Source organism: Balaenoptera borealis, assembly GCF_965194805.1.
Source record: "Balaenoptera borealis genome assembly, chromosome: 6".
Taxonomy (NCBI): domain Eukaryota; kingdom Metazoa; phylum Chordata; class Mammalia; order Artiodactyla; family Balaenopteridae; genus Balaenoptera; species Balaenoptera borealis.
This window is the reverse complement of record NC_138863.1, coordinates 8,467,627-8,577,149: the sequence shown is the minus strand read 5'-3', so window position 1 is coordinate 8,577,149 and position 109,523 is coordinate 8,467,627. Positions and strand designations below refer to the sequence as shown.

General features: G+C 37.1%; 2 protein-coding genes across 6 annotated transcripts; one reads left to right on the top strand and one right to left on the bottom strand.

The window, feature by feature from the left end:
• Nucleotides 1-5,282: 5,282 nt before the first annotated feature.
• Nucleotides 5,283-108,177, top strand: PSMD1 (proteasome 26S subunit, non-ATPase 1). 2 transcript variants are annotated; one of them, XM_082396416.1, is made up of 25 exons: nt 5,283-5,457; nt 9,522-9,565; nt 10,202-10,275; nt 10,467-10,636; nt 13,964-14,169; nt 16,988-17,131; nt 19,258-19,484; nt 21,986-22,046; nt 23,106-23,234; nt 24,382-24,470; nt 24,946-25,024; nt 25,520-25,693; nt 27,563-27,674; nt 28,226-28,422; nt 29,401-29,496; nt 31,518-31,582; nt 67,898-68,012; nt 77,165-77,281; nt 84,487-84,589; nt 89,693-89,862; nt 91,604-91,696; nt 93,133-93,219; nt 93,789-93,935; nt 105,849-106,004; nt 107,970-108,177. In XM_082396416.1, exons 1-24 carry the CDS (start codon nt 5,442-5,444, stop codon nt 105,993-105,995), a joined length of 2,862 nt encoding a protein of 953 aa, XP_082252542.1. In that variant the 5' UTR covers nt 5,283-5,441; the 3' UTR covers nt 105,996-106,004; nt 107,970-108,177. The 2 variants fall into 2 exon arrangements, with proteins under 2 accessions (XP_082252542.1, XP_082252543.1); XM_082396417.1 differs by lacking the exons at nt 5,283-5,457; nt 10,467-10,636.
• On the bottom strand, nt 36,349-67,539 carry HTR2B (5-hydroxytryptamine receptor 2B). 4 transcript variants are annotated; one of them, XM_082396424.1, is made up of 4 exons: nt 55,187-67,539; nt 53,591-54,297; nt 44,474-44,674; nt 36,349-40,135 (listed from the first exon to the last, which is right to left on the bottom strand). In XM_082396424.1, the coding sequence occupies exons 2-4, from the start codon at nt 54,111-54,113 to the stop codon at nt 39,246-39,248; spliced, it is 1,614 nt and encodes a 537-aa protein (XP_082252550.1). In that variant the 5' UTR covers nt 54,114-54,297; nt 55,187-67,539; the 3' UTR covers nt 36,349-39,245. The 4 variants fall into 4 exon arrangements, with proteins under 4 accessions (XP_082252550.1, XP_082252551.1, XP_082252552.1 ...); XM_082396425.1 differs by having other exon boundaries at nt 53,591-54,066; XM_082396426.1 differs by having other exon boundaries at nt 53,591-53,837; nt 55,187-67,538.
• Nucleotides 108,178-109,523: the final 1,346 nt, after the last annotated feature.

The window sequence follows — 109,523 nt, the reverse complement described above, 5'->3', positions numbered from 1 at the left end:
AAGCCCCTCTTACCGGGGGCAGACCACCTAGGACCCCACCTCCCTGGGGAAGGTTGACAGTGGCCACGTTAACCTGAAAGCAGTCTATACTTCAAAGTGTAGCAGATCCATGCTGCAGGGCTGTCCCTGTGGTCAGGAGGCCGCACTTTGTCCTGTTTGGGTGGCAAACATAGCCAGCACAGTAGAGGAGCCGGTTATTTTGTACCCAAATAACCCCCTTCTGACCTGGTTTTGTGTGTAAGTGGATCAAGGATTGGGACAGACGTGGAAGTTGGCCTGGGCAGCCTGCCATATGCTTACACGTGGAAAGTTCAAGGGGAAATGGAGAAGGCAGGGGTGACGCCCAGGATCCCACATGTATCCCCCTGATGCCTTTGGCCCCTGGGCCAGAGCCCTCTGGTTGCCCTCTATTTGAGGCTGCCTAATACAGAGCAGAAACAGAGACTACCCCACTGGGCCATGCTGTGGTTCACAGGGATCTTGGAATTCGACTCCAAGGGACCATGGTGTGCCACTGGGCACTAGGGCTGCTGTGGGTCCAGGGCTCTGGCAAGAGAGAGAATCTCGTCTGGCTTCCTCCCTGAGCTGCTCAGCTCCAGCCAGGGCTCCTGCTGCAAGTGCAGACAGTGAATTTCAGAGACCCTCAGGCAGAAATTCAGGTTTTCAGTCTCAAGTCACGCTTGTTGCTGTCCTGCCCTGCACTTATGTGGAGTAATTAGGCGCTTAGCTTAGTCCTTGGAGCCAAGCCCTCATAATGAGTCCTGGCTGCAGAAACTGGGTCTCTGTCTTGTCACAGGAGTTCTTTCTCTCCCTCACTGGTTAACAAGGTCTTCTCAGAGCAGGGTGTTGCCCGGATCATTACCCTAACCTCCCGCCCCTCCCCCGTCCCAGGCGCATAGCCCTCTCCAGAACTCCTAGCTGCGAGGGCAGCCACTCCCAGCCCCTTGATCCCCGACAGAGGTGGGTCTCACTTTCAGATTCTGCCCCCTGATCTGGTCTGGCCCAGTATGTGCCACCAGCAAAGAGCAGCCATGATTGTGAAGCATGCCAAGGGGCCAGGCCTGAATAGGAGGGCAGAGGGACTGAGACCTCGGGGTGAGTCTAGACCAGCCCTGTCTCAGAAGAACCTACCAGGCACATATGTAGCTTTAAATTTTCTAGTAGCCACATTAGAAAAACAAATCAAAAGAAACAGGTGAAATTAATTTTACTAACATTTTATTTAGCCCAGTATGTCCAAAATAGTATCATTTCAACTGTAAATATAAAAAAAAAAAATTTTAATGAGACATTTTGCATCTCTGAAACCCTGTGAGAATTTTACACTTACAGCCAATTCAGATATTAAATTTTTATCCAATATACTTAATCTGTATTTAGATTTCATTAAATTTATAGTTGAAAAAATAGATTCACATCCTCAAATTGTTCCAAAGATACTTAAAAAGTTTCCCAATGACTGAATTGGTACCAGTCTTTAAATTTCAATAAAATAAGATTTTAATTTAAAATCAGTTTCCTGGGTTGCACTAGCCACATTTCAAGTGGCCACCTGGGGCTAGTAGCCACTAGATAGGACAGCCAGAGTGCAGGAGATCTCGCTTGGGGGTTCATTGTGGCTCCTCCCACCCCTGGCCACTTGCCCAGAGCTGGTTGGTCATTATAGACCCTCCCCCTGCCCCCAGCCACCCCTCCTCCCGCAAGGGAACAGTGGCTTCCAGCATCACTTCATCCAGGGCAGATTTCCGGTTGCCCACGATAGGCGTTGCCCTCCTGGACACTGTCCTTAGAGGGAAGAGAGCCCAGCGTCTCCGATGGCTTCCGGGTTCTTTCGTGCCTCAGTCCATCCAGAACAATTCCAGCCCCAGCCGGGCGCTTCCCTCCAGCCAAGCACCTACCTACGGGAGGCCCGAGTCACCGTCTGCGTTTCACGTTTCTGCTCCCTGAATAAACGCTTTTACTCTAAAAGCACGTGGCCTGAGTGCTGTAAAGGAAGCAACCACTAGCCTCGTGGCCAGTTTTATTCCGCGCTGTTCTATGCCAAGCCCTTGATTAGAGCACCTCCCCTCACAGGCGGCGCCAGGTAGGTGGACCAGCCCCTCTAGAGCAGGGCTCAGGTGACCCCAGGGCTGCTGTGCGACAGGGATTTGATCCCCGGTGTCCCGGCACCGACCCCCGCGCTTTCCACCTTATCACTGTGCAGCTCAAAAAGCAGTCAAGCCCAGTTCTTGACAGGAGACCGAGCCCTCCTGAGACCCAGGATTTAAATGCCAGAAGGCTCGCGGGTTGAGGGGATGGGGGTGGGTAGAGGTGGGTGGTCATAGAGCGCTCGCCCCTTGCCATGTGCTCCGCCTTCTGGGGAGCGCTGTGACCACTAGAGAGCGCCGCGCGGGCCAGGGAGGTGCTTCGGCGAAGCTTCGGACTGAATCCTGCTCAAGGTGGGCACATCCGCAAAGAAAAAGCAGGGTCACGGTTTCCTCCCGTCACCCTGACAGAGGCCGCCGCCTAACGCGTAACTGTGTGAGCCCACAGCTGACCTCGTTTGGGTTTTGAGATCTTTTGTGTTATTCCTATATTTGGAGGGAGATAGTTGTTTATGAACAGAGCACTGGGTAAGAATTCTTTCCGTGGTTTTACTGTGTCCGAAATGTCCTCTAAAAAGAGCTCATTTTAGAGTCTTGGAGAGGGCAGGGGTTTCTGAGACATTGGTCTGAGTTCTAGCCTTGTGCCAATAACTAACTGACCCTGTGTTCATCCATTCATCCAACAAATATTTATTGAGCACCAACTATGTGCCTGACCCTGTGCTAGTTACTCTAGGGGACATGTAGATGAATAAGATGTGGCTGTGCCCTTGAGTCGTTCCTTGTCCAGTTGGGACATAGGCAAGAAAACATGATTATAGCTGTGTGGGGTAAAGGCTGCAAGGGGACACATGGTGGGGTGGTCAAGGAAGGCTTCCTGGAGGAGGTGCTGGGGATGAGGGGGAGAGGCCTTGAAGACAGAGCGGAGAGCAGGTACTGAGGTCAGAGACAAGGTACCATGCCCGCACAGCCTTTCTGGGAATCGGAGCAGTTCAGGATGGCAGGAGTGTGGCACACAGGGCAGAGGGGTGGGACATAAAGATGGAGGGTAAGCAGGGTTGGGTGAAAGTCCTGGAGAAGCTTGGAGGAGACCGTCCCTGCCTTCCTTGTTTTGGGTAGTGCTCCAGGCTAGCTGTGAAGAATGGCCTGGAGAATTGTGGGATAGTGAGCAGGAAGTCAAGGCTGTTGGGAACTGTTGCAGCCAGGAGAGAAGAGGGGGAGATGACTAGGGGGTAATGGAGTGAGATGGGAGGCTGGGCTGGTGTAAGAGAGATTAGGGAGGACCAGATCTGGTGCAGACCAGGTACGGGGGACAGAACAGTCAATGGTGCCCTCTACCCACCCTCTCCCTGGGGGGCCCTGCTTCAGTAGCTGATGGATGCCCTTCATCACACTGGGATCAAGGCAGGAGACACAGATGCAGCGGGGGCGGGGTGGGGGTCCGCAATGTATGCAGCTTTGAGGTCGTTGAATTAAGGAGCATCAAGCAGAGATGCCTGGTAGGTGTGTGTCTGATGCCCTGGAGAGAGGGCAGGGCTGCAGGCGTACATTGTAGGGCCCCCACCTTGTCCATGGCAATCCGAGGCATTGCACTCCCACAGGGAGAACGGGGAGTGAGGAGAAGGCTGTGCACAGAAACAGGGAAGAACAAAGCAGAAGAACAGAGCCCAAGATGGGGACTCGGGGTTTCAAGGAGCAGAGGCAGTGGTCAGAGCTGAGTTTTGAAAAAGATTGCTCTGACTAAAGAGTGCAGAATGGAATGGAGAGGAAGAAGCCAGAGGCCTGGGACAGCAGAATGTCCAAGAAGAGAGGGACCTCTCTCAGGGCTCCCATGGGGCTCAGGTGAGACTGTGGCAATTACAAGCTCAGCGTCCCAGCCAGAGACAGAATCGTCCTTCCATAGAGAATGTCTTCTTTTTGAAGAGCAGAGATGGCAGACTGGCCACCTCTCTGCTTTAAAACATTTTGAATTAGTTGCCAACATTTTTTTTTTTTTTTTTGCCAACATTTTTTTTTTGAGATATAATTGACATATAACATTGTATTTGTTTTAGGTGTACAGCCTAATGATTTGGTATTGTGTATGCTGTGAACTGCTTATCACCATAAGTTTAGTTAACATCCGTTACTGCACAAAGTTACAATCTTTTCTTGTGATCAGAACTTTTAAAATTTACTCTCTTAGCAACTTTCTAATATACAACTGTAAGTCGTCATGCTGTACATTCATCGCCAGGACTGATTTATCCTATAAATGGAAGTTTGTACCTTTCCACCCCCTTCACCCATTTCACCCAACTTGCCAACATGTAAAATTCCTAGGATTTCACACAAAATTCTGATTTCTGGCTTTTCTTGGAAAAATCAGAAGCTCTCACGACAGTAGCCCTGCATTTGGCACTGCAACACTGTCGGAGCTAAATTGTTTAGTAAAGCTGGTATAAGACTGCAGATGGCTGTCACAACAGGCATTCCAAATTAGATACAATAAAAAACAGGAACCTGTCGCTACAGAGGGAGAGAGGAACTGGTCAGATGTAAGACAAGAATGGAAAATTTGTTTTTCTTTCAGAACACTTTTCACTGTATATCTTTTTATATTTCTGATTTTTAAACCATGTACAGTATTAACTATTCCAAACGTAAATAAAATCCTTCATTGTTCAACTTTATTATAAACCAGTGCTTACTTAGGGATTCATCGTGCTATGATTGTAAAGCATTTATGTTTGGATTTCTTTGGAAGCTGGGCCCTGGTTTTTAAAAATAATGGAAAATCACCCTTCTAAGAAAACGCTCTTTGCCCTCCCGGGATCCCCAAAGGCTTGGCTGGGGCGCGGGGTGGGCGCTGCAGGGAGACTTCCTGAGCAGCAGGTGGCGCTACGAGCCCCGCGAGCACCTCTCCTCAACCCGTTTTTCTCAGCAATGGCGGGTGACGGTGGGGGCGGGGTGGGGGGTGGGGGGGGGGGTCCTGTCTCTAGGGGTGGCTATTCTGAAGCCTGATCCCAGGTGCGGACGAGGGTTCCCATTCCCGCGGGAGCGCTGACCTCGAGGAGGATTAGAGAACACCATGGAGCTCTCCGTGCACCCTCCCGCGCGAGGCGGGGCGGCAGTGGCGGCATGGAAGACACAGGTCTGGGGAGAATTCGTGCCAGGCGGCAGGCGGGACAGCGGGCAACCCCGAGGCGGGCGGGGTCCTGGGTGAGAAGCGAGCCGGTGGCCTGAAGAGGCGAGTGACTGAGCCGGGCACCCGGGGAGCCAGGCGGCGCGGCGGAGCGAGCGGCAGGGAGCTGACAGATAGACGGCGCGGCCGGGGCGGCGAGTGAGCGAGCGGGCGAGCTAGTACGGGGCGCAGCCATGATCACTTCAGCCGGTGAGTGGGATCGCAGCCGGCGCCGAAAGGGAGGAGACGCCACGCCGGCTTTTAGCTGAGTCAGGGCCGGTGACTGGGCACCTCCCGGCGGAGCACCGGCCTGCGCGGCTGCTCACTGCGCGAGGCTCACCCCTCGTGCCGGGGGCTGGTAGTGTGGCCCGGGGTCTCCGGGGGCCCCGCGACCCCCTCCGGCTCGGGGGAATCGCGCTGGGTTGACCGGCTCGTTCTTCCTCCGCAGCCACACCCCCATGCCCGGACACGAGGGGCTTCCTGGGCCCTTCTCTGACCCCGACGGGTTTTCCTTAATTCCATTCCTCCGGCGGTTGACCATGTGGGGCCGTCCGAGCCTAGCCCTTCCTTGCAGGTGGTTAGGGTGGGATGGTCCCCCCGTGCAGCCGGACTGTAAGGGAGCCCATGCTACTTAAGTACTTCTCGACCTGACTTAGCACTTTTCTCTTTAGAGGGAAATCGAAATTAAATTAGGCTTGAGGCGGGTCGTTTCTGGGTCTGTTCTAAGGATATTTAGTTAAAGCACCCAGAGAACTTTCGTGTTCGGTGAAGACAGCATCCTGAAGGCAGACATTATACTGAGAATCCAACTGTGGTTTTGAGGCTAGACGCTAACTAGGCTGCCTTGAAGGAAGAACTCATGGGTGTGCGGGGCAGGTTTCCTGCACTTAACCGTTGTGTGCGTAGATCGTGGAATGACGTTTGCAGCGGCATAAGCTGTAGAAGTCAGGTTTCAAGTGGAGATTTTTAAGCCCCGGGCTGCAGATTGATGTGCACGTAGCTGTCCTCAGCCTTGGTGCCTTTTTTCGTCTCTGCTCACAAACCTTTTTCTCGTCCTGTTTTACTCCACACTTGCCCCACAAGTGCTTTGCTATAAACAAACTGATAATCAGAGGACAGTAACTTGTAAGGAGCTCCAAACCATGTGTTTTATAAGGATTGCTTAAAGAAATTGGTGGAGACCCTGGGAGACATAATAGTTCTTTTTAAAGACTTGAAGAGCCGTCACCTGTACATGGGATTAGAGTTTTGTCTCCAGTGGGTGCAGATGATTGGGAGATGAATTTTAGTTCAATGTAAGGAAAAGCTTTTCCATCCAGTCAGAGTTCTCTAAAGAGAAAATTAGCACTAAACTTCTTGCTGCTTGTAAATGTAGGCCTCATTGTTTTTCAGATCCCTCTACTTAGCCCACACCACCTTCATCTCTTGCCTGGCTTGCTTTGACAGCCTTAAGATTTTGTTTTTCCAACAATTACCTCCGTATAGTCCATTCTTCGTGTTGTAGTCAGAGTATTCTTTTTTAAACCTTAATCACATAATATTATTTTTTTGGTTAAAATCCTTCAGTGGTTTCCATTGTGCTTATAATAAAATCCAGGCTTATAGGCCTACATGATCTGATTCCTGGCTTGTCTTGTACTACTTTTTTCCTCACTATACCCTAATCATACTGGCCTATCTGTTCCTTGAATATGTCAATTTTTCTCCCCTACCTCAGGCCCTGCCACATTCTTTTCCCCCTTTCTAAACTCCTCTTCCTCAAGTTTTCCCTTAGCTTCTCAATCTTTAGCTTCCGCTCAAATGTTAGTCTTTCCTGATCATTCTATTAAAACATGCTGCATCTCTCCCCCTCAGCTGTCCCCTCTCTTCATTACAGTCCTGTAATTACTTTGTTTACTTGTCTGACTACTGTTTTTCTCTCTGTGGTAGATTTTGGGCGGGAAGCTTTTCATAATTCTTAGAACAACTGCCGAGCAGATGACAGTTCAAAAGTATTTCTCGAATGAAGAAATCAGTTAGCTAATCAAATCAATAAATCAGTCACCAGAGTATTTTAAGTAGAGGCTGAAACAACACTTGGTGGGGATTTAATAGAATTTAAACCTAATGATTTTTGAGGTCTTCCTCTGAGACTCGGTGGTGATAGCATAGTGTGTATTCGTTACTGTCATTGGTTACATTTACTGGATTACTTATTAGCTTCTGCTCCAAACCTTTTGTCACCTGGTTTCCTGTCCTTTGGCTTTCTATGGCTTAGGATCTGTCCCGGGTGCTAAACGGAACCTAACAGGTACTAGTTTGGATTAGTCAGTTTATTTGTTCATTTATTGGCTAGGCACTTGCAGGGCACTAAGAACACAGTGGTGAATAAGAGGTCAACATGTACTGTTAAGTTTTTCCAAGAGGTTTGGCTGTGAAAGGGAGCGGAGAGATAGAGATAGGTGGTTGCTGGAGGGAGACATGAGAATAAATTTTTTTTAACATAATAAAGGAAAATTATGCATAAAAGCTTTAAAACAATAGTCTCCCACTCCTCTTTTCCCTTTCTTATTCCTTGAGGCAACTGTTTTCAACTTTTAAGCTGTGTCTTCTGGAGCATACCTTTATATTTATAAATAATATGCTATTTAAAATAATGCTGTAAATCGATAGAGCAACTTTAGGTAATATCTGCTGACTTCATATTATGGCATAAGAGATGTTTTAGCATCCTGAAACCTTCCCCATTCCCCAGGTGCACCTCGTCCCCCGTCTAAAGGAGAGTTCTGTTGTTTTTAAGATGAGAAATATTTGTGTATGGAGTGTAGGTATTTGATTTAGTTGTGTTCCATGGACAATGGCTGCATTTCTAAGCCAGGACAACCATATAACACATTAGTCATAAGTGAAACCAAACAGGAGAGTGTACAGAAATCCATCACCTCTTTTGGTAAAAGCAGTTCAGACATACTGTTGATTGACGGTAAGGGAATGGGTAGCATTTTTAGTATTTTGATAAAGCATTCTGCCATTTATGATCTGTTCCACATTTAAGGTACTCTTGTCTATCAGCTCTTCCATGTCACTAGTTCACAATCCCCCTCCCCTCCCCTGATTGCATTCTTTAATCTGTCTTCTCTTCATGCTGTCAATTCAACCTGTCTGTTCTGGGTTTGTTATACCAACCTAGAGTACCAAGAAGTTCCTTTTATCTGCTTTCATGCTTTTTGAACAGTAGTATGCCCTAGCTAGAACCATGGCATAGTTTTGTTTGCTAAATTTTGTATCTTTTCCTGTATGGCTCTCTAAAGACGAAGCTATTTGGCGAACCTACACTTACCAGTTAGAAATGGCTAGCTACATCTCCTAAGGAAAGTTGCCTTGACACTTTTTGTATCAGCTCACAGTTTCAACTCAGTGTTCCGGAATGATTTTAAGACCTACATGGAAAACATATCTGAGAGACAGTTTAGTTTCCTTCATGGTCCAAGGACGGTAATCTCCCACATCTTTTTTTCTAATAATCCCTTTGCTATATGACTGTACTTCAGGGTGCATTTTTTTGGAGAGGACAGTTATTTCCTTTACTCTCCAGTGTTAGTGCTAATCACCTCAGGGTCACGTGGGGAATGCTGTGCTTCAGTAATTGAAGTCAGAACAAGTGAGATTGCTCACCATTTAGCAGAGCCTTCTAGGTTACTTGTGATACAACAGAGGTGCCTTAATATAGGCATCTTGAAATAATCGAATTATTTTATTCTGTGAGTTGATGACTAAGTACTCCTGCTTTTGTAAATAATTTTATAACTCTTGGTTTATTTTGTGTGAATAATTTTATTCAAAAATTGTGTAGGAAAATTTCTCGTTTTGGTCAGTAAATTCGGCCAGTGATTGTCAAACTGTAATGAATATCCGTATTACAAGGAAGGCTTATGGCTCCATTACTGGACCCCATCCCCACAATTTCTAATTCAGTAGATCTGTGATGGGGCCAAGAATTTTTATTTTTAACAAGTTCCCAGGTAATGCTAATGCTAAGTGATCCAGGAACCATGCTTTGAAAACTGTTGAATTAGGCAAATAATGTGATATATATGGTATTATGAGGGTTTGATAACATAGTTAATCCTTAAAATTTGAAATATAAACCTTTTCAGTTTTAAAGAAAAATAATGATTCCTCTAGTGAAGTCACCCCTCAAAAAATACTTTTTTTCCAACTCTAATATATTGTTGACTAAGTGTTAGTTTATCTTAAGATATATATTTCATAATCATATACCTTTTGTCTTATAGCTGGAATAATTTCTCTTCTGGATGAAGAAGAACCACAGCTTAAGGTATGAGTCAAATAAAAATTAACTGGGCTTAATATGAGTACTTCGAAGCTCTTTGAATTTAGTGATATCTGTATATCTTCTTCCATTTAAAATAGCCGTCCTACTTAGTCTATACCTAGTCAGTGAAATCTAGCCCGAGGACAGGACAGTATTTTGGCAACAGCAGTGGTTTTCCCTAGAGTTTTAACAAAGCTGAGGCAAATAAATCTAAGTGTGGCACCTGGAAACCACCCCCCCACACACCAGTTTTCTTATCAACGGAAATCACAAAAAGTTACTTCTGTATCACATATTTTAAAACTATTTTCATTTGACGAAAATTTGGAATATACTTTGGTTGGCTCTAGGCACCTGAATTCATTTATATCCAAACCAGCAGCCTAGAGTCAATCTTATACATACTGTCAAAGAAGAAAAATGTTCAGTATGATAAGGAATGACATTATGTTTTATGATTGAAAACAGAAAGGAAGTGTGTAAGCCCAATGGAAAATATAAGTCAGTTGGTAAACTTTTGTATTTGTCATTTAGTAAATATGACTTAGAATTTGGCCACTGATTTGTTGGAAACTTTTTTTAAAGGAAGTATAATGGTAAGTCTGTCTCAAAATCGAATTTTGGTTTTATCTTCTACAGGAATTTGCACTACACAAATTGAATGCAGTTGTCAATGACTTCTGGGCAGAAATTTCTGAGTCTGTAGACAAAATGTAAGAATTTACTTTATTTCTATAAATTGGAATAAAGTAGATCAACCTTAATTATCTGTGGATGTGGGTCTGTGGCTTATTAATTCATTTAGAAATTTGCTGCCACTAAATTGCGACTTGAGTATTTAGATTTGGAATTTTTAAGGAGAACCACAGTTTGAACTAGGCCTATACTTCCTAATTTCTTTCAGAGAAGTTTTGTATGAAGATGAAGGTTTCCGGAGTCGACAGTTTGCAGCCTTAGTGGCATCTAAAGTATTTTATCACCTGGGGGCTTTTGAGGAGTCTCTGAATTATGCACTTGGAGCAGGTGACCTCTTCAATGTCAATGATAACTCTGAATATGTGGAGACTATTATAGGTAATTATCTTCCATCTAGTAAGGCTTTATCTTGTTGGCTTCTTTCTTGCTCTAGTACATATAGCATTTTTTTCCCTGAATTTTTGAGGTTGCCACATTTCATCTAAATTGAAAGTTCATAATCTTCCTACAGTAATTTTATGCAGGCTGAGTTTTTAGATCTGCCTTAGAATTCTGTGCTTTGTTATTTTTTGTTGTAATGAACAGTAACATGAATAACAGTAAAAATGAAGACACTCTACTCACAAAATATTTTAAGAATGAATCTAAGAAATTATTCAGAAACAGCCAACTTAACACAAAGATAGTTATCTCAGTGATTATGTTTATCTCTTTTCCGATGAGCATACTGTTACATGAAAAAATTAAATCTGATTGTTGTGAATAACAGAAATTAAATGATAGTAATTTATAGAGTTGTTTCTAACACAGGAAATCATTATTGAGTGTTTCCATTGTACTAGGCACTGTACTGGTCGTTCTTCATAGCATAGTTTATTCCACAGCTGCCCTGTGAAGAAGGAGCTAGCCTTGTTTTACAAATGAGAAAACTTGGGTTTCAAGATGATAAAGACACATGGCTATTAAATAGGAGGGTCAGAATTTAAAACCCAGGCTTACTTACTACGAAATCCATACTGTTTCTACTAGTAACCATTGTTTTTTTATTTGCTTCTGTGTTTTTGAAGTGAGAGGGTAGCACACAGGTAAGGTTCGGGATTCTCTATCTTGTAAGTTGAACCAGCTCTGTAAGAGTTTGTTCAAAGCTTTTGTAGCTTTAAAAATGTTTGAAAACTCCTGTTCTAATAGATGAAAGAAGGGATTGCATACCCTTCAGATGTGTCTTTTTGACTATCAAGCTTTAGATCATAGTTACAGAGAGCCCAAGAGTGTGTTCTCTGTCAAGTGTGTTTAGTATAGTTTTTTGAATTGCTGATTAAGAGGACATCTGCATTATTCACCTGAACCCTTAAAAGGAGAAAATTGGTATTCTCTTTCAGAAATTGGGAAATGCTGCACAAGGCAGTCCAGAGAGGTACTTTTCAAATGTCCCTGAAGTTTGAAGTAAGATTTTGTGTTCACATTTAAAATTTTTTTGCCATGATGGTGTGAGAATGTTGCAAGTAAGTTTATTGTTGTTGGGAACTCACTGAATTGGAGTTTTCATCTGTGAATCCTGTGGGAAGAACAGATGATTTTAAAGAATAGACCGTATCATTTGAAACCAGAGCACTTTCCCTACATTAAGTTAGAAATGGTGAGTTAAGTGCATTTATCTCTTTTCTCTTATTTGAAGGATTTTTTTTTGATGAATGTTGATAATTTTTTCCAGTGGTGATCTGCAAGTGCTTGCAATGTTAACATTTTACAAATGATGCTTTTAATCAGGACAGCTGGTCTATAAGAGGTTATGAGGTGGTAGATGCCTTCCTATGTATCATCTTAGTCTTAGCTTGTAGAAGGTGGTTGTTGACTGGTAGACCAGTTCTGTTTGCTTTTCTTTGTGTGGAAATGGGGTTCACCCTTCTAGTTTTCTTGAGACTCTTAGAATGGATTTTTTTAAATGTCAGCGAGATTTGTGAGAGGATATATAAAATAGAATTTAGGAAAGCCTTCCTAGGATCTTAATGAATGTCATAAACAGTACACTCAGAAAATTCAAGGCTAGAATTTTCAATCTTCTCCCAGTTGTAATAAGACTTCAGCTAGGAATGAGGCTCGGTTCTGGAATACAGTTATGACATAAACCTGGTAAGTGAGAGCACAAGTCTCATTTGAAACCTGGGAGGTAACATTTTTCTCCCTCAGTTATTAACTAAGGAAAGCTCCCCAAATGTTATAAATCTGAGATTCCTTTCTGATGAGGTAGGGGTAATGTTTCCTCACAACTGCATTTGGTTCAAAAAGCTCATATTAGGGCCTGGTGAAGATTTTCTGCAACCAAAATTGTTTAAGGTCTGCTTTGTGAGTGCCACTTAGTTCTTACTAACTGTACCTGAACCTGCCTAATTCTACCTGGATGGACCCTGAATGTGGTATATTCCAATTTATAAAAGTCCTCTGCTTCCCCCAAAATATAGACCCATTAACATGGGCCATCTAGTAGACCAGCAGTTCTTTATCCTAGTTCAAATCATTTCTGTTTCCTGGGGCTATAGTTGGCAACTAATTAATCTTTTCCTTGTACCTTTCTCTTTGAAAGGGAGGGTGACAGGCCAGTGAGTTATAGAGAGGATAACTGCTATATATGTCATTCAGCTTGAGTGGCTGTTTTCCTTAAGAAGGTGGAAGAAGGTTTAGGGAAATTTCCTTTCTTGGTTGCTCCTAAAAAGTTTAAGGTATGATTGTAAAGTAGTGTAAGTTGTAAACATGATACCCTTCAGTATGTTGCCTCTTCCTCCCCATTCACCCAAATCATCGTGAAATGGGAAAGCCAAATTATGCACATGCACCACTGCATGAATTTTCAGACTCCCTGTTTGGGGGAGAAGGGGAAGTACGTGTGAATAGGTTCAACCTACCTCACATTGAGACAGTGAATATTTTAGCTGATTGCCGGAAAGGTTTTTGGAAATCTTGGGATTGCCTTTAGAACCTGTGGCACATTTCAGGTCATAGACTCTCTACTGTCAAGGATCTAATAGTTTCATTAATGTGAAGAAGTGTAATTTATTGCCATGTGATAATTGCTACAATAGGGTTTTTGTTAATATCCTCAGTCATGGCAAGTGTTTGTTTTTGAGAGTGAAAACAGCAGCTATTTGTAGCCAACTCTGTAAAATAAGCAGTTTAGTCAAGTTGAATAACATAATTTTGAATAATAAACAGTAACAAGATAGAAATTTTTTTTTTAATTTATTTATTTATTTTGTGGCTGCGTTGGGTCTTCGTTGCGGTGCGCGGGCTTCTCATTGCAGTGGCTTCTCTTGTTGCAGAGCACAGGCTCTAGGTGCGCAGTCTCAGTAGTTGTGGTGCACGGGCTTAGTTGCTCCGCGCCATGTGGGATCTTTCCGGACCAGAGCTCGAACCCGTGTCCCCTGCATTGGCAGGCGGATTCTTAACCACTGCGCCACAAGGGAAGTCCTAGAAATGTTTTAAATAATGTCAGCTTACTGGAATTAGTGTGTAGCCCTGCAGTGTAACTGTTATGGAGGGAACAATATTAACTTGAAGGTATAACTTACAACATTTAAAAAATCTGAAATTTGCTCATTACTCCATAGTCATCCCATAAGTTTTTTTTATGATTATAAATGTAGGCATTGTCCTTTCTAGTAGTATAGCCCAATTTACCAGCTGATCAGAGTTATTTTATTTTCTCTATAGCAAAGTGCATTGATCACTACACCAAACAATGTGTGGAAAATGCAGATTTGCCTGAAGGAGAAAAAAAACCAATTGACCAGAGATTGGAAGGCATTGTGAATAAAATGTTTCAACGATGTCTAGATGATCACAAGTATAAGCAAGCTATCGGCATTGCTCTGGAGACACGAAGACTGGACGTCTTTGAGAAGACTATACTTGAGTCGGTAGGTAGATGATGGAATTTTAGAGATTGCTATTGATGAAGAATCAGCAGAGCAAATAATTAAAACTGAAAATTGCATGGGTAGTGAAAAGAAAATCTAATTTAGATATAATAAGGTGCTCTTTTGAGAAAAATTTTATTTTTATATTTATAAAATATAAAATATAAGTATTTTATATTTATATTTATGTTTATAAATGAACCTTGGCTGTGTTTTGTGTTTGTCAAATAGTTGCTTTTATCTTACCACATTTATTCCTTTGAGGTCTTGCATGGGGAAGTTGTCTTAATTACCCTGCCCTTTTTAAGGAGACTATATTGGTAAACTACTATTGTAATGCATTTATCATGGTTAAAACTATAAGCTACATTCCTGGTTTGGGGGTGTTTTGAAATAATTACGACAGTTGTAAGTTACCAACCAAAGTGGTCAGAGAGGTGCAAGACTGAGTTAAATGGACATTGATCTGCATGCCCACTTTGCCTGCCTCACTACGTATCCTTCTCCACAAGCTAGCTCTTTGCACTCCAGCCATTTTGACCTTGTCTCTTCTGCTAGATGTACCATACCCCATTCCCCTTGCCAAAAGTATTGCCCCTGCCAAAAACATCTTTTTCCTTTTCTTTCTTTACCTGCTGTATTCCTGTTCAAGATTCACAGTTCAGCTCAACTGTCATTTGTTTACAGATCCTTCTGTCAATCCCTGCCAGGCATACCCTCCTCAACCCTTAGGTCCAGCTAGGTCCACCACATTATAACCTCCTTAAGGATAGGTACTTTCACCACTGGGTCCCCAAAGCCTAAGGCAGTGTTTAGCAGCAGTGGTAAGATTTGTTTAAATGAGTAAATGAATGAATGACCCAGTGTCATAGAACGGCCCTTATTTTGCTCTGTTTGATTTTTGTGCAGTTGTAGTTTCCCCTTGTCTTCAGGTGAATAGAAATAAAATATTTGTTTTTATTCATTCAACAAATATTTTTTGAGTGCGTATTATGTGTCAGACACTGTTCTAGACATTGGAGATACAGTGGCAAACAAGACCAACAAAGTTCCTGCCCAAATGGAATAATCCACTGGAAGAATAGGCAGTGAAGCCTTATTCCCTATAAGGTAAAGGGGTGATAAATTTTTAAAGAATAAAGCAGAGTAAGAAATGTGTATTACTTTACATCCCAGTGCACATATACATATAGATGTAACTTAGGATGAAATAATATCTACTTTTTCTACTTATGATGTAATCCTGATATTTTAAAATTGTATTTCATTTTTTAAAAAATGCTAGTCCCATTAAGTTGATTTCATCATGTATACGCTGATAGATCACAACTTGCTTTTTAAAAAAAAATTTTTTTTAATCATTGAACAAAGCTATCTTTAAATTTTATAGTACTTTACAGTTTTCACAAGTTTCACACACGATTTCATATAATCCTATAATAACACTTTTTTATCCCCTGCTCCCTTCCCCCTTCCCTGTCCCCACTGATAACTACTAGTTTGTTCTATCTGTGAGTCTGCTTTTATTTTTTGTTTTATTCACTAGTTTGTTGTATTTTTCAGATTCCACATATAAGTGATATCATGCAGTATTTGTCTTTCTCTGTCTGACTTATTTCACTTAGCATAATGCCCTCCAAGTCCATCCATGTTGCTGCAAATGGCAAAATTTCATTCTTTTGTGTGGCTGAGTAGTATTCCATTGTGTATATACATTTGTGTGTGTGTGACACCCCACATCTTTATCCATTCATCTGTTGATGGACACTTAAGTTGCTTCCATATCTTGGCTATTGTAAATAACACTGCTATTGGGGTGTGTATATCTTTTCGAATTAGTGAATTTTGTGAATTTTTAATTTCTCAACTGGCTTTTTGAGAAGTACTCCTGTAGCTCTTCAGCATGCTTATTTATGCTGAAGGACTTTTATAGGTTAGTATCTCAAATATTGGGTATGCTTTGAAGAACCACAGGTAAACATAAATAATCTGGAGGGGCTTCCCTGGTGGCACAGTGGTTAAGAACCCGCCTGCCAATGCTGGGGACATGGGTTTGAGCCCTCGTCCGGGAAGATCCCACATGCTGCGGAGCAACTAAGCCCGTGTGCCACAACTACTGAAGCCCATGCACCTAGAGCCCGTGCTCCACAACAAGAGAAGCCACTGCAGTGAGAAGCCCGCATGCCGCAACGAAGAACAGCCCCCGCTCGCCGCAACTGGAGAAAGCCCGCATGCAACAGTGAAGACCCAACGCAGCCAAAAATAAATAAATAAAATAAATTTATAAAATAACTAAATAAATAAATAATCTGGAGTCAAAATTTCCTCAGGAGGGCACCAGCTAGATGTGACAGCACTCAAAGCTTGAGTCACTCAGAGCTGGAGAATAGTTCTATCACATTGTGTTCCTGGCCAGTGAGTATAGGCGGTAAGTCATGAGGATTAGCAAGACTAGAGGCAGACACAATTGAAAAGCATAGCCACTTGGTATATGTACAGCTGTATAGATCATTTTATAATAATTAACAGCACCACCACAGTTATAGTATACTATGGTCATATAGTCATGATCCTGGATGATCACTAAATATTTAATTGTTTTCACCTATTTTTTTTTTCATGAAGACAGGGAAATAGGTAATTTTCTTTTAAGATTTTCATCTAAAATGGTTAAAAATTTTAAGTTTTATTGTTTAAGTAGCAAATAAATCTTTAGCTGCCTAGAATGGCTAAAGACTATCGATTAAAATAATTTGATTTCTAAATAAACATGCTTCAGTAACCAGATAATCATGTCTCTTCAAATTATCTTTTTCAGAATGATGTCCCAGGAATGCTGGCTTATAGCCTCAAGCTCTGCATGTCTTTAATGCAGAATAAACAGTTTCGGAATAAAGTACTGAGAGTTCTAGTTAAAATCTACATGAACTTGGAGAAACCTGATTTCATCAATGTTTGTCAGGTAATAACATTGCATTACTTTACACTGTACTGCTGGGCCGTGCCTCACTACATTACATTATATAACATCACATCACTGTAATTTCATACATGTATCTCAATTGATCTTTACAACAGCTTTGTGAAGATACTTTATGCGTTTATATTCCATTTTACTGATAAGAAACAATCTCTCAAAACTAAAAAGCTGTTTTGTTATAATGTGTTATTTCTATGTATTCTTTTTTTCATTTTGAAAATAATCCAAGCATTTAAGGAAATTTTTGAAAATGAGGTTAAAAAAAAAAAAGGTAGAAGAAAAGATAAAAACGGTACCTATGTTATGTCATTCTAAAAAGAATTTCAGCTGTAAAAATTATCTTTGGTTTCATTCCCCGAACACCAGCCAAGACCTTTGGGTATATTTTCTTTATCTCTTTTCATGTATGGACTTGCTTGCACACTTTAAAAAAAATTAAGACAGTATAGAAAATATATAAGATGAAAAGTGTATCTTTCCCTTTCCATTGGCCTTTTCCCAATTAAAAGATTCATAAATGTTTTTCTTCCACCTACTAGCACATGTGGAGCTACCTCATTCTTTTCAATGGCTAGATTGTGTTTTATTGACAAATTTTTGTATTCTGCTTAGAGCACAGCATTTTATCACACCTTTGGTTTATTATTTTTTCATTATAATGTGTTCTCAATATGTGTTTCTATCCTCTATACATATTTAAAATTTAGATTAATACATCCTTTTTTTGAATGCTTTTTTTAAAAATTGAGTATAGTTGATTTACAATATTATGTTAGTTTTAGATGTACAGCAAAGTGATTCAGGTTTTTATTTTTTTTCCAAATTATTTTCCGTTATAGGGTATTACAAGATACTGAATATAGTTCTCTGTGCTGTACAGTAAATCCTTGTTGCTTATCTGTTTTATATATAGTTTTTGATGCTTTTTAAACCAAGTGTGAAACACAGAAAAAGCTGGAAGAAAAATATCCACCTTTATATCACCTGAAGTCTACGTAACATTTTAGTATATTTCCTTTCACTTTTCTCTGTATAGGTTTCTGGAGTTTTGTTTGCTTCTAAATAGTTTTTAAAATAGTTTTTAAAACTTACATGAAAAACAGTAGTCCTCTGCCTTCTTCCTCTGTGTATTGCAGTTTTATTCCTCAGAAGTAATTTTATTTCTTTTAGCTATTTTATTCCTTGTCCCTGTAAAAATTTTTTTTAATTTATTTTACATTTTTAAAATACATTTTTGAACAGATAATATTACATTCACATGATTCAAAATTCATGAAGAATCAAAGGATATACAGTAAAAAGTCTTCTTGACACTTCTTTCCTTTGGCTCCCAATTTCCCTTCCCTGGAAGCAAACAGTATCAATTATATATTTCCTTCAATTTAACGTTTTTTCATGTTTTAATGTTTCACAAATTCTTGTACAAACTCTTTCTTGATTGTGCAGTAGTCATTCAGTGGATATACTTTGCCTTTCTTAACCAGTCTCCTGGTATTGGTCATTTATTTTGTTTCCATAATTTCCTATACTTAATTTATAATAACTTTGGTTAATGTGTTCATTTTGAAATTGAGTTATTTGCTGCTTAAGGGAACAAGAAAATTTTAATTGAATTCTTAAAAGAAAAATCCTAAATTTATTGGGTGGTTTTTGTTAAAACATGTGGCAAATCCTAAGAGTAGTAAGCGAAATGCTTCAAAACGGTCATTTTAAAATGTGCCTCTTGTCCTGGCCCAGCACAATACAATGTGTTAAATGAATGAACGACTCCTACAATTTATGGTAAAGCAGAAAATAAGTTACAGAGCACTTGATAGCGATTTATGGATAAGATTTAAAGAAGCCAAGATTCATTCACCAACCGGTTATTGAATATTGCTAATTGCCAGGCACAGTGTTAGGAGCTGTGAATATAAGTTGTGTGGATTTTCTTATGGAAGGCAGATTCCATTTTCAGGAAAACTTTGGTGCCAGGATCAGAACTAGAATGCTAGACTAGATAGTCTGCCCCAGTTTGCCTTTACTTATATTTGTTGACTATCACTCTCTAAGTATCTTGTAGACAAAGTTTTCAATTATTATGTAATTGTTCTTTATCTGCATTTCAGTGCTTAATTTTCTTAGATGATCCTCAGGCCGTGAGTGATATCTTAGAAAAATTGGTAAAGGAAGACAACCTCCTGATGGCTTATCAGATTTGTTTTGATTTGTATGAAAGCGCTAGCCAGCAGTTTTTGTCATCTGTAATCCAGAATCTTCGAACTGTTGGCACCCCTATTGCTTCTGTGCCTGGATCCACCAATACGGGTACTGTTCCAGGATCAGAGAAAGACAGGTATAAGTATCTTTTTCTGTATCAGAACGAATTCAACAATCTTTATTTCATTTTGAGAATAGATATTTATAGACAACATAATCTAAGAATAAATTTCACCATTAGCTTTCATAGATTAGCCTCTTACTAAAGCTATTGCTCTGTTTTGCACTCTGCTGCATACATTAAGGAAAACCAAAGAAATGGACCCTTCTGGAAGGAAGCGGAAGTGGTTGTCTGATGGGGAGGGTGCCTGCCAGACAGCATGTGTGCTATCTAATCAAGTAAATTAAAAATCTCAGGGCTTCCCTGGTGGTGCAGTGGTTAGGAATCCACCTCCCAATGCAGGGAACAGGGGTACGAGCCCTGGTCTGGGAATATCCCACATGCCGCGGAGCAACTGAGCTTGTGCGCCACAACTACTGAGCCTGCACTCTAGAGCCCGCGAGCCGCAACTACTGAAGCCCGTTGCGCCTACAGCCCCTGCTCCGCAACGGGAGAGGCCGCCACAGTGAGAAGCGCGCGCACCACAGCGAGGAGTGGCCCCTGCTCGCCGCAGCTAGAGGAAGCCCGCACACGGCAACAAAGACGCAACGCAGTCAAAAATAAATAAATTAAAAAAAAAATCTCGGATGGGGTAGGTTGGGCTAGATTTTAGGCATTTGGGTTAGATATTTGTACAGTTAGAAACATTCTCAGCTTTTTTTTTTTTTTTTTTTAAACAAGGATGTTTCCTCTCACTAGTCCTTTAGTCCTTTTTTTCTTCTTTTTTAAATTTCTTTATTTTTATTATTTTTGGTTGTGTTGGGTCTTCGTTGCTGTGCCCGGGCTTTCTCTAGTTGCAGCCAGCAGGGGCTTCTCACTGCAGTGCTTCCTCTTGTTGCGGAGCATGGGCTGTAGGCACGTGGGCTCAGTAGTTGTGGCTCACGGGCTCTAGAGCACAGGCTCAGTAGTTGTGGCACACGGCCTTAGTTGCTCCGCAGCATGTGGGATCTTCCCGGACCAGGGCTCGAACCCCTGTCCCCTGCATTGGCAGGCGGATTCTTAACCACTGGACCACTAGGGAAGTCCCCATTCTCAGCTTTTTTAACGCTTTTATTAGAACTAATAAAAATTACTGTAAGTCAGTAATCTTGTAATCTTCATTTATTTAGGTTTTCTTTCATTTCTCTCAACAGTGTTTTTGTAGATTTTAGTACAGGAGTTTTGTACATTTTTCCCTAGATTTATTCCTAAGTATATTAGGTCTTTCAATGCTGCTGTAAGTGGTACGTTTAAATTTCAATTTCCAATTGTTTGTTGCTAATATGTAGAATTACAATTGATTTTTCTATATTAATGTTGAATCCCACAACCTTGCTTTAGTCACTTATTAGGTCTAGTAAATTTTTTTTATAGATCCCTTTATAGAATTTTCTACATAGGAATCATGTCATCTGTGAACAGAGACAATTTTACTTCTTCCTTTATAACTTTCATATCTTTTCCCCCCTTATTTTTTTCTGCATTGGTTAGGAAATCCAAACATTCTTCCTTTGTTCCTAATCATGGGGTAATAGCATTTAATTTATTTCTTTTTGATTTTAAAATTTTCTTTCTCCTTACCCTCTCCTTTTGTGTTGTGTTTATTTGCTTTCATGTTCTTTCTGAGTTGATCTTAATTTCTGAAGTAATTATCCTTCTTCTTCCATTCCCAGTTTTTCCCTAGTTATATTATTTCATTTCTGATATATAATATTCTTTTATATCTTGTAAAAGTTTTCTTCATATCTTTGACCTCTTTTCAAATAATTTTTTCTTATAATGGTGAATGGGATTTTACTTTGATCCTTTTTTGTGGTTTATCTTTACTGAAATTAGTTTTCCTAAATATTTACAAAGGAGGCTTGTTTAGGATAGTTTTTCTAATTTCCCTGTTCTCTAGAACTTCCTCTTTTATTGTGTTTGTGGAGTTTTAAACAAAACGGTGTCTTAGGTTCTGAGATCTCCTGGCTCTGTTTCCTTTCTCACTTTTATTTCAGCCTTCTTTTTCCCTCATTTCTGCCGTCTTAATTTGGATTCTGTGCCCAGCATTTTCTCCTCAGTGTAGTGCTTTGACCTAGAAGAGGGTGTCGGCTGGTTCGTTTAAGAGTTGTTGAGGCTCCAGCTGCTTTGCTTCAGACTGGTCTTTGTGGCTCGTGGTGGTGTATCTTCACCTGACCGTGTTTTGGGAATCTGGGAGATACTTTGTCACCTGGTTTTGTTGTCCATATATTTTGCTAACCTAGTTAGTTGCTTTGTGTGTTTTTATGAATTTATTTGGTGGAAATTCAGTAACTGGGTTGCCTCCATCTTATTTTACAATCTTTTTTGTTTCCTAATGGCAGTACTTAAGAAGTAATTAACTGTTTTTTCCTTGCAAAATATTTAATTTGGACATGGTTCAGACCTTCAATTTGATTAAAAGAAAAAAAAAAGCCACCCACACATACTATTCAGAAAATATTTATCACATTAGTAACTATTGGTTCTCTTCTTTTTAGTGACTCAATGGAAACAGAAGAAAAGACAGGTAGTGTACTTGTAGGAAAGACACCAGAAGCGGTAAGTGTGCTTTTTGAAGTTGAGGTTGCCATTTAAACAAATATTTCCACACTATACTGTAAATTATTTAAAAGTGTTTCATACCTGCTTTTATGGAGGTTTATTATTAAGTTTGATACCAAAGTTATTTTATAAAAATGGATTTTCTATAAAAAGTAAAATTTTAAAGATTCATCCCAGGGAATTCCCTGGTGGTCCAGTGGTTAGGACTCGGCGCTTTCACTGCTGACAGGCCTGGGTTCAGTCCTTGGTGAGGGAACTAAGATCCCACAAGCCACACAGCACGGCCAAAAAAGAAAAAAGATCAATCCCAGAAAGCACTTGACTTAGAAGAAATCAAATCCTCAGATCCTTATCAAAGAATGAACTCTGTCCAGAATAACTCTGAATTACCTGTCACAGAGTGAGAAAAAAAGTATGGCTTCTAACAAATAAATGGCAACTTATCATAGAGGGGGAGGGGGTAGTTTAGTTGTCTTTATCTTTAGTATTCATGGTGTGTGGAAGAGTGGGGCAAGGATTAGAGCAGTGGTCTGTTGGATGTAACTGTTTCCTCCATCAGGATTTTTGGTTTCTGGTTATCAGGTGTATAAATTTCAACTCTTCTTTCACATGGTTGGAGAGTTGTGTTGATGGCTTGGTAGTTCATGAGATCATATATATGTGTTGGTTAAAGGTGCTTTTTCTCAATTTGGAGGAGGGAGTTTCTCACCTAAACTATAAGTTGGCTGTGTATAAAATAGTTCCCCTTGCATATCACCAGTAATTAGTTACTCTTTTACAGTTTTTTTTAATATTAAAATATTTTATATTGGAAGCGAGTTTGGAATGAATAGCATTCTTCCATCAAGCTGGTATCATATCTCAATGGCATCTAATAAAGAAATAAATTACTCTTTCTCTCAAATAAATGATACATGAGTTTTCTAGATCCTACTGTTAAAATACGGGTTTTGTTGTGTGTATGACTGTGAATTTCACTGGTTTAGGGCTGTTAAAATAAAGTTAGCTTACTGTATTTCAGTAATACAATAATTTTCATTCTTGTTTGTTTGGCAGAGTCCAGAGCCCAAGGACCAGACTTTGAAAATGATTAAAATTCTAAGTGGTGAAATGGCTATTGAGTTACATCTGCAGTTTTTAATACGAAACAATAACACAGATCTCATGATTCTAAAAAACACAAAGGTAGGAAATTCATCTGTAATGGAGACCTTTTTCTTATATTTATTTTTTTCTTTAATAAGTACTTATATTTATTTCCTATTGAATAATTTGTTGCATTTTATTCCTGATCAAGGAAATAAGTATTTAAAAAAAAATAACCATGGGAGAAATGCTTGATCTTGTTGAAGAAGAAAGGGAATTAATATTGATTGAGCTCCTGTTTTTTGTGCTAGTCTCTCATTGGGAAGTTTAGTGGCTTTTTTTTTTTTTTCAGTCCCACTTTTTAAAGTTAGCTTTTATTTGAATGTATACATGTGGCATTTGGACAAATACCACAATCAGAACATTAATACAGGTTATTTGTGTGTTTGTTTTTCCCACTGAACTGCAAACTCCTTGAGAATAGGGGTTCTTACCTTGATATTGTAACCTTTGTTGAGATACTGATCGTAACAATTATTAATTTTTGAACAGATTATCTATTCATCTGGTTCAAAAAATGTTTTTATATAAAAAGATACATGGTACAAAAAATCTTCCTGCCTTGCCTGTGTTATTTACCCAGTATCCTTTCCCAAAGTCATTTATTCATTTTTTATTGTCATATGCTATTCCATTACTAAGCAGTTGTTTGATTGAGGCATATGTAATCATGCTTCTCCAGACTTTCAAAATAATTTTTACAGATGGCAAAAAGAATAATATAATTTGCATTTATGGCAATTTTCTGATGTTTATCTTTATAACGCAGTCTCATTAAAAATAAACACAACAACTTTGGTGATTGCCAGAGTTACAGTGCCAGAAGAGGTGCAGCATTGCTCCTCAGGTTACCCCAATACTTTGGAGACCTTGAGCTAGATACTGAAGAGAAATGGCAAACTATTCAGAAACCCAAAATTAGAAAATCTGCTGCGTAAATTCCTACCTAAAATCTACTACTGACCTCAATTAAGACCACAAATAAAACTTTGTTTGACTTGCTTATTTTTTATAAGCTAGCTATTTAGTGTTTATAAAAGAAATATCCAAGATTCGTATGTTAAATACCAGTTCAGTTTATTCATGTTTTCACCACAAAACAGGGCCTCTTACTGTGTGTTCACATGCAAGCTTGCGTTTGTATGAATACTTTGCTAATATTAAAAATCTGAATTTGTTTTTGTAGGATGCAGTAAGGAACTCTGTGTGTCACACAGCAACTGTTATAGCAAACTCTTTTATGCACTGTGGGACTACCAGTGACCAGTTTCTTAGGTAAATATACTTGTAGGTTCCCACTTTGGTTTAAAATTGTCTTTGACAGAGACTCTGTTGACATTGTCACATGGATGTGGGGAACTTTCCCTGCCTGACAGTCCTGAATTTTAAATTCTACTTTTCTATTTTATAAATTTTTTTAATTGCATATGCCTACTTGTTTTGAGGTAAAATTAATTTTCTTTATTAGTTGCCTTGAATATAGTTTTTTGAATGAAATACATTAAGCTTAGAAATTTGATACAGTTTTGCTTTTGTTCATAGTGGAATTACATGTCATGCATTTTTAAAAAGTCTTCAAAATATTAAGAACAACTTAGGAGGTAAAATGGAATCATCAGTAACTTGAGATCCATAAAGTAAAATGATTTGTAACAGTTCAAGGTGAACATTTTAATGCTTTGACGTTAGCGTTATAAAAAGCTTTATGGAATTCATTTCAGTAGTGTTGCTGAATTTCCTTTTCTTACAGAGATAACTTGGAATGGTTAGCCAGAGCCACTAACTGGGCAAAATTTACAGCCACGGCCAGTTTGGGTGTAATTCATAAGGTAATATATACCGATCACTGTGAGCAGGCATCAGAACAGAAGCAATTTTCCTGGAGTTCAGAAAAAAACTAAAGTTTACTATAATTCATTGACAGGTACATTTTGTTAAATTGGATCAGTCCTCATACAGGGAAGGATAAAGTAAAGAAGAAATGTGTGTTTGTTTTTTTTTATAAAAAGTGGAAATCTTTTTCCTGTGAAGACTAGCTAAGACGTTTCTCAAAATGAATTGAAATAAGTTATTTGCATTGTCTAAGATGAATTTGGGGAACTGTTATAAAACAAGGAGGGGATGGGAATTGCAGCATTTGTTTCTAACCAGGGTGTGACTGGGTCATATAAAGGCTGTCTTCTTATGTGAGTGATAAAGTTGCTTAGGAGAGAGCCCCACTTCCCCCTTCACTCTGGAGAAAAAGCAATAATCATAGAAAATGTTACATCTTCTTTTCTCTAACTTTCTTTTACTGACACCTTTGTGGTGGCTCAAATTTACAGGGTCATGAGAAGGAAGCATTACAGTTAATGGCAACATATCTTCCCAAGGACACCTCTCCAGGATCAGCCTATCAGGAAGGTGGAGGTCTCTATGCACTAGGTCTCATTCATGCCAATCATGGTGGTGATATAATTGACTATCTGCTTAACCAGCTTAAGAATGCCAGCAATGATGTAAGTATTAGAATGGAAAAATAAATTCCCATTACTTAAGAGTCCAGGGACACATTATATTTGCCGAATTATTTTAGTGAATAGAAATTTTGTAGGATTCCCAAACCAGTACTGTTCTCATTGAATCTTTCTTTCTTTATTTGGTTGTGTGGGTCTTAGTTGTGGCAGACGGGCTCCTTAGTTGTGGCTTGTGGGCTCCTTAGTTATGGCTGGCCAGCTCCTTACTTGCAGCATATGGGCTCCTCAGTTGTGGCATACAAACTCTTAGTTGTGGCATGCATGTGGGATCTAGTTCCCTGACCAGGGATCGAACCCGGGCCCCCTGCATTGGGAGTATGGAGTCTTAGCCACTGCACCACCAGGGAAGTCCCTAGAATCTTTTCATTTGAAGATAGTTTCCTCTCCTTCTCCATAAGCTAAAATTGTGCTTCTCAATCCTTTAAACCTTGTGTGTGAGGAGCAAAATAAAGTACCAGATATTTATATTGATAAAATATGTGCTGTATTCCCACACTTCAGAGTCTTGTTATGTTATATAAGTGACTTTAGTGATCATTTAGCCTAATTCTATTATTTTTCAGGAAACTAAAGCCCAAAGAAATTGCATGTACTCTTTTGGGAATCAGGATTCTTGCTTGTTTGATCTTTGATGACTTTTAAAATGTCACTCTTTTGGAAAAACTTACTAAGCAGCCCTGTTCTTTTTTTAAGGAACCTTGACACATAGGATTTTAGACTTTAACTTTTATGTTAGTCTCTTTTAGAAAGCTATTGAGAGAGTAGCTAAGTGAGCCAGAAAATTCTGTCCTACTTCAGTGAAAAGACTGAGGCCAGTAGGAAGGTCTTTCTCAGCTAATAAGCTCCCTATCCACAAATCATATAGTTTATACATATCTCTACCTCATTTCCTCTGTTGGTCTCAGGTAAAAATTTTCTTGTCAGTTAAAACTTTTTGGTTACCAGCAGTAAAACCCTCTGCTTAAACAAGGAGTTTATTGGAAGTAGCTTATTTAATTAAAGGAAAGGCTGATGAACCAGTTCTCACAAAGCTTAAGGGCAGGGCAGTTCTGGGAATCTAGATAACAGGAACTAATGGGATCATCTCTTCAGGGCACTGCTGTCAGGGTGAATGAACTTGAAATGTTTTTGGTCCTTGGGTCATTCCACCTAAGAAAGATGAAAATTCCGGAGGAGCATCTGATTGGCCTGTCTTGGGTCACAGGCCCACACTTCCGCCAGGGGAAGATGGGAGCTTATTTTAAGTGATGGTCCCACCAAGACTCGAACCAGTGGGGAGGAATATTCCCCAAGCAGGAATGGGGTGCTGTCACCAATAAGAGGATACTGTACATTCAAAAGTAACAGATCACCACAAAAGTGTTCCTCAAATAAAGACTAACTTTTGGTCTTGACACCATTTTCTCCCACTTTCTTCATAACCATGAAGTTATGAAGAAACTTTTTTCTCCTCTATCTTCAGTTTCCTTCTGTGCTGCCTCCCTCAGTCCACAAGCATCTTCAGGTCTCACCTATCCTAAAAAAATCTCTCCTCACCACTTGCTTCTCCCTTTTAGTTGTTGTCATCTTTCTCCTCCCCTTCTCATGTAAATTTATTAAAAGAGAGCTGTACTGTTTCCACTTTCATTTTTTTCATTTCCTTCTCAACTCACTATTATTTTGCATCAGCAAGCAGCATTCTTTTGAAACTGAAATTGGTGAGGTTACCACTGGCCCTCTGTATCCTTTGATCATACTTCCTAGGCCAGCTGCTTTCCATGCCTAATATCACAATGTATTTTGAAATTTGAATGAAAGCTTGGATTTTAAGTGCAGTGTACCAAATAATTGGAGCCCATCCTTTTTCTTTAGATTGTTCGACATGGTGGCAGTCTGGGCCTTGGTTTGGCTGCCATGGGGACTGCACGCCAGGATGTGTATGATTTGCTAAAAACAAACCTTTATCAGGATGATGCTGTGACAGGTAAGTGATTCTTTCCAAAGATGACAAACTCTAGGATTAATTAATGTAACTGTAATATTTGTTTTCTACCTATATTTTGTGGTCTCTTAAAAATCTAATAGATTTCTCTATTTGCCCCATTTATCAAACTCATCTTATAAAAATATGTTTTGTGATATGTAGGCTTTTTAAAATGGTATATCTTGTGTGTATGTCTGTATAACTGACCTTTGTAAATAGAAGTTTATTAGAGTGATCTGCTTGTATCCTGGGGCTGTCTATACTGCTTGGTGATAATGTAGAAAAAATATTGCCATAATGTCTCCTTTGAAATCACTGTAGGATTTGGTAGTGTATCCTATCAAGATTTAAAAGGAAAATAGCTGTAAATATATGGATGTACTTCCACATAAACTATTCTTCTTTATATCTGATGACTTGAAAAAAGGCTCTCAGAAGCTAATGGTTGTTTTGATAGTTGATGCTAATAGTTAGCACTTCCAATAGGATATGTTTTATTTACTTTACATACATGACTCTTATTCTTTAATGTTTTGCTTTTCACTCACTAGGGGAAGCAGCTGGCCTGGCCCTAGGTTTGGTTATGTTGGGCTCTAAAAATGCCCAGGCTATTGAGGACATGGTTGGCTATGCACAGGAAACTCAACATGAGAAGATTCTACGTGGTCTTGCAGTTGGCATAGCATTAGTGATGTACGGGAGGATGGAAGAGGCTGATGCTCTCATTGAATCTCTCTGCCGTGATAAGGTGAGATCACATATTATTCATCCCTTTTTCCCTGCATTTCCTCACCCTCTGGTTATTATATCCAGCATTTACAGAAACACTTAACCTTTACTGGAAATTATCTCTATTCCTATCAGAACTCTTAGGCACATTTGTTGATAAAACTTCTCAAAAGATATATAAAGCCTAATAGAATTTAGGAAAGAAAAACACTGATTAAAAGAGGTGAGCAGGGCTAATTTGAGAATTTTAAATTTAATCAAGACTTCAGTGATTTTCAAATAAGCAGATTTAGAAAAGTTCTTTAGAAATATATAAGTTGATTTCTTTTAGAAATAATGTTTTGGGGATGATTTCATAATCATTTAATAAGATATAAAGTTTATTTCATTGTTTTTTCATCAAAAAACAGTGCCAATCTCTATACTTATTTATTTGGGTGAGATTTTTTTCCTTTGCCTTTTGTTTTGTTTTTACAGTGGCATTGTATATGGTAGGTAGTCAGTGGTAAACGGTACTGTCCTCTGTAATCTGATAAAAACATCCACTGCTATAGTTTATTGATAAAACTACTAATTATTTTGCTCAACTGTCAGACTCCGTATCTCTTCCACTCAATGCTCAGTGCCCAAGAATTAAGTGGTAAGGTGAAAAGCAAGTTAGAATGCAGAATTAGAAGCAAGCTTCTTTGTTGTTTGACAAATGGAAGTTGAGAATCATAGGGCAGTGAGTGTTGGTATTGGGCTTGAGTTTATACTTTCTAAAAAGTGTGAGGCAGCATAGGCATGTTGCACAGAATATTGGGAATTAAAAGCAGTTAACTAATACCATATTAGTGTCTTTTAATTCTCCGTTTGTTTAGAGAACTGCCAACCACAAAATGGTGCTCCTTGAGTTCATCATTTCTTACCTAAAACCAACTCCCCTGATGGATGAAACTAAGCCTTTAGAAGTTACTATCTGAAATAAGTTGATGATTGACATTGAATTATTTCTTAGGATCCAATTCTTCGACGATCTGGAATGTATACCGTGGCCATGGCTTATTGTGGTTCAGGTAACAACAAAGCTATTCGCCGCCTGCTACACGTTGCTGTAAGTACTCTGACCTTTCTTGGATAGACATGGAAGAGAAAGTTTGCAGACAGACACTAAATGTGCTGATGACTGCACACCCACACCACATAACTACCACCAGCGGCCCCAGGTTCAGATTCTCATTCATGGAGCACAGTCAGCCGTAACCTAGCGCCAGGTTCACTTAGCTTTTCAGAAGGATACAGGAAAGGATAACAGTGTGTCTATTTGAATGAAAGTCCTTAAAGTCATTTAGGGGCAACTTCTGAAACTCTATTCCAAGGGACACCCTCATTTATAAGGGACAAGCCCATGTGAATGGATCCAGGAACTTGGACATGCACTAGAACACAGCAGGGAATGACTCGGAGTCTTTGGCATCATTGAGCTTACAGTGTCATGGGGAATACAGATGCCAGAACAAATTAATACAAGTGTAATGAGAGTTACAACACAGAAAATTCAAACTGCATATCAGCTGCTCCCTTTAAGGAACATGATATGTCTTCCCGTCTGCAAATAAATTGTAAAGCATTCGTCTAGGACTTCAACACACCTCAGGAGAATTGTTCCTGGGTATTTCATATTTATTGTTATGATTGTGTATGGAATTTTCCTCCCATTACATTTTCTGCCAGGTTATTATTGGTGTAAAACAAAAGCTATTGATTTTTATAGATTTATTTTGTAAACTGGACACCTTATTAAACTCTTTTATTGTGTTTAAAAAAAAAAAGACCATGTGAATGTGTGCAGCCACCCCAGGTAGGGAAATCTAATGAACAATAGGAACGACTTCTTTTTACAGCCTGTGAAGTTAGCTTCCAGGTACCCCTAGGGGACATGCTCTATGACAAGAGACACGTTGCACAGGAAAGCCAATGCCCATGTTTTCCAACAGGCTTTTTCCACTCAGAGTCACCCAATCCAGGTACAGTTTTTCAGTGATAAATAATGTTGCCTGATAACACAGTGGACGTTCCATATGTCTTAACGCAGTAGGTTTCTACCATCTTGGTGCTGGGAGATGGTAGACCCAAGGTCATCTTCCCATGCAGAAAGGGTTTAGAGCTATTATTTCTTTCTTCCTAGAGATATTCACATGACACAGTATTTATTAATAATTTATTACTTATCAGTGCAGCATGTGGTATGTTATAGATGGTTGTATTTTGCTTGAGTTTAGGACATATGGTTTTGAAAACAACATTGAAGGAATGGTTAGATTTTCAACGTGGCCCACAAAAGCTATGGTAGAGCTGAAATAGTCTTTACAAGTAGCCCTGCATCTTAAACTTCACCAAACTATAAAGGCTTCTAAGCCTTGAAATGAAGAAATTCTCAGATGAATTTTTCTTAATTGGGGTAAGACATTCTAATAGAGGAATACAGTAGTCCCCCCTTACCCACGGAGTATATGTTCCAAGACCCCCAGGGGATGCCTGAAACCACGGATAGTACATATACTATGTTTTTTCATATACATACGTACATACATACATAACTGTAATAAAGTTTAACTTATAAATTAGGCACAGTAAGAGAATACCTGAATTGCAGCATCACTACTCCTGTGCTTTGGGGCCATTATTAGGTAAAATAAAGGTTATTTGAATATAAGCACTGCAGTACCGCATCGATCTGATAACTGAGAGGGCTACTATGTGACTAGTGTGTGGATAGCATATACAACTTGGATACACTGAACAAAGGGATGATTTACATCCCAGGCGGGACAGAGTGGGATGGCGTGAGATTTCATTACAATACTCAGAATGACATGCAATTTAAAACTTATGAATTGTTTATTTCTGGAATTTTCCATTTAATAAATATTCAAACCACAGTTGACTGTGGGTAACTGAAACTGCTGAAAGTGAAACCATGAATTAGGGAGGTGGCTACGGTAATATGCTAATGAGATCTAGTTTACATTTAAATGATGTGGGCCTCTCCTATCAGTTTATTCTAGTAATGTAATGAATGTAGTAATAGGATGCATGTAGTATAATGTAATTATCCTTGAAATTTTTTCCTAGGTAAGTGATGTTAACGACGATGTCAGGAGGGCAGCAGTAGAATCACTTGGGTTCATTCTCTTCAGGTAATAATTTCTAACTTCTGATTCTATTTATATTCCATTTCTATTTGTAGTTAGTAATTAAACAGAAACTAAATATCTGAGGAAGTATGTCTAGGTTCAGAGTGAGGACCATATAACAATAAAGTTAGTACTGTTCCTCTGAAGAAGAAGCCAGTATGTTTTGAGAGTCTGAGATGCTCTTTGAGAAGCAGTAGTCCTCTTCCCATGTATACTGGTAATTCAAATGGGATGCTATCTCTCACACAGACTTGCAGAGTTCTTGAAGCTCTTTAATGAGAGTGAAAGGTATTAGGTTTTGTTTAAATGCAAAAGAGTGAAAAATTTGCAGATTTGGAGATGCCCTTGGCATTATATTATAGTATGGTTGTGATTTAGAGGACACACTCTGAAACCAGTCTGCCAGGATTGAATCTTGGCCCTGTCACTTACTAGCTGAGTGACTTTGGGCTTGTTACTTAGCGTCTTTGAACTTCGGATTCCTAAGGGTATAGTAATAGTACCTAAGACTGTTTTTTGACAGTTAAGTGAATTAATAGGTCTAAAGCCCTTCGAACAGTATTTGGCACTAGTAAGCGCTATTCAAGTGTGTATGAGTAGTGGCAATTGTAATAGTTAGTGGTGGTAGATGCAGTAGTACTTCTTACAATAGTTCTTCTCTCCAATCTCATATACACTGTTTCTTTTCGCTGAGGTACTTTATCTTAAAATGCAACATAGGAAAATTAAAAGTATTTCTTTCAGCTCGTTTTTGGGCACTGCTTATTAGAGTTTACTTGTGATGAAATTACACAGTAAAATAAGTTCTGAAGGTACATGTAAGGTGAGCTTCATGTACTTTTAATCTTTGGTATAGGTATATATATATATTTTTTCTAACAAATATGTACTGCACTGTGAACTGGTTAGAGGACCTTCTCTAAGATACAAGATAGGAAGTTACTGCAGGCACTAAATATTTTTTTCCTATTGTGGATAAAAATGTTGAATAAAACAGCAAAGCACACATCCATATAGCATGTTAATAGGTTTCTCCTTACACCAGTCAGTTTTGTTGAATGAGGTTGTTCAACAAAATACTAATCTCCTTCACTGTATTACCTCTAACCCTCATTTGTCTAACTTGTTCACAAAGACACTAGAGAACTTTCACTAAATCCTAAAAACATAGTATTTATACAGATCTACTAGTCTGGTACCTCTAAAACAGATTATGTGGTTAATTGGTTATTATTGTTTTTAGTAAATTCATAGAAGTATCACATGTTCATTGATTCCTTTTCTGAGATCTGATAAAACCTATTTGTGTTAAGCTATTCCACATTTTTTCAAAAGATCTACAACAGACTCCATAGTTTAAATTTCTTGAGTCCTATCTCTTTTTGAACATTGGAATATTTAGCCACGTACAGTCCTTTTGTATCCTTTTTTTTTTTTTTTTTAAGGGAACTTTATTTATTTTGTCTGTGTTGGGTCTTTGTTTCTGTGCGAGGGCTTTCTCTAGTTGCGGCGAGCGGGGGCCACTGTTCGTCGCGGTGCACGGGCCTCTCACTGTCGCGGCCTCTCTTGTTGCGGAGCACAAGGTCCAGACGCGCAGGCTCAGTAGTTGTGGCTCGCGGGCCTAATTGCTCCGCAGCATGTGGGATCTTCCCAGACCAGGGCTCGAACCCGTGTCCCCTGCATTGGCAGGCAGATTCTCAACCGCAGATTCTCAACAACTGCGCCACCAGGGAATCCCAGTCCTTTTGTATCTTTGCCATTTTCTGTTTTTGCTCAGATTTGTCAACAGTGGTTCTACAATTATATTCACAAGTTCTGTTTCAGGGAAGTGATTCATTTAGCTTAGAGACTTGAACTCATTTAAGGCACCCAGTCTCTTCACCTGTTTTGCATTTTGATCAGTCTTAACATTACCTTCTATCTTTCTGGTCTAAAAAGCATTCTCCTGAGACAAAAGATGGAAGCAAAATAGAAGTTGAATAGTTCTGTTTCCTTCCTGTCATCTTTGGCGTATCATTCTAGCCAACCTGTGATGCTAACCTTTCCTTATTTTTGTTCTAGAGTTTATTAGACACAGTTGAAAACCAGACACAAATGGTTTTATTATTGCTATTCAGGGAGGTTTTTTTAAAAATTCTTATTGGAAAACTAGATAATTTGTATATGGAAACTATATTCTTCTAGGTGTACCCTTAGTAACTATTGGCCTGTATAAAGAATCGTACTCATGATGGTCTCTTCCTTTGTTTTATCTATTCATTGTCGGCTGCTAACTGTTCCTATTAGTCACTTTATATTTTATATCACATAAATCAGTCACCTAGTGTGTGTATTCTGCCACACAGGAAGTTGAGCTTTCGTGAAAACTGTTTTTCTTCCATTTTTAACCTGACAGTGCTTTGCTCTCTAATTATCAAAATTCTTTTCTGCCCTTGTATTTACTGTAGCTGACACATGTGCTCAATTCCCAGTTTCAGCAGCAGATGTCTTCCATGAGCTGCTTTTAGGCTTTGCTAAGATCTCTACTACCTAGGATACTCAGATCCAGCTAATGAGTTGCTTATGTGCTCATTATTTCTAAGCGACCATTCAGAGTTCTGTTGCTGTTGTTGTTTTTTTCTTCATAATATGATTCTTATAAGAAGTAGAAACTGGAAAAGATTTTAGAGATAACTTTGTCTAAAACTTCATGGATGAAGAAAATTAAATGTAATCAACTTGTCTAAGGAGGTGCAGTTAAAACCAAGTTCTCTAATTTTAGATTGTTGTCAATTCCCTGGAGTGATAATTTTTAAAGGTGAAAAAAACCTTAGAAATAAACAGTATTCCCATTTTTTTTAAAGAGAAGAAAATTGAATTCCAAAATTGTTAACAAAACTTCCTGTTGTCATAGAGCTGAATGGTAGAACAGAAATTCAAAACAGGTCTCAGGATAGACCAGTGCTTTCTCTACCATGCCTTTCCTTCAGAGCGCCTTCTTTCTGAGTGGCTCTGATAGAACATTTTTATTCTCAAATTTCCTTATTAAGTTTAATATTTGGAAAGTTTCTGTCCTGTATCCTAAGAATTAGTAAATGTTTTCTGATGTGTCATCGGTTGCTTTCTTAGTGTGCTCCATTTTATCATTTCTTCCCTTTTAAATGTCACTTTTAAAATAACCACAGACATTTGGCCCCCTTGAATCGTGTTTTAAGGATTTATTTCTTCTTAATTTTTAAAACTTCTTTTAAAGTGTACTTATTGGACACAAATACTGAAAACATATCAGTAAACACGTATTTGTACTTCAGCAACTAAGGTGAAATTGTCTTTGTAGGAAACTAAACATTTTCATGTATATTATCTCCTTTATTCTTAGGATAGTCCAGGGAGTTGTAGTATTTTCACTATTTCTTTCTCCTGGTATTTGTGGGTTATATGTTCATAATCTATATGATAAAAATAGAAAATTAAATTGAAAAACATTCTTGCCAAGTTGAAATGAACCTAGTTTATTTTTTATCCAATAATTAGGTGATTCGTGGGTCCATTGTTATTAGTCTAGTCAGCAGATGTATTATCACAACTCTGTACAGTACTGTGCTTGGCATTGACTGAAAACTCAGTTGGAATTGAACAATCTGAATTATTTCATCTTCACATCGGAAAGGAAAATGAAGAAAGAGGCTAATAGAAGTATTAGTTTTTATATACTTGTTAAAATTAAGTTGCTATAATGGTGAACAAGTTGATGATCTAATATAGACCTTTCTTAAAATTAGATAATCTTCGATATCCGTGATCATCTTTGCTATGACTTAAGCTTACAATATAATGCTAAATATTTCTCAATTTATACATTAATTTACTTGCAGATATGGATGGATCTCACAAGATCAGAGGGAGATTCTTGGTGCAGATATTTTTTAGACCACAAAAAAATGGTTTCTTGAATAGAAATGTGTTGCATCATCATAGATCCTTAGCATTTGAAGGAACCCTAGCAATCAAATAGTTACCACCAAATGCATAAATTATCTTTACAATATCTCCATTCACAATTTTATATCAATTTGATACATATTCTCTATGTGCTGTTTTCTGTTTCTGCCTCAGTGTCTGGATGCTGTAACTTCCTTGTTTTTTCAATTCTTCCTTCTATCTGCATCTTTGTTTTCGCCTCACATTCAATTAACAATAAATATGGAATAGAGTGAAAAAAAATTTTTTCAAAATTATCCTTCTAAATAGGTACAATCTATTCCTTTTCTTTGAAGGTAGGACTATTAAAGAGAGTCCCTTTGTTGCCATAGCGGTGGTTAACTTCGAGATTTGCTTTTAAGTACAGATTTCCTTAAAATATTTTAAAATAGAAATATCAGTTATGTATCAAAATGCTAAAAATTTTGTACTGTGTTATACTTTTTCAGGAATAGTTTATATTGGAGTTGTATTTCTTTTTCTAGAATCTTCTGGAAGTACTAGAATGATCTCTCATTAACTAGCTCTCAGCTAACTGTAAGCAAGGAATTTTTTTCCAGGAATTGAAGCTGAACAGTTTAAAGGTCTTATAGTTAATTCTGTAGGTGTGCATATGTTTAAGCACATACACAAATTTGAAGTCAGTATAGAGCATGTGGGAAGATATTCCTTCTAATCTAGATTGTCTAGGGATAGAGCTTTGCCAGTAAGATTGCCATCTCTAGTATTTAAATTTTCTGAAACAATTTTATATGCCATCAGATACCTAAGACACAGTTTGGAATACTGTTGGAGTGATATCTGAAAACTTAATCTCTGACTTGGCAAGAATGTAAATCTTAACATACGCCAAACACTTCATATTAGAGACTGAAACCAAAATAGATAAGAATGATTTTTTTTTTTTTTAAGGAACGTAAATTATTTTGCCTCTTATTCGAGATAACCCACCCCTTTTTTTTTTTTTTAACATCTTTATTGGAGTATAATTGCTCTACAATGTTGTGTTAGTCTCTGCTGTATAACAAAGTGAATCAGCTTTACATATACCTATATCCCCATATCTCCTTCCTCTTGTGTCTCCCTCCCACCCTCCCTATCCCACCCCTCTAGGTGGACACAAAGCACCGAGCTGATCTCCCTGTGCTATGCGGCTGCTTCCCACTAGCTAGCTATTTTACATTTGATAGTGTACATATATGTCCATGCCACTCTTTCACTTCATCCCAGCTTACCCTTCCCCCTTCCTGTGTCCTCAAGTCCATTCTCTATGTCTGCATCTTTATTCCTGTCCTGCCCCTAGGTTCTAAAGAACCATTTTTTTTTTAGATTCCATATATATGTGTTAGCATATGGTATTTGTTTTTCTCTTTCTGACTTACTTCACTCTGTATGACAGTCTCTAGGTCCATCCACCTCACTACAGATAACTCAGTTTCGTTTCTTTTTATGGCTGAGTAATATTCCATTGTATATATGTACCACATCTTCTTTATCCATTCATCTGTCGATGGACACTTAGGTTGCTTCCATGTCCTGGCTATTGTAAATAGAGCTGCAATGAACATTGTGGTACATGACTCCTTTTGAATTATGGTTTTCTCAGGGTATATGCCCAGTAGTCGGATTGCTGGGTAGTATGGTAGTTCTACTTTTAGTTTTTTAAGGAACCTCCATACTGTTCTCCATAGTGGCTGTATCAATTTACATTCCCACCAACAGTGCAAGAGGGTTCCCTTTTCTCCACACCCTCTCCAGCATTTATTGTTTGTAGTTTTTTTGATGATGGCCATTCTGACCGGTGTGAGGTGATACCTCATTGTAGTTTTGATTTGTATTTCTCTAATGATTAGTGATGTTAAGCATCCTTTCATGCAGAGATAACCCACCCTTAACACTGCTGAAAAAAGAGTTGTGGCAAAAATGCCTAAAGTTTTAATGATTTAGGAGTTAAATTTGTAAGGTATACTCTTTCTGGCAGATGATGTAGAGCCCATAAGATCTGTAATAGAACCATGTTCTAGGAGAGGATTCTGCCATTTGAATTTTATATACCTGGTTCCCTTATGCTGAGTGAGCTTCTCCATAGCCAGCATATTTCTTGTGATAATTTTCTTAAACTGTGTTGCCTGGAAGGGAGCAAGGATGGAGCAATAATAGGTTGAGGCATAAGAATGGGTCAACCTGAAAAGGAAAGGCTAAGATATGGGCTGTCTTCACTGCAGATTCCCTCAGGCTAAATTTATTCACCATTTATGTGAGTAGCATAAAAATAAAATATCAAGGGCTTCCCTGGTGGTGCAGTGGTTAAGAATCCGCCTGCCAACGCAGGGGACACGGGTTCGAGCCCTGGTCCAGGAAGATCCCACATGCCGCGGAGCAACTAGGCCCGTGCACCACAACTACTGAGCCTGCGCTCTGGAGCCCACAAGACACAACTACTGAGTCCACGTGCCACAACTACTGAAGCCCGCGTGCCTAGAGCCCGTGCTCCGCAACAAGAGAAGCCACTTCAGTGAGAAGCCTGCGCACCACAACGAGGAGTAGCCCCCGCGCACCGCAACTAGAGAAAGCCCGCGTGCAGCAACGAAGACCCAACGCCGCCAAAAATAAATAAACAAAATAATAAAAACATTAAAATAAAATATCAAAAGTAAATAGAATTGGCTACTATTTACAGAGTACCCACATGAACTCATTCTCATAAGAACCCTATGAAACATAGATGAGGAAACTGAGAAATATTTTTTGTAAATTCAGTCAGTTAGTAAACGGCATAGATTGGATTTATTCCAGATCTAGTAGTGCAAAGTAAAGTAACAAAAGGATGAATAAAAAATTTTGTACCAGAAGTTCAACCAAGTCTTTGGGGAAGTTTGGCAGCCATGATCTCATAAGATTATTAAAATTTAGGTTCCTGGATTAATAAAGTCCCATGCCTTATTGCATGCTCTTTGAGAAACATAATGCACAGGCTCTTTGAGAAACATAATGAGGTTTAGGTACCCAAGACTCGTTTCATTTGCTTTCTCCTCCTCCGGTAGACCCACCTCTGCTGAGTAGATGCCTGGTGTGAGCCATCTAACAAACAGCTCTAGTTCTAAGACCGTGTCACTTTGTGTGATATCCAACTACTCTCCCTACCCCTTCCATCAAGACAGTTTCCTGATCAGTGCAAAATTGTGATTACATTTAACTAAGCCAGATTATGAATGGCAATCTCGGCTTACCTTCAGATGTGATCATTATTTTATGCACTTATTTTTAGTCCTCTGTTTCTATCACTGTTGTTCTGTGTTATGCCTTATGTCTTTAACGCCTTGAAGACAAGGTTAATACTTGTTTTGTTTATTTCATTCTTAGCATAGCTTTGCATACAATTAGGAACTAAATAAATTCTTATGGTGACGTTTTTTTGTAAGCCAGAAGTTTATTGATTTATTTAATTTTATTTCATTTGACTATCTTAACATTTAACTAGTGTGCTGGATTGTTTTAATTTGCAACTATACAAAAATGATTTTTTTTGTTAGAATAATTTTGCCCAAATAAAGAAAATTGGATAATCTTAATACATAATTCTTAATTTAAAGAGATGATTTTTGATACATGATATAAAGTTCTTCTTTATGTAATTCTTGGTATATTTATATCTTCTTTATCTTACTCATCATTATATTAGTTACATAAAAGCTGTGCCATTACTCTATACATAACTGATTTGCTCTTCAGTTTTGTCACCTTCATTTTCGGTGAGAAGTGTATCTAGTAAAATGATTGATGAAGACTGAATGGTTGAACTTCGGAGCCTCATTGGGCTCTGGTACATGGCAGGATTAATGCCATTTCGCATTCTATGTTTCATAAAAAATTTAGAGTTCTCTGCCATTGGATTCTGGAAGTACACATTACCGGAGCATTTTCTGAGTTTTTTTACTGATTTTGTGGCCCGGTAATTGCAGGTGATGTACCGGCCAAATGCATCCCGAAATGTCTTGTTGAAGAGGGTGTAGACCAGAGGATTCACCCCTGAGGAAACATAGCCTATCCACACAAATATCTCCAGGAGCATTTTGAGAGTAGTCTGGTTGCAGGAATCACATAAAGCTAAAGTTATATTTGTAATAAAAAAGGGGCACCACATAAGCAAAAAGAGGAAAAACACAATCCCTAGAACCTTTGAGGCTCTTTGTTCATTGGAAATGGTCTGCACTGACTTTTTTCCTACTGTGGACGTTCTTCGCATAAGTATGTCATCACTTGCATTGGGCAGGGTTTTGTCCTTGTGAGAACCATCCAGCATTGCCACTTTTTCTGGTGATGAGCAAGGTGTTTCATCCCTTTGGAAAACTGTGGACACAGTCAACCACATTAGGCGTTGAGGTGGCTTGTTTTTGACCAAGTAAGCTTTCTTCTGTAAAGCGTGGATAGTGAGAAAGTAGGTGACAATCATGATCGCCAGAGGTGTAAAGAAGGACGCCAGTGAGCCAAAGAGCATGAAATTGCCAAAACGATCCTTTGTCAGCCCACAAGTGATGTTGTTGGGGTTACCCACATCAGTGTCTATACCTTTAATAGGGACTGGAACGGCAATGCCTAAGGAAGAAGAAACAAGATAAACTGAGTTACTTTATGACCTTTGACTCTTAGATTAGGTCCTTTTAAAGTTTATCTTACTGACTTTACCCTATTAGTGTATTATAATTCCTGGTACCCACAATGCAGAATCTGTCAAGAAATAAATCAATGGAAGATTTGACAAATAGAACCTAAGTAAGCAAACCTGCTGTTTTTAAAGAGATTGGTTTCAGTTTTATAATTAAAGCTTCCCTAAAACCATAGTGTATACATGAAATAGTAGAGAATGTCTTCATTTATTCTCCATTTCTCATTATCTATTTTTGTTTGTTGATCTATCCCAAATTAAGGAAAAGAATTCAGAAGAGAAGCTGCTTTTATCTTAATATCCAGTGTAGATGAGCTAAAGAGACTTAAGAATACATTCATGCAATATCTTAATTCTGAGTAGATACCTATTTTATAATCTTTGAGGTTACACAGTTTCATTTAACAGACAGTTTTATCTTTTGATATTTGTGAATGTCTTTTAACCTTTTCTTTCTGACTTCTTAGGGAAAACTAAGGGTTCATTGTATTTTTTCAAATGCTACTTAAAAATTTGAGAGCGAGTGGATCATGAAATTTACTTGCTTTTTTTAAAAAATTTATTTATGTATTTATTTTTGGCTGTGTTGGGTCTTTCTTGCTGCACGCGGGCTTTCTCTAGTTGCAGTGAGCAGGGGCTATTCTTCATTGTGGTGCGCAGGCTTCTCATTGCGGTGGTTTCTCTTGTTGCAGAGCATGGGCTCTAAGCACGCGAGCTTCAGTAGTTGTAGCACGTGGGCCCAGTAGTTGTGGCTTGCGGGTTCTAGAGCGCAGGCTCAGTAGTTGTGGCGCACGGGCTTAGTTGCTCCGTGGCATGTGGGATCTTCCCGGACCAGGGCTCGAACCCGTGTCCCCTGTATTGACAGGTGGATTCTTAACCACTGCGCCACCAGGGAAGCCATGAAATTTATTTTCAAGATTGAAGGTTCCTCTAATAAAAATGAAAGAAATGTACCTCATGCTAATTTTATTATACTTTAAATACCGTGAAGTAGGTATTTAAATATGACCTTGCTTATTAGTGAAGTAGGTTATTAGCAAGACAACACAAGGGTTAACCCTAATCCTTTCCCTTTGAAACAGCAAATACTTTAAAATAAGTCTGAATTAATTGATCTTTAGACACCTCTAGGAAGTATCATGAAAGAATTCACTTTTATGAATCTAAAAGTACTCCTGTCATCTGCATAGCCTTTTTATGGTAGCAAAGAGACCTTGACAAGAATATATTCCTCAAACCCTTTCTAATGGAGGCCACTGATTTTTCTACTTTTCCTCAGGTATAACACCAGAAAGAGGATTCTGTATACTTTCTTTTCTACACTAGGGGTCAGCAAACTATAGCCCAAGGGCCAAATCTGGCCTGCCTTCTGTTTTTGTAAATAAAACTTTATTGGAACACAGCCATACCCATTTGTTAATGTATTATATATGGCTGCTTTTGTTCTACTGCTGCAGAGTTGAGTAGTTCTGACAGAACCATATAGCATCTGTAAGACCAAAATATTTACTGTCTTGCCCTTTATAGAAAAACTTGGCTGGCCCCTCCTCTACCCTGTTACTTCCAGGTAATCATTACACTGTTCTTTCCCCACCCCAAAGCACTTCCCTTTTAAAGTCTATTTAAGCTACTTATACCACTCTATTCTCCATCCAGATCATCTACCAACCTCCAGGATATATGTCTGTCTTCCTTAATGGTTTCAGCCCCTTGCTATAGTTTCCTATCCACTGTTAACCTTGCTATCATCTTCCATGACTCCATCCCATTTATTACTCTTCTAACACCTAATTTTATATTTCTTGAACTCTTCAACTCCAATGCACTCCTGAAGCCATCGATCCATAAGTCCACTTAAAACTACCCCATAGGGACTTCCCTAGTGGCACAGTGGTTAAGAATCTGCCTGCTAGTGCGGGGGACACGGGTTCGAGCCCTGATCCAGGAAGATCCCACATGCCGTGAAGCAACTAAGCCCGTGCACCACAACTACTGAGCCTGTGCTCTATAGCCCATGAGCCACAACTACTGAGCCCGCATGCCACAACTACTGAAGCTCGTGTGCCTAGATGCTCCGCAACAAGAGAAGCCACCGCATGAGAAGTCCGCACACCACAACGAAGAGCAGCCCCCGCTCGCCGCAACTAGAGAAAGCCCGTGCGCAGCAACAAAGACCCAACACAGCCAAAAATAAATAAATTAAAAAAAAAAAACTGGCCCATATCTAAAATCATGAACTCTGATATTTCCCTTTCTTGTCCTGCTACTCTTCATTACTTCTCTTTACAGTTATCTTGACATCTAGTGCATCCGTCCTTCTCTTTTTTCACATTCCATTAACTCCCATCAAGGCTCAGGTTACCTTCCCAACCAGCTTGTTGGTCAATGACATTTAAGTTTTCACTAGTATTTTTTATACCTTACCCTCTTATTCTCCTTTCGCCTTACTGTTGTCAGATGTTACCTAGGATAACTGTAAATCCAGAAGAAGAAAGTGAGCTCTTTTTTTTTTAGCACTTTGCAGAATTTAAAAACTAAACTAACCTCATTATTTGCCTTTTCTTTTACAAAGTCACTGAATTGTCATCGGTTCTACAACACAAAGTGTGATGAAATGAAAATGGCATTGATCTTGGCCTTTGTGCTAAAAAGCTGTTAAGTCTTTAAGCCAACTGTTTAAAACCTCTAGGTTTCTTTTCTCATCTGTAAAAGGAAAAAGTAGATTTGTAAGATTCTTCTAAGCTGTAAATTTGGGGTCATCTTTTTATTCTTTTCTTCCTGTATACTTATCACTTAGTATTAGTCCATCTTCCTGAATGCAAAGATTCTTTTTCTTATTTATCTTTGTATTCTTAGTACCTAACATATCATAGGTACTCTATAAATTTGATTATCCAGCCTTGATTGAGGTACCAACAGGCTGTTTATTGGCTTGATTAAATTTCAGTTTCTTTAATTCTCTTAAGGAGCCATTTCTCCTATTTTCCCTCTACCTTTGCCCTATTCTCTCCCCCCGCCCACCCCCCGCCTCCACCCTACCCCAACACACACTGTTTCCCTTTCCTTCTCCCTTATCACACTGAGCTTACCAAAAAGGTGTGGGTTGTTTGACATGAACTACTTTAGTTTTCCTTCTCTCCACTCTAAATTTTGGCAGTTGTCACCCATCCATGCCCTTTCCGTAGCTTCTTTTTTAGGGGCCTCTTCTATCGATCAGCCTCTGTCCCCAAAGCTAGCCTTTTCTCTCTGCTTGCAGGTATCTCCATTCTGAATAGAGTTCTCCTTGACCCTAATTTCTTCCCAAGCCAGACTAGTAACAGTCCTTACTTTTACCTCCAAACTTTTCAAAAGAGGGTTGGCCTTCGTATCTTTATTCCAGGAATATAAAGGTCATTTTCAATGTCTTGCTTTCTTGTTTTTTTCCCCCAGCATTCTTTTTTCTGATTAGGGAGAGAAGTTACATCTTTTTCTTTCTTCCTTTTAGCATTTTCAGGTCTCTCTTGATTTTTTTTCCTCTTTGAATTTTTCCTTATTAGGAGAAAGTGAATCTGCTGGCAAACTGTTAATGATCATAGTAACCGTTGTGAATCTGTTTGTTTTTCTGATACTAACGTACTTAAAAGATTTGAGTTATCATTTATGCTGTACTTCATGCTAAGATACTCTAATAGAGCAGCTATCTTTGAGTATTAAACATGGGCACAGGGGCATAAAACAGTTTAGAAGAAATATGATTTCTCCCCAAAATTATTTCTGAACATCATTTGTATCTCTCTTAAAACTTGTAATTAAGCATGTTCAAAACACTTAAACAGACAGTAATGCCTTTAGTCTGCGTACATATTGGTTTCCAAGGTGAATATATGAACTTTGATACCTGCATACAAAAAGTTTGGTTTCTTTTTGTTTTTGTTTCCTCTTTTCCTATTTATCTTCTTAGATGTGATTTAAGATGCATTTCTTTTTTTTTTTTAATTGTTGTTACTTTAATAAAATTTCAAGATTCTGCATGCTACCCAGACCTTAATGATCGGTTGACAAATATGAAAACTGTTTTCAGATTTAGTCTTCCTGCATGTCAAAATCAAGCCTTGAACTTTTCTGCTTTTTCACACTTTTTGCTGATAGTGTGCTTTAGAAGCTATATGATGAATGTAATGTTATGAGGAGCTTGTATTGGTGTAACAGTGTCTACCAGGCCTGGTAATCTAGCCCAATGGAACCAAAGGCTATATACACCACCACACACCCTGACATTCCCCACATACCTATTGAAATTAACCACACCACTGTAATCTTGATGAATGCTGTAGCTGGTGAGTTATATTGATTGGCCTGGATTGGCTTTTTGATGGCTATGTAACGATCCACTGAAATGGCGCAAAGATGCATGATGGATGCAGTAGAAAAAAGAACGTCAAGAAATAACCAGGCAGGGCATAGAACGAGTGGGAGGGGCCACATAGCCTCTGAAAGAAAGAAAAACAAAAAAACATAGTCTCAAAATGGCAACCTTTAATCTGCAGTTTCTTTTTTAAGTGATACATATTTTTTAACCTTTTTCTGTATTCATCTGAAATTTTATGACTTAAGCTGCAAGGTAATGTTTGACTTCAGATAATGGAGTCAGTAATATTAAATACATTTCTGTAGATGGTACCCTTTAAATACATTTTCTGTTTTGTAAAATAATTACAGCTCTTTTCCTAAATCAGTTTAGCATTTTTAGCATTATTTTGACCTTTGCTCTTTTGTGTATTCCTTTTGTGATCTTTTAAAAATGTATACAGTGTTGCAACTGGAACTTAACCTTACTATTCAGATAAAATTTATTTTTAAGCTGCTATTGTATTTTTTTTAAAAAAAAAACATTTACCAAATAGAGGAAGCAATATAATGTGGCAAAAAGAATATTAGCATGGCAGTCTCAGTGAGGCCTGGTATTTTGGCTCACTTCTAGCATTAACTAGCAGTATGATCCTTGTTTATAGCAAACTCTAATTTGGTGAAATAATTAAGTGGAATGACTTGAGTTTTCCTTTTGACAGAAATAGTTCTTAAATAAAGTTTGCAAAAGGAATGGCTTCAGATTATTCCAAAGAAAAGTGGGTTGTTACCCTTCCAATATAGTCCATCCTTCACTCCAAGCAAGGAGATGTAATAAGCAGAACAGACTTTGGTTTAAAAAGAAAATCTCATTATTAAGCATAGTACTTTATTTAACAAATTCTTATTTAAAAAGCATTTATTCTATACCTCATACAGTCTGAAACACTTTAGAAATATTAACTTTTTAAAAAATTTCAGGTTTGGGGTATGATAGTTTTCCCATAAATTTACTTAGATGAGTATTCATACGTGTATGAATGTGATACACTATGCATTATACATATACGCACTACTAAATTTTGCAGTCTTAAAACAACTAAAATTTATTATAGCGTTTGTCCTAGAGTATTTCAGTTAGAATCCATTTTACAAACACACACAGATTTTAGAACTTGCTATAAAAGCAAATTCCTCCTGTATAGAACAAATGTCATACATATGAGATTATATAAACCCTTTTTATGGTTTAATTGTATGTCCACTGACATGTGAACTACTTTTCTTTTCCTGGTTTTTGCGAGTATATCTGACTTTGACAGGTATAAAATGATTGAGATAATTGAAGGGGGAACCAAGATAACTATCTCAGGATTTCAGAGCACCAAGAGACCCTTTAGTTGTAAACTGTTTAAATTCAGGAAGCCTGGGGGGAGTGGAGAAAGGTTAGTATCCCAGACCAAAAAAAGACCATAATTTAGGGAAAGAGGTTTTAAATAGACTTGAATATGTCTTTTTCAAGACTCAAGTAGGATCTCAGTGAAAAATATGTGGATACTTCACAAAAAAAGGTAGGTAGCAAGGCTAACAAACGCACCTTTTGGTGCCTTCTGTTTCCAGAGTTGGTATGTGGCATTCTTAATAGGAATATTAAAATATTTCTTTTTAAAACAAAATTAGTATGAATTTTTTATTGAAAAAGGATAAATGATTCCTTGGTACTTGGTTCCATGTTCAGCAGATTCTTTAAAAAAGATTTAAAGCATTAGGTGGAAGGAGTAATTCATACTTCTAAGTAAGTTACTTTAATCAGACTCTTCCTACTTCACTGAATTGGGGGTGGGAATAAGGGACAGAGATGATAAATTATAGTCATTGAGCTGGAAGAGACCTTAGAGATTATATCATTGATTTTGCAGATGAGTAAATTCTGGTACAATTAAGTCTTTGAATATGAGAGGGAGCATTTATTTATCAAAATTTAAATGTTAATTGAAAGTGTTCTTTGGGACCTTGCTACTCAAGGTGTGCTCGTCAGATCAGCAAGGATCAGCATCACCTAGGAACTAGTTAGAACTGCAGGCTCTTGGGCCTCATCCCTTAGGTACTGAATCATACTGCAGTTGAAGGAAATACCAGGTGATCTGTATGCAGATTAGTGTTTGAGAAGCACTGCTTTCTTGAAAAGGTTGTGTGTTGAGTTTGCTGGCGTAGGATAGGCACTCAGAATTCCTCATGGAAACGAACTTATGGAAGACTGCTCAAAATAAACAAAGAAATAAAGTATGGCAGAGAAACTTGTGTTTAGAATGAATCTAATCAGACTTTCTCCCTCTTAGCCATAGTGTTCAGTTTTCCTGTTAACTAGTGTAAAAGGACCTTGAACAAAGGCAACAATGTACTCTTTGACCTGAGCTTAAGCAAACTTATGGTCTAGAGTGGAAAGAATCATATATGACAGATAGTTTTGCAGTGGAAGCTACTTGAAGTGGGGCTTCATCTTAAACTATCCTGAAGTTCAGATTTAGAACTGAGTAGGAAGTAGAAAAATAGTCAAGCCTAGAGCTACGACCAGAGATGTTAATCATAGTTAAGGATTTTAAAAGGCAGATAATTAATGTCTTATATCTTAGGCTTCCTTTTTTTAAATGCATGCTCTCCATCATCTTTTAAAGTGGGTTGCTAATAAATTTGAACTTGCCTATTTAGCTATTCTAATTATGGATTATATTTTTTTTAATTAAGGTCTGGAAAATTCTAGTCATAAATCTAGTAGCCATGAGTAAGAAGCCACAATAGCATTCTCATATGAAAAGTACATGTCTTTGGAATTGAACTGCCTGACCCACATACTTCTAGTTGTGAGCTAAGAGGGAAAGCTCTTCAGTGCTGGTTTTAGTTAAGCCTGTGAAACCTTGTTAGCCTCCTTTTCCAACATAATGAATTTATTTTATAAACTCCAATTTTGGAACAGAAAGTGGATAGTGGATATTAAAATTAATGCAGATCATTAAAATTTTATTACTTGAGTGCTTTCTTAATTGATAACAGTAGAGATGTTGAAACGTGATAGAGCAATTTCTTAAAGAAAGAGATTGAGGTTTAGAATTGAGTGATGGATCTTTTTGATTAACCTTTATGATTCCAAGTTTCATGAAATACTAGTGAATAGACTGTTTTTATGAAACTAATATAAAAGTAACAGATGACTGCATTAAATAGAAATCTTTTATACAAAGCTAAAATAATTGCCTAAGTAGAAATCACGTAATACAATAATTTATACAAGTTAAAAACATTTCTAGACATTCTCAGTTTATAAAAGGACTTTCTCTAGTCGAGATATTTTCATTCTAAATAGTATTAATTTGATAGGCTCAAGGTCAGAAAAGTTTTTTACTATTCGGAGTAACTGAAAAAGGTTAACTTGGTATGGTGAGATAGGTTAGCTATTCAAAAACTTATATGTTATTTTTATTAGGAGTTTTAATTTGTTTTAAGGATTTATAATTTCATTTATTTGTTATAATGTATTATGTCTAACTTATTTCCATAAGAATGTAATGTATTATTTTAAATGGAACATAAAAAGAAAGAATCTAAGGGAAATAAGTTATCAGACACTTAAACTAAATTAATTACTGCTGGGGCTCTAAATTAGACTTTTTTTAATAAAAGCTAATACAGAAAGGGGAAGACATTTAAATTATATAGTATTTGTTGTCCCACAAAAAGAAAGCACACAAAATTTCTCTGAAAAACACATCCCATTTCCCACCTCATTGCCCTATCCACTTCATTAAACTCAAAGAGGAATTTACTTCCAATAAGGTTTGAATAATGGCATTTCTTTGAGTGCCTAAAGTAATTACAAATTGATAATTATAGGAGCAAAAAAGTCTTAGATGAGTCTTGGATCATGGACAGTTCGTTATTTATCTAAAAATATTAGTAGCACAAATATCTTGTTTAAAATGAAGACTTGTATGCTGTAAGTACCATCATACATAAGGGGTGGTAGAATTGCCGTTCAGTTACATACGTTGCTATTTGTCTCCCAAGGAAGGTTCAGTAACTTTTTAGACCTATGTCTAATATCTTCCTCAGAAAAGATGTCTGGCAATCATTTCAAGGATTCATGCAAGTATTGGTTAAGACCCACGTATTCTGTATCATTTAATATGAAATATAACCTTAAAAAAATATTGGGTTCTGCCTTGTCCCTAGAGAAAATTCTATGGTCCTCCTGTTAGATCGAGTTATTTAAGATATAAATGTTGTCTTTGCCAAATATTATAGTTTTGGTTGATATGATTTCTCATTTCATTTGAGAAAGCAGAGTAACAGAGGTTAAGAGTGTGGATTCTAGAATCAGTTCTCCTAGGTTCAAATTTTATCTCTGCCACTTACTTATTCCTATGTCCTCCCTTGTAAAATGGGGATGATAATAATAATACTGATTTTATAGAGTTGCTTTGAGGATTAAATGCAATAATACATGTAAAGTGTTTAAAACAATATCTGGCATAGAGAAAGCACTCAATAAATGTTAGTTCTTATTACTATTATTGTTTGACAGAAACTAGCCAACTAGCCCAACCATTAAAACACTCCCACTTAGAAACAATGAGCCATATCATCAGTATAAAAACCTGGTATGTTTGTCTTCCTGCCTGCTGTAGCAAGAGTGCGTGCATCCAATTAAACTTAAAACTGTACTTCAAAAAAAGGGCATGAGAACATGGTTAACTGTTCAACTTTTAATTAAATCTGTCATGAAAGTATGCCTTTTACTAAAGTTGAATTTTAACTATGTTATATATGTGGCAAAGAAGCATAAGTAACCGATGTGCATTGCCAAACATTGCCATGCCTTTTTGTTTGTTTTTTGTTTTTTTGTTTTGGGTTGTTTGTTTGTTTGGCTTTCTTTCTAACTGGTATAATAACCTGAATTTTTAAACCATAAACTCCATTTCTTGATGAGGTAAACTAATTTTCATCTGAAACCTGCTTATCCTTTGGGTAAGTTTTTAGTTTGGAAAGCTGAGTTATGTCATTAGTTTGGAAAGTAATTGACATTAATCTCTGAATCTGGCACATAAAAGATTTCCCTTTTGAGGATTTAAAGACTATTTTTAAAGCCATTCCAAGAGGACTATGTTCATTGAGGTAAATAGTTCATGAATGTATTGGAGCAGGACAAATCCTAAATGGCTCTAATGTCCGAAAAGGACATAGTTTTCAAGTACACGTTTTTTTTAATCTCAGAAATTCTTATGTTTCTATATTTATCTTCTGGAAAAGACAGACCTAGATCAGTGCTTAAATTTTTGTTACGGAGCTTCTGCTTTGTTTTCGTTATTCTTGTTTTTTCATTACATTTAAGCATATGAGGTATCCTGGGGTTAGATGTCTAATATAGTGTTTTAAGCGTTTTGAGTGATTTAATACTTATGAAAATTTTTCCTTGGTTTTTTAAAATTTCCACCTTCCAAAAAGAGGTGCCTTTAATTGCTTTGCTCCCTCATTTAAGAATTAGGTAGAGCAGCATTTCACTGCATAAACGAATAACTGATTCTTTTTCTTTTACTGCTATACATTTATCTCATCTCTGGTGAAACTCACATCCAAACTAAATCTTATATTTAAGTATATAAACCCTTTGCATGTTGTACTGATAGTTGCCAATTATTAGTGCCTAAAACGTGCTGGGACCTACTTGACAATTTCACAAGATATTGGCAATGGAAGATGTAGCATAACCATTTTACAGACAAGGTGATTGAACTCTGATATGTTGTTAAGTGACTTGCTAAGCCAATACAAGAGAACCAGGATTCAAAGCCTAGGGTATCTTGCTTCAAACCCCCATCTTCCACCCATTTTATATACCCTCTTTCAACTGTACCACAGATACTGTTTCGACTTACAGATCGTGAGACATGGATTAAAACTTGTAAATAAGCCAGTAATGACCAATGAATGACCAAATACTGTATTTTCTCCCTTTACATTTTTAATCATTTATTTCATGAGAGAAGGCAAAGTTCAGAGACGTTCTTAAACTGTGAATAATCTGTCTTTTTTATATTGGCATATGATGTTCTGTTTTCCTTTGCGTCCTACTCAAGTATTTCTAACCTAGGCAACTTCAAACCTTATGTTATAAGCTACTAATTTGTGATCATGATTTTTAAGAATTATAGACAAGACAGTAAAAAACTGGAAAGTAAAGGTTAAGTCCAATGCTCCCAAGGAGGAAGAAGTGACAGAAAAGTTGATGTAGCACAATTTATTTGAAAGACCATGTTATGCCTGCCAGTCATAATAATCTTGGAAAAATAGAAATTCAAATAATATATAATCAAATATTATACAAATTATTGGTTGAATAAAATGCTTCTCAGTGTAAAAGCCACTTTAAAATTTTCAGTGCTCTCCTTTTTTTAAAAAAACTACATTTTATTAGAATATAAAGTTTCAGTGTTACTTTCATTGAATTTCTCTGAGATAACTAAAATAACTTATGTCATTCATAGTGGTAATTAGTTTGTTTATGTTTACAGAGCCAGGGACACTTTTGTTTGTACAGACTTAAGAAGTTCTGAAGATTATCCCTATAATGAGAGAAAAATACACAAAATCTACTCCTGCATTTTAAGATTACAGAAATTCTTATAAATGCATTAATTTAGAAAGTTTTAGTATTTGTTAACACATGAAAGGCTATCAAAAAATCTTAGTATTTGAAGTCAGGTCCCCATTTATAATATGTGCAGTTCCCAATTTATGAATGCATCCTTTTGAAGCTTTTTAGAGGGCAACATGCATTTTCTCATACATTTTCTCATAGAAGTAGAATAATGTTTTCAATAATGAATTAATGCAGTAACATTTTAAATAGTGGTTAAGTTCCCAGGTTAGTTTATTTTTAAAAATCTGCTAACCTTTCTATATAGCTTAATTACTGATAGTAGAAGTGTTTCAGTCTATGAAAGAGTTTATTTTGTAATTAAAAATTTACATTTGAAAGAAGGAAATGAGGTTAAAAATGTAATAATTATTTCAGACATAGATAGGAAGACATTCTACATATTTTATGTTAAAATATGTTGGATTTTCTGCTGACTCTTATAGCTAAGAATATCTTGGGCCCCAAATATTTAAATATAAACTTAGTTTTCAGCTGCTATATACCTACTGTTTTCCTGTGGAATACATGGGATTATCACTGTTGTCTGCTTTTGTGTTTTGTTTGTCAGCTTACTTTAATGCCATGAAACTTTGCCTTTTAAGATTCCTTAACTGTTTAGCTGTTGATTTAAGTATCTACCACAGTATTTTGCAAAGACTAATAGATGTTTGACGGACTCATGGATTTTAAAGTTAAAATTCACTTCAATCTCATTTATTCAACATAACATCAATTAAATTCTGTGGTAGTATGAGACGAGCATTTTAACATTTTTTGTACACCTAGCAAAGCACAATTTAAAGAGTGATTTGACACATTAAACTATTGTGTGCATGGAGATAAGAGTTTGAATCAATGCCTATACAGTCTTTACCATATATGCATAAATGTTCCAGCATAATCCTCATTTATTTCTTTTAAACTTTATTCAGAATTAAGATTGTTTAGGTTCTCCTTTAGAGTAAGATTTCTTAATTATTTTCCATGGTTATGTGTAGCACTAGATTATTCAAAAGGTTGCAAATTTGTAAAAGGGAGGGGTATAGACAGGCAATATTAATGATTAGAGAGTCTTTAAAGCAGAAAACCTTATTCATTACTGCATGTCCTGCCACAGAATTTAAAGCCTGGGTAAGTGCTGATTTAGAATGGGAAGTTTTAGCCCGTCACCATCTGATTATATATGGGGGATCAAGTACTTAATTTTAGATATCTTTCTGTACTTACTTATAAAAATGTAACATTTAAACCTGAATACAATAGTTTGAATGGCAGTTTTTCTTCACCTTCTCATATATATTCTAGTTAATAAATTTTACTTCTATAACCTGAAATACTTTTATCTTCACCATATAAGCAATTCCAAGAAGCCCTATCTGCTACAAATAATCATTTTTCTTAAGCAGTTAATGAATGGAATATCAATTAATGTCAAGCATTAAATAAGTTAAATATTCTCTTAATGCTGATTCTTCAGAGCCCTCATAATTCATCATCAGAATTATTTGTGTTTACCCAAATTCTCTAACTAGAGATGATATGCATGAATAGGAAACTACTTATATCATTTTAATATCGTTATCTTTTTTATTGATATTATAACTAAGATTTCAGTTCTAATTATATTTTAAATTCTTGTAATAACTCAGGTTTTGATCCCTTATTTTAGTAACTTAGAGGTCTGATTCTTCTAACATATATCAAGGACACAAATGGTCAGAAATCATAAAAATTAAACAAATGGATCATCTCTTGAGATGCTCTGAGCCAGACCATTCCTTCAGCAACCAAACATAGTTTTTTGTTAACAAGACACATGTGTAAGACTTGTGTTTAGTGTAAGACTTGTGTTTAAGTCTTAAGTACACAAACTATAAAGATATATAACAAGACTTTTTAGAACAATTCCAGTTTAAATTGGGGTTTAGAGATTTATATTGGAATTTAGTGATTCAAAGACCTTATTATTAATAATTAACCCAGCACATTAACTGTCACAGCAGTGTCCTAGATATTGCTTTATCAAGAAAAAAAAAAGTACTAGTAATGGGGTAAAGTATAGGTCTGTTCTTCACAATAATTTTTAGGTAATGTATGCAGACTATATGAGTATTGCTAACTTGGATGACTTTTTAAATGATTTTGTTAGGTGGCTGAGGAGGGAATGGAATTGTTTCTAAGAAATTATTTTTTGCTCTTTAAAACTGATTATCAACCATAGAAAATGATGAAAAATGAGGGACTGTTTACTCACTGTACCTTTAAATAGTCCAAGTCCATATTTAAAGATTAAATGAGTATCCATTTCTCTAATAGTATACCATAGTTCGGTGGTTTGATGGCAGGAACAAAGTGAAATACTTACCAAACATTATTGTCAAGAGGGCAATCGGCATCACAAACAATCCAACCAGCAAATCAGCCACTGCCAGGGACATTAGGAAATAATTGGTAGCATACTGTAACTTTTTCTCCAGTGCAACAGCCAGAATAACAAGGATGTTTCCACCAATTGTGGGTATTATCACCATGAGTATCAGAAGAGCTGCCCAGCGCAGCTTATTTCCCTGTTCCTCAACAATCTGTTTCATTTCGTCTGGTATCGATTCTGTCTGTAATCCAGACCAGTTAGAAGAGATTAAGTGGTCAAATGAGCTCTGCAAAATGTGCTCAGGAATTGTGCGTTGTTCGAATATTCTATAAGAGAGAGCCATTCGTTGTTTTTCTTTAATTTGATCCAATTCTAGACAGTGGTCAGCATGGTCAGTAGCTAAGTTGGTCATCTGCGTTTTTAAGCCTTTGTACCCATGCCAAAAACTCAAGGCCAAAGTTGACTCCTTCCTTAAAAAAAGAATTTCAAGTTCTATAAAATGAGAGCATACATACATTTGTCCATGTCTGTAGGTAAGGCCCGAGTGTTTAGTATTCTGCAGAGGTTCAGGTTTCAGAAGGCTTAGTGAAAGAAACTGATAGCTGTGAAAAAAAGACTATATTTTTGGTTTCTCTCTCTCCCTTTTTTTTTTTCTTGTAGTGGTGGAGTCGAGTTTGAATTTGAATGCCAGAGAGTTCCCCCTAGATATAAAATATGCCAACTGCATTATTTTATTTCTTTATTTTCAAAACCCAGTTTAAAAAAACAGTTGAATTTATTAGTAGCCCCTCCCTTCTCAATGGGTCTCTTGTGCATTTGTGACAATGCAGCCAGTTCTCATAAACGTATGCCTGGTATGCTCCAATTAATGAAACGAGATATATTAATTTTTTCAGTGGTATAATAAAAACCTAGGTGTTTCTGACCCTTGGATGTCTTTTTACCTTTACTTTAGAATATGTGCAGAAGATTAGAAACATCAGAGCACCAAATAGTTCTGAATAGAACTTTTCATACACACTGGCCATCTACCTAGAAACACTCCAAGCCCCCCTAACGTATAAATAAATGATTTACCAGCTAGGAATCCTTATTTGTAATTGGGTTTTGTCTGAGCAGGTTTATTTTAATACTGATATAAATGCCATTTTTGTAAAACATTTTAGAACTCCTTTAGTTTGAAAGAAGGGGAGAAAATAAGTATTACTAGAATCCAGATAATTGCTTTTACTTATTTCATCTTTCAAAGAAAGCATGCTTCTGCAACAAATATTTTCCAAATTTATCACTTTATGTTTATTGCTTTATGCCAAATTTGAACCAGTTCTTTTTTGGTTTTAAGTAGTAATTTTTTTCTTAACCTTCCCAGTTTCCGAGGGAAGGAGGGGAAGCTGAGAGGAAGATTAAATCATTTATTCATAAAATCTACAAATCCCACATTAAAAATCTCCCCTTTAACATTTGTAAATTTTTCATTTTGGTTTTTTTAACCACTGAATAGAAATAAAAGATTATGGTAGCAGAGTTTGTGAAGAAAGAAAAAAAGAAAACTCTTTAGATCAACTCTATATTTATTTGTTAAATACTTACCTCTTGCTTGCTCTTTACTCTCCCAAGCATGTCATCTTATCTGCTCAGTAGACCTGCTTGCTGCTGTGACTGAAGTCCTCCTCCCATTGACTTATTCTGAGCCTCCAGCGCTGGTGCTTGAAAGCAATGAAACAAATGTGTTGTATAGCTGTAAGCGTGCCAAGGAGGTTATTTCATCTTTGATACATTCATTTTTACAGAGTAGCAGCATTCATTATAATTCATAAAATCACTAGTTAAGTATGTTGAACCAGTTCATGACCCTTATTCAAGTTATATTCTTAAGAGCTCTCTTTAATATTGGGGGGACTGTAATAAACTCTGTCATTTTAGCTTAACGTAGTTTTGTTTTAGATTAACCCTAGGCTGTTTTTCCCATTTGAGAAAGAATAAGATACAATCTAGAGATACTAGAGCTTTAATTCTGTGAAGGTTCTGCCCAGTGAACCTTAGAGTGATTTCCAGAGCTCTAATTTCTACCAGTGAAACAAGATTCTTATCCAGCTTTTATGCCTTTGTTGTGGAACACAATTAATTTGCTCTGGTTACAACCTTATATAGAAGAACACAGAAAGGTTTGAATTCTACGTGCTTACATAAGTTTTAGAAGAGACTTTTTCATTGCTTGCTTTTAAAAAGGTGGCCTCTGGATTTGGGAGTTGGTTCATTGGCAGTTTTTTTTTTTTTTTCACAGATATATTGGGGAAAGTATGTGATATGTAATGAAAATATATTTCTGCCTTATTTCAGAAAATTAGTGTAAAAGTCTTATCAGCTATTCTATCTGAGTTTTCCTTGAACTGTAAGACTAGCTTAGTACTAGGACTTCAGCATTCTCAAGGTTTCCTTTTAAAAGATCATCATAGGGGACTTCCCTGGCGGTCCAGTGGCTAAGACTCTGCGCTTCCAATGCAGGGGGGGCGCATGTTCGATCCCTGGTCAGGGAACTAAGATTCCCGCATGCCGTGTGGTAAAAAATAAATAAAGATCATCATAGATTGCTCATATTTTTAAATTATTTAATTACTTCTACATTGGCAACAGCATTTATGCCCTGTTTCAAATTTATATTCCTTACCTTGTGTGAAAGTTACTGGAAAATATTTTGTTCATTTCAGTTCTACTGAGCGCTTCAGATTTTATTCAATATTTGCTGTTTTATTTTAACTCAAAATTCAATATTTTAGAAAAAATATTTACTAAGAATTTTGGATGAAAACGAATAAAATAATCCTCAAGAACAATCAGATGGATTTTAATGTGCCAGAATTTCTCTTCAAGACTATGAAAATATCTTAAAATACTGCTTTATTCTGAACCACAATTTGACCCCTATGCTCATGCAGGCAGATAGGTATCTGCAAAACAAGTAATGTCAGATTGAAAATAGCATCATTATATTTAATGAAAAGACTTGTATGAAAGAAACCTTCATTGATCTGTGTTTACAGATAAATTTATTAAAATATTCAATGAGTATATTATAAAAATACGAAACATTATTATTTTATAATACTGTGCCAATACTGAACCTTCTCACCCACATTCACTCACTTTCTTTTTTTTTTAATATTTATTTATTTATTTTATTTTTGGCTGCATAGGGTCTTAGTTGCAGCACGCGGGATCTTGGTTGCAGCATGTGGGATCTTTTCGTTGTGGCACGCAGGCTCCAGAGCACGCGGGCTCTCTAGTTGTGGCTCGCATGCTCAGTAGTTGAGGCGCATGGGCTTAGTTTCCCCACGGCATGTGGGATCTTAGTTCCCCTGCCAGGGATCGAACCTGCGTCCCCTGCATATGAAAGCGGATTCTTAACCACTGGACCACCAGGGAAGTCCCTCCCTTTTTTTTTTAAACCTTAACTAAAAGTAGTTAAAATTGGTTCTTGGAATGTTTTTATTTTATTTTTGTATTTTTAATTAGTTTAATGGCTAAAGGACATAACTAGTTAGAACAGCTACTTATTTGGCAACCTTGAGTCATTAGAAGCATAGCTGATAATCAGAGAGAAAACAAAATAATAATAATAAAAGGGTAGATGAATCTCTCAGTTGGCAAATAACTAAACCTGTGCTGTAAAACTTCACGTACATTAGGCAGAAGGCTGTCTATAAGTCCCCACTCCAAATTTTTTTGCTCTAAACACACTCACAAAAACTTCTCTCCCCCATCTTTAATGAAAACAAACATTTGCACATGGTGGTAAATCTAAATAGTACAAAAGAATATCCATTGATAAATTCACTCTTGAGACGGTTTTTTTTGTTGCTGTTGTTTTAATATTTGAGACAGTTTTAACAAACACGTTTCCCTCCTTCTCCAGAGTAGAGTAACAAATTAAGAGGTGGACAAGCACTTTGGTAATAGCAAACAGGGCCAACTGAAAAAACAGGAATTAAAAAGTGTAGGCGTGTAGGTCTGCTCAGAATAGAGACTTGCAGCTCTCATAACTCAGCCCTCCACAACTCAGTGGTATAATAATTGATATCATAGTGTTGACTACCATATATTTAATAAAGGTTAAATCATCTTTATTCAGCTCTGTTTTGGATAACAAGAATACATGAAGTGCATTTTTTTAAAATTTTCATCCAAAATGACAAAAAATATAAAAGTATGATTCTAAATGGTAGAATGAGATTTCAAATATCTGGAAACTTTATTTGTGTAGAATATCTCATTTACCAAGAACTCCAGATAAATTAATTCTTACTAAAGTAGCTTAAAGGTCAGACTCAAACTCTAATCTGACCATAAACAAAACACCTAATTGGTGCCTTTTTTTCTAAAATACTTTCTTTTATCCCTGATGCCTTTTAATTTATTGAACAGATTCTGTCTTCTACTTAAAGGGGCAGTCTAGTATCTTTTATAGGTTTAGGAAGACAACTTAAATGTCAGTCAAAGATATTTTTTATCTCTCAGTCATAGTATCTTTCAAACACTAACACACTAAGGAATTTTTGACAATATGTGGATTGTGTCCATTACATATTCATTCATTTGCGAAGTATTCATTGAGTTCCGTTAGCTTGTGGAGATACAGTGATGAACAAGATAAACATTTTCTGCCTTTATATCAATATAATTTATAATTTTATGAGGGGTGCAAACGCATATACTGATAATTATAATATAGATATGGTGCAGCTAAGACTAACTCACTTCAACAGGGCCCTCGGTGCAGCTCAAATATTTCTTGGCTTTTTTTTTTTTTTTTAATTCCTTTCTTGTTCACTCTCTTTGATGAGATCAGTGAAAGAGCTAAAACTTCGCTCATTCTTCCCTGATGACTGAATTTACCTCTTATTATTATTTATTTATTTATTTATTTATTTTTGGCTGTGTTGGGTCTTGGTTGCTACGTGCGGGCTTTTTCTAGTTGCGGCGAGTGGGGGCTATGCTTCCTTGTGGTGCGCAGGCTTCTCATTACGGTGGCTTCTCTTGTTGTGGAGCACGGGCTCTAGGTGCTCGGACTTCAGTAGTTGTGGCACTCAGGCTTCAGTAGTTGTGGCACGTGGGCTTAGTTGGTCCAAGGCATGTGGGATCTTCCCAGACCAGGGCTTGAACCCATGTCCCCTGCATTGGCAGGCAGATTCTTAACCACTGCGCCACCAGGGAAGTCCCTTACATCTTATTTTAATGAAAGACTTAGACCAATCTGAAAGCTCTGTCACCTTTCAACTTCTTAAAATGTCTTTCTTTTCATCCATCCTATCATTTGGGATCATGTTGTCATTCCTCTTTACCATAACTAACTTCTACTTAAATCCTTAGTCCCAACTCTTTATGGTAATTCTTTGCAATCTTGCTGAATAAAGTATTTTCTTTTTCACACATAGAATCCATGCCTTAAATATTCATTTCCTCAGCTTTAACTTCTTTCTTGCAGACATGCTCAGGTTTACAGTTAATGAAAAATAAAACCTTTCTTTGTCCCTTAAGTCTCTTTCCTTCATCATTTGACTTCTTTAGAGAATTGCCTATCCTTTTTCCTTCTTACTACCCACCCAATATATAACCCTTGTAATCAGATTTTTATCCCCAACATTCTATTAAAATAACTCTTAGAAAGTCACTAATTAACACCAATTGTTGATTTTGTGCAATATTCATCACTATTGACTGAGCATTTCTCTTTAAAACTTGTATCTTTTTTTTACTTCAAAGACACCCTATCCTGGGTTCTTTGTCTTTCTTACAGAATCTTTTCTAAGTCTTATTCTACCCTCTTAATATGTAGATTTTCCAAGGATCCTATCCTGTTAACTTTTCTCCCTCTTCATTTTCTCCTTGCATTCACTCTTATGGTTTCCCATTGACTTGTTGAAAAAAACTCCTAAAACTCTATTTCCAGCCCAATGACTGTGATCTTGTGGTCATGAGATGAGACAAGCAGCATACTTAAGGGCTAGGAGACCTCAGACAAACCAATTTCTCTGAGCTTTAATTTCTACATTTGTAAAAAGGAGGTGATGTAACCTGCTCTGCCGACTTCACAGCAGCATTTGACCCAGTTGATCATTTCCCCTTCGCCTTCCTTAAAATAGTTTCTTTGCTTGGCTTCCACTAGACCACACTGTTGGATTTTCTCCTACCTCATTACTACTCCTTTGTAGTCTCCTTTACTTGTTCTCTTTCATCTCAGCCTCTTTAATATTGGGGCTCCTCTGGGGCTCATTTCTGGACCTCCTCTCCCCTCACACTTGGTGATCTCAGACACACTTAAGGCTTTGAATACTACCTATATACTAAAACTCCCAAATTTGTATCGCTAGCCTAGACCTTTCCTTCAAACTCCAGACTGTTACATTCAATTACCTACTCAGTATTTCCCTTAGATGTCTAAAAACATCTCAAACTCAAAATGTCCAAAATTGAACTTTTGCTCTTTCCCTCCAAATCTGTTCTATCTATTGGTTTCTTTATCTCAGTTAAAGGCAGTTGCATTCTTCCAGTCTCTTTTTTTTCACGTCTTACCATCAGGAAATCTTGTTTATTCTACCTTCAATATATGTACCAAATTTCAAACATTTTCCCCCATGTTCATGACTACCACCAAGTCACAGTTATATCTTAACCAGATTTGTGAGATAGCCTCTTAACGCATTCCTCTTTCTTCTACCTTTGCCCTCTGGTCTCAGTAGAGCAGCCAAAATTAACCATTTTTAAACAAGTCAGATCATATCATTCCTTTGCTTAGAATCCTGATTGCCCTTCACTTCACTCATAGTAAAAACCAAGTTTCCTATAATCTGGCCCTGTTTTCAACTACTCTTCGCCTCTTCACTACACTCGAACTATTGACCTCTTTGCCACTCCTCAAACATGCTGGGCATCATTCCCCCACAGGGCCCTTGCATGAGCTGTTTCCTCTACCTAATATACTCCTTCTCTGGGCAGCCACTTGGCTCACTTCTTCACTGCCTTCTTTTCTTTGCTTAAGTATCACCTTATCATTGAAGCCTGCCTTGACTACTCTAATGAATACTGCAAAATGCCCCCTTCTCTTGGCTCTTCCAATACGCCTTACCTTGATTTACTTTTTTGGTTCTCCTTAGAACTTCACCTTTTTACTTACTTTATCATTTATTGTTTATTGTCTTTCTCCTACTAGAATGTAGTGTTTGTCTTTTTTGTTCACTGTTCTCTTTGAGTTTATCCTGCTTGGAGTTTGTTAAGTTTCTAGTCTCTCATCAAAATTTGGGAAGTTTTTGGCCATTATTTCTTCAAGAGTTCTTTCAGCCTTCTCTTTCTCTTCTCCCATTGGGACTCCCATTATGCGTATGTTGGTATGTTTTGTGTTGCCCACAGGTCTCTTAGGCTCTGTTCATTTTGCTTCATTCTTTTTCTGCTCCTCAGATTGGATAATCTCAACTAACCTAACTTCAATTCTCAATTAACCTAACTTAATATTATCAGTTAACCTTATTTGATTCTTTTTTCTGCCTGCTCAATTCTGCTGTTGAGCCCCTCTAGAGAATTTTTCATTTCTTAGTTTGATGATTTGAAGGGCAGGGGGAAACATGCTGATAATGCTGTAACTTTCTGAATGTTGCACATTTCTCTAGGTTCAGGAATGCAATCTGAGATTTTTAAGAGCCATGTTTCTTATTATGGTGAAGTAGCAATTTCTTTATATAAATCTTTTCAATCTACTTTCTTCTTACCTATTTGAGATATTTTCACTCCATTTTGGCAGCACCTGAAAGAAATTAATCTGTTTGGAAACATACCAAAAGCTTGTCTGAAACTATAATTATTTTTAGTTTTCTGAAGTCCAGTAATATTTTAAAAAAGAAATATTAAAGATCGGACTAAATTTGTAAGGTTTGGGGCAAGATCTGTGTGGTTTTGTTTTCCTGGTGGTACTTTACATGTAGTAGATAGATAATTCAGTAAATACTAAATTGATGGTAAAAAAAACTACCGTAAGAACTGTAGTAAAAAACTACAAATAGCAGTAGCTTAGGATACAGAGTTTCATGGGACAGAAGTGTGTTTGGGAAATGAAACTGTTTTCTTCTTTTTCAGTTATTTTTGTGATAATATTTTATGTATGTTGTTATGAAAACAAAATTCAAAATGTTTAATATCTCCCCTCTTTTAATGGTATTCACTTTTTAAATTTTTATAAACTAGCCAAGAAATAAAGAGAGCAAGAAATGTTGCTAGAATTCCCACAACATGTAGCTCCATTGTTGAGAACAAATGCAGCTAGCAAATTTGTAATTGTCTGAGTAAATATACTTTTAAATTTAACATATCAAAATGTAAATATGAGGAAAAGCTAAGTCATAGGTAACACATTTTGTGCTAATCAAAGTGTTGAATTCCTTGCTCTCTAACTATCCCCAGCCAATATAACAAAATCCACTATTTTTCCTGTGACTTGAACATTTCTAGACATTTATTTTTCTAAATATGTTCACAGAGACATAGAGATGAACTTTTATTGCTGATCAGGGATTAGTCATTTAAATACTTAGTTTTAAATGCTGATCCAAAGCCATTAAAACAAACTACAGGAATTATTTATTTTGTGACATTATCTTAAAGACATAAATGTTTACATAGAAAAGCTAACATTCAAGGAGAGTCAGAATTATTTAAAATAACTGAAAAAAAGCCTTATGAATTGTTATTAAAGAGTTAGTGTATTTTCTATTAATTTGCACGTTCTTTCTCCTTCCCTTGCCTTGCCCCCCTCTCTCTCAGTTGCATCCCTGTGTGTAATATAATGTGTTTTTTGGTCTTCTATATTTCCTGTAAATTGATAGTTAGATCTAGAGGCTTGGTCACATTCAGGTTCAATTTTTCACTCTTTCTCTTCTTCTCCTTCTTCTCCTTCTTCTCCTTCTCCTCCTTCTCCTCCTTCTCCTCCCCCTCCTCCCCCTCCTCCTCCTCCTTCTTTTTTATTAAGAAGGGGCTGGCAGTGCACATAAGGTGTAAGGTCTAGTTGTTTCTCTTTTCATGATGTTAGTGTCTTTGATAATGATGCTGTTGTCCATTAATTCATTACCAGTTTCAAAATGGTGATGATATAATTTTATCATTTATTAGCTTAGTTTTAAAAATTATATATATATACCAACATGTATATATGTATTTGGATAAAGATTAATGTAAATTTAGCTTTCAGTGAATATTTGCATTGAGATCATTGCTTAGAAAAATTCTTTTGTCCTTTTAGAGCTGCCTGTTGAAAAATTAAAATAAACCTAGAATATTATGATTTTATTGTACTCTTGAAGAGGTTGAATGTCTAAGCTAATTAAAGAATTTGTCGTTCCTTGTCTTAACAAATTTTCTGAAGAAGGTGTCACAGTTGGAACTATTATTAGACTGAGAAACATAAAAGAATTTTTTATGTGCTTTTGAGTTTATAGCCCTCACAACCTATCTCAGTCTTTTATGGTAATCAACTAGGTAAAGCTCTCTGCGTTAGGCTCCCAGGCAAAGCTCTGTATTTATGTTCGCAGGCAAAACTTTTTTCTAAACCTCATGAAATTGTTAATGCCCTATTCTAAGTATAATACTTTTAACAAGTGGGAGATCATAAAATAAATGAAGTTTTAAGATACGTTTAGGATAAGCTCTTTGTGAGTCACTTTTCCCTGGAATATCCTGTCCTTGCTGCAGCTGAGGGGCAAGGTAAGTAAAGTGTTCTCTGTGCCATTAGCTCCCTAAAAGTTGGTGAGGAAATCTGGAGGTCAGAACCCTGAATATAACCAGCTTTCTAGGTTTAATACCCAGCTTGTTTTACATTGTTTTGAATGAACTTTTGGGTATGAGTTGCCTTACCTTTCTTAAAAAATAAGAGCCCAAACTACAGCATACTAGTAACCAAATTCCTGGTTCTGACCCAAAGGCAATTTCTGGTTATGCATTTAGATTTTAGTAATTATAGTATAGTATTCTACTCTACCACACCACTAACTCCCCAGTGTAAATAAGGTGGAGCAGATATCATTTTATGCATGAAGCAGTTAAGGCTCAGAGAGACTTAGTGATTGCCATTCTATTAATAAATGGCTGCACTAGAATTGGAATCCAGGTTTTTCAAATTCCAAGCCCATGTTCTCTCTACCACAGCATGTTGAAAACGAAAGGGAGAGGAGGCAGAGAGATCATTTAAGGAATCACTGTATTATTTCAAGTGAGAGATGATCAGGGCCTAAAACAAGCAGTGCAGACAGAAACAAGATTTAACAGTTTCACTTGATTGGGCAGATTAGATGTGGGGAATGAGAGAATAGAATGATTGCAAATGTGAGTTTTCTTGGTGTATAGATGAATAGTCACGGTGGAAAGAGAAGCAGTTTAGGGGAGGGGTGCCTTTATTCCTCTTTCTGTACAGAATTCTGTGTATTGACTGAGGTATTTGTGGACTATTTAGTTAAAGACGTTCAACAAGCACTTCAAAATTCAGGATGCTGCTCAGATTATTTGGAGTCTGTTGGTAGGGAGTACAAGGGAATTAAACAGAGGGAATACTCTTAATTCCTGCGTCATTATGTTAATCCTGTGTCACTTACCTGATGAAAATATAAATTCATAACTACCAAGGGACTACCATGAGGTTTATGTCCTCACCAAATTCCCACTGCAAAGGACCAAACCGATGTGCTTAGAACAGTGTTTCTGCCTATATACGTATAGTGCTATATTTTTTCCTCTTCTAGGGAAGATAGATTAGAAAAAAGACACATATTCTTGAAAGCATTTTGATTTATTAATACGATTTAATATTGAGGTTGCACAAAATATTCAATAAACAGTAGTTAATAGCCAGTATGTTTAAAAAAAAAAGAATTCATATGTGCACTTTATGGTTGGATAATATGGCAGTGACTTGTGCATATGCCCTTGCACAATTCCTGCTCTCTGGAAGGTTGTACACATAGTAAGTTGGTAAGATGACTGTTAGCTACAAGCCAAGAAATTTTATTGAAACAACAAATCAGAACTTAGTTACCTGTTCCAGTGTTTTACTTTTTAAAGTAGGCCTTCCCTAGCCCTTTATGTGGTCTCCCTGCTGGGAACTTAAAAGCACATAAAATTAAAAGACACTCAGTTAGCCCTTTTGAAGTAACTCAGAGGTACTTGTTAACTCTCTCTTTTTTGAGTTAAAAACTTAAGTGAGGAGGGGAACAAGGAAGTGCCTGATATTTTTCCCAGTGATTAACCCTTAGGCCTTGAACCTAGTAGGAAATACTTGTTGGTCAAGTCTGTAAATATATATTTAGTTTGGCTGCCTTTGTCTTTTTTTAAGTAATAAAAATTATTTTATCTTTAGTACCTAGCACTGTGCTACTAATTTATGGGAAAAAGTACGGAAGACACAGTCTCAATCCTTGCCCCTTGAGACACGTGCAGTCTTGAGTGGTTTTATTTATAATTTGTTATGTGATAAGATGTTTGAGTTTGTCAGAGGATTTGAGTATCAAAGTATGGACAGAACTGGGCTTCCCTGGTGGCCCAGTGGTTACGAATCCTCCTGCCAATGCAGGGGACACGGGTTCGAGCCCTGGTCCGGGAAGATCCCACATGCCTCAGCGCAACTAAGCCCATGTACCACAACTACTGAGCCTACGCTCTAGAGCCCGCGAGCCACAACTACTGAAGCCTGCACGCCTAGAGCCCGTGCTCCGCAACAAGAGAAGCCACCACAATGAGAAACCCCCGCATCGCAACAAAGAGTAGCCCCCGCTCGCCGCAACTAGAGAAAGCCCACGCGCCGCAACTAGAGAAAGCCCGCGTGCCGCAACTAGAGGAAGCCCGCGTGCAGCAACTAAGACCCAACGCAGCCAAAAATAAAATAAATAATAAAAATAAATACATTAAAAAAAATTATGGACAGAACTTTTAAGTTCTTAGCCCAATGCAAGTGAAAAATAAAAGTTAAACAATGATGGGACTTCCCTTATGATGCAGTGGTTAAGAATCCGCCTGCCAATGCAAGGGACACAGGTTTGAGCTCTGGTCCGGGAAGATCCCACATGCTGCGGAGCAACTAAGCCTGTGCACCACAACTACTCAGCCTGCGCACCTAGAGCCCGTGAGCCACAACTACTGAGCCTGCACGCCTGGAGCCCATGCTCCACAAGAGAAGCCACCTCACTGAGAAGCCCGTGCACTGCAATGAAGAGTAGCCCCCGCTCGCCACAACTAGAGAAAGCCCACACACAGCAACGAAGACCCAACACAGCCAAAAATAAATAAATAAATAAATAAATTTTTTTAAAAAGTTAAACAATGATGCTGTCAACTACAGTAATTCTCCAGCAACCTCTTTGGTATGATATCACCTTTAAAATTTCATTTTTATTTCATAGGAATATTTCTTATTGATGAAATGTCCTGTAATAATGAACACTGATTTAAAACCTTTGATGACTGGTTCATTTTTAAAAGCCATAGAATCGTAAAATGGAACAGACCTTATGGAACTTTTTGTCCAATTCCTTCTTTTTCCGATGTGAAAAGGGATCCCAGAGTGTATGGTTAATCGAACCTTGTCTAAAATTATCCCAGCTATTTAGAGGCAAAACAGGAACTAGAACATGGGTTTTTTACTTCTTATATAACTTACTGTTATTTACCTCAGTACTCATTAACTGAAAGCATATGTGTATTTGCTCATTTGTTTCTATATTATTCCTGCATGATAGTCAAGAAATATTATCTCTAGTTACAGAAAAGAAAATTTAAGTGATTTGCCTAATGTCATGTACTAAGAAATTAATAAAACTAAGACTAGAACCCAGATCTTCTGTTTCTTAGTACATTGCTTTCTTTATACTACTTTTCTGTATTTTTGCCACTAGATTGTTTACAGATTTTTTGTACTAGGAACTAGCTTCATCAAACTGAGAAAGAACATTTTCAAGAAAGAGTGATAGCAGAGTTCTACCTTTTTTTCTTTTTTGAGGTATGGTTGATGTATAATATATAAGTTTCAGGTGTACAACATAGTGATTCACAATTTTAAAAGATTAAGTTCCATATATAGTTACCATAAACTATTGGCTGTATTCCCTGTGTTGTACAATATATCCTTGTAGCTTATTTATTTTATACATAGTAGTTTGTACTCTTAATCCCCTACCCCTATCTTGCTTTTCCCCCAAAATTCCACCTTTATAGACAGTTGCATAAATTTGGCTCTACTCCATTTGAAGTTTGAATTTACCATTCACTGGAGTTTGAGGCTAGAGGGCAATTTCAAAATAGAATTATGGATTTAAATTGGTCTGTAGGTAATAACTGCTTTCATTCACAACAGGATACTTTTTTTAAAAAACGTTCTATTGAAATGTAATATATTAATAGTCTCTTTTTTAAGTTTTTATTGAAGTGTAATATACATCTAAAAACATGAACATAATTAGCCTACAGCTTGATGAATTTTCACAACTGAACACACCTGTGTAACCAGCACCTAGTTCAACATCAGTACCAGCCTTCTAGAAACTCCCCTTACACTCTCTTCTAGTTACTACCCCATCCTGCTGCCCCCTCAGGAGTGACCACTATAACAGGATAGTCCTTTAAGATGAGATCAGATACTTCATTTGTCAAGGTTGTCCTCTCTTCTGTATTTGCTGCAAATATGAAGAACATGAGAAAAGAACAATTTCTCTATTCTTATCAACACAAAAATAATTGCTGAAGACAAAAAAAATCAGAATTTTTTCATACCAAGTCTTATTTAACAATTTAATATTCAATCAGAGTAATACTGGGATATTTAAATCTGTTGTGCAGCTTTGGAAACATCTTGGAGTCTCTGTAAGTGACTTTTGTCTTCTGAAACAAGACACAGAGTAAGCAGGAGTTATAAGAATGGACGTAGGGCAGCGTTCCCCCGTCCCCATTACCCACCCCCCGCCCCGGCCCGCCCCATCTCCCATGGCTGTTCCCCACCCTAGAGAAGACACAAGGGAATGAGTAATGCTGTGATGCAGAGCTGTGGTTGAGGGATCACTGATATGTTCCTCTTTCTTTGCATATATTCTCTGAATGTTGAAGATAGCTTTCTAATATCAATAATTAGAATTCTGTTGGAGATTTTTAATTCTGCAACTTCTGTGTTAAATACAACTCTGTTGTTTCCCATAACTTTCAAAAAATTGATTAAAATTCTTCCATCTTGATTTAAAATATGTTATCTATAACACTGTCTTCACTTTCTCTGTTTCTCATCAGGACCCCTGAACAGTGCCCCAGTGTCGTTTCACTGTTGTCAGAGAGTTACAATCCTCATGTGCGTTATGGAGCTGCAATGGCCCTGGGTATCTGCTGTGCTGGTACAGGAAACAAGGTAAAGGCCAAAGCCAATGCGGTCAGTTCTTTTCTGGCGCCAGACTGTTTTCCCTAGCCGAAAAGTTTATGTAACAGTTGTAAAAATACAAGTGTGGTGTGATCTGTAAGACTTAACTTGCCTCACAAGTTAAGCTTCCCAGAACTTCCTCACTTAACTATGCTGGATTGCTCAAAGCCGTTTAAGAACAAACCACCACATTACATGGATGGCTCTAATGAAAACAATGCTGTTGAATTTTTTATGAAAGCATTGATTTCTTTAAAAAGAAGAAATAGTATTTTTTTCTTTGAAGAGCTACTCTGGCCATTTTACATTGTTATTTTACATGTTTAATTTGCATAATAAGTATTGTGGAAATCAAAGTTCTTATTTGAGGCCACCACAGTCAACTCAGTTTGATTTTTTTGTGTGTTTGTTTTAAGTATATATTTAACTGCTGTTTGCCTGTTTTCTCCTCAAGAACATAATAGATAACCTGGTATTTGTTAAGCCCACAAAAGTGACAAAGTAAAGAGTTGGGTTAGGTACATTGATGATTTGAAAACAGTTTGTCATGAGAGTCATAAAGAAATGCACCAATGCTTTAATAACAAGTATTCTTGATTCACAGCAATAACATAAATCACCACATTTTGCCTTTCATAGAGCACATGAACACACCTTGGCCAGTTCCCCAAAAGGTGCACTTTTCTTTTAATAGCACACAGGCATGTGTGTGTGTGTGTGTGTGTGTGTGTGTGTGTGTGTGTGAAAGAGAGAGAGAGAGAGGGAACAAGAACATGGTTATATTCCCAGTGTCTTTACATCAGAAAGGAGCCACTTTTTAAAAATCATCTCTTGTCCAAACTAAAGTAAAGCAAAGCATAATTATTAGTTTATTGATTGATTCCAGGAATTAGATTTTAACTTGCTTGACTTTTTCTCTAATAAATAGTATTAGTATTGGATACAAATAATTTTTTTTCTAGTCACATAAAACATTATTGAAGCTAGGAATTAAAATAGGCATTTTCACTATATGTGGCGAGAATTGTATAAAAATTTATAGAGACATTACCTTCCAATATTCTCATTCTGTCTCCTTACCCTGCTTTATTTTTCTTCATAGCACTTATCACCACCTGACATATTTTTACACCTATTTATTTATTGTCTGTCTTCTCTCCACTGAAATGTAAGGTTCCTGAGAACAGAATGTTCACTGCTAAAACCTAAAGTCAGACCTGGCACATAGTAGAGTTTCAGTAAATATTTGTCAAATAAATGATGAAGGGAAGATCATTTTAAGGATATGATGATGAACAAGTTGGACATGGTCTCTGTCCTCACAGTTTTGTTTTTTAAATGTTTTCATTTCTTTTGGAGGAGAATTTCTTACATGAGAATGTATCTTCAGTTTTATTAGAAAAGTCATTGTGTGTATAAAATACAGTTTATAGAAATTGGCCTTCATTTTTTTCTAGGACACATCTGTTCTATAAACAAAGGAAAAATATAGTTGGATGTTTTACTAAGTATTTTCTCCCTCCGGTGTTTAGTAGACATTTATGTCAGACCTCATAAGTTAAATGTAAATTAGATTTTTTTCTTTCCAGATTATTCTAAACTTAATATGGTATCTAGGAGCAAATGTTCTTTGAGACACAGTATCTGACAAGTTAATTCAATGAAAATTCTTCATTACTCATACTAAACAAGTCTGCTTTATTTCTAGATAGTTTGTATGATCTACGTATCAATACCTATCTGTCTGAAGCTTGGCACTTTAATTTTGTTTCTTAAAAGCCTGAAACACCTATTTATTCTAAAATGTATCTTTGAGGTCATATCACATACCTCAAAGGCCAAGTTAGTGTCTTTTAACTTACAAGTTGGAAATTTTCTTATATTTTTATCATGACTACTTTATAAACAACATTGACAATATGAGTACCGTTTGCAGAACTTTCTTTTCTAAACAACGGCACTACATTTTTCAGGGAAGTGAGGAGAAAGAATACATTTATATGGTATTTGTATTATCTGTTAATCGCTCTGATTTTTCTTTTTTGAATTTTTGAATTTTATTTATTTTTTTATACAGCAGGTTCTTATTAGTTATCTATTTTATACATATTGGTGTATATATGTCAATCCCAATCTCCCAATTCATCACACCACCACCACCACCATCCCCCCGCCACTTTCCCCCCTTAGTGTCCATACGTTTCTTCTCTACATCTGTGTCTCTGTTTCTCCTCTACAAATCGGTTCATCTGTACCATTTTTCTAGATTCCACATATATGTGTTAATATACGATATTTGTTTTTCTTTCTGACTTCACTCTGTATGACAGTCTCTAGGTCCATCCACGTCTCTACAAATGACCCAATTTCATTCCTTTTTATGGCTGAGTAATATTCCATTGTATATAGGTACCACATCTTCTTTATCCATTCATCTGTTGATGGGCATTTAGGTGGCTTCCATGACCTGGCTATTGTAAATAGTGCTGCAGTGAACATTGGGGTGCATGTGTCTTTTTGAATTATAGTTTTCTCTGGGTAAATGCCCAGGAGTGGGATTGCTGTGTCATATGGTAATTCTATTTTTAGTTTTTTGAGGAACCTCCATATTGTTCTCCATAGTGGTTGTATCAATTTACATTCCCACCAACAGTGTAAGAAGGTTCACTTTTCTCCACACCCTCTCCAGCATTTGTTGTTTCTAGATTTTCTGACGATGCCCATTCTAATCGGTGTGAGGTGATACCTCATTGTAGTTTTGATTTGCATTTCCCTAATAATTAGTGATGTTGAGCAGCTTTTCATATCCTTCTTGGCCATCTGTATGTCTTCTTTGGAGAAATGTCTATTTAGATCTTCTGCCCATTTTTGGATTGGGTTGTTTGTGTTTTTAATATTGAGCTGCATGAGCTGTTTATATATTTTAGAGATTAATCCTTTGTCAGTTGATTCGTTTGCAAATATTTTCTCCCATTCTGAGAGTTGTCTTTTCGTCGCGTTTGTAGTTTCCTTTGCTTTGCAAAAGCTTTTAAGTTTCATTAGGTCCCATTTGTTTATTTTTGTCTTTATTTCCATTACTGTAAGAGGTAGATCAAAAAATCTCTTGCTGTGATTTATGTCAAAGAGTGTTCTTCCTATGTTTTCCTCTAAGAGTTTTATAGTGTCTGGCCTTAGATTTAGGTCTCTAATCCATTTTGAGTTTATTTTTGTCTGTGGAGTTAGGGAGTGTTCTAATTTCATTCTTTTACATGTAGCTGTCCAATTTCCCCAGCACCACTTACTGAAGAGACTGTCTTTTCTCCATTGTATATTTGCCTCCTTTGTCATAGATTAGTTGACCATAGGTGCATGGGTTTATCTCTGGGCTTTCTATCCTGTTCCATTGATCTATATTTCTGTTTTTCTGCCAGTACCATATTGTCTTGGTTACTATAGCTCTGTAGTATAGTCTGAAGTCACAGAGTCTGATTCCTCCAGCTCCATTTTTTTCCCTCAAGACTGCTTTGGCTATTCGGGGTCTTTTGTGTCTCCATACAGATTTTTAGACTTTTTTGTTCTAGTTCTGTAAAAAATGCCATTGGTAATTTGATAGGGATTGCATTGAATCTGTAGATTACTTTGGGTAGTATAGTCATTTTCACAATATTGATTCCTCCAATCCAAGAACATGGTATATCTCTCCATCTGTTTGTATCATTAATTTCTTTCATCAGTGTCTTAATAGTTTTCTGTATATAGGTCTTTTGTCTCCCTAGGTAGGTTTATTCCTAGGTATTTTATTCTTTTTGTTGCAGTGGTAAATGGGAGTGTTTCCTTAATTTCTCTTTCAGATTTTTCATCATTAGTGTATAGGAATGCAAGAGATTTCTGTGCATTAATTTTGTATCCTGCAACTTTACCAAATTCATTGATTAGCTCTAGTAGTTTTCTGGTAGCATCTTTAGGATTCTCTGTGTATAGTATCATGTCATCTGCAAACAGTGACAGTTTTACTTCTTCTTTTCCAATCTGTATTCCTTTTATTTCTTTTTCTTCTCTTATTGCCATGGCTAGGACTTCCAAAACTATGTTGAATAATAGTGGCGAGAGTGGACATCCTTGTCTTGTTCCTGATCTTAGAGGAAATGCTTTCAGTTTTTCACCATTGAGAATGATGTTTGCTGTAGGTTTGTCATATATGGTCTTTATTATGTTGCGGTAGGTTCCCTCTATGCCCACTTTCTGGAGAGTTTTTACCATAAATGGGTGTTAAATTTTGTCAAAAGCTTTTTCTGGATCTATTGAGATGATCACATGGGTTTTATTCTTCAGTTTGTTAATATGGTGTATCACATTGATTGATTTGTGTATATTGAAGAATCTTTGCATCTCCTGGATAAATCCCACTTGATCGTGGTGTATGATCCTTTTAATGTGTTGTTGGATTCTGTTTGCTAGTATTTTGTAGAGGATTTTTGCATCTATATTCATCAGTGATATTGGTCTGTAATTTTCTTTTTTTGTCATATCTTTGTCTGGTTTTGGTATCAGGGTGATGGTGGCCTCGTACAATGAGTTTGGGAGTGTTCCTTCCTCTGCAGTTTTCTGGAAGAGTTTGAGAAGGATGGGTGTTAGCTCTTCTCTACATGTTTGATAGAATTCACCTGTGAAGCAGTCTGGTCCTGGACTTTTGTTGGAAGATTTTTAATCACACTTACAATTCATTACTTGTGATTTGTCTGTTCATATTTTCTGTTTCTTCCTGGTTCAGTCTTGGAAGGTTATACCTTTTTGCGAATTTGTCCATTTCTTCCAGGTTGTCCATTTTGTTGGCATAGAGTTGCTTGTAGTAGTCTCTCAGGATGCTTTGTATTTCTGCGGTGTCTGTTGTAACTTCTCCTTTTTCATTTCTAATTTTATTGATTTGAGTCCTCTCCCTCTTTTTCTTGATGAGTCTGGCTAATGGTTTATCAATTTTGTTTATCTTCTCAAATACCCAGCTTTTAGTTTCATTGATCTTTTCTGTTGTTTTCTTTGTTTCTATTTCATTTATTTCTGCTCTGATCTTTATGATTGCTTTCCTTCTGCTAACTTTGGGTTTTGTTTGTTCTTCTTCTCTAGTTCCTTCAGGTGTAAGGTTAGATTGTTTATTTGAGATTTCTCTTGTTTCTTGAGGTAGGCTTGTATAGCTATAAACTTCCCTCTTAGAACTGCTTTTGCTGCATCCCATAGGTTTTAGATCATCATATTTGTCTCTAGGTATGTTTTGATTTCCTCTTTGATTTCTTCAATGATCGCTTGGTTATTTAGTAACGTATTGTTTAGCCTCCATGTGTTTGTGTTTTTTACTTTTTTTTTTCCCTGTAATTGATTTCTAATCTCATAGTGTTGTGGTCAGAAAAGATGCTTGATATGATTTCAGTTTTCTTAAATTTACTGAGGCTTGTTTTGTGACCCAAGATGTGATCTATCCTGGAGAATGTTCTGTGTGCACTTGAGAAGAAAGTGTAATCTGCTCTTTTTGGATGGAATGTCCTATCAGTTAAATCTATCTGGTCTACTGTGTCATTTAAAGCTTCTATTTCCTTATTAATTTTCTGTTTGGATGATCTGTCCGTTGGTGTAAGTGAGGTGTTAAAGTCCCCCACTATTATTGTGTTACTGTGGATTTCCTTCTATAGCTGTTAGCAGTTGCCTTATGTATTGAGGTGCTCCTGTGTTGGGTGCATATATATTTATAATTGTTATATCTTCTTGGATTGATCCCTTGATCATTATGTAGTGTCCTTCCTTGTCTCTTGTAACACTCTTTAAAGTCTATTTTATCTGATATGAATATTGCTTCTCCAGCTTTATTTTGATTTCCATTTGCACAGAATATCTTTTTCCATCCCCTCACTTTCAGTCTGTATGTGTCCCTAGGTCTAAAGTGGGTCTCTTGTAGACAGCATATATATGGGTCTTGTTTTTGTATCCATTCAGCAATCCTGTGTCTTTTGGTTGGAGCATTTAATCCATTCACATTTAAAGTAATTATCGATATGTATGTTCCTATTACCATTTTCTTAATTGTTTTGGGTTTGTTTTTGTAGGTCCTTTTTTTCTCTTGTGTTTCCCACTTAAAGAAGTTCTTTTAGCATTTGTTGTAGAGCTGGTTTGGTGGTGCTGAATTCTTTTAGCTTTTGCTTGTCTTTAAACTGTTGATTTCTCCATCGAATCTGAATGAGATCCTTGCTGGGTAGAGTAATCTTGGTTGTAGGTTCTTCCCTTTCATCACTTGAACTATATCATGCCACTCCCTTCAGGCCTATAGAGTTTCTGCTGAGAAATCAGCTGTTAACCTTATGGGAGTTCCCTTGTATGTTATTTGTCGTTTTTCCCTTGTTACTTTCAGTAATTTTTCTGTCTTTAATTTTTGTCGGTTTTATTACTATGTGTCTTGCCGTGTTTCTCCTTGGGTTTATCGTGCCTGGGACTCTGTGCTTCCTGGACTTGGGTGGCTATTTCCTTTCCCATGTTAAGGAAGTTTTCGACTATAATCTCTTTGAATATTTTCTCTGGGCCTTTCTCTCTCTTTTCTCCTTCTGGGATCCCTGTAATGTGAATGTTGTTGCATTTAATGTTGTCCCAGAGGTCTATTAGGCTGTCTTCATTTCGTTTCATTCTTTTTTCTTTATTCTGTTCCGCAGCAGTGAATTCCACCATTCTGTCTTCCGGGTCACTTATCCATTCTTCTGCCTCAGTTATTCTGCTATTGATTGATTCCTTCTAGTGTAGTTTTCATTTCAGTTATTGTATTGGTCATCTCTGTTTGTTTGTTCTTTAATTCTTCTAGGTCTTTGTTAAACATTTCTTGCATCTTCTTGATCTTTGCCTCCTTTGTTTTTCTGAGGTCCTGGATCATCTTCACTATCATTATTCTGAGTTCTTGTTCTGGAAGGTTTCCTATCTCCACTTCATTTAGTTGTTTTTCAGGGGTTTTAACTTGTTACTTCATCTAGTACATAGCCCTCTGCCTTTTCATCTTGTCTATCTTTCTGTGAATGTGTTTTTTGTTCCACAGGCTTCAGGATTGTAGTTCTTCTTGCTTCTGCTGTCTGCCCTCTGGTGGATGAGGCTGTCTGAGAGGCTTGTGCAAGTTTCCTGATAGGAGGGACTGGTGGTGGGTAGAGCTGGCTGTTGCTCTGGTGGGCAGAGCTCAGTAAAACTTTAATCCGCTTGTCTGCTGATGGGCGGGGGTGGGGGATGGGGGGCTGGGTTCCCTCCCTGTTGGTTGTTTGGCCTGAGGCGACCCAACACTGGATCCTACCTGGCTCTTTGGTGGGGCTAATGGCAGACTCTGGGAGGGCTCACGCCAAGGAGTACTTCCCAGAACTTCTGCTGCCAGTGTCCTTGTCCTCACGGTGAGACACAGCCACCCCCCGCCTCTGCAGGAGACCCTCCAACACTAGCAGGTAGGTCTGGTTCAGTCTCCTGTGGAGTCACTGCTCCTTCCCCTGGATCCCAATGTGCACACTACTTTGTGTATGCCCTTCAAGAGTGGAGTCTCTGTTTCCCCCAGTCCTGTCGAAGTCCTGCAATCAAATCCCACTAGCCTTCAAAGTCTGATTCTCTAGGAATTCTTCCTCCCATTGCCGGACCCCCAGGTTGGGAAGCCTGACGTGGGGCTCAGAACCTTCACTCCAGTGGGTGGACTTCTGTGGTATAAGTTGTTCTTCAGTTTGTGAGTCACCCACCCAGCAGTTATGGGATTTGATTTTATTGTGATTGGCCCCCTCCTACCATCTCATTATGGCTTCTCCTTTGTCTTTGGATGTGGGGTATCTTTTCTGGTGAGTTCCAGTGTCTTCCTGTCGATGATTGTTCAGCAGTTAGTTGTGATTCCGGTGCTCTCGCAAGAGGAAGTGAGCACACATCCTTCTACTCCGCTATCTTGAACCAGTCTCTCGCTCTGATTTTTTTTAAATAAATAAATTGACGCGAAAGGAAAGCTGAAGTCATTCCCCCCATGTCCCCCAAAAAAGGATTCAATTTATTCTTCCTTTACTTGGCTTTGTAACAAAAGACATTTGAGAAATGACATACTGTATTAAAATAAGTTTGATAATCATATAAACTAATTGCTTTGTTCCTCCAAATTTATACCTACCTAAAGATCTTGTAAGGGGCACTGAACAAAGGTCCTGAAGGGTGTGTAATAGAAGTTATATGGAGTAAAAGAGTTCTTGGTCAAATACAATGAACAGATGCTGGGCTATGCAAAGGTCTAGTAGTTTCTTTAATAGGGTTTCTTGAACCTTTTGTTATGATATGTACACTCCTGGAGCCCTTGGTGTGCTAGATACATTTTTGAATTGCAAGAGGGGATGATATACAGTATGCAGGAGCTCCCAAACTTATTTAATCAAGGAATCCTGTTTTCATAGAACTGGTATTCTGAAGAATATGATATTGGGGATATCCTGGTAAACATTTTGGAAAATCCCACCATATGTGGGAAGTGTAACCATGGAATCATTTCTAGTCCTATTTGACTTAATTTGTGTTGCCATTCTCCTAGCAGGTAAAATCTTTTCTGTTTTGTTTTGTATTGTTTCTCTTTGTTTTTTGTTTGTTTCAATTTATATTCGATTTATTTAATTTTTTAAATTAGGTTTTGTAAAATCATCTTAAGATATTATCTTACTCTAGTATTTGAAGGAAGTTGGATACTTAGAGTCAGACTGGCCTGAGTTTGCTACACTTATGTGGTTTTTGGCAATTTACTTTACCTAACTCTGTTTCTTTGTTTATAAAGATTGTTTTGTATTGCTGTTGTTGTTGTTTTAGGATGAAGAGGATTAAATGGATAATATATATAAAATACCTCCCACTGCACCTGGAAAATAATAGGTGTTTATCAAACATTAATCTCATTTTTTCTACTTTCTTTTTTATCTCTTTTACCCCAGGACAGGAGCACTTGTGTTGTAAGCTTCCTTTTCACTTACCATCAATTATATTGAAACTTAAAGCATACTCAGTTCTGACTGTTGCATCCAAGTAGTCTTAAATTAACTTGTGATTACAATGTTAAATGAAAATATTGACTTAGAAAGACAGTAACTAATCTGAAAATTTAGCTATATAAACTTTATTAAATGGTTTTTTTTTAATGCTTTCAGGAAGCAATTAATTTGCTAGAACCAATGACAAATGACCCTGTGAACTATGTGAGGCAAGGAGCTCTCATAGCTTCGGCTCTCATCATGATCCAGCAGACTGAAATCACTTGTCCCAAGGTGAGAAAACAAAAGAATTCTCTAGAAGAGAGCTGGTTCAGGCTTTTCGTTGGTAGCTTATCTTCTTTTGAGGACATTTCTACCTCAAATATGGTGTACACTGAACTCACAGAAAGTAAAGAGGTAGGAGAATGGGAAAACTTTAAGTATATAATACTCTTTGATTGCATTTTTTTTTTTTTAATTTTTATTTATTTATTTATGGCTGTGTTGGGTCTTCGTTTCTGTGCGAGGGCTTTCTCCAGTTGCGGCAAGTGGGGGCCACTCTTCATCGCGGTGCACGGGCCTCTCACTATCGCGGCCTCTCTTGTTGCGGAGCACAGGCTCCAGACGCGCAGGCTCAGTAGTTGTGGCTCACGGGCCCAGTTGCTCCGCGGCATGTGGGATCTTCCCAGACCAGGGCTCGAACCCGTGTCCCCCGCATTGGCAGGCAGATTCTCAACCACTGCGCCACCAGGGAAGCCCCGCATTTTTTATAAATGTATGGTCACTTTGTTAATTCAGTTATATAGCCATACTTGAAAAATTAGAACTCATGGGTTGACAAAATCATAAAAATCAACTTGAATTTATGCCTCCTGCTGTCCTTTTAAAATTTATTCGGTAGGATAACTTGTTCCTGTGATACAAGATACAAACTAAGTAGTCTGTGATTTTTTTTGGATCCATCCTTCTGAGGTAATAAAAACTTTATATAGTATATACAATCTCAGTTTAGAAATGAGTACATCCACATTCTCTGTTAGAATGTCATTGCCCTCATTGGAGATCCCTTGGGCAGGGTTTCAAATGGCTCCCGGAAGGCTTTCTTTCTTCTTTGACCCACATCTGTCCACAGAAACACTATTGCATTTTTTTGCCCTTCTTGTAGGTAGGAGTATAATAGGCTCTCAGTGCAGCTTTGCCTGCGTCTCCCTTTCTCTCCCCCTCCCTCTCTTCTTCTCCCTCCCTCTCTCATTGCTTGTGCCTCAGTCAGTAGCTAATGCCTCATAACTCATGTGTCAGATGTCAGTGCACAGTGACCACTGATCATACTAGGCTCACCACATGCTCACCACATGGTCTCTCTGAAGCCCATCTCTGGGCTTAGAGTTAGTGGGAAGGACTTAAAGCCCAGTTTTCCCCGTAGAGAAATCCTTTTCACATATCCTTCTATTGATACAATCAAGTCCTCATCTATACCGTGTGGATGACCCCATAACAGATTTTGAGGCATCTGTTTTAAAATTTCCTCATGATAGTCTCTCAGACCTCATTTCAGACTTTGGTATCTAATGTATCTTGGCACCTCACCCAGAACTTCTCATTTTGTTGAGAAACAGAAAATGCATAAGTCTTATTACATATACTAAAAATTACTATGTTTGACATGTTTAATAGATGTATATAGCTTATGCAGTAATTTCAGATCTTTAATTCTTAAAGTTAGGGCATTTAACAACCTTGTATAATTCTGCTCCTATATAAGAAACAGTCAAAGAAATTGACAACAGAAAAAGCCACTGGTATACTGTCTTCTGCCTCATTAAGCAGATTCATTTTTAGCAAAGTATCAATAGATAGACTGCGGGGGGGAGGAGAAAAATATTTCAGAACTCATTGATTATTCTGTGGAACTTTAGTAGATTTCCTTTTCTGAGCAGTTGCTATCATTTTTGTTGCTGTCTTTTTTTTTTTTTTTTTGAATCCAGTCCTACTCTCTCCTAAAATCACTTTTAAGACTTATAAAAATTGGATTATTGCAAAAATAGAATCAAACTTCTCATCCTCTTTTAATAATACATTACTTAATATATTATATCTTCTAGAATATAAACATCTTTTCAAACAGACCACATTTCTTTTTGGTTTTTGTTTTTAAATAGAACAGTTATGAGTAGCTTTTGCATCTTTTATTTCTACTTTTGATCTTCTGTTGAGCTTTATCAGCTGGAGGTTATCCAACTAAGTAATGTCATTAAAGAAGGAAGTTTGGCCATCGAATGCACGTCCCCTAACAGTAATATATAGATATTTATTCACTTTGACCTTGCATGTTGCTTTCTTGTTATATGTATTGTGAACATGACAAATGTTTTGCCATCTTCCCATCCTCTGCTGAAGGATTTCATTGATTTTATAACCATAAGCTCTGCACCAACAATGGCAGAGTACTTTGTAATGGGGGTGGGGTTAGGTTAGGGTAGGCTGTATAGTTTCAAAAACCTTTCAACTATTTATTCTAATAAACAAATAAAACTTTTTCATATTTAGAAAATGTAAAAAATACAGCAGTTCAAATAATTAGTATTTTGTAATCATTCCATAAATTTTGTTGAATGAAGTCTTAGCTGATGTGAATATGTGGTGTACACTTGCATCTTCACATTGTATCAGAATCTTGGGTATTGATAAGAATGTTAAAATGCAGTTATAGCTGGTAGGCTGTGCCATTAATATAAACTCAATGGGGAAAGTTAAATGTGTACCCCAGTGACTACAAAAGCAAAAGTGTATACAACAAATGTTCTTTCTGGAAACACTATCCCTTAGAGTAAAATTGTTACTCAGTTCATGAATCCTTAAACTTTAAGTTCTGTTTCATTGTTTTCTGCTCTTAAGCATGTGATCAAGAGCTTTGTAGACTATAGTTTATATCTCTCTCTTACCTGATAATTGTGAAGAAGGCAACATTGACATTCTGGGAATTCCCTGGCAGTCCAGTGGTTGGAACTTCGCACTTCCACTGCAGGGGACACGGGTTCAATCCCTGCTCCAGGAACTAAGATCCTGCAAGCCATGTGGCATGGCCAAAATTTAAAAAATTGATATTCTTTTGGGATGGTATGTGATATTGCTGAAAAGAAAAAGCTGTTAACAAGCTTGAAGAGAAGCAAGTTCTCAAGGCTACAGAGTCCTAGTCACAAGGTTACAAACCAGTCCATGAAAATGCCTTGAAATCAAAGATCAAGTGTTAATTTCAAGACTATAACCCCTCCTCAAAGGAATACAGAAGGGACATTTCTCAGATATTTTGTGAGATTTTTAATGGAAATTTCCAAAGGAAATGTTTTTTATGCAGTCATGATCTACTTCACATCCTTTTACAAAACGCTGTCTTAACACTAAGCTCTACACATTGTGGTCTTAGTTTAACTCCAGTACGTCTTTGCTTTTCTTCTGCCAGTTTCTTGCTCACTCACTCTCACAAACATAGACCCCAGAACACATATACACCCTTGGGTGATTACAAACCCAATTTAGAAGGCTCTTAGACCAGAGGTTCAGAACCATTTAACTAGAATACTGTTCTTTTACAGGTCCTTGGAGTTATTTTGTCTCCAGAACCCAACTCTTTATGAAGGATCTATCTTCTGTTTTTCTTATTAAATGAACTCCACTGTTAGCAGTTATTTGAACATGTATATAACAAGTATCATATATAGAATCAGATAAAAATATTAAAGTGTAAGAATGGGATCCTGTGCTCCTCCTTGCCTAATATCATCTAGCCTGAGGCCTGTTAACAAGGAAGCTTCTCCCACCACTGATATGTACCCTTTTTGGAAGTAGGATCATATTTGGCAAAGTTTGATCAGCTTTTGCAGTTTTAAAATAAATCAGCATGAACTTTTATATTATAAGGTTTTACTTTACAGCATAACACATTTTTAAGTAGTAATTTGTATTACCATACTGTTTCCTTAAGTAAGACATGGATTTGGACCCTAAAAGTGTTGGTGGTAATATAAAGAAAAGGCACAACCAACTACCATGAACAAAATAATACTAATAAGATTGAGGAGGGAGCTGAAAACATCACTTGGGATATTGATAGTGGGGAAATCATGATAGCATTGCCAGGAATCTTGAAAAAGAATAAAGATCATTTTCACATTAGGCATGTTAAGTTTGAGATTATAGCAAGTCAGTTGGAGACAAGATGAGAGCATAGGAAAAAAATCAGAACTAAAGAAAGAGATGGGAGCTAGCCCAGATAAATTATATAAGTTCATGGCCCTTTATCTGCAATTCCAATTTACAGAAAGGTCTGAAAACTAAGAGTTTTGTCTGTCTTTAAGGACTCGTTTGGCTGTAAAATCTGAGCCACTATGAACTCATTTATAGCCTTTATCCCATTTAGTAAATATTCATTTTGCTGCTTCAGAAATATTAATTTGGTTGATTACGGGATATTACCCCCACGCTCCACTGAGGATATTGCATAATTTATGGTGTGTGCACCATGTCACCTTTCTAAATTCTGAATTCCAAAATTCATCTGGCCTCAGTGAGTTCGTGGAAGGAATTATATACCTAGTTGAAGTCATAAGAGCTAATGTAATGTCATAGAAAGAGAAAAGGGAAAAAAAAACTCTAAAACTGATCCCTGATGTACAGCTTCATTTCTATATCCAGGAAAACAGGAAAAACAGGAAGAGACATACCTAGGTGATAAGTAACCACAGAAAAAACGTTTACGGAACTTTATGCCCTTCTCCCATCCTTTATTTTTCTCTCTGACATAGATGTATGGGTTTTGTTTTTTTCCAACAGTATAAGGTGTATAGAGTTAAAAACATGATGAGTGTTTAAAATGCAGGATTTGGAGAAGGTAGATTTTAGATAATCAGGCACAGCAGAAGGCATGGTTCACAGCATTGTCTGAAATTTAATTCTTTTCTGTGAGATTATCATAATATAAAATGGGAAATTAATATTATTTTCTCCTACAAATTCTAATTTGTTTTATGTGGGGGCCATACTATTCATAGTGATGAAATTGAGTCAGAAAATAATGATCCTTAGCCATGACTGCAATTAATTGTTTGTGATCACAAGCAAGCCAGTCATTTTACCTATCTTGGTTCCATTTTTCACATCTGTAAATTAGGCAGAGTAGACCAGATGGGCTCAAAGTCGCCTTCCAAATGTAAGATACTATCCTAACCTACTAATATAATAATTCTTTATGAAGAATCATAATAATGAAAATTAAGTTACTGCTGCATAAGTAATGTGAGGAAAAATTTTTAAGTGATGAACAAAAACTAGCTTTTTAAAGTACTAGTCTACTTAATATTGATTGGATAAACCCATTATGTATTTGCATTGATTTTTTAAATTCCATCTTTCAGTTTCACCAAATGTTATCCTATTGTTTGGGGTGTGGTTTTATATTTAAATTCTTCCTTATAATGTACATACAGTGCTTTGTCCAGCATTTCTTTTTGTAAGTTCATGAACTATTTCGTAAACTGTTAGCACATAAAATTTCCATCCTATATAAGGTAATGTAAGTGTTCATGTAAAATAAGTTAAGAATCAAAGGAATTTGACCTGTTGAACCAGAGTAAAAGCATCAAACCTTAGGATTTTTAAAACTAGAAGGGAATTTTGTGATGATCTCATCGTGCAGGGTTTTATAGTTAGAGAAAGTAAGATGTAAAGAAGTGAGTGGCTTGCTAATGGTCATATGCTGGGTAGTGGCAGAGTTAGTTCATTGTTTTCCCTGTCACATTCTGTTGTTGCCTATGAATAAATAAGTGAGAACCATTTTAAGGAATATCATTTTGGTAGCAGTATTTAGGTTGCAGAGAGGATAGTCGTGGAGGACTTGATAGGACTCTGCTCTGACATGGTAAGACAGCCATGCTTACTGAATCATAAAATGCCTTTTACACATTACTTTACATATGTATTACTTCATATAGTCCTTACAACAACCGTGTAGGTGTTGTAATCCCTGTAGAGACGAAGAAACTGAGACTCAGAAAAGCCATGTAACTTACCCAAACAGCTTATTAGAGCAGAGGTATTTATAAGCCAGTGTTGTCTGACCCTATGTTAACTCTGCACTGTATCACAGTGTGGCCTCCTGGACCAAGATAAATGAAAAGGGCAAGAGATTCTGAAAGAATATGTAATGCAGATGAAATCATTATATTGGGAAACTCAAATTCAATATTTCCTGCCTTTGGCAGATTTGGGGGGGCTCTGTGATCATGTGCTTCTTGAACAAGCCAACTTCTTTCTGGGTGCTTACCATTTGAAAAGCACTTGGTGGGAAAATAGGGAAGTGTAAGACGTGGAGGAAGCATAAAATATTTCCCTTACTGTCACCCAAAAATCAGATATTTTGATGAGAACATATATTTTATAAATATTATTTTCTAATTATAAAAGTAATGTATGTTATTTTAGAAAATACAGAAAATAATAAAGAAGCAAAAATTACCAGTAATCCCTCCCTGAATGAGTTAGCATGTATTCCATTTTGGTGTGTTCTTTTTTTTTTTTTTTTACGGTTTTTTTTTCCCTTTTTGTTTTTAATTAATTAATTTTATTTTTGGCTGCATTGGGTCTTTGTTGCTGCGTGTGGGCTTTCTCTAGTTGCGGCGAGCGGGGGCTACTGTTCGTTGGCGTGCACAGGCTTCTCACTGCGATGGCTTCTCTTGTTGCGGAGCACGGGCTCTAGGTGCCTGGGCTTCAGTAGTTGTCACACCAGCCTCAGTAGTTGTGGCTCGCAGGCTCTAGAGCACAGGCTCAGTAGTTGAGACCTACAGGCTTAGTTGTTCCATGGCGTGTGGGATCTTCCTGGACCAGGGATCCAACCCGTGTCCCCTGCATTGGCAAGTGGATTCTTAACCACTGCGCCACCAGGAAAGTCCCTTGATGTATTCTTTTGGTAAGAGTAATTATTGTGATGTGTCCTCTGAAAATTAATGTGTATGCATAATGAAAATCTTTATTGTATATGTGAATATAAATCCAAAATATACCTCACACAGCTGCAGTGAAAGGTAATTTGTTGTAAGGTAGAATTGAAGGACTGTGCCCATTAGGAAATCTGTAGGTTGATGGTGAACAGAAGAGGTGTAATTCAAAGCTCACTGAAAGCCTTAGTGTTCCCTTGAGCTGTTTAAGCTTGCTGACTAACAGTGGTGCAATATGAAATCACACTCAGCATTCCCCTGAGTCTGAATCATCCACTGTGGAATGAGGATTGAAAACAGAGCTGGTGCTCCCATACCAGAAAAGTCATGACATCCATGATTTCAATCATGGGACTGTTATCCCTTCAAATCCGGTCCAGATCCCTCTCTTTTTGAATGTTGTGAATCAGAACTCAGGTTTCATTGCCATTTGAGCAGTCTATTCCCCGCTCGAAAATGACACGGCAAGTGAATAGAACTAGACTATAATTCTTTTTCTTGTTCCTTCAGGTGAATCAGTTCAGACAGCTGTATTCCAAAGTCATCAATGATAAACATGATGATGTCATGGCCAAGTTTGGCGCTATTCTGGCCCAGGGCATACTGGATGCAGGTAAATGTTTTTAAATCTTCCAGATTAATTTGTCTGTTTAAATCTAATGAAATATCTGTTCTAACTATATGACAAAGTAGAAATTTAGTCTGGGACAAATTATTCCTGGAGAAAATTTGGGCCCTGCAGTTCATAGAAATAATTTAGTAGAGTTAAGACTGCAGACTATTACGGTTTGAATCCCAGTCCCTTTACACTACTAGCTATATTTCCCCTCTTTATGTCTGTTTTCTTGTTTCGTAAGGTCTACCTCATAGTGTTGGGAGGATTAAAAATATATGTAAAACAACTAAAACAGTCCCAGTCACTTAGTAAAGTGGTCAATGAGTGTTGGCTGATTTCTTTTCCTTTAATTTTCTTAGTATATATCAGTTTTAAACAAGTTGACGTCGGAAATTTTTTGAGGAAAAAATTAAGTTTTAGACAAATTCTAGCAGCTAAATCATCCTAAAATAAGATACATGGAATATTTGCCTAGTAAATGTATAGCACACTGTACCAACTGGCTCCTGAATTCACATTCTTCACCACTACACTATGGTTTATTTAGAAAGAGATGGGCTACCCTTTCAAGATAGAATGGTGTGCTTTAGTACCTTGGACTTGGGGTTCATTCAACCTATTCTTTAACTGTTATTACTGGTGATATCTCCCTCAGTAGGGTAGAAGGGAGGAAGCATAACTATTTCATTATTCAAGTGTGAGATTCTTTTTCTAACTGTACCCTAGGCATGTAGAATATAATCTTTTTCATTAATCTTTGCTAATTTGGAAGGTAAAACAATAGTATCTCAAGGTTTTCATAGTAATTCTATTACTAGATGAGCTTTTCTAAAACTTGTTGGTTATCTTAATTTCTTCTAATAAAAACACTGTTAGTCATATTTATTGCAACCATTCTTTTATTGGTCAACTAGAAATGTGTTTATATTTCTAGTGAAGGAAATCAGAGAAAGAAGCTGAAGTTTTTGATATAGTAAGTTTTTTTGTTAACCTTGTCAGGTTTTGTACTTAGAGTATTTTTTAGTCATATTAAGATTTTCAGTGTCCTTATTTTTTAATTTTAGGTAATCTCCCTTATATATAAGGCTTTTTAAAAAAATCTGTCTCCTCTCTAATTTGATTATATTATCTTTTTCTTAATTAGATTTGCTAGAGATTTCTCTTTTTGTTTATATGCTATTGCTAGTCCTTTTTTCCCCTAAATTCTTTATTTTTGCTTGACTCTTATTTGCTTTTTCTTTTTTTTTTAGAATGTTGGTGCTGTTTTCTAAATTTTTTTTTAATTAATTGATTTATTTATTTTGGCTGAGCTGGGTCTTAGTTGCATCACGCAGGATCTTCGTTGCAGCATGTGGGATCTTTAGTTGTGGCATGCGAACTCTTAGTTGTGGCATGCATGTGGGATCTAGTTCCCTGACCAGGGATCTAACCCAGGCCCTCTGCATTGGGAGCATGGAGTCTTAGCCACTGGATCACCAGGGAAGTCCTCGTTTTCTAAATTTTTGAGGCAAATACCCTTCTCTTTTAATCCATTTGTCTAGTAAAGTTTGTTTTGTTTTAATTTTCCAAGAAGTTGAGAGTTTTCTGCTTAAATTTTTAGTGTTTAACGTACAATTTATATTTTTCTCTCTTTTTAATTTAAAGATAGGTCATTGCAGCTGTATATAAATAAGGACAGTATTCTATAGATACTTTAGATGAAGTAAACCATTTCAGTTCTTGATGGTATTGATTCTCTCCCATGTATAAATGATACAGACATTGACATGCCATAGTTTCTCCCTTCTCATTCTTTGCCACCTTCCAAAATTTTTATATTATGTTTACATTGTCATAGCTCGTAACATTTACATACTCTTGTGAAATCATAATTCTCACAGTTTGGTCTTAGTTTCATATTTAAAGATATTCAGTGCTCACCACCATTTCTTTTATTGCTGCTTCTTTTTCCAAGGTATCTATACTAAGACTTGACACTTAACTGACTGGATATTGTCAGTCTCTAGTTTACATTCGGGTTCACTCTCTATGGGTTTTGATAGATGTGTAATGATATGTATCCACCTTTACAGTATCATACAGAATACTTTCACTGCCTTAAAAATCCTCTGTGCTCTACCTTTTCATCCCTCCCTCCCTCCCCACCCCCCCCAATCCCTGGGCAACCACTGATCTTTCTGCTGTCTCTATAGCTTTAGTTTTTCCTTTTCCAGAATGTTATATAGTTGGAATCATACAGTATATGACCTTTTCAGATTGGCTACTTTTGGTAACTGGTTTTTAAATAGGATTTAGAAGTAACATTTTACCACTCCATAATCTTTTATGTTTTCTTTTAGCTGCTAGTTTTTGAAGTTTGTGGTTTTAGGCTTCAACCCTTTACTCATTCATTCAGTACTACTAAGTTAGAGTCATTTGTTAAGAAATTGGGGAGAGAATAATTCTTTGTTTTAGCTTTATTCTGCCATCTTTACTAGAAGTCCTCTCTCTGGTTTCCCTTTCTTCCTCTTTGAGCCCTTCTCTCCTTCCATCTTTTTTTTTTGTGAGTCTCTATTTGATCTGTGATGAACCAATCAAGTTTTGATACTTCTTTCCGTTTCTCTTTTTAGTGTTATTAAGTACATAAAAGTTGTGTACTGCCATATTTGCTATTAGGAGCATAAGATTATTTTCTTACCCTTTTTCACTTTGCTAATATCCTTTCATCCTGGAAAACATTTCTGAAACTGCATTAGAAAAAATTTTGGTCCTGTAATTTATCTCTCAGAAGTTAATGGTAGTAGAGAAAATCTGGAGAGGGCAACTTCAAAGGAATGAGTGAAGTTTATGAGAACTCACTCAATGACTTGGTTTCTTCAGGGAGAAAAGCTGAAGATTAAGAAAGTTTATGGTGAAGTTTGTAAAACTGTGCAAACACTATCAATAGAATAAACTTGCCCTTGTTTTATATTAAATCTCAAACTATTAGAACTAAAGGCTAGTTTAGTTTCTAAGTCTGAAGAAGATAGGTTTCATTAAAATAAAATTCAGCTTCAAAACTTAGATCAAATATCACATTCTCTAGGAAGCCTTTCCCCCCTCTTCTTCTACTGTATTCAGCCTCCACCATGGGTTAGGTGGGCCTAGTACCCAGTTATATCTATCATAATACTTTTATGCCTTATTTTAATTATCTAATTATCTGTCTTCACTAGATTGGAGGCTCCTTGGAATCTTTTTCAGTATTTCAAAATTCTTAATATATAGTAAGCATTCTGTGAATATAGGGGTTAGAATAGGGAAGAATGTAAGCAGACAGTAAAAGTATAACTCATTCCTGTTGGAAAAACACAATTAAAGTATACCTGATTTATTTCTAGGTAAAATCTTAAATGAAATATCCGTAGAGGGAGTATTAAGAAAATCTAGGTTATTTGGTTGAACAGTAGAACCCTGATTCTTATAAAAAATGCTTTTTGGCTTAGTAAAGTTAGTACTCACTTCCTAACTCCAAGCAAAACATGAAGGGAGGACTTCCCTGGTGGCGCAGTGGTTAAGAATCGGCCCGCCAATGCAGGGGACACGGGTTCAAGCCCTGGTCTGGGAAAATCTCACATGCCACGGAGCAACTAAGCACGTGAGCCACAACTACTGAGCCCACGTGTGACAACTACTGAAGCCCATGCACCTAGAGCCTGTGCTCCGCAACAAGAGAAGCCACCGCAATGAGAAGCCCGCACACCGCAACAAAGAGATAGTTGCTCACCGCAACTAGAGATAGCCCTTGCATAGCAACAAAGGCCCAACACAGCCATAAATAAATACATGCAAAACATGAAGGTGTCTGTGTGATATTGAGGTGAAGAGAAGTGAAATGTGAGCAGTGGAGATCCAGAATTGGAATTCATATTAGGATGGTGACTGGGCACAAACAAGCCTTATTTGTATGGGCTTTATATATTATATAAACTAAAAGATTCGTGTCTCAGAGTTCTGGGGTCCAACACTGACACTGTTACTATAGGCCAGAGGCTGCAACACAACAGCCCGTGGGCCATACCTGCCTTAAACACGTTTTTGCCTGCCTAGCAAAATTTTGTCCGAAATCCAGATTCAAGTGTACTTTTAAAAACAAAATTACATAGTGACCCTGGATCTAACACCACTAGTAACATGTCCTCTTTAAATATGACATGAACTTTTCAGTTTACTTCAATCCACACTGCTTTCAGTCCAACTTTTCTCATTTGTTTACCTGACCAGTTCCTAAAGACATTCAAGTTTGCAACCCCTGAAGCCTCCTAGAATCTCAGCCTTATGAGGGCCCAGTAGAGATCTAGCTAACTGATACTTGGATCTTAGTTCTTGTTCGCTAGCTTTCAAACTGTGTTTCTCTGCACTCCCTCAAGGGATAGTCTAGGGGACGTGGAAAGAGGTAGATTAACAGGTCAGATTCAAGCCCAAAATCTCTTCTGATTTAACAGAATTAGCTCTGATTTCATTATTTTACATATTGTGCTTCCTCAAAAAAATTTTTCAGTTGAATCAAGGATTGGATATTAAAATTTTTCTTTTGTTAGTGGTAGTGCTCTAGTTCAAATGCTCAAGTTCAAACTGTCATTTTGCCAATGGGAAAAAAAACTTTTAGAGGTAAAGTGATTTGTCCAAGATCACAAGGCTAGTTAATCTTGGAGCTGCCTGCATTCAGACATGACTAAAGCAGAAAGAATAAAAATAAGCAAACAGTATTTACCTCTTGTCTCTTTGCCATTGTTTACAAATATGATATGTACTAAAATTTTACTTTTTGTTTGCACATTAAAAGCCAATGTACAATATAGATTAATATTTAATTTAGCATACAAGTTCTGATATCCTTCAGGCTTAATTTTTGAAAAATGCCTACCTATATAGAAAGAAGTTCTAAATTACCCTTAGTCCAGTATTTCCAATTTTGGAGACCCTAGATAGCTCATTGGCTAACTAATTCCAGTGACTTCATATTAGATTTTAGAACTATACTCTCGAAATAATCACCAAATTCTTCCCTAGTGTAGTACTTAGAAATCTTTATTATTGCTCAACTAGATTCATGTTTATGATTTCTCTCCTTTTCTACAGGTGGACATAATGTCACAATCTCCTTGCAGTCCAGAACTGGGCACACCCATATGCCTTCTGTGGTTGGCGTGCTTGTCTTTACCCAGTTCTGGTTCTGGTTTCCTCTTTCACACTTCCTGTCATTGGCTTATACCCCTACCTGTGTCATTGGCCTTAACAAGGACTTAAAGGTATGTTTGTGAGACCTCAGTTTTATATTGTATCTTCACCGTATCCTATTTGCCACCCACTCACGAGGATTTTCATAAAATTTTAAAGATTAGTTGGCATCTTATTAATAAAGTATTTTCCCTTCAGACTGAGTCATCACCTTATTGAGAGGAGTGTGTTGGTGGAAGTTTTGAAAATCAAGTCTTTTCACTATAACTGTGTAACCTTGGGTAAATCAGCTAAGACGGATTGGTAAGGGGGGGCAAAATAGAAAAATATGAAAAGGCTTTATAATCACTGATGAATTTTATTTAATATTGGAGGTCTGTGAGAGCTGTTGTAGGATTTCATGCAGATAAGTGACATAATGAGATTTGCATTTTAGAAACATTCTGATATCAGTGGAAATTTGTTACAATGCTATTGCAATAATCTGGGCAAGGAAGACCTAAACTAAATCTTACTAAGGAAGGAAGGTTTGAGACAGGGATATGTTTCAGTGTTATGTGATGCTAGAGCATTTGATGGAAGAAAGGATTGTTGCTAAAGGGAAAACAAGATAGGAGGATGTCCCTTTGGTAGTGGCAGAAAACAAGACCAGCAGTGAGGAGCCAGGGACACTGACAGAAAGAAACTAGTCACTTTAGTCAAAAACTTAAGGTGATACATTCCCTGTCATCACACTATACTTTTTTTTTTTTTTTTTTTAAATGAGGTTTTCGCTTATGTCTTTTTTCTCAGTCCTGTGGCCTGATGACTCACTTTCTTGGTCTTGCATCCTCTCAGAGGCTTTTTGATCTTTAAATAACTCTTACATTTGGTCATCGCCATTGTTAAAACATTCTGTTAAGTTTTCAGAGTGGAAAAATTTTAGGCCAAAAAATGGCTGGTAAAGATTGAGTATTTCATTGAATTGATTTTTTTCGGTATAGCTGTATAGCCAATTAATTATCCTCTAAGTGTTTCAGTATTAAACTACTCACATTTGTAAATATTGAGCAGTTTTATCTCTCAGAGCAAGAATCTTTTGTTTTCCCAATCCCTAACATTTAACATTGTGGTTAAACATACTGTATAATCTTTAGGGACTTTTTCCTCTGGCAAACAATTTTATGATCTCTGTTTCCATTCCTTACAGTGAAAGTGGGATGGAAAAGACAGGATTGCTTATCCTAGTAAATGTGATGCTCATTACCATTCTCTTGGGTAAATAGAGAAAAATTCAGACTAGAGAACTTTAAACCTGGTCAGTAAGTAATGCAAAGCCGACTTTTCCATTAGGCTCATGCTAGACTCTTGTAAGGTGTGATTATATGGTGTAGAAACTGTATATGGACGTGTATAGGTTGTTACTGTGGTACAAGGAAGGGACATGGAAGTTAGGTATGCAGGTTAGATAATCAGATGACACTTTACAAAAAAGGTAACAGTTGATCTGACGCTCACACCATGAGTGGGACTTAACCCTCTGAAGCAGGGTGTGTGGTCAGTAAAAATGAAAGGGATGCCTGTTCAAAGGCACAGAGCTTCAAGAAAGTATAGGGAACCACAGTAGTTCGTAAAGCACCTCAAAACTAATTCAGTGAAAGAAGAGAGATGCCTTTAAGGGAGGAGTGGTAACATAATTGAATAACTGTGTAATTTAGCCAGGATTGAAACTTCTGGCACCCCTTGGCATCTGTATGCTTGTTAAGAGCATATAATACTTAAATCTTGATTTTGATTATTTTAATAGAGGGGGGAATTCTCTTATTTTTTCAGATGCCGAAAGTTCAGTATAAATCAAACTGTAAACCATCAACATTTGCATATCCTGCCCCTCTGGAAGTACCAAAAGAAAAAGAAAAGGAAAAGGTAGGTTTTTTGTTACTTTGAGCATCATTTATACCTATATAGAAGCTGCTTAGTGTTTTACTTGTGTTTGTTTTAAATATTGTTATGTTTTAAAGTAGGTATTTTTAAACTAATACTTCTCATAGTAAAATCCAATGTTACACAGGAATATAAAGTGAAAGCCCTTTTCTCTCCTGGTCATCCAAGTCCCATGTTGCAGGGATCACAATTTGTGAATCCCTCCAAATGTTTTTTCTGCACATAGCTATACTTTTTATACCACAAATCGAATTATTCTCTGTGTGCTGTTCTGCATCTTATTGTTTTCACTTTAACAATTTTTTTTAAAAACTTTCAATGTGTATTGATCTCTTTTTTCCCAAAGCTGCAGAGCAATCCCTTTATATATATATCATTGTCTTACCAGTTCTTTATTTGATAGACATTTAAGGTTATTTCTGATTTGTCACTGTTACAAATGGGACTGGAATAGAGTTTTTATACATGTATATTTGTGCACTTGAACAAGTATATCTATAGGTTAGGATCTTAGATATGGAATTGCTTGATCAAAAGTAATGCACATTATTTATATTTATAAGTGTTAATTAAATTTCTTTTCAAAATGGATATAACCAATTTATACTCCTCCCAACCAGCATGAAGACACTCATTGATACGTGTTAAGTTAAAGTATGGTGAAATTGAGAGCTGTGCTTGCCCCTGTAGTTTTCTCAGTAAAATTACCCTTTATGACACTTGAGGTTTAGGAAAATGATTTTTTCCCTCAAGAGAATGTTCCATATTAGGCAGTTGACTATTTGCTGTAAATGTTATAGTTAGGTAGGGATAATTATATAACTGACCAAATTTGCGGGTGGTAGGTGATGATACCCTTTGACAACAGTATCTTGTTCATCAGCTGTGTTTCAGGGCCCCCTCCCTTTTGAGTCTAAAACAAAGGCAGCTTTACACCATTACTGCCCAGCCTTTCAAAGTACCTGTTTCACCTTTGATTTCAATGAGACCCATCAAGGAGGATAATTCTAGGTTAACCACCCACCCACTGTGGATTACCATTGTAGGGCATCTGGTCCAGTGAGAGATCTTTACGACCAGGTTTGGAGAAAATTTTTGTTTTCCAGTGCTTTCCCTATGAAGTAAAAAAGGATGTGGCACCCAAATCTCTATCTTAGAAACTTATCATAGCAAATTCACATCCAAGGTATACTACAGATCAAAAAAAATTAGAGTTATATTGGACACAGGCCTCTAGGAACTAAAGATTTACCTGATGACTGTAACAGTAAGTTATCTTTATATTCCCAGATTATTTTGTTCTTTATGATACTTACTACCAGGAAACAGAATAGTACTGTAGAACTGAATTCTCATTGGGCTTGTACATTTGCGTGTAAGTAAGGGATTACAATGATTTACCCTGTTCACTCCTCTAGGTTTCCACTGCTGTGTTATCTATAACTGCCAAGGCTAAAAAGAAGGAAAAAGAAAAGGAAAAAAAGGAGGAGGAGAAAATGGAAGTGGTAGGTATAACTTGGTGGTCATTTGGGTTGATGTAGCTTTCTCTGTCATGGTCCAGATTCTTCCTTAGTTGAACATTGTTATACCTTGCTCTTGGCTTCCTTTAAATCATTATCCTGTTCCAAGCATGGAGACTCAAAATTTTAATTGGAAGAGACTTTAGAAGTTATACCCATTCACGGGAAGAATAGAAGGGTACAAATCAAAAATGAGTTCTTGGAGGAAATGACAACTAAAATGAGTTTTGAAGGGCGAGTAGGATTTTCATCAGACAGTGAGATGATGGTGGTAGAGAGAAAAGCCCTTTCAGGCAAAGGGAACATCGTTTATTTTTGAATATCTCTGATGATAGAAAAACCTTACTCTTTACAACTAAGTTAAATATCATTCTCACCCCCAAGCAGAGTTACCATCTCTCTTGTCTGAGTCTGGTATCACTTTACTTCTACTTCCGTTATGTCTAATCCTAACTACCTTTTGCACCTAATAGTTGCTCAGTAAATTTATTAAACATTATTCAGTGATGTAGAACAGAAGTGAACCTTTATGGGGCTATTTTTTTCCCCCCTAGGATGAGGCAGAGAAAAAGGAAGAAAAAGAGAAGAAAAAAGAACCTGAGCCAAACTTCCAGTTATTGGATAACCCAGCCCGAGTTATGCCTGCCCAACTTAAGGTCCTAAGCATGCCAGAGACCTGCAGATACCAGCCTTTCAAACCAGTAAGTCACCAGTGGCCCTTAGCTATATACCAGTAGGATGTTAATCTGTAGGGCAATGGAATCTTTATAGAGAAGGATAAATCTCCAAAGTATTGGGAAAAGCTCTGTAGTACTAATAAATCTCTTAGCAAAAGAGAACATTCCCTTCCATTCCATGTAGATTTGGGGAGACTTTTCTTTGTGTGACCCTGCAAACATCCTTCATCTACCAAAGGCTTACATCATGGAAGTTTCTAATACAGCATAGTGATTTGGACCACAGACTCTGGAGCCAGACATCCTGAGTTTGAATCCTGATTCTACCACTTTCAGCCTATGCGACCTTAAGCCAAGTACTAATCCTCTCTTCCTCAGTTTTCACTACTATAAAATAAGAATTATCGTCCTTAACTCATAGGAATGTGATTGAACAAGGTAATACAGTTAATACATAAGCACTTAGAGTGTTCTATTTTACAATTAGAAAAGGATCTTCATGCCATTTAATTTATTCTAGGGCAGAATGTTTCATGTTAGAAACAAATGCTGATCAGAAATTTGAGCCGTGATAATGTCTTTATTTTCTAGGTTCTTGTATCTCGAAAACTAGAGAACCATTAGTAGACATATTTAATACATTCAAATCCTGGACCTGTCTAAAATGTCATAGACAAGATTTCTAGATCCTTATAGAAAAGTAAACCCATTCTCATCAGCTTGAAGGTGGTCCCTGATGGTGGTGACAACTCTTATCCACAATTGTGAGTCAAGCTCTTACCTGACTAGATTATCAGCTAGAGGAGACAAGGGCAGAGGATGGAAGATATTTAGTGGAAGAGCTAGAATTGGGCAGAACTGAGTTTATATTCCAGATCTGCCGTTTCTTAGCTGTGTAACTGAGACAAGTCATTTGATTGCTTCGTGTTTCAGTTTCCTCATCTAATAATTGGGATGGTGATACTACCTACTGCCTAGGAATATTGTAAAGATTAAATAGGTTGTTATATGTGAAACACTTAAAACAACATGTGCAACATGGTAAATCCTCAGTCAGTGAATATTACTTGGTGGTGGTGACAAGTCATCAGCCATCTGTGGGCAGCAGGCAGTCAGGCCAGGAAAGACAGAATAGCTTGCAGGTCTTCTCCCATCTCCCATTAATTTTGCATTACCAGGACCTAATACTGCTTGGTCTGTAGTGTCGAATGAATGAATTAATAGAACCACCAATGGACACATTAAATGTAGTCACTATCTAATCTGCAACCCAGCTTGCTAAAGTCACATGTTTCCAGAGAATATATTCTAACAGAATCCTTTCAAAACTGCTCGTGCCAGAACAGGTACATTAGTACACAACAGTGAATACTTTAAGCACACAAAACACCTAGTGATTTTGACAATTATGAAGAACTAAAGAGAGCAAAGTATATGCTCAGTGTCATGAGGCCATCTGAGGAGACTGGTTTTCCTCAGCTGGAACTTAAATGATTGTTAAGCCTTTGCTCAAAATAAATCCAAGGAAGCTGTAACAGTTGTTCATTTACAAGCGAAAAGATTTCCTCTGTCTGTGCCTGGCTGACTGTTGAAGGTGTGCCCCAATCACACACATAGCCCCTCGGCAAAGACTCGGAGACTTATTGTTCCAGGTGTTTAAGGACATCCCTGGCTAGTCATTAGCTGTCCAATCAGGTAACTGACAGGAGACTTCAGTGGTCACATACAACAGAAAATACTTTATAGAAAAGTCACAAAACAGACAACAACAGCAAACCCTAGGGAGGGGTGAGAATTTGATTTCCAGAGTTGCCACATTATATTATTTAAATGTCCAGTTTTCAACAGAAAATTACAAGACATACAAAGCAATAAAACATGACTCATACACAGGAAAAAAGCAATTAATAAAACTGTCTCTGAGGAAGCCTAGATGTTGTACATAATAGGCAGACTAAATCAACTAAAATATGTTCAAAGAACTAAAGGAACTATGTCTAAAGAACTAAAGGAAAGTATAAGAATGTTGTCTTAACAAATCATGAATATCAGTAAAGAGATAGAAATTGTAAAAAATCAAGTAGACATTCTGGATTTGAAAAATACAATAACAAAAAAAGGGTGAAGAAAAAATGAACAGACCTGTTAAAAGCCAAGCATACCATCCATCATACACAGAAATGGGATAATGGGAGTCCCAAAAAGAGAGAGAAAAGTATAGAAGAATATTTGAAGAAATAATTACTGAAAACTTCCATAATTTTATGAATAACATTGATCTACATATCCAGGATGCTCAGTGAATCCAAGTAAGATAAAGAGATCCACACCTAGACACATCATAATCATACTGTTGAAAGACAAAGAAGGATTCTTTTCTTCTTTTTCTTCTTTTAACTGAGGTAACATTGGTTTATAACAAGTGTAAGTTTTGTGTATACAACATTATAATTCACCTTCTGTATACACAGCAGTATGCTCACCACCAAAACTCTAGTTTCCATCCATCACCATACAACTGACCCCCCTTTCTCCATTTCACCCTCCCGCACCCCCCCCCAGAAGTTACTGTATTCTCTATGGTTTTTTGCTTTGTTTTGTTTTTGCTTTGTTTCGTTTTGCTTGTTCATTAATTTTTTTGTTTTAGTCCACATATGAGTGAAATCGTGGTATTTGTCTTTCTCCATCTAACTTATTTCACTTAGCATAATACCCTCAAGGTCTATCCATGTTATTGCAGATGGCAAGATTTCATCCTTTTTTTATGGCTGAATAGTAAGTATTCCATTGTGTGTGTGTGTGTGTGTGTGTGTGTGTGTGTATCACATCTTTTTTATCCATTCTTCTATCGATGGGCACTTAGGTTGTGTCCATATCTTGGCTGTTATAAATAATGCTGCTATGAACATAGGGGTACATGTTAACACTACAAATTAGTGTTTTCATATTCCCAGAAGTGGAATAGCTGGATCATTCTTTGAGGAATCTGCATACTGTTTTCCACAATGGCTACATCCATTTACATTTCGACCAACAGTGTACCAGGGTTTCCTTTTCTCCACATCCTCTCCAATCTTTGTTATTTTTTGCCTTTTTGATAATAGCCATTCTAATGGGTATGAGGTGATATCTTGTGGTTTTGATTGATTTGCATTTACTTAATAATTAGCAATGTTGAACATCTTTTCATGTGCCTGTTGGCCACCTGTATCTTCTTTGGAAAAATATCTATTCAACTCCTTTGCCTTTTTTTAAATTTAGTCATTTGTTTTTTTGTTGGTCAGTTGTAAAAGTTCTTTATATATTTTGGATATGAACCTCTTGTATGATGGATATATGATTTGCAAATATCTTCTCCCATTTGGTAGGTTTTCTTTTCATTGATGGTTTCCTTTGCTGTGGAGAAACTTTTGGTTTAAAGTAGTCCCATTTGTTTATTTTCGCTTTTGTTTCCCTTGTCTGAGGAAACATATCCAGACAGATATTGCTAAAACCAATGTCAGAAAGCATACTGCCTGTGTTTTCTTCTAGGAGTCTTACGGTTTCAGGTCTTACATTCAAGTCTTTAATACATTTTGAGTTAATTTTTGTGTATGCTGTAAGAGAGTGGTCTGGTTTCATTCTTTTGCATTTGGCTGTCCAGTTTTCACAACACGGTTTATTGAAGAGACTTTCCTTTCTCTACTGTATGCTCTTGGCTTCTTTGTCATAAATTAGTTGTCTGTATATGTAGGTTTATTTCTGAATGTTCAGTTCTGTTCCATTGATCTGTGTGTCTGTTGTGTCTATTTTTCTGCCGATACCATGCTGCTTTGATTACTACAGCTTTGTAGTATAATTTGAAATCAGGGAGTGTGACACCTCCAGCTTGGTTCTTTTTTCTCAGGATTTCTTTGGCTATTCCAGGTCTTCTGTATTTACATTTTAAAATTTAGGATTTTTTTTGTTCTATTTCCGTAAAAACAAATGTCATTGGTATTGTGATAGGGATTGCATTGAATCTATAGATTGCTTTAGGTATATGGACATTTTAATATTGTTAATTTTTCTAATTTATGAGCATGAAATGTCTTTCCATTTCTTTGTATTTTCAGTTTCGTTCAACAGTGTCTTATTCAGTTATCAGTATATAGGTCTTTCTCCTCCTTGATTAAACTTACTCCTAGATATTTTATTCTTTTTGTTGCAATTGTAAACGGGGTTGTTTTCTTAGTTTCTCTTTCTGCTAGTTTGTTGTTATTGTATAGAAATGCAACAGATTTGACAGAGAATCTTGAGAGCAGCAAGAGAAACACAACTCCTCATCATGTAACCAGAGCCACAATAAGATCAACAGCTGATTTGTCATTAGAAACTATGGAGGCCAGAAAGCAGAAGGTTGATATAGTCAAAGTGCTCAAAGAAAAGTCTCAACCAAGAATGCCGTATCCAACAAAACTATCCTTCAGAAATGAAGGCAAAATTAAGACATTCACAGATGAAAACTAAGAGAATTTGTTGCTAGCCAGCCTGCCATACAAGAAGTACTAAAGTGAACCCTTCAGGATGAAGTGAAAGGACACAGTAACTTGAATCCACATGAAAAAATACAGAGCACTGGTAAACATAATTATATAGGTAAATATAAACAATAGTATAAGTGTATTTTTGTTTGTAACTCTTTTTTTCCTCTTTTTTTTCTCCATTAATTTTTTTAATTGAGGTATAGTTGATTTACAATATTATGTAAGTTTCAGGTTACAACATAGTGATTCACAATTTTTCAAGGTTATACTCCATTTCTAGTTATTATAAAATATTGGCTATATTCTCTGTGCTGTACAATATATCCTTGTAGTTTATTTTATACATAGTAGTTTGTACCTCTTAATCCCCTGCCCCCATCTGGTCCCTCCCCCTTCCCTCTCCCCACTGTAACCACTAGTTTGTTCTCCATATCTGTGTCTCTTTCTTTTTTGTTATATTCACTAGTTTGTTTTATATTTTAGGTTCCACATATAAGTGATATCATACAGTATTTGTCTTTGACTTATTTCACTGAGCATAATACCCTCCAAGTCCATCCATGTTGTTGCAAATGGCACAATTTCATTCTTTTTTATGGCTGAGTAGTATTCCATTTATTCTTTTTTATTCATTCACCTGTTTATGGACACTTACATTGCTTCCATATCTTGGCTATTGTAAACAATGTTGCTATGAATATTGCAGTGCATATATCTTTTCAAATTAATGTTCATTTTCTTCAGACACATACCCAGGAGTAGAATTGCTAGATCATCTGGTAGTTCTAGTTTTAGTTTTTTTGAGGAACCTCCATACTGTTGTCCATAGTGGCTGAACCAGTTTACATTCCCACCAACAGTGCACAGGGGTTCCCTTTTCTCCACATCCTTGCCAACATTTGTTATTTGTGGTCTTCAGTAATTCTTAAGATTATGAAGGGATCCAGAAAAATTCTTTATCAGATGAGTTGGAGTTCAGAAAATGTGGTCACAGAACTCTAGACCAGAGGGACCCCACCCTGTGGCCGGAGTCTGCTCTCACCCTGTCCCCAGGGTGGCCAGCTCACCACCCCCTCCCTGGTCTTTTTTCCTCTTATCTGATTTAAAAGACAACTGTACAGTGCAATCATAAATTGGTGTTAATGTGTACACACTGTATAAAAATGTAAGTTGCATTAAAGTATGTCTTAGTCTGTTCTGGCTGCTATAGCAAATTGCCACCTACTGTTTAAGACTGGGTGGCTTAAACATCAAATCTTTCTTTCTCACAGTTCTGAGACTAGAAGTCCAAGAACAGGGTGCCAGCATGAGCAAGTTCTTGGTAAAGGCCATCATCCCAGCTTATAGACAGCCCTCTTCTCATTGTATCCTCACATAGCAGAGAAAGAGAAAGCAAACTCTCTTCATGTTTCTTCTTATAAGGGCATGAATTTCATTCCTGAGGGCTTTGCCTTCATGACCTAATTGCATCCTAAAGACCCACCTTCTCATACCATTACACTTTGTGGGGGTGGGGTAGGATTTCAACATATGAATTGGGGGAGGGGACACAACATATAGGTATGTTTGGCATGTACGTGAGCCATACAGAACCATGTCTGGCACACAGTATGTGTATACTAAAGTTGGATATTGTTATGATTATTCTTATTATATATGGCAAATAAATTTCTATCTGTTTAATCAAAAAAAAAGGGGGAAGACTCAAATTACTAAAATCAGGAAACAAAGAGGGGGCATTACTACCAGCCTTACACATTACTACCAACCTTACAGAAATAAAAGGATTATGAGAATATACTGTGAATAACTATATATGTCAACAAATTAGGTAATTTAGATGAAATTGACAAAGTCCTAGAAAGACACAAACTACTACAGCTGACTCAAGAAGAAATAGTAAATCTGAATAGACATATAACAAGTAAAGAGATTGAATTAATAATCAGAAAGCTATAAAGAAAAGCCCATGGCCAGATGGCTTCACTGGTTAATTCCATCAAATGTTTAAAGAAAAAATAGCACCAATCCTTTACAAACTGCTCTAAAAAAATACAAGAGGAGGAAACACTGCCAAACTTATTCTGTGCGGCCAGTATTACTCTGTAGTAAAACCAGGCAAAGACATTACAAGGAAAAAAACTACAGAGCCAATAATTAATGTTCACAAATTGGAAGATTTAGTATTACTCAAGATGGCAGTACTCCCCAATTTGATCTATAGATTCAACACAGTCCTTATCAAAATCCCAGCTGACTTTTTTTGCAGGAATATACAAACTGATCCTAAAATTCATATGGAAATACAGGGGACCCAGAATAGCCAAAACAATCTTGAGAAAGAAGAGCAAAGTTGGAAGAATCACACTTCCCAATTTCAAAACTTACTACAAAGCTACAGTAATTAAAACTGGTATTGGCATAAGGATAGACATCCAGATAAATGAATTTAAATTGAGAGTCCAAAAATTTATGGTCAATTTGACTTTTTTTTTAAATTGAAGTATAGTTGATTTACAATGTTGTGTTAGTTTCAGGTATATAGCAAAGTGATTCAGTTATACATTTATGTATATATCTACTCTTTTTCAGATTCTTTTCCATTATAGGTTATTATAAGGTATTGGATATAGTTCCCTGTGCTATACAGTAGGTCCTTGTTGTTTATCTCTTTTTATATATAGTAGTGTGTATCTGTTAATCCCAAACTCCTAATTTATCCCTCCCCCCCCCACCCTTTCCCCTTTGGTAACCATAAGTTTGCTTTCTACAGTATTATCTGTGAGTCTACTTCTGTTTTGTAAATAAATCTGTACCATTTTTTTAGATTCCACAGATAAGTGATATGATATTATATTTGTCTTTGTCTATCTGACTTTCTTCACTGAGTATACGATAATCTCTTGGTCCATCCATGTTGCTACAAATGGCATCATTTCATTCTTTTTTATGGCTGAGTAATATTCCAGGATGTGTGTGTGTGTGTGTGTGTGTGTGTGTGTGTGTACACATATATATACCACATCTTTATCCATTCATCTGTCAATGGGCATTTAGGTTGCTTCCATGTCTTGGCTATTGTAAATAGTGCTGCTATGTGCATTGGGGTGCATATATCTTTCTGAATTTTTGTCTTTTCCAGATACATGCCCAGGAGTGGGATTACTGGATTATATAGTAACTCTGTTTTTAGTTTTTTAAGGAACCTCCATAGTGTTCTCCATAGTGGCTGCACCAATTTATATTCCCACCAACAGTGTAGGAGGGTTCCCTTTTCTCCACACTCTCTCCAGCATGTATTGTAGTTTTTTTGATGATGGCCATTCTCATCTGTGTGAGGTGATAGCTCACTGTAGTTTTGATTTACATTTCTCTAATAATTAGTGATGCTGAGCATCTTTTCATGTGCCTGTTGGCCATCTGTATGTCTTCTTTGGAGAAATGTCTATTTAGGTCCTCTGCCCATTTTTTGAGTGGATTGTTTGTTTTTTTGATACTGCGCTGTATAAGCTGTTTATATATTTTAGAAATTAATCCCTTGTCAGTCGCATCGTTTGCAAATATTTTCTCCTATTTTGTATGCTGTCTTTTTGTTTTATAGTTTCCTTTGCTGTGCAAAAGCCTTTAAGTTTAATTAGGTCCCATTTGTGTATTTTTGCTTTTGTTTCCATTACTCTAGGAGATGGATCTAAAAAAAAATTTGCTGTGATTTCTGTCAAAGAGTGTTCTGCCTGTGTTTTTCTCTAGAAGTTTTATAGTATCCAGTCTTACATTTAGGTCTTTAATCCATTTTATGGTCGATTGATTTTCTTCATTGGGGAAAGAATAATATTTTCAAGACATGGTGCTTAAGACAACTGGCTATCCATATGCAAAAGAATTAAATTGGATCCCTACCTTACAGCATATATAAAAATTAATTGAAAATGGATCAGAGACTTCAATGTAAGAGCTAACACTATATAAACCCTATCTGTAAATCTTTATGATCTTGGATTAGGCAGTGTTTTCTCATATGTGACATCTAAAGCAGAAGCAACCCCAAAAAAAGATAAATTGGACTTAATCAAGTTAAAAACTTTTGTGTTACAAAAGACACTATCAAGAAAGTGGGAAAAAACCCCAGAGAATAGAAAATATTTTCAAATCACATACCTGATGAGAGACTTATACCCAAATACATTTTTTAAAACTCAATGATTAAAAAAAAAAATGTATTTTTTAAATGGGCAAAGTATTTGAATAGACATTTCTCCAAAGAAGATTTACAAATGGCCAAAAGCACATGAAAAGATGCTCAACATCACTCATCATTAGGGAAATGGAAACCAGAACCACAAGGAGATAGTTCATAATACCCTAGGATGGCTATAATCAAAAAGACAATAGGTTTGTAGGTTAAAGTTAGCAAGGATATGGAGAAATTGGAACCCTCATAAAGTATGGGTAGGAATGTAAAGTGTTGCAGCCTCTATGGAAACCAGTTTGGCAGTTCCTCGAAAAGTTAAATGTAGACTTATCACATGACCCAGCAATTCCACTCCTTAGTATATGCCCAAGAGAATGAAAACTATGTCCACACAAACACTTGTACACTAATGTTTATATCAGCTTTATACATAATAGCCAAAAGGTAGAAACAATGCAAATGTCCATCAAGTGGTGGATGGTTAAACAAAATATGATATGCACAATGCAGTATTATTCAGCCAAAAGAAATGACATACTGATATATACTCCACCATGTTTGAAACTTAAAAACCTTATCCTAAGTGAAAAAAGCCAGATGCAGAAGGCCACATAATGTATGGTTCTGTTTATTTGAGATGTCCACAATAGACAAATCCATAGAGACAGAAGTTGCTTTAGCGGTTGTAGGAGCTGGGAGTGGGGGATGCAAAATGACGGCTAGCAGGTGCAGTTTCTTTTACGTTGATGAATGTGTTCTTGAATTAGATAGTGGAGGTGGCTGTACAACTTTGTGAGTATCCTAAAAAAAAATCACTGAATTGTATACTTTAAAAGAGTTCATTTATGTTATGTGAATTATATCTCAATTTTTAAAAAAAGAAAGAAAAGACTGCCTCTGTGTGTGTGCAGTGAAGAAAGGGGTGCCCCCTGACTCATTCCCTCCAGAACCCTCAATGGCAGGGTCATCAGATCCTTCCTCAGACATTGCATTTGAAAGAGGCAACTTTAGGGTTGTTTTGTTTGTTTGTTTTTTAATATTTATTTATTTCATTTTTTATTTTTTGGCTACATCGGGTCTTAGTTGTGGCACACGGGATCTTCTTTGTGGCATGCGGGCTCTTTCGTTGTGGCGTGCGGGCTGTTCTCTAGTTGTGGTGCACGGGCTCCAGAGCACGCAGGCTCTTTGTTGTGGTGCGTGGGCTTTTCTCTAGTTGCGGCGTGTGGGCTCTGTAGTTGTAGCATGTGGGCTCCAGAGTGCATGGGCTCTGTAGTTTGTGGGACGTGGGCTCAGTTGGTGCGGTGCGTGGGCTTAGTTGCCCCACAGCACGTAGGATCTTAGTTCCCCGACCAGGGATCAAACCCGCGTCCCCTGTGTTGGAAGGCAGATTCTTAACCACTGGACCACCAGGGAAGTTCCAGCAGCTTTAGTTTTGAAAATGGGTGGCATTCCTACTCTGTTTCCTGTCCATCTTAAAAGAAGTCTTATAGAGAGTGTGGAACATTTGGCAGCCGGAAGTGTCCCATTGCCTCTGTCTTCCATTGTCACTAGCCTTCTCAGAAAACAGAATGTCATATATCTTATTCTCTGCTTAGAGAGTGTGAACTTTCTCTCTAACATATAAGACATTAATAAATCTAAACCATGTAGCTATAAAAAGCTCTTCCCATATGTTGATTATATTGCAGGATTTGGGCTGGAGCATTCCAGTTAAGCATGAAATAGTACCACTATGATCTGGAGCCATATATTTCCAAAATGCAGGAAGTCCTTTAGTGAACATGGGTATTTTCTGTTGAGTAAAAGATTGATCTCCATTTGGTCCTTTAGAAGATTCAAATAAACTTTTAGACCATGGAGTATTAGGATAGTGGCCATGTTACTCTGTTCTTGGATGAATATTGGTTATATTAAAGGGAGGGTCCATTCATAAAATGGCTTTTCTTCAAGGAAAGCAAGCTTTTTAAGTGAAAGGGTTATAGATTAATGTGTTTGAATATGTATGTATTGAGAGAAGGGAAATAGTTTAGAAATTCATGAAGGCACACCAGTTTTATGGCGTGGCAGAGCAGAGTTCTGATGAGTAAAAATTAGATTAGGTTGAACTGCAGAGATGCTTATACATATATGAATCATTTGCCTAACGTGCTTGGGCTTCTTTTCCTTCCCAGTAATGTGCTTTGGTAGAAATATGTTTTTTCCAGATGTTCCCTCCACTGTTGACTGATTTAATTACAGAGAGCAGCTTTCCATTTCCTTTGACACAGGCAAGCAAATAGAATAAGATTAGCACACCAGAGATGGGCAGACAGTTTGATTTTTTAATTTACCTTTCACTAATATGTTTGGGAGAGGGCTTAATAGAATTGCTTCTACACTCTACTTCCCTTTTGTTTCCAGTCTAGTTTTTCACTGTCTCACATCACAAGGATTTGTAGATTATAGTGAAAAACACTCAGATATTTGTGATACTCATATTGCTCTATCATTCTGAAATTGCTGGAGAAAAATTGGCTTTTCATTTCTAGATTGTCTCTTGTGTCCAATATGATGGTTTTCTCACAAATGATAAAGTATCTGTTAGACTCGTGTGCGTCTCAAACTTTAACATGCATATAAATCACCTGAGGATCTTGTTAAAATACAAATTCAGAGATCTAAAGCGGGGCCAAGTTTTCTGCATTTCTAACAAGCTCCGAGGTAATGAGAATGCTACTGGTCCAGGACCACACACTGAGTAGCAAGGTGTTAGAATACCGTCTTTGGATAGTAAACATTCTCCCTGCAGTCCAACTGAGGCTAGTACAGTACTGAGAAATACTTCTTAAATTGGGATGCATCATCCAAACAGCAACACCACATGTTCTACCATCCAGAGCCACTGGGTTAAATTTGTAGGTACTCCTATAGATTACAGTTATCTTTATCCTTTCTTATGCACATTGGCAATGATGTCCTCATTCAGTCCTCAGACTAACCTGAAGGAGTAGATCAGGAAGATTTTATTAGCCCCTTCTTACGTTTGAACAGTTTAGTTAAGTCACTAGTGTAGCATCACACAAGCACAAATGCGCAGGTTTCCTGACTCTCATCTAGGAAAGTGTAGTTCCATCCCAGTTCTTTATTTCCAAACCATTCTAGTAGCCTTGAGGTACCATTTAACAAATATGCACTCAAGATTCTGGAGCATTCTGGAAATATGAGTGGAGCTTGTGCTTCTTCATTCCTTGCTCTGTTTAATAGCTGTCCATTGGAGGCATCATCATTCTGAAGGATACCAGTGAAGACATTGAAGAGCTGGTGGAACCTGTGGCAGCCCATGGCCCGAAAATTGAGGAGGAGGAGCAAGAGCCAGAACCCCCAGAACCATTTGAGTATATCGATGACTAAGGACCAGAGGTGTGTGTGGAACAAAATTGTATATCAAGGGAAATCTCTTAGTCGGTTCTTCACAAATGTTTTATACAGAGACTTGGTCTCACTTTTTCCCTTTTGTACTTAATCCCTGTTTACCTAAACGGTATTAAAATTTACCCTTCTTTGACCTCTTCGTGAATATGGAAAATACCAATTCTTTTTTCCTTCTTTGACTCTCTACCCTCTAGTGTTCTGCCAGTGCTATTCAGAGTGGCTGGACTGCAAACTGATTTCATAGGTCCATGACGAAGTAGGGAGCTTGCTCCAGAATGTAACTCAATGCCTCTCTCATCAAAAAAGCCTTGTTACCCACTAACCCCAAAAAAGTCAGCTGAACTGACAGTCAGCTCAGTGATGGAGGTGACTTCCATTTTGATGTAAGCTCCTTGTTGTGGATCAGTTATAGTTTGTGGGCGGGCACTGGTCGGTAAATCACACTTTGAGTAGCACAGGTCTAAATTCCTCACTGATTCTTCTCTCTCTCCCTTTCCTTTGGCAATACTTTTGGCACTAAAAGCCTTACCATTCATTTATTCGGGAAGCTATTGAACATCTAATATGTATAAGACATAGTGCTTATAGGTACTTTGGGGTCAGTTAGACTGTAACACAAAGTTTTGTCCAGTTGAAAAAGATTATTATTATGCCAGTGTCCTAACAATGTTGAAGGGGGTTTTTAGATGCAAAAGATTGCAATTTCACGAAATTGTCATTTTGTTTCCTCCAATTTTTTTTTGAATGGTCATCACGTGTCTGAAGATGCATATAAACTGTATAATCAAGGTTCTCTAATTCCACCCTACTACAATTACGTTGTCAAACAAATATGAATTTATTCTACTCGTTAAAGAAAGTAAGATCAGTATCATTTATTACATTAGGACAAAAGAAAAATACATTTGAAATGTCAAGTTGCAAATCTAGCGCTGTGAGTGTTACACACTAAGTAGCAATTGATGAAAGCTTTTATAGAAATCTCAGATAAATGTTAAGGCAGAAACCCTGCTATTAGCAGAAAAAATATATTCAAGCCTCCAAGAGACAGTTTGGAGATTTATAACTTCCCTTCCTGCTTTTGAAAATTGTCTTCCAGCTCTTGATGGTTTCCTAAGCTTTACCCAACCAGCACATGACAATATTAATACCCTGAGCTCTCAGTCTGTGTGCAGAACTGAACTCACATTAGCCTTCTTCAGCCTTTCACAATACCTTACTGAAAACCCCCTGATTAAGTCTTTCAAGACAGTTAACTACAAAATGGCTTAGAAGTTTTCAGTTGGAAATTGGATTCTTGTTAGTTTTTTTTTTTGTATTTATTTATTTATCTATTTACTTTTGTATTTATTTATTTAGTCTGCGCCAGGTCTTAGTTGCGGCACACGGGATTTTAGTTGCGGCATGCAGGATCTTTTAGTTGCAGCATGCAGACTTCTTAGTTGCAGCGTGCGGACTCTTAGTTGCAGTATGCATGCAGGATCTAGTCCCCGACCAGGGATCGAACCCTGGCCCCTTGCATTGGGAGCGTGGAGTCTTACCCACTGGACCACCAGGGAAGTTCCCCTTGTTAGTTTTTAAAAGGGTAAAATATCCAGTCAAATGAGAATTTGAAAACTATAGTCTGTCTTAGCACAAACTGTCATATTAGGACTGCATCAGCAGGGTTAGGGGCTAGTTTGCTTTTTTGTTTGTTGTTTTGGTTTTTTATTTTGGTTGGTTTTTTGTTTGTTTGTTTTTTTGCCACACTGTGCAACATATGGGATTCTAGTTCTCCAACCAGGGATCGAACCCATTACCCCTGCAGTGGAAGTGTGGAGTCTTAACCACTGGACCACCAGGGAAGTCTATAGGCTAGTTTTAGACTTCAACATCTAGTAGTTTGTTTTGGGTTCTTTTAATGTTTTTAAAATAAAGAATAACCCTAGCTTCTCCCTCTCCCCCCTTCCCCAGGATCTTATTGCTCACCTGAAGAAGACTGTCCAGGCTCATATTGGAAACGCCTGTGAGGAAGTTCATGCTGAGACCTGCTATTCACTGCATGTATCATTGCCTCTGTGCTGACCTTGTGTCCAAGTCTTTGGTTGAAGAGATGGTATATGACTATTTAGTGTTCTCTTTCACACAACTTGGTTTTCAAATAAATATATTAAGATCTTCAGACGGACAAGGACTTCTTGTTTGTTTTTCAGCCTGGATTTTAAATAAATGGATCTAGTACTCTTTCCTCCCACCATGAAACGCCTAAACCCACAGAGCTAAATCTTTGATTGCTGGGATGAGTATGCATGACTTTAATATTGGTGAAAGAGTTAAACTATTTTATAGATTATTTGAAAAATAATGGAAAAAATAAGAGAGAAGAACAACCACCCTTGTTTATACTCCAAGAATTCTCTGCATTTTTATTAATGGGATTGAGGGTGTAGGGTGGCATCACTTATTGAGGAAGTCCCTTTAATGATCCAAGGGAAATGTAGTCTGTTTAGGCAGCTCAGAAGCTTTTTTTTTTTTATATATATAAGCTTTGCTTATTGTTTCCTGCTTTTGATCCTGCTAAGGACAATAGATATAAATTATTTCAATTTATTTAGCCACAAGATCTAATAATGTACCCTTTTTTTCTCCTTTTCTGACTTTTTTTTTTCATAGTTTTTTTTATTGAGGTATAATTTAAAGGTAATAAAAAATGCAGACATTTGGTTATGTAGGGTCTTTTGTGCCTTGGCCTTCAACTATTAAAGTAAAAGTAGGTAGTTTCCAACATTTATACACGAATAGTTCTTTATTCCAACCTTGATTCTTTCACTTCTTAATTTAAGATATAGCCTTCTGAGTCTGAAAAAAAACACACCTATTTTTAGAGGAAACAAACTCCTGGGTAGATCAGCTCTATCCATTCATCTACCACAGCTGTGTTGTTAGGTCCAGGTCTAAAGGTTACTGATCCCAAAGGATGGCTCCACTCATTGGTTAATTTCATTGTATCCCCTCCTTTTGTAAATTCCTTGTTTCCTCAGTATCAGATGATTCTCTAAAAGAGATTATCTCATTTCCTAACCTCTCATTAGCTATGTCCTTCCTGTTCAACCTCTTAACACTGCTTGCATTGCAGACACAGTTATCTCTAACATTTCCCTTAATATATGAAATGTTTAAAAAACAGAAGTCTGTCAATGATGTCACTGTCCAAAATTGAGTAGTCTGGGAGAAGTGGTGCATTCATGGGTCTCTGGCCAAAGTTAATGAATTCTTTCTAAAATAGTGGATTGAACTTCCGGGAGCAGTCAGTACTAGTTCCTGGTAAGAAGTGCAATTTAGAATTTGTATCTTGGTCTTAAATCTTAAGGTTATAGCTTTTAAAAATGCAAGCTATTAAAGTAAAATGGCCGCTTGGGTCAGATTATGATGAGATTGTATCTCTTTTCCTGATTTTTTTTTTCCTAGAAGATTTCCTAAGGTATGCATAGCACCGAGATAACTAAGGTGCAAAGAAATCTAAAGTGA

Bases quoted from the DNA above. Each gene is read 5' to 3' on its own strand.
- HTR2B (XM_082396424.1), bottom strand. From the start codon at position 54,113: ATGTATGTATGCTCTCATTTTATAGAACTTGAAATTCTTTTTTTAAGG. The intron at 44,675-53,590 runs GTAAGTATTTCA...TCTTTCTTTCAG, and splicing joins CCTCTTGACAATAATGTTTG to AGGCTATGTGGCCCCTCCCA. The intron at 40,136-44,473 runs GTATGTGGGGAA...CTTCTTCCTTAG, and splicing joins GGTGTGGTTAATTTCAATAG to GCATTGCCGTTCCAGTCCCT.
- PSMD1 (XM_082396416.1), top strand. The intron at 68,013-77,164 runs GTAAAGGCCAAA...TAATGCTTTCAG, and splicing joins GTGCTGGTACAGGAAACAAG to GAAGCAATTAATTTGCTAGA. The intron at 89,863-91,603 runs GTATGTTTGTGA...TTATTTTTTCAG, and splicing joins GCCTTAACAAGGACTTAAAG to ATGCCGAAAGTTCAGTATAA.